This window comes from Rhinatrema bivittatum, chromosome 1, assembly GCF_901001135.1.
Source record: "Rhinatrema bivittatum chromosome 1, aRhiBiv1.1, whole genome shotgun sequence".
Lineage (NCBI taxonomy): Eukaryota > Metazoa > Chordata > Amphibia > Gymnophiona > Rhinatrematidae > Rhinatrema > Rhinatrema bivittatum.
Genome location: NC_042615.1, coordinates 281,029,778 through 281,173,956, shown reverse-complemented (window position 1 = coordinate 281,173,956; position 144,179 = coordinate 281,029,778). Strand labels below are relative to the sequence as shown.

The 144,179-nt window shown below is 43.7% G+C and overlaps 1 protein-coding gene across 1 annotated transcript; it reads left to right on the top strand.

The window, feature by feature from the left end:
- The first annotated feature begins 23,463 nt into the window (after positions 1–23,463).
- LOC115087945 (fibroblast growth factor 18-like) lies at positions 23,464–127,672 on the top strand. The gene is made up of 5 exons (XM_029595716.1): positions 23,464–24,512; positions 26,719–26,749; positions 110,002–110,179; positions 117,380–117,486; positions 125,449–127,672. Exons 1-5 carry the CDS (start codon positions 24,481–24,483, stop codon positions 125,746–125,748), a joined length of 648 nt encoding a protein of 215 aa, XP_029451576.1. The 5' UTR covers positions 23,464–24,480; the 3' UTR covers positions 125,749–127,672.
- Positions 127,673–144,179: the final 16,507 nt, after the last annotated feature.

The window sequence follows — 144,179 nt, the reverse complement described above, 5'->3', positions numbered from 1 at the left end:
GTAATTAGTTACTTAGCAAAATAATCATTTACATTATTTAGTTATTCAGAGACATCACTGGTTTCAAGGAAATACCTTGCAAACAACTGCAGAGGTGGGCACCTCTGGTCCTCAAGTGATGGAGGCTGCTCAGATTTTTAAGATATCCACACTGAATATTAATGAATGTATTTGCATGGACTGCCTACACTGCAGGCAAAAACATATCGATATGGATAACCTGAAAAACTGACCAGCTTATTGCACTGGAGGAAGAAAGTTGCCTATCCCTGCCTTATTGTTTTCTCTACTTCAGTTTAATTGCAGGGGTTGCTTTGACACAAACTCTTAATGGATTGGTGCATGTGCATCTAAATGCATGCCCTTATGCTTTTTTTTTTTCTTTTTTTTAATTTATTTTCTGGGGCCACTAGAAGGCAGCATATCCCAGGACAATCCATTCACTTCAAAATACCGGCAGCTAACACCTTCCTAGCGATCAAAGCCCAGTCTCTTCTCTGAAGGGTAATGGGAAACCTCCTCAGTCAGGTAGAGAAAAAAGGGACACACAAAAAAAAAAATGGACAGATAGTGGAAGATTAATTGTTGTGATGAAAAATGGAGGCAGACAGAAAAGGGGTTGGAAATGGAAGAAGCATCAAGTAATCAGATACAGACCCAAGAGTTTTAAATATATGCTCAGCTGCAGATATTTTGCCAGCTGATGCCCATCTGTGCGACATTAGTGGGCACCTCCATTCAAAGTAGTGAAGTAAATGGGAAAGTACGTGGGTAGGCCTGTGATCTCTTACAACCAGCAGCATGTTTTAAAATAGGCGCATCCATGTGCCCGCGCTGGGGACCGCACGCACGTTATAAAATCTACCCCTAAGAAATATTGTGCATATGTGTATACAAATGTATATGAATTAGGGATGTGCATTCGTCCTGGATCGGGGAGCCCAAAACCCGAAGGAATTTTTCCTGAAATTTCGGGAAAAATTTGTTTCAGGTTTAGCGCGCACTAACGGGAGTCAGTGCGCACTAAACCGAAATTCAGGTCTCCCCAAATTTTAAAAGCCCGAACCGCAGGAAATATGAGATTTCCTGCGGCGGGCCAAAAACAAAGCCCAAACCACATCCCTAATATTAATACTATTTTGGCATAACCAAAGCACTTTACAATACATTAAATAGCTTTTTTTTTTTTTAATTTGTATTCCATGTATAGAACATACGCTATGTCATACTGAGTCAGATCAAGGGTCCACCAAGCCTAGCATCCTGTTTCAAACAGTGGCCATTTCAAGTCACAAGTGCCTGGCAAGTACACAAACATTAGATAGATCTCAAGCTACTATTCCTTACTGATTAATAGCAGTTTATGGATTTTTCCTCTAGGAACATATCCAAACCTTTTTTAAACCCAGTTACACTCATTTCCGTAACCACATCGTCTTGCAATGAATTCTAGAGTGAAAAAGAAATTTCTTTGATTTTTTTTTTTTTAAATGAGCTACTTGCTAACTTCATGGAGTGGACCCCTAGTCATGTTATTGTCTGAGAGAGTAAATAACCGATTTACATTAACCTGTTCAAGTCCTTTCATTGGTTTGTAGATCTCTATCATATCCCCCCTCAGTCGTCTGTTCTCCAAACTGAACAGCTCTAACCTTTTTAGACTTTCCTCATAGGGGAGCCATTCCATGCCCCTTATCATTTTGGTCGCCCTTCTCCACACTTTCTCCAGTGCAACTATACCTTTTTTGAGATGTGGTGACCAGAATTGCACACAGTAATCAAAGTGCACTCTCAATATTGAGAAATGAATAGGCATTATGATATCCACCGTTTATTTTCCATTCCCTTCCTAACATTCTCTTTGCTTTTTTGACCACCACAACACACTGAACAGATGATTTCAATGCAATATCCACTATAATGCCTAGATCTCTTTCCTGGGTGGTAACTCCTAAGATAGAACTTAACACCATGTAACTACAGCAAGAGTTATTTTTCCCTATATGCATCACCTTACACATGTCCACATTAAATTTTATCTGCCATTTGGAAGCCCAATTTTCCAAACTCACAAGGTCCTCCTGCAATTTATCACAATCCGCTTGAGATTTAATTACTATGCATAATTTTGTGTCATCTGCAAATTGATCACCTCGCTTGTTGTAGCCCTTTCCAGATCATTTTTAAATATTTAAAAAGTACCTGTCCAAGTACAGATCCCTGAGGCACTCTACTGTTTACCTTTTACCACTGTGAAAACAGACCATTTAATCCTACTCTCTGTTTCCTGTCTTTCAACTAGTTTGCAATCCACAAAAAGCATTGCTTCACATCTCATGACCTTTTAGTTTTCTTAGAAGCCTCTCTTGGACTTTATCGAACGCCTTCTGAAAATCCAAATACATCACAGCTACCAGTTCACTTTTGTCCACGTGTTTATTCACCCCTTCAAAAGAATGTAGAAGATTTGTGAGGCAAGACTTCCCTTGGGTAAATCCATGCTGGATGTTTCCCATTAAACCATGTCTATCTAAATGTTTTGTGATTTTATTCTTTATAACAGTTTCCGCAATTTTTCCCCATACTGAAGTCAGTCTCACTGGTCTATAGTTCATGGCAGATCATGGTTATAAATGCATATACATAAGTGTAATAAAAACATGATACATACATTAAAAAAAAAACATAATTCAGTTTGTAAAAAAAACTGAAAAAATGCCCAAAATATCAACATTTCCTAGCAAAGGTTATGTAAATGTGTGCCAAAGGGATACGTTTTCAGATTTTTGTGGAATTGTTTTGGGCATGGGATTAACTTGATCTATACTGGAAGAGAATTCCAGGTCCAGAAATGGAGAATGCCCTGACCCTAGTCTTGCCAAGGCACTCGTAATTCAATGAAGTAACCTCTAGTAAACCTTTGTTGGATGATCGTAACATTCTGCCTGGATGATAAATTCACAACCTTGAATTTAAAAAGGTGACAGTGAATCCCTGTCTTTATAAACCTACAGTCTAAGGAGGATCAATTCACTCCTGATTATTTTAACCTTTGGGAAGTGAATAGCAGTTGAATAGTGGCTTTTCCCTGATCTCTGCTTTCATAAAACTCTCAAAAATGTACTCACAAATGCCCAGTTAAAGATATTCAGAGTGAGGAGGAGGCAGAGCCTCCTTAAGGTTTCCATTATTAGACACTGTTCCAGTGCTGATTTTCTTCCAGTTCATGCCAGGCTACTGACCTGGAAATTTTGGAACTTGTCTCTTCATTCCCATTGCAGCGAGAGTGGAAGATGAACCTTGCCTTTGGCCCCAACCTGGTACTTAAATATATATATATATATATATATATATTTACCTGAGGACGTTGAAACGGGGCGAAGGAGCTACCTAGCCCAGTCGGGGCCTCCAATAATTCTTTTCCGGGATGTTGACGTCATAGGGAGAGACCAGCCTGGGAGATATAAGGCCATCCCTCCAGTGGTGTGGCACTGCCGCCGGCGTGTCGCCCAAGCTGCGCGTGCCTAAGGGGCACGCAGCTTTGTCTGAAATTGTTCCAATTTATGTCTGTCTTAATCAAATGCTCCTCCACCTCTGGTAAGCAAATAAGTATGTTTGAAATTATTTGAAGAGAAATTATTGTACTTACTGTATGCCTCCCTTATTAAGGGACCAAATGGTTACTTTTCAAACCGCTACATTGTGTGAATCTGGACTTTCGTTTCTAATTTTAAAATGCCCCATAGTGTCAGAAAAAGAAGGGCTAAGGAGAAGGTATGCCCTGGAACCTCCCTAAACCTGAAAAATCTGGACCAATGGATGCACACATTAGACGAGAAGGAATTGAATCGGGCGTGCAGTCACTAGTGCAGGGAGCTTTAGAATCATCTCAAGCTCCATTGCCTGACACTGACATCTCAATATCCCTGATTTTGAGAGTGGTGCCAGCAAACCCTGCCACACTTAGGGCCCCAGAAACGGAGTTGGATATACTGCAAGCCAAAGCTGCTTGCAGTTTTGAAGGTCCAGGGTCTCCTAAATGGGGAGAACTAAGTGAGGACGCTGGGAAAGTGGTTTCCAGTGAGGGGGGGATCAAGGATTAATTGCTGGACTTGACTCTTCAACTCCTTCTTATTTATTACAAAAACCAGCAGAAATTACTCTAGAATCTTTATGGACTGCAATGGAGAGCTTAAGGAATTTAATAGCTAACAAAATTCTTCCTATAAATGATGTTGTACAAAATCATGAATTAAGATTACTATCGATAGAGAAGACATTGAAAAGTGTTACTGTGCAGAATATAAAAACCAAAACTCTCTTGGGTTCAAATAAAGCGTCTCAAGAATCTATGATGAGGGATAATACAAAGATGTTAAACAAACTGGAAAGTATGGAACATTCATTAAGAGTAAGGAATTTAAGATTTGTTAATTTTCCCAAATTAGCTCATATATCCCCAAAAGAGATGTACAGAAAGTATTTAGTTGAGATATTAAAGGTATCAGAAGGAAATATACCCCCAGTGGTGAGAGCTTTTTACCTCCCACAAGGGAAAAATGTTCTAGAGGGAAAAAATGAAGGAGGGAATGGAGGAGAAATTTGAGAAATTGAGAAGTAGACCCCATTATTAAATCTGACGGAGCTGTTAGAAATCTCGGACTGTAGTCTAGCTGAACCTAGTACCATGATAGTAACATTTGCACTGGAAATGGATAGGGAATGGATATTTAAGTTATTTTTTAAATATCGATTGCATAAATTTTTAAACATGCAGGTGAGGATGTATCCCGATGTGTCAAGAATGACACAAAGGAAAAGAAAGCAATTTTTGCTTTTAATACCACAGGTGCAATAAATAGGAGCGAGCTTTTTATTGAAATTCCCCTGTAGGTGTCAAATTGGATATAAAGGGTCAACCTACCTCTTCTTCCTCCCAGAACAGTTAGTCAACTTCCTGTCTGATAAAGATAGAGCACAAGAAGGGGGTAAAGGATTAATTTCCAGTTACATCCGAACCCCCCCCCCACCCCCTAATACACTGATACTATCTCTCAAATAGAAATGTTCCCCTCCTAGCTGTTTGAAAGGTAATGTTTATTAATTATAGTGTGATAATAACTGATTACTAGAATGTGGATCCTTTAATAAGTTGTTAGCATAGAGGATCCCATTATTCTGAAGTATTGTGTTGTGATTGGGATACGATAGGGTTATGATTAATCCTATGGTGTTGCTATTATTATGTAAAGATGATACTGATACTTCAGTGTTTCTATGTCAAGATTGTTTTCTTGGTATGTAAATTTATTAAAACCTTAAAAAAAATAAAAATATATATATATATATATATATAACAACTCTGATCCTCCTCTGCTGCTACTCGCAAATGGACCAAATTCACCCACTTTGACATGTAGCTTTTTTTAGCCTTTCTGAGGCTTCCAAATATCTTTACTCCAGCTCAGAGCAGGAATAACTCCAGCCAGCTTTTCTTGCCTGCATAGCTCTCCTTATGTCTCCTAAGGGAGTAAAAATGTAATTTTTCTTCCCATAGAAAATCGTTTGAGCTGATTCATATCACATTATTTTCTTGTACTCTATCTGATTCATTTGGAATGGAATTGGAAAAGAGTCTCAGGGAAAAGTTAAAGTTTCATTTGGAGACATCTTTGGCCACTTTTAACGAGACAGTACTGCAATGGCTGCAGCACATTGTGACACCTCTCCCATTTTTATTTTAACCTGGCACCTTCCTACTTGTTTGGGCTTTCAGCTCTATTGGAACTGGCCACTGTTGGGATATGACTCAGTATGCAGCAGCAGCAGCCAGAAAAGCAAATATAATGTTAGGGATCATTTAGAAATGAATAGAAAACAAAGCAGAGAATTATGCTTCTGTGTCAATCTGTGGTCTGACTATACTTTTGAGTATTGTGTACAGTTCTGGCTACTTCATTTCAGGAAAGATATTGCAGTGCTAGAAAAAGTGCAGAGAAGTAGGGATGTGCAGTCATTTGCTTTATTTTGTTTTGTACATGCTAGGCTTTTTTTAAACACACACTAGAATGATTAATGCACACTAAATCAAATTAGCATGCACTAAATCAGTTTTAACATGAACTAAAACAAAAAAAAAAAAAGCACACCCACCCCCCAAAAAAACAACAAAACAAAAATCTTTTGGTTGAACATCCCTACAGAGAAAAGCAACAAAAAATGATAAAGGGGATGGAAGCAGCTCCCTTATGAAGAAAGCAAGTTAGAGGTTTTTGGCTGGCAGAATAGATGACTTGAGATGGGATGTGACAGATGTTCACAAAATCATGTGTTGGGTAGAACAGAACAATACAACACAATAAGGAATGTTAGAGTAAAACAATCAAACAATACTAGGGCTAGAGGATATTCCATGCAATGAGAAAGTAGCAGATTTAAATAAAAAATTTATAGCCAGTGAGCAAATTGGATTATGAAATGTTAGATAATGTGGTCAAGGCTCTTGAACCAAGATGCTGGCCTCAATGGACTATTGGTCTGCCTCAGAATGGCATTTCTTATGTTATTATATTCTTATCTACCCAGAGTGTTTTCTTCTATTTTATTTCCCCTCCTAATTCACTTAGCCCAGTCATTGTAGTGGTGCTCCTTCACTGGGGGCCATGTTTAAGGGCTTCTCCTGGAACCCTACTATTATAGGCCCTAGATCGGTGTTGCCATTTCATAATGATTGGGTCTTCTTTCCTCAACCCATGGGCTGTGAACACTGCCTCTGCAGTAGCCATGATCCTGGCCATCCTAAAGCGTGGAAGACCTAACTGAGGTCCTGTGCAGTCTGCCGCTGAGCCACCAGGCCAGCATTGTTAAACTTCTCTGTTGAAAAGGTCTTGCAGTTCCACAAGCTCATTTTCAAGTGGTGCAAATGGCATCCTTAATCCTCTGTGTTACTTATATGTGAGAGCACAAGAACCAAAGGTCTCTCCAGTGCTGTGCTTCTGGAGTGGTAGAAATCTTTAGCATCCTATACTTAGGCCAGATTTATGCTGCATAACTGAATCCTGGCTCAATGGCTCAGACATCGCATTAATCAATCAGTTACCTAAAACAATCTATGACATCTACTCCATCCCCAGGCCAAACAAAAAAGGAGGTGGCTTACTATTATTTTCCTTTAAAAAAACTTAAACTCAAATTGCACACCATCAATGTACCATCCCCCTTCAAAATAGGTCTCTTTACATCAAAGAACTTACAAATACTGCTACTTTACGCCTCCCCAGGACTTCTAGAGAACAATATGTCCCCACTAATCGAAACCATAACAAATAATATAAGCATGGACATCCCAGCAATAATTCTAGGCGACTTCAAGCTGCACATTGACAAAAAACCTCCATCACCCTCCAATGAACTCCTGCTGGGCACCATGACAGCAATTGGTTTCAAACAAATAGTAAAGACTCCCATTCAAAGATCAGGCCATACCCTCGACCTAATATTCATCAATAAGAAAATCTCTGACAAACAACCACCCATAGCTACCACTATTCCATGGTCAGACCACAAACTTATAGAAACTAAATTACATCTGCAAAACACCCACATCCTCTTAAGCAATCATAACAAACTTATTGAATTTAACAAACCATGCTCAGTCGATGAAATAAATAACGTTCTGCCTGACGCCCTGAAATCCTTAAACAAAACTGACATAAACTCTGCTGTTAACTCCTGCATCAACATCACCTGAGAGATAGTGACAAATAAATGCCCAATCATTAAGAAGGAAATCAAAGCTTCCACAAAGTATAACGCTCCTTGGTATACCCCAGAATTAAAAAGGATTAAACGCATACTAAGATCAGCAGAAAACAAAATGCAGAAGAAACCCAACTCACTACCTTAAGGACAAATAAAGAACCATTCTTTATATCTACAGAACAGATATTGATAAGGAAAAATGAGACTTCTAGGCTAAAAAAATATATGATTACCAATTCAATCCCAAAGTCCTTTTTGCATATGTCAAAGACCTCACACAGCCCAATAAAAACTCGCCACCTCATATTAACCAAGCGAAAACTTGTGAAGAATTCACCCAATTCTTCAGAGATAAAACAAACTTATCCATAAAGAATACAGCCCCAAAGAAAGAATAACACTTCCAAGCAATACACGTCATATGGACCTTCTTCGAAAATGTAGCCTCAACAGAAATTGAAGTAATCATCCGCAAAATGAATCCTGCCTTACATTCCCTCGACGCCATTCCGATCAAAATTTTAAAACAAACATCTAACATCATTGCCAGACCCACAGCCGACATAATTAATCTTTCATTAGACCAAGGTAACTTCCCGGAAAAGCTGAAATGTGCCGTCGTCAAACCAATAATTAAAAACCCACAACTAGACGAATCCAACCCTGCCAACTTCAGGCCAATCTCTAATCTTCCATTCATAGCCAAAATTCTGGAAAATGTGGTTAATTGACAACTGTCTGAACACCTAGAAAATCACAACATACTACTCCCTGTACAACATGGCTTTAGGAAGTTCCTCAGCACAGAAACTTTACTGCTCTCCCTCTCTGATACAGTCCTACTTCCTAATTCTACTGCACATCTTCACTGCGTTTGACACCATCAGTCATAAAAGTCTGTTGAACAGATTAAGAGAAATTGGATTAAATAACATCACAATCAACTGGTTTAACTCTTACCTATCAGACAGGTCATACAAAGTAAGAATAAACCACACAGAATCTAAGCAAATACCCCTCCCATATGGTGTCCCAAAAGGCTCATCCTTATCTTCCACACTATTCAACATATACATGTTACCCCTCTGTAAATTGTTGACTAGACTAGGCCTCTCTCACTACGTTTTCGCCGATGACGTTCAAATTCTACTCCCCATAAAAGACTCACTTGATAACACTCTAAATTACTGGGACACTTACTTATCAACAATAAAGCAACTATTATCGCAAATGTCTCTTACACTAAGCCATAACAAAACTGAAATATTATATATATATATATAATAAACTCACATCACCATTTAGCCCTGATCTTAAAACATGTCTAACTAAGAATCAAATTGTTCTCACCGTAAAAGACCTAGGAATCTTCCTAGACAGTGAATTAAACTTCAAAAAATATATAAACACCATATTAAAGGACGGCTACTACAAATTTCAAGTACTAAAAAAACTAAAACCACTCATCCACAACCAGGATTTTCGTACTGTACTCCAGTCAATACTCCTCCCAAAACTAGATTACTGCAACACAGTTCTACTGGGCCTTCTGGCATCCACATTAAAACCAATGCAACTGCTTCAGAATGTAGCAGCTAGAATGCTCTTGAACAGATCATATAACCCCAATCCTTAAAGAATTACACTGGTTACCCATCCAATACAAAGCATTGACTCTAATCCACAAAACACTTTATAACCAGAATATAGACTGGTTCAATGCTGCATTGCATTTTCAGACACCTAAAAGGAGCTTACGTTCTTCAAACACAGGACTTCTTCCAACCCCCTCTCCAAAATCAACACATCTTAACGCAGTCAGGGAATGCGCCCTTTCTATGGCAGGACCCATCTTATGGAACAACCTACCAACTGAGCTAAGAATGGAACCTCTAATCCAAACCTTTAAGAAAAACCTAAAGACATGACTATTCCAATTGAATCTTACTATCTTTGCAACAACCACCATCTCCCATACAATAACTGCCTTATTCACAAACTCCATGCGTGTTAAAAAAATTCTGCAGCTCTCTTTACCCGACGCCTACCTATACTAACAAAGTTTATACTATGTGATAAAATCTGTTTTGACTAACACTAACCATATTTATGAAGTAATCATCTTAACTACCTTTCTCCCTAAGTTTACCCCCAAAAGAACGTATGTAACTCAATTGATTTCACTTTCACGCAAATCTTCAACTAATGTATCTTAAGCCTTTACTTAACAAACACCGTAAAAATTGTCAATTTCATTGTAAGTAACTCCGTTTATTTTTTGTAAACCGATGTGATATACTAGTTCAAATGTTGGTATATCAAAATAAATAAATAAGTCCATCAGGGTCTTCCTTGATATCTCCTGAGCAGGATTCCATCCCACCAGAAATTTTCCTGCTACAAATGGCAACATCACAATGTGTAAGACCTGAACTATCTGTTCTCCTTGTAGCAGGTACAGCCATCTGTAAAATGCAAAGGTCAAATGTCATATTCTTAAGTACCCATTTACTGCACATAAAGGGGGTCAGCTCAAGGACACTAAGCATGCAACTTGAAATACGCACTATGGGGTAGATTTTATAAAATTATGCGCACCAAGTGCGAAGAAAAGTACGCTGGATTTTATAAGATACGCGCGTATCTTATAAAATCCGGGGTCGGCGCGCACAAGGGGGTGCACATTTGTGCAACCTGTGTGCGTCGAGCCCGGCGCGCGCTGTCTGTTCCCTCCGAGGCCGCTCCGAAATCGGAGCGGCCTCGGAGGGAACTTTCCTTCCGCCTCCCCTCATCTTTCCCTCCCTTCCCCTTCCTAACCCACCCCCCCGGCCCTATCTAACCCCCCCTACCTTTGTTGACAGATTTACGCCTGCCGGAAGTAGGTGTAAATCTGCACGTGCCAGCGGGCTGCTGGCGCACCATCATCCGACCCGGGGGCTGGTCCGGAGGCCTCGGCCACGCCCCCGGGCTGGCACCACGCCCCCGGACCCGCCCCAAACTGCCCCTTTTACGAAGCCCCGGGACTTACGCGCGTCCTGGGGCTGTGCGCGCGCCAGCGCGCAAGTGCCCTGCGCGTGTAAATCCGGCCGGATTTACGTGCGCAGGGCTTTTAAAATCCGGCCCTATGTATCATGCAATAAAACATGACTGATAAACGCAACACTCCTTGGCAACCAGTAATGATCTTGTCCTCAACACGGGATAGATTTACACTTGCAAATAGCATGGACAACCACTTCAGCTTCCACTTGTCTGTAATTGTGAGGACATACAGTATATGACTTCTGTCTCAGAATGTACAGATACTAATTACTTGATGCAGAGTACAGCCATATAAGAAGAAGGATGCTAGTAACCTTCAGGATCTAAGTCAAAAAAGGAGTAGGGAGGAGGCACCTGGGAAGGTGAGGGCACAGCGGAAGGTGTTGGGCTTATGTATGAAAAGGTCTTATAGGGTGCTACTGCCTACCTCCTTGGACTAACTTGGAGTTGCCTACACTTGACCTGGGAAGTGAAGAGAGCAGCACCTCCAGTTTAAAGGTGCTGCTCTCTCTGGAGGAAGGTGCCATAGTGTCATCTCTCTGGCACAGTCCTCCAAGCAGACGGCATCATTTTTGAGGTGCTGAAACAGAAAAAGACACCAGGAGTGCTGGGCATAGGCCTCAGTGACGGGACCAGGTCTCAGGGCTGGGCCCCAGCACCAGTTCTAGACCTTGGCGGCACAATCAGGCCTCAGTGCTAGGCCCAGCCTAATTTTTGGCCCAAGATAGCTCAGCTAGTGTCGCTGGAAGTCCATTTTTAACTTTTGTAGCGGTCTGGGGGTTTTTTTGTTTTGGGGTGGAGGGCGTGTTTAATTTTTTTTGGTTTGACAAATGAACCAAACTGAAAAAAAAATGAAACCCACCAAATCTAGACAAAAAAGAAAATGAAAAAACAAACCAAAGTGAAAATTATGGGGCTCCACATCCCTAATAGACATGAGTTGTGTGAGGGTTCTGGATGCTTCAGCACCCATAACATCTTATTTATTTATTTAGATTTCTTAATCATCTTTCCACAAGTGGTCAAAACAGTTTATGTCTCAAAACATACAGCAATTCAAGCATACAACAAAAATAACATGCCCAATAAAAATGGCATACTTTTCAGAACTACCTCCAGCATCTGCTCCTAAATCTCCCAGACCTATGGCAAATGAGAGGTGACATGGGAGGCAGATCAGAGATTGGGAGTGCTCAGGCACCAAAAGCATTCATGGAGCTGCTGCCTCCAGAACTGTATAAGGGACAGGTCCTAGGCAGCAGATGAAGGGTGCCTATAGAGGGAGAAAAGTGATGGGAAAGTAAAAGGAATCCCTTCAATTGCACTTTGGCTCAGAAATGCCAGTGTCCCATTCATTGACTTGGATATCAGTGTGATCTGGAAAGAAAGGCACCTATTATACAGATCTTATTCATTTAACATTTTATTGTATTTTGCCACAGACATGCACCTTATGACACAGTTGCTTTCGTAGTGCTTTGCATGAATGGCACTCCAAATCTCTCAGTCAGACAGGTGCAAGTAGAGAAATGCTTACCATCTGGACTCCTTTCGGTTGTTGCAAGTCTCCCTGGAAACAAGAAGAGACCAGTGGAGTAGGTAGTGAGGAATGGGTCGGGCCTTCATTTTAAACCGATTTTTCACCCATAAATTCTTTGATTTTTTTCAAAGATGACAGTTGGTTCCAACCAATATTCATTCTGGTTTTAGGCTGATTTAAAAGCTCCCTCAGAGCCAAGGGTGGTTCTATCATGAAGCAGGGTGAGGCAGTGGCCTCAGGCAGCAGAATTTGTGGAGTGGCAAAAAGTGCCCCTCCAAAACACCCCTGCTGCGGCCACCTCACCCTGCCTCCAAAGACAACTTGCAGTGCCTGTTGGTGACATCCTGTGAGGAGTTTGGGAACCCCCGTGTGCAGGAAATAAAGAAGCACGATGGCACAGTTTTAATGATGTACCCATGGGGTTCCCTTCTGCCGTGGGCAAGAGAAAAGAAAAGCAGTGGCACCTGCAGGGCTCCCAACCCCTTTGGGCAGGAAATAAAAGGCTGGGGCGGTGTGGTTCTAATGATGTGCCCACAGGGTTCTCACCCCCCTGCGGGCAGAAGAAAAGAAAAGCAGTGGTGATCTTGGTGGCTTGCCTGCTTGGTTCCCACCCCCTGGTGGACAGGAAGAAGATGTGAGGCCAAGCATGAAAAGAAAAGAGGAAGGTGAGTACATGAGAGATCTTCATCCTCTTGCATTAATTTAGCTCCCCTTCCTTCTTAAGGAGAAGGGGAGGGGAGAGTGAGTGAGTGAGTGAGTAAGAATCTCCCCTTCCTGAATGGAAAGAAAGGGGGAAGGAGCTGAGCTGACTGAAGGGGAAGTTCTCACCCTCCCCTCCCCGTCACATAGGTCTGCTTCCCTTCCCTTTTCACTAAGGGAGGAGAGGGCATCAGTGAGTGAGTAGAAGTAGAAGGGAGTTGGGAGAGGAAGGGAGGAGATGTGAGTGAGGAGATTGGAGGGGGAAGGGGGAAGGGGAGGGAGTAAGTGAGAATGAGGGAAGTGGAAAGGAGGATGGGTGTGAGATGTGAGAAGGGTAGAGGTGTGGGGGAGATGGGAAGGGAGGAGGTATGGAAGAGGAAGGGAGAGGGAAAGAAGGTGGTAGGGGAAGAGAAGAAGGAGATAGGGGGGAAAGGGGAGGTGTGAATGAGAGGAGGGAAGAGGAGAAGATTAGGAAGTTAGTAGGTGAGGAGAGGAAGGGAGGAGGTGTAGAGGAGATGAAGGGAAAGGGAGGAGTGTGGGAGAGGGAAAGGGTAGGAGAAAGGAGGTGTGAGTGAAGAGGAATTAGGAAAGTGAGGAGATGTAGAGTAAGGGAAGAGGGCAGTGAGGAGAGCAGAGGTGTGTGGCACCCCAGGAAGGGGGGCTTGTGGGGGCGCCAGAAAGGGCGGGGGTGGGGGCAGGTGTGTGGGTAGAGACCGACGGAAGAGGGTTGATGATAGCAGTGAGTATTCTGCGTTTGTGTGTTCGAGGGGGCGCCCAGTGTATGTGAATATGTGAGAGTGTATGGGAGTGAGCCTGTGTGTGTATGTGTGTGAGAGAGAATGAATATATGTTAGGGTGTGTATATGGGAAAGCAAGGAAAACATTTTGTGTGCAGCCTCCCTCTTCCCACTAATCCAAGACAGTCTCAGGATTACTGGAAATCAAAAGTTCCCAAGTATGGAAAGTGGAGAATTTCTTTTATCCTTATTAGTTTAATTATTGCATGCTATTTGATGTCTGCTCTTTTTAAATATTTTATTCTTATTTGGGAATTTGTTTTTAATTTTTGGTGTTTAATTATTAAATGTTCTATTTGTCAGCTGTTTTGAAATATTCTTTTTTTTTTTTAGTATGTTTTTACTATTATGACTGATATTTTATATTTCATGATTGTATTGTTTGTTTTATGAGGAATGGTGTTGCTTCTGTTTTTCCATTGTTGCACTGCATACATAGCCTGGCTTGTCATGGTTTCCAGTTCAATTTTGGTCTGCAGGTTTCTATTTGTATTTTATGGTCTCTTTATTCTACACGCTGAGGTAGATTTTAAAAACATACACGCGCGCGTACGTATGTTCGCACACCAGGCAAACAAAAGTACGCGCGCAGCCTGCCTCCGTTCCCTCCGAGTTCCCCCCACCTTCCCCTCCCTTCCCCTATCTACCCCACCCCCCAGCTCTACCTAAACCCCCCCCTACCTTTGTTGGGCAAGTTACGCCTGCTTGAAGCAGGCGTAACTTGCGCGCGCCACCCCGGCATCCCCCGGCACAGGCCGCAGTGCCGGGGGACTCAGGACTGCCCTCCCGGCCCGCCCCCGAACCGTTGCCATGCCCCCGGACATGCCCCTCGGGCACGCCTCCTCCCGCCCCTTTTACGAAGCCCCGGCACTTACGCGCGTCCCAGGGCTTTGTGCGCGCCGTGGCCTATGCAAAATAGGTGCGCCGGCACGTGAGTGCCCTGTGCGCGTAAATCCGGGAGGATTTACGTGCGCAGGGGTTTTAAAATCTACCCCTTAGTGAGGATCTGTTTGTGTTCTGCATGTGTGACAGAGATGAGATATTCTGCTACTATGTAGTTTCTGTGTAGAGGTCTATAGCAGCCTGGCTTGTTCTGTTTTCCTTATAGGTGTTTTAGAGTGTTGTGTAATATTTGCAGTAGTGCTTTTTCATAGGTAAGGTGGTTATTCTTTTAGTGCTGGCAGTTTAAGCTGTTTTGGTATGGAAAGTTTACTATATTGTAATTTGTAAGTCAGCTTACTCATGGCTTTCTGAGGGCCAAGCTCGCACCTAACGCACTTCATATTAGGTCTAATACCACATGGGTTCCAAGTGTCTTTTTTTGCTTTTTAGCAGGGTTGCCTGGTTGGCACCACAGCAATGCATGTAAATATTATATATATGTTGTAAGTGATGATTTTATCTCAGAAGACTATACTTTATCCTTTTTCATGTAAAATTTATTATAAATGCATCATCTTTAATTGTGTATGGAGAGGGCCGGAGAGGCAAGGGTTGGGCGCAAGGCTGTAAGGTTCACCTATGGCACCTAATACTCTTGCACCGGCCCTGAGAGTCACACTCAGAGCCACATCAGTCACCCGTCTCCCACTTCTCCAGGGGACAAATGATGGGGAATGGTGGGAAGCAGGTGGTAGGGTTGCTGCCAGCTTCCTAGAATTATCATTAGCTCTCCCATCTGCCACTCCCTGAACCTGTATCCCCCCCTTTCCATAGCATTTCAAATAGCCAAGAGGGCTAGTTACCAAGGGTGGATTTCCCCCTCCCTTGTTATGCTTTCTTGCTGATTTGACCTGTATATGTGTGTGTGTGTGTGTGTGTGGGGGGGGGGGGTATATGTGTGTGTTTGTGTGGGTGAAACTCTATCTCTTTCCTTGCTTCAGGCAGTGGATTTTCTTGAGCTGTCCCTGCCCAGAGTTGTAGATGCAGTGCTTCAAGGCCTCCAGCCACTGTAGGCCAAAGTGCATGCTGTATTTTAAATCCTGACCCCTTCCCCCACCTCACCAGTGAAAATGCTCACCTTCCAGTGCTGCCCATGCTGTTTCAAATGCCACCTCCTCACCACCCAAGCAGGCAAAGTAGCTGCTGCCTGGTGCCGCGAAGGTGTTTGAAGCAGACCCTGTCCACCAGAAGCACTTCCCAGCAGGCTCCCTAGCTCTGCACAAAAGCAGAAGGGCAGTGCTGCAGCGCACGGGAGCCTCAAGCATGCTGCTGAAGGGAAGAGGAAAAGCCTGGAGCCACGGCTGGTAATGTTGAATGCTATTCTTGGCTGGAGGTAGGGAGAGAGGGACATGCTAGGCAGGAAATGGGGATAGAGATTGGGGATGCTGCTAAGTGGATGGATGGGGAATCTGCTTAATATTGCTTTATTGTCCTGGCTTCTGTCCACCAAAACAACTCTGATATTAACCTGAAAAAAATAATGAACTTTTTTTTTTCAACTGATTACCTCCTTGTCAAAATAAACCCCAATAAATTCCCAGGAAAATTAAAGAACAATAAAAGCAGAAAATGAATGTCCCTAGGAATGGGCTGTCTCCTTTACTCTCTGCAGGGAGTGATGGTGTCCTAAGTGCATGCCCTGCAGAAGAGAACACCCTTAGCATTCCATCTGAAATGTTTATCCCCATTTGGAGAAGGATGACTGCGTAGTCAGGTCCTCTTGCAGCTTTGCCCAAAGGTACGTAGTGGTGGAGCAAAATTACATGTGTAGTACAGTTGTAGAATGTGCACTCTGGTCTTGTACTTCTCAGGTTGTGGTACACTTCAAGCCCTTGGATCTTTTCCTCCGATACGGTGGATTCAGCAATCAGCTCCTCTAGAAGTGTCAGTTGCTGAAGGATGGGAGAGAGTCCCCCTCCAGTGCCTACTAATCCTGAAGAGCTTACAGACACTTAAGCTCTCATATCTCTTCAGATATGTTTTCAGTTCCTCCATCTCCCTTCTCACTCCAATGCTGTTAACAGCAATATGAATTTAATACTAGGGACATGCATTCATTTGAACTAAATGGGCAAAATGCATTAAATGAGACCATTTACATTTCATTTGTGGTCCCCACAAAACAAATGGAGGGAGCCCTCAAATATAAATGAAAAATGTCATTCCATTCGTTTGTTTTTCATGCAAGTCTTTGGCCAATGTAAAAGTGCTGCAGTGAGACTAGTAGACATTGCTTGGTTGCTATAACTATGTGAAGTAGTAGCCTGGATGGAGCCGAGGTTGGAGAAGTGGACAAGTAGACAAGACAGAATACAAATTAAAGTGAAGCATTTTTTTAAATTGCTCTATAGCTGGCATCTGAATCAAGACTCTGATGTCCTCCCACAGGAAGGTCTGAGCATGTGCAAAGAAACTCCATTTTCTCTGCTGAATTTCACAGGGAAAAATTGTCTTTTTGAACACTCTGTTAGAATGAAAAAAAAAAAAGGTTTCAAACTGAAGGAGAGAGAAGAAATTTGGCATCAACAAAGTGCTTTTTGTTGTCTTCACTGCTGCAGTCACAATGTTTTCACTGTGAGAGAGAGAGAGACAGAGGTGCTACATTATGTTTGTTCACTGGAGTGAGGCCATGGAAAAGAGATAGAGAAGCAGTAAACAACGGTGATTTTTGTATCTAATTGAATCTCTGGAATTATTATTAAGATCTCTGGGATCTGTTGACTCTCAATATAATTATCCTTTCAAACTAGCAATACCACATTGCGTTAAGGGTTAAGTAGAATAGGCCAGAAAAATATTATAAATTGCTTAAGGCTGTGACATATGTACCTCAGAAGAGCTACAGCTTTAGATAAAAGGAATAGAACTTTGGTAGACTGCTAAAGACTACATGAAGATGTTGCTGATATTGTCTTTATGTGATTGTTTCTTGGAAAATGATATCTGTGGTTAGCAAAATGATACTAAGAGTCTGCTTCCAGATGAAACATGTATAGAAGCATATAGAAAGACATGATTTAATGGAACACAGTCAACACGGATTTGCCCAAGGGAAGTCTTGCCTGACAAATCTGCTTCATTTTTTTGAAGGGGTTGATAAACATGTGGATAGAGGTGAACCGGTAGATGTAGTGTATTTGGATTTTCAGAAGGCGTTTGACAAAGTCCCTCATGAGAGGCTTCTACGAAAACTAAAAAGTCATGGGATAGGAGGCGATGTCCTTTCATGGATTACAAACTGGTTAAAAGACAGGAAACAGAGAGTAGGATTACATGGTCTGTTTTCTCAGTGGAAAAGGGTAAACAGTGGAGTGCCTCAGGGATCTGTACTTGGACCGGTGCTTTTCAATATATATATAAATGATCTGGAAAGGAATACGACGAGTGAGGTTATCAAATTTGCGGATGATACAAAATTATTCAGAGTAGTTAAATCACAAGCAGACTGTGATACATTACAGGAGGACCTTGCAGGACTGGAAGATTGGGCATCCAAATGGCAGATGGGATTTAATGTGGACAAGTGAAGGGTGTTGCATATAGAGAAAGATAACCCTTGCTGTGGTTGCATGGTTAGGTTCCATATTAGGAGCTACCACCCAGGAAAAAGATCTAGGCATCATAGTCGGCTCAGTGTGCTGCAGCAGTCAAAAAAGCAAACAGAATGTTAGGAATTATTAGGAAGGGAATGGTTAATAAAACGGAAAATGTCATAATGCCTCTATATCGCTCCATGGTGACCACACCTTGAATACTGTGTACAATTCTGGTCGCCACATCTCAAAAATGATATAGTTGCGATGGAGAAGGTACAGAGAAGGGCAACCAAAATGATAAAGGGGATGGAACAGCTCCCCTATGAGGAAAGGCTGAAGAGGTTAGAGCTGTTCAGCTTGGAGAAGAGACGGCTGAGGGGGGATATGAAAGAGGTCTTTAAGATCATGAGAGGTCTTGAACGAGTAGATGTGACTCGGTTATTTACACTTTTGAATAATAGAAGGACTAGGGGGCATTCCATGAAGTTAGCAAGTAGCACATTTAAGACTAATCGGAGAAAATTCTTTTTCACTCAACGCACAATAAAGCTCTGGAATTTGTTGCTAGAGGATGTGGTTAGTGCAGTTAGTGTAGCTGGATTCAAAAAAGGTTTGGATAAGTTCTTGGAGGAGAAGTCCATTAACGGCTATTAATCAAGTTTACTTAGGGAATAGCCACTGCTATTAATTGCATCAGTAGCATGGGATCTTCTTAGTGTTTGGATAATTGCCAGGTTCTTGTGGCCTGGCTTGGCCTCTGTTGGAAATAGGATGCTGGGCTTGATGGACCCTTGGTCTGACCCAGCATGGCAATTTCTTATGTTCTTATGTTCCACAACAGGTGTGTTGCAAGTGTCAGAGATGTAGAACATACTTTCATCCTGGGTCCCCGTGTAGGTTTGTTAAGAAAGTAGTGCTAACAGCTAGTCCTGTGATCAAGTAACCTTTCCACACTTGAACCTTGCCTAGCTTGTGGTTTAGCTACAGATCCCGGCAGGTACCAGGAGTGTAAAGTGTATCATTACAAAGAGTCCTTTGTTGGTTACATTTCCCCAGAACATAGAACTAGTGAATAGCCTTTTGAGGTTTGGTGACTTTTCTGCACCTCTGGTCCTCACACAGCCTGTGACTTAATGACCTTTTGTACCTACAAGTTGGTTGCACCTGCACACCTCATGATCTCTGTGCTTGGCTATTGTTCTCCAATCCTATAAAGGTTCTGCAATCTGTTACTAAGAGAAGATTGGCCATTTGTGTCCACTCTCCTTGTACCATACAAGTAAACTGCTAGTAATAAAAGCTTTGCCAAAGCTATTGACCTTGGGCCTCATTATTGGACTGGCCCAGACTTCTTCAACTCTGCATTGTACACTGCTTATCGGCAGAAACAAATTGAAGTGAACAGAAGCGTAGATTTGTCAGTTTCTTCTGTATTACAGTTTTTTTTATGTGTGCAAAAGGAGTCAGTCAGCAGTGCACACATATATTATGGGTGTGTGTCTGTGTCTGTGTCTGAGAGAGAGAGAGATTTTTGTACACTGTGAGGGATAGCCAAACAGGAGAGTTTGTGCCCCTGAGAAGCTGCTAAGCAGTGAAGTGAACTTGATTGAGTGTATATGATATACAGACAGTTAATATTAGAGTGGTACAGTACATCAATAAAGTATATTGTGACATCAAAAACCCCAATAGCCACTTCCAATTCTATCATAACAGTGTGAACAAAGGGGAAAGGAGGGCATGGCAGGGGCGGAGGATTGGGTGTTAGAGATGTGAATCATGTCCTCGATCGTCTTAACGATCGATTTCGGCTGGGAGGGGAAGGGAATCGTATTGTTGCCGTTTGGGTGTTTAAAGTATCGTGAAAATCGTGAAAATCGTGAGCCGGCACACTAAAACCCCCTAAAACCCACCCCCGACCCTTTAAATTAAATCCCCCACCCTCCCGAACCCCCCCCCAAATGCCTTAAATTACCTGGGGGTCCAGCGGGGGTCTGGAAAACGATCTCCTGCCGGATTCGCGGCAGGAGATCGTTTTCCAGACCCCCGCTGGACCCCAGGGACTTTTGGCCAGCTTGGGGGGCCTCCTGACCCCCACAAGACTTGCCAAAAGTCCAGCGGGGGTCCGGAACGACCTCCTGCAGTCGAATCGTGTTGGTCTATGGCCGCCGCCATTTTGCGCCGCCATTTTGAAAAATGGCACCGGCTGAAGACAACACGATTCAATTGCAGGAGGCCGTTCCGGACCGCTGCCGTTCCGGACCGCCGCTGGACCCCCAGGTAATTTAAGGCATTTGGGGGGGGGTTCGGGAGGGTGGGGGATTTAATTTAAAGGGTCGGGGGTGGGTTTTAGGGGGTTTTAGTGTGCCGGTTTTCCTGCCTTCCCCCTTCCCCCGATTTACGATTTTTTGACGATAAATCGGGGGAATTGGTATTGTATCGTGGCCCTAACGATTTTTGACGATTTAAAATATATCGGACGATATTTTAAATCATCAAAAAATGATTCACATCCCTATTGGGTGTTGCTACAGAGTTAGCACAGCCTGTCAGAAGTACAAGCAATACTAGTGCAGTGAGAAAAAAGGTAATCCTGCCTCTGAACTTAAAAAAGACATTTTTTAACTGCAAAAAGCCAGAAGTGGAAGCTGGTTCAAGCCATAAGAAATTAAAATTGGGACAGCATGTGCCACCACTGCCTGTTCCTCTCCTTCTTGCTTTGGAGCAGGGGAAAAGGTGGGAGAGCCATATGTGGCTGACAATAGCAGGATAGGGGCAGCAGAAGTGCAACACCCAAACTCAGCAGCATGATCCTCAGGTAATGGAGGCAGTATTTTAAAATACTGATTCAGAAGAAGAATCATGTCCTGGAATCCCTGAATCACAGGATATTGGACAGCTAGAGGCTGAAGAGAATTTGAGGCATCTGGCCAGCAGCATCTTAGCCTGAGCTTGTCATGGAGTAGTGGGGGTTGCATAAACTTTCTTCATATAGACACACAACTCAGGCAGACTCCAATAACACACACACACACACACAAACTTGGAAGACACCCTCCCCCTCTTTTGCAGGCAGGGTCCCCAAGGATTTCTCTTATTCTTATGCTGCTCCATGCCTCATTTGTTGGGGGAGGAAGGCAGGAGTCATTATGCAGCTGCAGGAGCCTGTTCTGCGGCTCCTTCTCATGTGCCAGCCCTGTGGTATTCAAAAGTAACGAGGCTAGCATTTCCTCTTTGCTCTACATAGTGCTGTAGAAAACGAAAGACCACTTCTCTTCTACCAAGATCTCTTAAGTTGGATTTGTTGCCCTTTCCCTCCTCTCCTTACTTGTTGGGTAGATTGCTGGTAGTCTTGGCAGCCTCACCCTTCCAGTCTCTAGAGCCTAAGGGTTGCTTGTGGTCCTGGCTCCTAAAACCTGAATGTAATCTACTTTGAAGTCCCAAAAAGTGTAATGTAAATAAAAATAAATTATTACCATTATGCAATATGCAACGGGGCTGTTCTTGACAAAATGAGGACCCTGCACCCTACTCAATTTCCGCAGAAGTCAGGTCTTGGGTTTCAGTATCCATTTCTTTTGCCCTTTCCAGAGTGCATCAGAAAAAAAGTGGATGTGCAGGTGGGAGGGGAGAGAGAGTGAGAAGAGGGGAAATGGAGGGATGGGGGGAGTAGGTAGGTCTGTTGAGATAGGTGCTAAAATATATTAATTGTCTCATAATGCAAGGGGGTGGTGCTGCCCTCAATGAGACTGAGATCTTAACTACTGCATCGTTCTACTAGTTGCTCAGTAATCCATACAGCTCTAGTCCTCTGTGGTCATTAAAGTTCCAGCTTGGTTTTTTTTTGTTTTTGTTTTTTGACAAACTGCACAATGTTGTTGTTCTACATTTTGCTAGACAGGTTTTGTCTTTTCTTCATCTCTCTAACAGTTCTGCTCCAAAAACTGAGATGTCATTTGTGGTGTCAGATTTTGGTGCTGTTGTACTTATCAGCCTCAGGATGTTCCCCCCATTGATTTCCATGGAGTCAGGATCAATAAATATTTCAGAAAGTATGCACAGGCGCCAGTTCTGGGACAGAAATGTAGAGAAGTGTCTTTGGTATCCTGGGTTAAGATCACACTGGCATTGCATCCTGAGTATGCTTCAGTGCTGTTTCTGTGCCTTTTGTACAGGCGACTGATGTCACCCCAGCGACTTTGTGTGTCTGATGAGGAATAATGAGCTGTAACTATAGACTAATAAGACAGCTAATGCCTTCTGTGACTTGGAGCAGGAAGGGTCCAATATTTAATGCCCATTTTCTCCTTACTCAGTCTCCCATGCAACCTCTGTTCCAACTCTGAACAACAAATAATTCTATTCACCTCAGCCTCCTTTCTGGATGTGGAATGGATGAACTGATCCCTAGGAAGTGGGTACTTAAGGCAAGAGGAGATAAAGTGACTTGCTCAAAGGTCACAATAAATGTCAGGTCCTAGCAGAAACATGATTTCAGTCCAGCTTTCCAATTTATTATTCTATAGTCTAGTCACTCAGTGTGCAGCTTTACACATGCTATATACTCTTAAGCCTTTCAAATCACATCTTTGCACATACAGATACAGTCACAAAATACATACCACAATCCTACTACACCCACTCACCGGGAATATGCTGTATGGTGTATGCATTTACATGGTTATGGACACCCAAAACCTATACACATAGGCACATATTTTTAGATATAGATACGCCCATTAGCAAGAGCGAGAAAGAAAGATTAGAAAAACATTTTTGCATTCCATCAATCCCTTGTGCCTCCACCCCATTCCTACTCTGCTCACATAAAACGTCTGTTTTCCCAGGAAACCAATTCTATGGCTTCGACTCAAAAACTGCACACCTTAGAGCAATGCACCTGTACGGCAATGTTTTTTTTTTTTTTTTACACCAGTGTCACATTCAGCATTCCCACACCTGCCCCTAAAAGTTAAAAATCAAAGCAGCCAGAGGGGACAGTACGGGGGGGAGGACCGCAGGCTGGGGGGCCCCTCCCCCCTTCTCTCTTGCTTCATTTGCCAAGAAAAAAAAAAAAAATCCCTAGAAAAAGAAATCTTGTGAAGAGCTAAGGGAAGACGAGCCTTATCATAGGTGGAAATCGGTGCAGCTTGGCAGGGCAACAGAGCGACCCCTCCCACTTCAAAACTTCAGCCAGGATCTTCTAAGCCAGAACTCAGTCTCCTGAACGCGGGGCGGAGGGAGGGCCGAGTCTGCTCCTCCCGAGCAGCAGAGCAAACCCGTACATCTCCGACTTCCAGGAAAACAGTTCCCTAGTGCCCACCTTGACTGCATCGGCTGAGGGGGGAAGCTGCTTTTCTCGCTCTCCGGTCCCCCGTCCCCCCCCCCCCAACTTTGCTATCATTAAATCCGACTGCAAGCATTTTCGCGGAGAAAAAGATCGCCGGCGGGAGTGCCAACGAATACCTTTTTCTTTTTTATATACAGCAATAAAAAAAAAAAAAAGCGAGGGCAGATCTGCATCATAAACCAAAGCAAAGGCAACAGAAGATGCCAAGAAGCGGTAGCTTGAAGCAGTACGGGGAAAAATAAAGACAAGAAATAGCAGGAAGAAGAACTTTTTTTTTTTTTTTTTTTTCTTGGAGAAAGAAACAGGTTGCTGCGGAATTTGAAGTCCTTGATGCTTTTTCTCTTTATCTATTATCGAATAGATTTTTTTATTTTTTTTGTAATTCTTTAGCATGGCACCATTTTCTCGGCAGATGTGCCTTGCCCATACCGCAGGAGGGTGGGCGCAGGTCCTGAGCGAGTCTTCTCCAGGGCTCTCAGCGCCCGAGGCAAGGGCCCGTCCGAGGATCTGATCGCTGCCGTCGGGCCCCCCCCCCCCCCCCCCCCCTGGGCGAGGGGACCGCGAGCAAGGCGAAGGGGGAAGCTCCTGCGGCCGTCGGCCTCCCCCCCCCCGGGACCACCTGCCACGGGCCCGCGCCTCCCGGATGGGACGTCTGCGGCGCTGCTTCTTCTTCTTCTTCGGCCAAGCCCAGGAGCCGCGAGCCCCCGCCGCGCCGGGGGGAGGGTCCAGAGCAGAGAGTCGCAAGGCTCAGCCTCGCCGCTGACTCCGGGGCTGCCCCTCCGGGAGGGGGCGCAATCCGGTGCCACCGCCACCATGCCCCTGCCTCTCTCCCGCATCCTGTGCCTGTAAGTGCCTCTGCCTATACCGCCTAGGTTTAGCGCTCTTCCTCCCGTTGTTAAATATGTTAACGATCATCAAGCTGTCAAGCACGGCTCGCCTCCTTCCCCCAGGAATGTATCAACTTTGCTTTTAAAAAAACAAAAAAAAAAATGGGAGAAAATCAGATGGTAAAAAGGAATAGCAGTTTCTTTTAGGTAGGCTATCACCCGGCATGATAAATACTTTCCCAGGTAAACTTGTCAGGAAGTTCTCCAGCCTCTTGGCCTCTGTACACGGGAGGTTTTTGGGGTTTTTTTTTCAGGTTTCCCATCACAAGCGCTAGGCTGCACAGGGGCCAATTCAGAAAGTTTGCTTTCAGCCCCTGCCCGGACCTGCAGCAGACAGTGATGGGCGGATTTTTAATCTTACCTGTTTGCTAGCAGTTATAAAATAAATAATCCTACAGTGAAAAAAAAAACCCCCAAACCCCAAACAGGACGAAAGCAAAGCATTTTCTCAGAGCATTTCTCTTGTATGCAACCGCCCCGGGATTACAGACAAAAAACCGAAGGTTTTAAAGTAGAATCAAAAGGCATATGCTAGATTAAAATTTATATTTGGAAGAAGCAGTTTTCTTTTCCTTCTGAGAAGGAAAGAAAGGGCGGGCCCTGTCTCTTAGGCCTATTATTCGTCCTTTTCCCCACCAGTTCTCACGGGCGGCAGGTAGTGCAGCCTTGAGCGCATATTCGCTCTCTGCGCCCCGGCTGCCCGCGCAACAGATAATCTGCCCCTTTAACAGCTGCCCTGTGATCTGCATTGGATGCTACGAGGTTTGTGCAAACAACGGAAATATGTGTGCATGCTGCTGAAATAACGTTCAGGCAGCTGAAACAAACAGAATTTCACCATATACTAAAATGTCCTTATAGCCCAAAGGGTGCAGGCGGAATTGACTGCAAAGCAGCAATATGAGAAAAATCGATGACTTCTTTTATTGCTGAATCTTGTTTTATAACATATATACTATTACACGGTGGTAACTTCTTTCTAAATGGTCAGTAACCAAGGAGTGGACAACTGTTATTTGCAAAAAATAAGGATTCTTGAGGATTTTTGTGTAGAGGTTTCCTTGTGGTTGCATTAAAAATGTATCCATTTAATAGATGGTTCTTTGAAGGGCAAATTTATGGCCCGAAATTACGTTACTTTTTAAGACCATAGGTTTCACATAATTTATTTTTAACACTTCTGGAAAGTCCAAAGAGTCCAATGTCTCTTCAGTGACAAACTAGTTGTTATGAACCAAAGGGATAAGGCTTCCAGTTTTTGAGGCTACAGGGTTTGTTTGTTTTGTTTTTTTTAATAAAACTTTCTTGCGTGTAATATTTTCAGGGCTCTTGCTTGTACAGTAGTTAAATCTCTACATTTGTGGGATTAGATAATACAAAAAACCCGTGAACCATACTGTGGAGTTGCCCGATCTGTGGTTAGGGAGCCACATGTATACAATGGGGTCCAATGTATAGCCATAGGAGGTCATGGATCAAAGTTAGGAATAAAATATAGGTAGCAACTCAATGCAGAGGAATAGCTTAGTGGTTAGAGCAATGAGCTATGATGCCTTTCTATGACCCAGGGAAAACAGGGTTTAAATCCCACTGTCGTGCCTTGTGACTTTTTGGCAAGTCACTTTACCTTCTGTTGTCTCAGGTACAAACCTAGATTGTAAGCCCTTTGGGAATGGGGAAATACCCATAGTACTTGAATGTAATTCACTTGGAAGTGCCTGAAAGCAGACTATAAATAAATAAAATGTGCCAGTGTATATCTTTATTCACCGGCAAAATAACACAAGGGCACTTGGAGTTTCTGTTACATTTTTCCTTTCTCATATTAGACATTTACTTTTTATAACAGGTGCATTCTTTTACCACCCTTCATACACAGTATTGCCAGTAATGTAAGGGGAAGAAATCTGCATTTTGAAATGTCTCCCACATTTTTTGGGTGGGGGAGGGGGGGGGTCTGTTAAATTATCTCCTATGTCTGCCTCTGTATTCCCTCTACCTGCCCCTCTCCTGAGCAGCTCCTGCAGGGTACAGGTGACATGAACTCCACATATGTACATACTGTCTCCCCTCTATTTCCACTTCATAAGGAAGACCTGGCTGAGGAGTTTGCTTTCCTTATCTTATTGTAATGACATGCCTTTCTTTCTCTCTTTCCTTTCAGGTATTTCCAACTCCTAGTTCTGTATTTCCAGGTAAGTACTGAACTATTTTCAAGTTTATATATTTATTTTTATGGCCTGAGCCGCAGGGCGCCTGCAAATATGTCTAAGGATATATTTTACAAAAGGGTAATGCTTAAGGCTGCATTATTTTTATTTAGTGTCCTGCCAGCTGGCTCTTATACCCAGGAGAGAGTGGATTTGTTCACAGGCTGCAGCTGGAGCTGACTTGCAGAACAGAATTGGCGCCATACAATTATGGGGCAGAAATCACTTCCTAATGCTTCAGACCAGACTGTTACATGTGACAAATTCCTTGCTGCCAGGAAACACATTTTCTAGTGGGAGCTGGTGTGAAAATTGACATACAGGGTACTAAAAAAAATGTAAAAAGCAAAATTTTTTTTTTTCAATCATTGGCCCTGCCCGCTCATTAGGCCCTTTTCTGCCCTAACATTTCTAGATTTGAAAAGACGCTTTAATGGCTGAGCCCAACCAAACCAGCACCCAGGTAGAAATTGGTGTCTCTCCCTATTCCGCTTTCCTTCAGCAGGTGCCAAGGCACAAACTGTGTTTGATGTAGTGCTATTTATTGAATTTTGTTTTGTGAACCGGTTCAGGCTGGACTGTGTCTAAGGAAGGCAGAATATAAGCATAACATATCATAGCATGCTCGGTCTCTAACACAGAGGACTGAACTCCTGCTATGAGAACATTCTGCTTGTGGATCTCCTTAAAAAAAAAAAAAATCAATCTACTCCCAAGAGCTCCTTTCAGGTGACCATTCAAACTATAGTATTTGTAAATGACAGCATCTTGCTTCCAAGAAATCTTTTCACAAGAGCATTCGTCTGATAAAAACACTGTTTCAATGCCCCCAACATGTTACGCTACTGCTAGAAACATGTCCCTCTAACTCTCCGAGTGGACGCGGGATTCGCTCAGTCTTCCCACGCTCTGCAGATGTGTGCATATGATGGAGGGAAAGCACTCACGATGGCATTCCCTGATGCGGTGGACATTCCTACGGTCCCGCTTCCTTCTCACGTAGCTCAGTGGAACAATAACCCTGTCAAAGTCAACTAATAATCTGTCCTAGTAAATAATAACTGAGCAATGTATGACATTTCTATAATTATTCTTAAATGGTTATGCTCTTTGGCTCTCCAAGTAAAAAAAGAGTTAAGTGTAATTCACAACCGCAACACAGGAACAAAAACTTTCAAAGCCCTTTATCCAGGAAAAAAGTGATTTGCCCAGGCTGACTGACTGTCTGCAGACTGCCCTTCCTCAAACTGGATAAAAAGTATGCTTTGAGCCAGTCTGCGAAGAGATGTTCCCAGAGGCTGTGGGTTGGGGTGTCGGTGGAGTATAACGCAGAGAGAATGGATTTCAAATCTCCCAATGTTACTTTTCATTGAAACTTCACCAGTCCCAAAAAAAACCAACAACAAAAACCCCCAAAAACCAACAGGTGCAAAGCCCATGGGTACTTTGGATGTGCACACTTTCCCTTTGAAAATTAGGTACAGGGTCCTTGGGTACAAAGGCGTGGAGTTTGCAAACTGCCCCCAGTAAAGCTAGAGCATTGCTTCATGGAGCATGAATAATGAGTATAATACCTGTTACAGCTTCCTCAGGTTGCTGACACAGACTTGTGTAGAAACTGCTATCATCAGACAAATTTAAGGCCTCCCTAGTTCAGTGGCTCCCTTCCAGTGAAGTGCTATGCATGCCTCTGACTGCACCTGCCGTGCGGTTGGAATCTAACATGAGATAGTATTCTTGCATGCCTGGGACATCGGGCGTACCGAAGACTGTCAGAGAACCACTCCGGAAGATCCCCAAACACTGCGACTTTGCTAGAGAGTTTCTGGCTGCGAGGGTGCAAGCTGCTGGAGATGCCACAGGGTTGCACTACAAAATCTGTCGGGACAAGAATAAAATCTTGTCTTATACTGTCGAATAAATGACACAGTGCAGGCCGGTAAAATGCCTTTTTTCTTTCAGTAAGTGGCGCTATGAAAGCTAAGATACAAATTATTCTACAGTAATTAATTAAAGTGACAAATTCAAATGTCACTAGTTACGGTTCCCAGCTCCTCTCACACCAAAGTGATTACTTAATTATTGGTTCCTGCCACCAGGAATGTAAATATTTACAGTTACTCCTAAATGAGAGTAATTACATATATTATGTTAGGCTCCTATTGCATGAAATTCAGAGATGTGCAAAAACTGGTGCAACATATTCCAGTGGGAAAGAACCAAACATCTCCTGAGCTGGTCCGAATTTGTGATTTCTTTTTTCTGCAGCATAAGTAAAAAAGTGCAGCTGGTCAGATATCTCCAGAGATTTAGTTATTTACACAGTGGAGGAGATTGTAGAATAGTGGCCAGAGTTACTTTGGACTTACTTGAGAATGACATTTATTACTTTTAGTGGCTTTCGTTCAAAAAAGAAACTCAATAAATTAGCTTATTCTTAGATGCTCAGGGATCCAATTTCAGCTGCTGTGTGGCCAGAAAAGATAACCAGATAAACTTATCTTCCTAATTTAAAGTTAACCAAACAAATTTATCTGGCTAATTTTAGGACTAGTCTGTGGCACGACCAGAGTTAGCCATATAAATTAACCGGGTAGCTCTGAATATCAGTAAGCCAGATAACTTATCTGCCTAACTTAACTCCTCCCTGAAATGGTTCTGGAACATTGCTATGTTATCTGGCTAAAGTTTAGTCATATATCTTATTATTGGCTAAAATTTAGTCAGATAAGTGACCAAAATATTCATGTCAACAAGTAATCCGGCTAAATGCCTTTGAACCTGGACCCCCCCGGGAGCTTGAGTGAAATCAGGGATTTGTTGTGTTAGTCCATTTGCATATGAATATATTTGGTATTTATTTTTCTGAAAATTGGTCCTTTAAAAGTAAAGCTGTGAGGTTCAAGCTGCAGTGTTTTAGGGAAGGAGATTTGAGTTTGAGTCTTCTGCCCGATGGGGCCAGCAGGCATGGGGAGTGCCTGAGGGTGGTACCCTTGATCCTAGGGAGGGAGAGAAGAAGCTGCAGTAACCCCTACCAGACAAAGAAGTCATGGAAGACATTACCTAGCAGCCCTGCCTGAAAGGAAAATGGGAGAGAAACAAATCATTTTTAAAAAAATAAAATACAACTTCACAGACAAAATGGATATTTTTTTGTATTCTGTGAAAAAATATGGGATCAAGGGAAGGTAGAGAGTTTATCCAAAATGCAAACGTGGTTAATTACAAGTTTTAGTCATCAAGAGAGAAAAATGATCAGTTGCCTTACTTAGATATTCTGAAGGCAAATAGCTGCAAGAAGCCACAAGTTTGGCTTCACAAATCCTGTCCATATAGTTCATTCTTTTCCCTAAAAATAAAACAAAACAAAACAGGTCTCACTTTATTCAAAGATTTTAAATGCCAACATATGAAGGTCCTTTCATTCAGTCTGATTTCTGGAGTGCATCAGCTATGCCTGAGAGCGTTAAATTCAGCCAGGGATACAGTGCAGGTATAGAAGTAATGTTGGGTTATTAGCCTTTTATTGACAGAAAGAAGGCTTATGACATCACCATGCGTGCATACGTGTGTGTGTGTGTACACATATATCTGCATATTCCTCTATGTCCACATGTCCCCTAGTGATCTTTAGCTTTAGTATCTTATGGACACCAAATTTTCAGAATGCCAGGGGCACCAAGAGGTTCCTGACAGGGGTATTTTATTTTCAATCCACATATACACACGCGAATGCTGGAAAGTAACTCTGCGTAGAACTTGTTGAGGTCAATTAGGATAGTGGACCCTTGGGCCAGGACGAGTGATGATGATGTAACCACTGAGGGATTGTCCCAAGAGGACCTCATCTCTGGTAGGTGGAGCTGGTGAGGACAACCCGGCAGGAGCTTCACCTGTACCAACCCTCGTTCCTCGCAGGTTGAGCCCTTGGGTGCCGGGGCTGGCAGGACTTAGGTGCGGGTGCCTCGTAGAAGACAGTGAATCTGAGGATGAAGACAGGGCCAGGGATCCGGGTCAGGGCAGGCAGCGAAAGTGCGGAACAGAGTCCAATCCAAAGATCTGGGGCAGGCGGCAGACAGGCAAGAACAAAGTACTAGACCAAGGGTCGAGACGGGCAGCAGATGAGCAGAGATGAGAAGACAAGCCGAGGTCAAACCAGGAGATCAAGCTGAGGAAGGGATCACAAGAACTGGAGGACGAGGAGAAGACTGGAGGCAGGAAGGAAGGCAAGGGCAGGAAGGCAGGAACTGGAACGCCAGGACAGGACTCAGGAACACAAGGACTGGAGCAGAAGCAGGAACGGAACCAGGATCAGGATCAAGGCAGGAACAGGAACGAGAGACGTCAGGAACAGCACTTAGCACTCCGAGGAGATGACCTGTTGCAAAGGCAAAGAGCTGGAGACTGCTGTGGGGTTTAAATACCCCTCCGGAGTGAAGTCATCCATCGGGGCCGGGCCGAGGTTTCCCGCCGTGGCCCCTTTAAAGGGCGGAATCTCCCGCGCACTCGCGTCTAGGGAGAGCCCCACCGGATGGAGGAGGACGGCGTTGCTGCCATGTGTGAGGCTGCGGTCAGCCTGCCGCGGAGCGGGATGCGCCGCACAGGACTGCGGCGGTGACTGGCAGCAGGAAAGATGGGGGGGGGGGGGGGACCGGCCGAGGCCTGCCGCCGCTGGGAGCCGCAACATCAATATTCTGAAAAGCTGCAAGTAGACAAATTGTCTGCTTAAAGTTAGCCAGATAATTTGTCAAGGATATTCAGAGGGGCAAGTCCTCCTGCCGATTATACTCACCTAAAGTGCATTACCTGGATCACTTCTAACTTAACTGGCTATTTTCAAAATATGACTGGTTAAATGGAGAAAAGCAAAAATAAGAATAACACAAAAAGTTTTAAAGGCATACAGCCTTGATTCCCCCACCCCACCCAGCTATCAATCTGACAAGCATTAGCACCCAAAAACCCCTCCTCCACCAAGCCCCCACAAAAGATGGTTAAAAAATTGCAGGCCTATGAGCCTGAGAAGCCTCCTCACCACCCCTCTGGCCCCTGGGCCCTCGTCTAATCCTAATACGCCCCCTGCAACCACAACCAGAACAGTCCCTCCTCATCTGATACCTCCCCAAATCCCCACGCTGCCGGAAGTGAGATACAACCATGCTGCTCAAGGGGGTACCCTTTTTGTTCAGACGGCAACTGGAGTTGATGGGGAGGCCACTCAGAATAACAGACCTGCAGATTTAGAAAAATGTGTTGGGGGAGCATGGAGGGGAAGGGGGAAGTTCAGGAGCCATTTCCAAAAGAGGTTTGAGGTTTTATAGCAGGGTGGGGGATCGGGTCCGCAGGCCCACAAGGATTTTTATTTTTTTCATGAACTTGCTTCCTGGCTAAATTAATTTAATTTTTTGATTTATATTCTGCCTTTTGAAATTCATCAGCCACTTCGAAGCGCATTACATTTGGTACCGTAGGTATTTCTCTGTCCCCAGAGGACTTGCAATGTAAGTGAGAATGAAGTGTCTTGCACAAGGTCAAAGGAGTGGCAATGGGATATTTTAATATAGCCGGCAAAGAGAAAATTATGCGAGTACATACACTCAGATAAGTTTAGACTTGCTGTCAGCATGGACAGGCCTAACCGGCTAAGTTTAAACCTCAATCCCTGAATGCCCTGTTTTTCTATCCAGATAGGTTTTAACCAGGTAATGACATATCCATCTAAAATGTATGCAGACAGTGATGACTTACCCATCTAAAACTTATCCAGACAGTGATGACTTACCCATCTAAAACATATCCAGACAACAATGACATACCCATCTAAAACATATCCAGACAGTGATGACTTATCCATCTAAAATGTATCCAGACAACAATGACTTACCCATCTAAAACATATCCAGACAGTGATAACTTATCCATCTAAAATGTATCCAGACAGTGATGACTTACCCATCTAAAACATAGCCAGACAGAGATGACTTAGCCCATCTAAAATGTATGCTGACATTAATGACTTAACCCATTTAAAACGTATGCAGACATTGATGACTTACCCATCAAAACGTATCCAGACAGTGATGATTAATCCATCTAAAATGTATGCAGACAGTAATGACTTACCCATCTAAAACTTATCTAGGCAGTGATGACTTACCTATTTAAAACGTATCCAGACAGTGATGACTTACCCATCTAAAATGTATCCAGACAGAGATGACTTAGCCCATCTAAAACGTATGCAGACATTGTTGACTTAAGCCATTTAAAACGTATGCAGACATTGATGACTTACCCATCTAAAATGTATCCAGACATTGATGACTTTCCCATCTAAAACTTATCTAGGCAGTGATGACTTACCTATTTAAAACGTATCCAGACAGTGATGACTTACCCATCTAAAATGTATCCAGACAGAGATGACTTAGCCCATCTAAAACGTATGCAGACATTGTTGACTTAACCCATCTAAAACGTATGCAGACAGTAATGACTTACCCATCTAAAACATATCTAGAGAGTGATGACTTACCCATCTAGAAGATATCCAGGCAGTGTTGACTTAACCCTTCTAAAATTTATCCAGACAGTGATGACTTATCCATCTAAAACGAATGCAGACAGTGATGACTTACCCATCTAAAATGTATCCACACAGTAATGATTTATCCATCTAAAATGTATCCAGACAGTGATGACTTATCCATCTAAAACATATCCAGACAGTGATGATTTATCCATCTAAAACTTATCCAGACAGTGATGACTTACCCATCTAAAACATATCCAGACAGTGATGACTTAACCCTTCTAAAACTTATCCAGACAATGATGACTTACCCATCTAAAATGTATCCACACAGTAATGATTTATCCGTCTAAAACGTATGCACAGTGATGACTTACCTATTTAAAACGTATCCAGATAGTGATGACTTACCCATCTAAAACTTATCCAGACAGTGATGACATACCCATCTAAAACATATCCAGACAGAGATGACTTAGCCCATCTAAAACGTATGCATTGTTGACTTAAGCCATTTAAAACGTATGCAGACATTGATGACTTACCCATCTAAAATGTATCCAGACATTGATGACTTTCCCATCTAAAACTTATCTAGGCAGTGATGACTTACCTATTTAAAACGTATCCAGACAGTGATGACTTACCCATCTAAAATGTATCCAGACAGAGAGGACTTAGCCCATCTAAAACGTATGCAGACATTGTTGACTTAAGCCATTTAAAACGTATGCAGACATTGATGACTTACCCATCTAAAATGTATCCAGACATTGATGACTTTCCCATCTAAAACTTATCTAGGCAGTGATGACTTACCTATTTAAAACGTATCCAGACAGTGATGACTTACCCATCTAAAATGTATCCAGACAGAGATGACTTAGCCCATCTAAAACGTATGCAGACATTGTTGACTTAACCCATCTAAAACGTATGCAGACAGTAATGACTTACCCATCTAAAACATATCTAGAGAGTAATGACTTACCCATCTAGAAGATATCCAGGCAGTGTTGACTTAACCCTTCTAAAATTTATCCAGACAGTGATGACTTATCCATCTAAAACGAATGCAGACAGTGATGACTTACCCATCTAAAATGTATCCACACAGTAATGATTTATCCATCTAAAATGTATCCAGACAGTGATGACTTATCCATCTAAAACATATCCAGACAGTGATGATTTATCCATCTAAAACTTATGCAGACAGTAATGACCTACCCATCTAAAATGTATCCAGACACTGCAGACAGTGATGACTTACCTATCTAAAACATATCTAGAGAGTGATGACTTACCCATCTAGAAGATATCCAGGCAGTGTTGACTTAACCCTTCTAAAATTTATCCAGACAGTGATGACTTATCCATCTAAAATGTATGCAGACAGTGATGACTTACCCATCTAAAATGTATCCACACAGTAATGATTTATCCATCTAAAATGTATCCAGACAGTGATGACTTATCCATTTAAAACCTATCCAGACAGTGATGATTTACCCATCTAAAACTTATGCAGACAGTAATGACCTACCCATCTAAAATGTATCCAGACACTGCAGACAGTGATGACTTACCTATCTAAAACATATCTAGAGAGTGATGACTTATCCATCTAAAACTTATCCAGACAGTGATGACTTAACCCATCTAAAACTTACCCAGACAGTTAGGATTTACCCATCTTAAACTTACCCAGACAGTGATGACTTATCTGTTTAAAACCTATCCAGACAGTGATGACTTATCCATCTAAAGCTTACCCAGACAGTGAAGACTTATCCATTTAAAACTTATCCAGACAGTGATGACTTAACCCATCTAAAACTTATCTAGACAGTGATGACTTAACCCATCTAAAACTTACCCAGTCAGTTATGATTTATCCAGCTAAAACTTACTCAGAAAGTGATGACTTAACCCATGTAAAACTTATCCAGACAGTTATGATTTACCCATCTAAAACTTACCCAGACAGTGATGACTTACCCATCTAACACTTACCCAGACAGTAATAATTTACCAATCTTAAACTTATCCAGACAGTGATGACTTAACCCATCTAAAACTTATCCAGTCAGTGATGACTTACCCATCTAAAATATATCCAGACAGTGATGACTTACTCATCTAGAACTTATTCACACAGTGGGGGTTTCAGTTGCAGGGAAAAGAACCATATTTAAACCCAGGGCCAGATTTAGGCAGACACAACAAAGGCAAGTACCTAGGCCGCCAATTTCTGAAGGCACTCAAAAACTGAGGCTGACCTGCTGCTCTTTCATTTCTGGGGGTGAAATCACCCATGCCAGGCATTCTGCCTATGGGCACTTTAATCTTAAATCTAGTCCTATTTAAATCCAAGTATGTCTGGCTAAGTTCCAAACTTAGCTTCTCTGGCTAAGTTCCAAACTTAGCTTCTCTGGCTAAGTTGTCTGGCTATGTTTTAAACTGGCTAAGTTCCAAACTTCTCTGGCTAAGTTCCAAACTTAGACAAACCAAGAAAAATCAATATGCCACTACTACAGCAATAATAAATATAATACAAGAAATCAAGAGCACTTGCTCAATCGCTGGAATGTTGTATATTATCTTTTTAAGAGTTGATTAATATGAATTATTTTATAAATTATTTGTAAAAAAAATTTTTATGACACCTGCTCTATTGCTGGTTATGTGTGAATTTACTTAATTGTTTGAATGTTGTATATTAATAATATAAGGGAATTAGAGGAAAGTTTCATATAGATTCGTTGGTGTCTCCGCACCACGATTATGTGGTGTTATAATCATTAACTATCCCCCTCCTCCTGTGTGAATTTTTTATAAAACATTTTTTGCTGCTGAAAGACTCTTCCGGCGACGGAGCCAGAGCAACTCCGTCCAGAGCCAAGATCGCTAGAGTACCTTTTTCAACGGAGTTCATCCAGATTCCGCAAAAGTTGGTTGCATTACAACGTTTAACACCCCTGAGGAAAGACAACCAGTCTGAAACACGGATCGGCTGTGTCGGGACCATCGTTAAAATTTGGACAACACAACCAACCAACATCTTAAAGGGAAGTCTGAACTTTTCTCTTTTATAGTTCATAATCAATTGTAGAGAGTTTAGAGCTCTTGGCATAAAATACCGTCAAGGTACATAAATCATTAATTCACTTGATGCTCATTACATGGAAGAGGTTCACAGAGGTGAAGTAACTTTCAGCAGCAAAAAATGTTTTATAAAAAATTCACACAGGAGGAGGGGGATAGTTAATGATTATAACACCACATAATCGTGGTGCGGAGACACCAACGAATCTATATGAAACTTTCCTCCAATTCCTTTATATTATTAATATACCACATTCAAACAATTAAGTAAATTCACACATAACCAGCAATAGAGCAGGTGTCATAAAATTTTTTTTTACAAATAATTTATAAAAAAATTCATATTAATCAACTCTTAAAAAGATAATATACAACATTCCAGCGATTGAGCAAGTGCTCTTGATTTCTTGTATTATAAGTTCCAAACTTAGCCAGAGAAGCCATTGTGAATATTGATCTTTTTGTGTTTTTATGTTGTACATTGTGAGACAGTGAGATATAAAGGCTAGAAATACTTGAGTATAGTCTTTGCTCTATGATACATAAGAAATGAAATAGCATGCACAAAATAATGCAGTGGAAAAGAAGGGCTAGACATTTAGTGTTTGATGCAGTGAAGAGCAGAAGAAAGGGCTATATATGACTAGGTATTCTCTTTACTCCACAGAGTGTGAGTCAGTGAGATGGCTTTAAAGGGACAGGCCTGACTAGGTATGTTCTTTATTCTCCTCAGTGTGATGCAGTGACATCGTACAGAAGGGAATAGATGTGATTAGGGATGTTCTTTCTTTTCTGCAGTGTATCCTATAGACAGTTATGATGGGGCACATTGTGCATTTCATGCAGTGTAACTCTATAGAGAGGGCATAGAAAATCAGAATGCTGTGTATACCAAGAACAGCAGTTCAAAGAGGTTCTGTGGAAAAGGGAGCTTATATAAGTAGGACTATAAGTATCCCATCAGATGTGTTGCAGTGAGAGTCTGTGGAAGGAATAGACATGACTAAGTATGTTCACTCTTCCATAGGCCTTGCACCTCTCCAATGGTTCAGACCCTTTCTTTATTCCTGTCTTACCTCACCACCCATCCTCAGCTCATAACGGCTGGATCTTTTTGTGAGAGGTCGGCATGCATCCTTTACAACTTTTTTCATTGGTGTCTCTGTTCATCCATTTTTTAAAATGTTTTCCTGAAGAAAAGCCTCCTGGTTATAACCATGCAAGTTCCTGATGGGATGGATGTGTAATTAAGTAGCTTGTCTGAATATTTAATAGAACTATATTTGCTGTGCCTGGGCTCCCACATGCTTTTTTAAAATCCATCTTGATGAATGCGTGCTCCAGACGGGCAGCCACTAGCGGGAACTCATCTCAGATCCTATTTTCCTCTTTGATTTTACGTTAGTCTGTTTAAGACTGATGGTGTTTTTTTTGTAATTTGATGGTACAGAATGCCTCTTTTCTAGAAGATGTGGTTGCAGCAGACAGTCGCTTATGCCTTGTACTGCATTTTACAATAGACGTTTATACAGAAGACTTTAATTGCAGTATAACATAAGATAGTTATGGTGGAGAATTGGTCATACAGCACATTCCTGTTACAACTGACAAGGACATAGCAGGCAGCAATTTATACAACATCTGTGGATGATTAGAGGCAGGGCTTTATCAGAGAATTGGTTCTGCAACACATTCCAGGTAAACGGATATAACAGTTATTGCATGCCATCATAGCCAGTGCAATATAACAGACAATCATTATATAATAACAATCCATTTCTAATAGGCAGTGATATAATAATATGTCAAGTAATGTGATCACAGTAGAGTGGAGAGGATATAATAACCAGTTGTACGGTGCTGTTTACACAGCACCAGACACCAATGTACCAATCAGTGGTACGGCACACTCAGCTCAACATGCACATGGGTCTAACAGGCAGTTGACTCTAACTGGACAAAACCTGATTTCTCAAAGCAAGCCTACAGATCCAGTGCTGTATTTCTTGTTGTGACAGGCAACCATTTATTGTGCATACTCTCTGTGGTTTTCCTAAGCACTTCTGGTGCTTTACAAGGGGAAATCTGATGAGGGGTGCTAGCAAGTATAAAGTGGACACGGAGAAGAGCGTTTGTTGTATAGAATCTCCTGTTCTTTGTCAGTCTGACAAATGATGGAGGTATTCCAGCTTCGGTTTTGAGCAGGTGGGCCCTGAATGTCCTTCAGGGGTGCCCTTGAGGCAGCTAGTAACTGAACCCATAGGTGAGAGGGGGATATTGGACCTGATAATCAAAAAGGGGGAAGTGTATCGGATGTAGTAGTGAATGGTCATATAGGGTTCAGTTATTACCAGACAATGTAATGACTGCAGAGAGGGTATTGAAATGGTGAGGGTCCTGGACCTCAGTAGTGAAAGGGGGGAGGTGCAAAGGTGGGATTATAAGCCTGAGATGAGAAAAGGATGGCATCACAGAAAACACAGAAATGCTAAATAAATACTTGTGTTCGGTGTGTTCATTGAAGAAAGGATTGGAGAAGACCCATTGATGATTGATGGGATACATATGGCAGAGGGATAGATGATGCAGCATTTTCAGAAGAAAGTATTTGTGCATAAAAACCTGAATATCGGCCCCACCACTTCCACATGTACTAAGCTCCGCAATGACCAGACTTTCTAGTGGATTCATTTGTAAGTACAATACATAGTTCCTTTGAAATTCACAGAGATAATAGTTACTAGTGATCTATTGTTCAACAAGTTTTTACAGGAAACTGTTTCCACATTAACAGTAGAAGTGATTACCGAACTCACTAATTTCTTTGGAAGTGACTTCTGAGAGTTCTGACAAGAGCACGGTTTATTTGAGATGATTGACTGCTCCTCTTTAGGATTGTCACACATGTGGTTGACAAATGTCCATCTTCACCACATGGAAAATAGAATTGTTTGCTCTTTGAAACAGCTTCTCTGAGACTTCCCATGGGTTTCTGGGGCTTCTACCCTCTTCTTTAACAAGAAGAGATAGTCTTTTTCTCCAGTGGAGATGGAATAGGCTTATAGAGGTCCAAATTCAAAAGCATTTAGCTGGAAAACTTAGACGTTTTCCAGTTAAATGAGGATTTGGGCACTTGTCCAGCTACATTCTAGCCAGATAATAAGTTAGCCACTTAGAACTTAACCAGATAAGTTAGGGGTGTTTAGGGGGTGTAACTGGGAGGAGTTGAGTTAGCTGGATAAGCAATCCGGCTATCTCCAATGTTCAGAGTCAGCAAGATAACTTATCTGGCTAACTCTGGTTGGCGTGTGTTAGGGAATGTCAGTTTAGTGGACCCTTGGGCCGACGTGCAGGAGACTGGGAAAGGTATTCAAAAGTCTCTAGTATACCACGGGCCGAGAGGCAGATGTTCAGGCTGGACGTAGAGGTGCTCTTCACCCTGGAAGCTGGTACTCTCCAGTTGAGGATGGAACACAGACGAAAGACTAAGTTGCACATTGAAGTGTTTGCAAAGTGCCTTCCAATAACAAGCAGTAAACTGTGGTCCTCGGTCGGAGACTATATCCTGTGGGAGACCGTGAAGTCTGAAGATATGCTGGGCGAAAAGGTTAGCTAGGTCAGGTGCAGAAGGCAACTTTGGCAGGGGGACAAAGTGCGCCATCTTGGAGAATCGGTCTATGGTTACCCAAATGACCGAATTACCTGCTGAGACGGGAAGATCCACGAAGAAGTCAGTGGAGATGTGTGTCCAAGGCTCCACTGGAATGGGCAATGGTTGCAACAGGCCTCTGGGCTTCCCGATGAGCGGCTTCTGCACAGCACAGGTCGGACATGAGCTCACAAAAGCTTGGATGTCCTGTCTCACCGTCGGCCACCAGTAGAATCTGTTCAACAAGTCTAAGGTCCCTTTGCAGCCAGCATGGCCCCCCATGAGGGAGTCATGGGCCCAAGTGAGAACTGCTCTCCGGAAGCGACGTGGAACGACGGTCTTCCCTTGGGAGGACACCAAGGTTGTTGCTAGACTGACTTTCACAGGATCCAAAATAAACTGAGGCATGTCACGGGTCTCTTCGACCTCAGAAGAGCGCGAGAGTGCATCGGCTCGAACATTCTTAGAGCTGGGTCGATAGCGTAAGGTAAAGTCAAACCGGTCAAAAAACAGCGACCACCGGGCTTGTCTTGGGTTCAGATGTTGGGCTTGCTTCAAGAATGCTAGGTTTTTGTGATCGGTGTAAATCGTAACTGGATGGTTGGCTCCTTCCAACTACTGTCTCCATTCCTCCAGGGCAAGTTTCACGGCTAGCAACTCTTTATCTCCAACACAGTAGTTGCTCTCTGCTGGAGAGAATTTCTTCGAGAAATATGAACAGGATAGCAATTGTCCAGAATCTGAGTACTGGCTCAGTATGGCCCCCACAGCCACATTGGAAGCATCCACTTCCACCACAAAGGGCCGGCTGGGATCCGGATGACGAAGGCAGATGTCTAACAAGAAGGCTTCTTTAAGGGCCTCGAAGGCTTGGCAGGCGGGAACAGGCCAATCCACCACGTTGGCCCCCTTTCGGGTGAGGGCAGTCAACGGGGCCACAATACGAGAGTAGTTACGAATAAAGTGACGGTAGAAATTGGAAAAACCGAGGAAGCGTTGCAACGCTTTAAGGCACTTAGGCCGGGTCCAATTCTTAATTGCCGCCATTTTCTCAGGATCCATTTGAAAACTTGTTGCAGAGACTATGTAGCCCAGGAATGGCAGGGACGTCTTCTCAAAGCTGCATTTTTCCAGTTTCGCGTACAGACCCTAACCCCTAAGTATTTGGAGCACTTGGCGAACATGCTGATGATGTGAAGGCAGGTCCTGGGAGCAGATTAACACATCGTCGAGGTAAATGATTATGCAGGTGTTCAGAAGGTCCCGTAACACCTCATTCATAAGGTGCTAGAACACCGCCGGGGCATTACATAAGCCAAAAGGCATCACAAGATACTCGTAATGCCCATCTCTGGTATTAAACGCGGTTTTCCACTCATCTCCGGGATGGATTCTGACTAAGTTGTACGCTCCTCGTAAGCCCAACTTTGTGAAAATCTTCGCTCCCTGGAGCCGATCGAGGAGCTCCGGGATTAACGGGAACGGGTAACGGTCTCGCTTAGTAATGGAATTTAGGCCTCGATAGTCTAAGCACAGTCTCAGCGAGCCGTTCTTCTTGCTGACAAAAAAGAAGTCTGCCCCTGCAGGCGACTTGGATGGGCAAATAAACCCCTTGGCCAAATTCTCTGAAATGTACTCGGACATGGCCCGGGTCTCAGGTAAGGATAAGGGATACACCCTTCCTCGGGGAGGCATAGTACCAGGTAACAAGTCTATAGCGCAGTCATACGGACGGTGCTGCAGAAGGATCTCTGCCTTGGTCTTGGAAAATACGTCCGTAAAGTCCTCATAAGGTGCAGGAGGACCTAAGGCAGAGTGCATCAACGGAAGTGCGGGCATCTTAGGCACTTTCATACAATTAGCTAAGCAGAAAGGACTCCACTTGACAATCTGTAATGTATCCCACTGAATCGTGGGGGAGTGCTTCTGTAACCACGGCAACCCTAGCACCACAGGGTGGACAGCCTTATCCAAGACCAGGAAGGCTATCTCCTCCAAATGGATCGCCCCGGTGCAGACAGTAACGGGTGCCATGGACATCAGGATAGGTCCTGGAAGGAGCGTCCCCTGGATAGAGGTAATTCATAACGGGACCTCCCGTCTTTGCGTAGGGATGCGCAACTGAGAGACTAGGTCCTGCAGGATGAAATTACCTCCAGCTCCCGAGTCTAGGAACGCCATCGTCTCAAACGATCCTCCAGGATATTCCAGGGTAACAGGGACGGTACATTGAGGAGCTGTAGCACAGCCTAGGAGGAGCTCCTCCGGACCTCCTAGGCTTTGGCGTTTTCCGCACGCTCCTGGCAGCGTGCCAAGAAGTGGCCCCTCTGACCACAATATAAATACAACTTCAACGAATGGCGACGTTGCCTTTCTTCAGCAGAAAGCAGGGCCCGTCCCAGCTGCATAGGTTCACAGGTGGGAGCATCTGGACGAGAAATATTGGGAGAGGATACAGGTCTCGCTGGCCCATGGGCAGGACTATGGTGAGAGGAGCGCTGCAGCAATCTCATCCTTTATGCGTCCGGACAGACCTTCCAAGAAGATGGCCTTAAGACTACCATCCTGCCAACCTACTTCTTGGGCTAAAGTCTGAAACTCCATAGCATAATCTGCCAAGGAGCGCGCCCCCTTCGGAGTTGCAGCAGATCAGACGTAGCCGTGGCTACTTGGGTGGGCTCATCAAAGGCCTGACGAAAGTTCGAGATGAACTGTTGTAAGTTCGTTAGCGAAGGATCATTGTTTTCCCAAAGGGGAGAAGCCCATATTAAAGCTTTCCCATCAAGCAGGGACAGGATGTATGCCACTTTCATCGCATCTGAGGGGAACTGCCGAGGTAGCAGAGAGAACCGTACAAAACATTGGTTCAAGAAGCCGCGACAGGTCCTTAAATCTCCAGTGTAGCAGGAGGGTGCCGGTAGCTGAGTCACAGAAGAGCTGTGTCCCTCGGGGACCCTGCCAGGAGGAGGCAGGGAGTCCAGACACGAGGATAGCCATTCCACCGTGGCTGCCAGAGTATCAATGCAGCTCTGGTGCTGTAGCATCTGCCGGGCCATCCCGGGCAGGTCCGAGGGAGCGGACACATCCACCGAGTCCATGGCCTTGCAATCTGTTAGGGAATGTCAGTTTAGTGGACCCTTGGGCTGACCCGCAGGAGACTGGGAAAGGTATTCAAAAGTCTCTAGTATACCACGGGCCGGGAGGCAGATGTTCAGGCAGGACGTAGAGGTGCTCTTCACCCTGGAGGCTGGTACTCCCCCGGGAGGAGCCCGTAGGAGCCCAACTGCTGGGACTTAGGTGGCTTCACCCTTGGAAGCCGAAGCCCCCCTGGGAGAAGACCATAGGGGCCCGGCCACTGGGACTTAGGCGGTAGTGGACCAGGACTGGGAACCGGAACCAGACTAGGACAGTAGGTCAGTACTGTAACGGGGCTCGGGTTCTGGAACCAGGCAGGAACTGTAGCAAAACTCGGGTACTGGAACCAGGCAGGAACTGTAGCAAGACACGGATACTGGAATCAGGCAGGAACTGTAGTGGGTAACAGGAACCAGGCAGGTACTGTAGCAGGCAAGCAGGAACCAAGCAGGTACTGTAGTAGGCAAGCAGGAACGGAGCGATTAGCAAAGCAGGACGCTCCGGGGCACAGCGCAACAGGGATCCGGTAGGTAAGCCCATTGCAAGGCAAAGACTGGGTGGCCGCGGCCGGCTTATCAAGGCCGCGGTGTCTGATGTCAGGAATTGGGCGGAGTCACCGCTGGCGGGAAACGGCCTAGAAAACGCCGAAGTGGTGCGCGCGCGCGCCTAGAGACAGGGCATCCATGGAAGGCTTCCCGGTGGTGCGGCCCTTGCCAGGACGCCGCCGAACAGGACAGGAACTAGGCCAGTGAAAGCGGGAACAGGTCCAGAAACATGGAGGTAAGGGTCTGGTCGCAGCGCTCACGGCCAGAACCGCAACAGGCGTGTAGGTTTTGTTGTAAAGTCAGCCAGTTAAACTTGTGTATATATATAGGCTCGTTAACTGGATATATATATATAGGCTGAATATATACAATAGACTCATTAGCTAGATAAGTTTATCCAGCAAACTAGCTTAGCTGTACAGAGACTAAATATGGACCTAATAGTGTCCAAACACTGATTCCTTTTTTAGAAGTATTCACTTTTTCAGTGAGTGCTTCTGAGTAGAGATGTGAATCGTGTGCCAGATCGTCTTAACGATCAGATTCGGCTTGGGGGGGGGCGGGGAAATCTGATCGTTAAGATATGTGAATTGGAATCATTTCCGATTCCAATTCACATCGCTAATTTTTATTTTAGGGAGCCCGCGCCGCTAAAAAAAAAACCCCACTTGAACCTTTAAATCGACCCCCCCCTCCTGACCCCCCAAAACCTTTTAAAATTACCTGGTGGTCCAGGGGGGCCTCGGGGAGAGATCCAGGGGGGCCTCGGGGAGAGGAGAGATCCAGGGGGGCCTCGGGGAAAGAAGTCCCCTAGGGCTGATGAGTAAAGATGGCCGGCGCCATCTTTAAAGATGGCGCCGGCCATCCAGTGCTCCTTCCATGTGACAGGGGCCGGCCAATGGCACAGATACCCTGTCACATGGTAAAGGCAAAGGGGCATCGACGCCATTTTTTTTTTAGAACAGCTGATGCCTGGGAACGGGAAATCTTTCCCCGAGGCCCCCCTGGATCTCTCCCTGAGGCCCCCTGAGGCCCCCCTGGACCACCAGGTAATTTTAAAAGGTTTTGGGGGGGTAGGGAGGGGGGGCGTCGATTTAAAGGGTCGGGTGGGTTGTTTTTTTTTTAGCAGTGCGGGCCTTCCTAAAAAAAAAAGGGTCTGGATGGTGGGGGAGGCTAAGGGGGGTCGATTTAAAGGGTCGGGTGTTTTTGTTTTTTTTCGGGCCATCGGCGCCATTTTAATTAGTGGCAGCCAAAATGGCACCGATGGCCCGAGAGCGGGATATCGCGCCGGGTCCCCCCCCACTGGACCACCAGGTAACTTAACATTTTGGGGGGGTTCAGAGGGTGGGGGAGGGTAAGGAATTGGTTTTAAAGGGTCGGGGTGGGTTTAGGGGTTGTTTTGGTGTGCCGGTTTTCCCGCCCTCCCCCAAATAATTCCCGTGCCCTATTTAACGATACAATACAAATGCCCCTGACAATAAATCGGGGGCATTTGTATTGTATCGTGCACTCTAACGATTTAGAACGATTTTAAAATTATCTGACGATAATTTTAGTCGTTCAAAAACGATTCACATCCCTACTTCTGAGTGCTATTGAATTTTTCTGCTATTTCCCGAGACAAGACCTTTGTTAGATATATCAGAAACTGCAACTTTGCTCACATGGGACTTGTTCCTTTCATGTGCAGCTTGCTGTTCTTCCTTCTCACAGATCTCCTTTAACATTTTGGGGAAAACTAGGGTAGGGCTTATCAAACCTGTCCTTTAGGGTAGCCTGACAACCTGACCCGTCTGTTGCCCTTGAGGATGGGAAGAGAATACCACTACTCCAAAGCTTCAAGATTATCCTGAACTGTACTATTAGGATTTGCTGACTTCAGGGAACAGATAAGATTTCCAGTCTCTTCACACTTTCAGCTATCCTAAGTTATCCGTCTAAATTTTAGCCTTATTTATTTATTTAGCATTTTTTTTATATACCAAGGTATAGCAGAGTTGCCTTCACTCCGGTTTACATTTATAACAACTTGTTACATTAAAAGATTTTAAAAATTTAAATTTAACAATAAAATGAGAAATGGCATATAATAGTAGTATGAACAGAACAAGATATACACAGGATAGGTACACTGAATAGGTAAACAGAAATATCTGAGTTCAAATCATAAAAGGAGGCATCTGTAGCTTGAAGCAGGAGAGATTGACCAAAGGGGGAGATTGAATGTTAGCAGGCTATGGGATTATAATTTAAGATCGTTGAGTGCTGTCCTTAAGAGTTTGGCTGAGTAGCCAGGCTTTTAGGTCTTTTTTGAAGGATTTTAAGTTTTCTTGATTGGTGAGGAAATGAGGTAACGAATTCCATAACTTTGGGCCAATGATGGAGAAGGCTCTGTTTCTGGTGGAAGATAGTTTGGCATGTGGAAGTGAGGGAATCACAAGTTGAAGTTTACTACTTGTTCTTGTTGTGCGTTGAGAGCAATGTATATGTATAATGTCATCAAAGGCAGTGTAGTCGGCTTTATAGATTGCTTTGTAAAGTATTGAGAGAACTTTGAATATAATTTTGAATATAATAAGATATCCAGCTTTAATTTAGCTGGATAAGTAGCCAAATAATTATTTTAGTTGGATAACTTCTGAATTATCCAGTTAATTGTATCTGACTATAAATCTCTTAATGTATTATAAGTCTTTACTACTAGAAGACCCTGTAACACAGTAACAATGAGTGTCTTATACCTTCTTTCACTGTATAATGGCAACAGCTAGTTTTACTAGACTGTTAAACCAAAAGGAGTCTGTCCCACAGTCAGCTGGGCTATTCTTGTCAGTCACAAGAAGGCAGTTATACTTATATTAACAGAATGAAATATTCTTTTCAAGCACGAAGTGTCATCGGTGCCCAGTGTTTTCAAGTCTGAGAGAATACTCAAAATAGGAGGGAAAAATTCCACTGTATAGTCATAAGGGAAACAAAATCTTCAGGCCCTATTTTCTGATGCCGGTGAAGGTTTGGTTGGGACATTCCCCCAAAAGATCTGAAAAACAGGTGGCTAGGGCACAGGGCCGGGGCATGGGTGTTAGGCGCCCTAGGCGAACCTTCTGCCTTCTGCCCCCTGCCACCCAAGTCCAGGCCCCGGCCCCACCTCCCCGGCCAAACACACAAGTAAAAATTATGCAACAATAAAATGAAGAATTATAAAACATCAACAACAGTAAAACCATACTAGTAAAAGGAATATTTCATTAATGGTGGGGGTAGAAGGGAAATAGAACCAAAAGGTTACTAAGAGCCAGGAGTAACTTAAGTATGAGAAAAAAAAAAGTGCAAAGCTTGCTGGGCAGACTGGATGGACCGTTTGGTCTTCTTCTGCCGTCATTTCTATGTTTCTATGTTTCTAGAATAGCATATAAATAGAGTGACATCCAATAATTAAAAGCTCAAAAAAAAAAAAAGTTCCAGCACCAAAAAAAGAATTGAAAAACAGCACAGACATCAAATATTAACACCCGATGATTAAAACTAACAAAACTACCTGGGAACTTTTGATTTCCAGATGCCCTGAGATTGTCATGGATTAACTGATGGGGTGGGGAATGGGGGTTGTTGTGCACAAACTTTCTCCTTTCTCTCATAATCACACACAAAATTATACACATTTGCACTTTCTTACACACAAACGCACACAGGGTCTCCCACACATGCACACACTACTAGACACACACATATGCTCTCTCCCTCACACACCCTCTCTCCCTCACATACACATGCCATTATTCACTCAGACTCTTCTCTCACACACAAACTTATGTTCCTTGTCTCATTCACATTGCTACCTCCCTCTCATTAACGCCATCGCTCTCTCGTACAGGGCTGGTGCAAGGGTAGTGCGTGTCCTAGGCGACTTCTGCTTGCGCTCACCCTCCCTTCCCACCGCGTTGCAATCCCCCTCCCCCTTGCATTCGTGCTGCCCTCTGTATGCTTTTCAGGGCCGCCAGCAGCGTGCGCTGCTCGTGGCCTGACGAATCTCTACTCCTCTTTGCTAAGAGCAGCTCCACATGCCTGATTGCTTTTCGGTGCCCCCCCCCCCCAAGGGTCGGTGCCATAAGTGACCACGTAAATTCGCCTAATGGATGCACCGGCTCTGCTCTCGTACACACACAATCCCTCTCACTCATACGCACCCTCTCATACAAGCTCCCTCTCTCTCCCTCACATACACATTCCCTCATAAAGGCTCCCTCTCTCTCTCACACACACACACACACACACACACACACACACACACACACCCCTTCCCTCTGTCTCTCTCTCATACACCCCCTCATACAGACACTTTCTGTCTCTTGCATACATCCCCCTTCACAATTGTTCCATCTCTCTGGCAAACACACCCTTACACAGGTTCTCTTTCTCACACACACATGCACTCTCACTTTCTCACACAGGCTCCCTTTCTCTATCTCATACACACACACACACACACAAACAGAGGCACCACTCATGGCCCTGCAAGTCTGCTTCTCTTGGCCGCGAGCAGGATGGGCGCCGCTCATGGTTGCCGAGTCTTGTCTCATCTGCGAATAAGGTGGGCTCCACTCTCGGCCCACCGGGTCTCTACTCCTCTCTGCCGCGAGCAGGATGGGCTCTGCTCACAGCCCCAGATGGCTGCTTTTTGCTGCCCCTACTAGCTGGCATCCTGGGCGACTGTCTAGTTCACCTACATGGACGAGCCGACCCTGCTAGGGTATGTCCCTCAGAGTCTCAGAGATGTGAGGTTGGGGAAATGTCTCTTGGACATTCGACAACGCCATAACTGCTGGCCCACCGACGTCGCTTCCAGCTGGAAGTGACAAGCTCTCATCACCACGGACTGGGACAGGTCTCACTGTTTCCGGCCAGATGGAAGCCTCTTGTGGACCAGATGAGGCCCACAACCATAGTTTGTACACATTTGACTTTGCTGTAATCAGTTACTTTTATGCAACATAAGATCCACTTTGACCCAGCTATTGAGTTCATTAATGACAAGAAATCTTCCTGGTCCTTTCCATGCAGTCCACAGAAGGTAAATGTGTGCAAACTGATTTCTGCATATACATTTAAAATCAAAAGTATACACAAAAATTCAAACTCCACCTCAGTTCTACTCCAAGATGCTTCTTTGCTGTGCGCATAAAAGTATATATGGAATCAATTCTTTGTGTACACCCTCACCCCTCCACTCAGAAAGTTTTCAAAAGCCAATTTACATACATAAATCTGTGTTGTGAGCTCAGCTTTCAAAACTGTCCACAGTACACCACTTTGCATGTAAAAAGTGGGTCCATGGATATTTAATGCTAGTATTTTAGAAACTGTGGCGGGAGCTGCACAATTTATAAAATACTACATATTTCTACTCAGAAACTAGGCATGTATGTCGGTACACAGGTATATTATAATGCAGGAACACACATGCTTTCTTTAGCCATTTAAAAAAAATCCTTATATATTTTACATTCGTAATAATTATAAAACTGCATATTTAATAACCCAGAATTAAATGCAGAGGCAGGTATGTTATAAAGTATATGTGCACTCTGCTTCTGAAAATGCTTTCTTGTGCATGTACTTGGAATCACCAGTTTGCCGAGAGTTCACCTAGACCCTCCAGCACTTCACTATGAACCCCCACCAATTCATTCAGACCCCCCTCCCCACCCAAAAACTTCAGACAAAAGACAAGTGTGATTCCAGTTGCGCAAGTCAATTACAGGTGTATAAGTGTACATACACGTTTGGTAATGTATACGTGTATATGACTTACAAAATAGACACGTGTGCACGAACCTTATAACCCTGCCCCAGAAAGCCCCTTAACCGACCCTTTTTTTCCCCCTCTAACATTTGTGTGCGGCGCTGCTACTATGAGTGTACTTCAGGCTTTTGCAAAATACTACTTAAATATACCTGTCCATACTCCTTACATGCGTAAGTTCCAATTTTACATGAATAAACATTTTGACAATTCACCCCTCTGTGTGTAAATTCTTTGGAAAATTCAGCCCTAAGTTGGCAGGATGCGGGAATTAAGTGGTCAGATGCAAACTCTTAGGCGCACTCAAACCCAAGGGCTATCATAAGCAGCTCTACAATACTGTCAGGGATGGATTTCGGCATTTGCTGCCCCTAGGCCCTGTTGGTACCAGTCTGCTCCCCCTCCCTCCCCCTCCCAAAATGGACCTCCGATTTCACACCTATACTCCAGTGGAATTCTGATTCCCCTGCTGCCTCCCACCATGAACCTCCAGTTCTCCTGCCCTCCCTTCACTCTGCAATACTCTGATTCAGTTCTCACCCATGCACCTACCCGATCTGACCCAGGCCTGCCATTCTTTCCCTCTTGCTGCTCTGCTGCTTTTCCGCAGATCTCAGAGATTCAGTTCTATTTTATTTTAAATATTTACGGTATATCCCATGCACTCCAAAGTTTGCAGCAGGTTACAACAATACATTCATAATTAATAGAACAACAAACAAAACAGGATAAACCACAATTCATAGAAATACTTAAAACAATATTAGGACTAGAATCATGACCTAAAATTCCTAATAATGGATATGAGAGCTGAGACTCTACAAATGGGAGACTCTATGATGGACTAAACTTAATCATTCATCTCAAGTGTTGACTTAAATAACCAGGTTTAAATGGCTTTCCTAAATGCATTTACATCTGCCAATAATCAATCTGGTTCAGGTAAGAAATTCCATAAAAGGAGACCTGCCACTCACAAGTGACATTGCAGAAGGGAAAAAGGTAATGTTTGTCTATTTTTAGATGATACTAAGATCTGCAATAGAGTAGGCATGCCTGAAGGAGTAGAGAGAATGAACAGTGATTTAAGAAAGCTTGAAGAGTGGTCTATGATTTGGCAGCTGGGATTCAATGCCAAGAAGTGCAGTCATGCATCTGGGGTGCTGTAATCCAAAAGAGCTGTATGTGATAGGAGGGGGGGTGGGGTGGGGGGAGAGACCGATGTGCGTAGACCAAGAGCGAGATCTTGGGGTGTCTGGCAGTCTGAAGGCAGCATAGCTATGTGACAAGGCGATAGCTAAAGCCAGAAGAATGCTGGGCTGCACAGAGAGAGGAATAATTAGTAAGAAAAAGGAGGTGATAATGCCCTTCTACAGATCCTTGGTGAGGCCTCACCTGGAGTATTGTGTTCAGTTCTGAAGACCACATCTCAAAAAGGATAGAGACAAGACAGTGGCAGTCCAGAGAAGGGCTACCAAAGGATCTGAATATGTATACCCTGGAAGAGAGGAAGTGCAGGGGAGATGTATACAGACCTTCAGATACCTGAACATTTTTAATGATGCACAATCCTTGAACCTTATCCATTGGAAAGCAAGTAGTAGAACTAGGGGTCATGAAATGAAACTCCAGAGAGGACGACTCAGAACCAACGTCAGGAAATATTTCTTCACTGAGAGAATGGTGGATGCCTGGAATGACCTTCTGGAAGAGGTGGTGAAGACAAAAACAGTAAACAAATTCCCTAAAGGCTAGAGGTGGAAATGAATAAAAGGGTACAAGGGGGTAACCTGCATGGAGTGGCAGCTACTACGCCTAACAGAAAGAATGAGGATTACTACCATTAACCAATTAGCTTTCATGATTTTGACGCAACTGTGACATCGCTCTTTGCTTTGAAAGTGGGGAGAAAAAGACCTTAGGGAAAAGTGCAGGACTGCTTTTATGGCCAAGTCCAAAAGCAAAGCATGTTCAAGCAGCATTGTCTGAATTATCAAGAAAATGTTGATAGCAGTAATTTTGATATGGTTTTGATAGTGTTTGGTTTTGATTGCTAATACTACTACCCTTAACATAAGGCTTGGGGGAATCCTGCACGGGGCAGCCGTTAGTACCCTTAACAGAAAAATGGGGGTAACTGTACAGAGCAGCATTTACATCTGGAAAAAACTTGCTGGGCAGACTGGATGGACGATTTTTTCTTTTTCTGCCGTCAATACTATGTTACTATTTTATGTTACAATGAAGACCCTCTCCCTGGTTTCTTTTAGGCACATCAATCTGAGTGCTGTAACTTCAAGGAATCCCTTCTGTGTAGATCTTAGAACATGCGATGGCTTATATAGATGATAAATTGATGATATCCAAGGTGAAGAGATGTTATTAATTAATTTGTAAATTAATGTCAACACGTTGTATTTAACTCTCGACTGAAACAGGAGTCATCGTAAAGAAAACAGAACAGGTGTAATATGTTCTCTTGTATATGTACTTGTTAAAATATGTGTCACCAAGTTCTCTAATATCAGTAGTCATCTCAGAGTGCTACCTGGAAGGCCCATTAATAATGAATCACAGTAATCCATCCCTAAAAACACTAAAGATAGAAGTACTATATGAAAATAATTGAGCTCTAATAAAGGGTTAATCTACGCAACATTCTTAGGGCCTGATTTACTAAGACTTTTCTCCCATTCTGTGTCTTATAGGAAAATGCTTAGTAAATGAGGTCCTTAGTTTGTAGAATCCCAACTTTATGACATTCCTAATATGAGTCTATATAGATAAACCAAAATCCAGTAAAGCTCCAAGATTCCACACAGATGATCATATGGATAATTTATGCCCATCAAACTCAAAGAAAACAGGAATGTCTGACTCCAAGTACCTAGCTATCACAATGACCACTATTTTCTTAACACTCAAAGTCAATCTGTTGTGTATTAACCATCTTCTAATTGCAGATATATATATTAGAGATGTGAATTGTGTGATCGATCATCTTAACGATCGATTTCGGCTGGGAGGGGGAGGGAATCGGATCGTCGCAGTTTGGGTTTTTTAAATATCGTGTAAATCGTGTAAATCAAAAACCGGCACACTAAAACATCCCTAAAACCCACCCCAACCCTTTAAAATAAATCCCCCACCCTACCGAACCCCCCCAAAATGCCTTAAATTACCTGGGGTCCAGTGGGGGGGAGGGGAAGGGGGAGGGCGGGAAAACCGGCACACTAAAACAACCCTAAAACCCACCCCGACCCTTTAAAATAAATCCCCCACCCTCCCGAACCCCCCCAAAATGCCTTAAATTACCTGGGGTCCAGAGGAAGGGTCCCGGTGTGATATTTTACTCTCGGACCTCCAGTGCGTTGTAGAAATGGCACCGGTGCTACCTTTGCCTTGTCATATGACAGGTCAAAGGTAGCGCCGGTGCCATTTTGTTTTTTGTCCCCCGACGTCAGGAGCGTAGGAGATCGCGCCCGGACCCCCACTGGACCCCCAGGGACTTTTGGCCAGCTTGGGGGGGCCTCCTGACCCCCACAAGACTTGCCAAAAGTCCAGTGGGAGTCCGGAACGACCTCCTGCAGTCGATTCGTGTTGCCGTATGGCCGGCACCATTTTCCGTACGGAAAAACGATTTGCGTGCAGGAAGTCGTTCCCGGACCCCCGCTGGACTTTTGGCAAGTCTTGTGGGGGTCAGGAGGCCCCCCCAAGCTGGCCAAAAGTCCCTGGGGGTCCAGCGGGGGTCCGGGAGCGATCTCCTACGCTTCTGACGTCGGGGGACAAAAAACAAAATGGCGTCGGTGCTACCTTTGACCTGTCATATGACAAGGCAAAGGTAGCGCCGGCGCCATTTCTACAACGCACTGGAGGTCCGAGAGTAAAAGATCACACCGGGACCCTTCCTCTGGACCCCAGGTAATTTAAGGCATTTTGGGGGGGTTCGGGAGGGTGGGGGATTTATTTCAAAGGGTCGGGTGGGTTTTAGGGTTGTTTTAGTGTGCCGGTTTTCCCGCCCTCCCCCTTCCCCTCCCCTTCCCCCGATTTACGATTTTTTGACGATAAATTGGGGGAATTGTTATTGTATCGCGGCTCTAACGATTTTTGACGATTTAAAATATATCGGACGATATTTTAAATCGTCAAAAAACGATTCACATCCCTAATATATATCATAGCCTGCATGACACCCCAGACCTGTTAACAATCTACAAAGTGGAGGATTAGTCTAGTGGTTAGAGAAGTAGGCTACAAACCAGGGAAGCCAGGTTTCAAATCTCACTGCCGCTGTTTGAGACCTTGGGCAAGTTATTTTACTCTCCATTGCTTCAGGTATAAACTTATAAGCCCTCTGGGGTCAGGGAAATACCTACAGTATCTGAATATATTCTGCTTTGAAGTGGCTGAAAGGCACAATATAAATCAATCACTAGTAGAAACAGGTGTCCCTGAGGGACACCTGTTTCTACTAGTGATGTGCATTCATTTTTCCCGAATTAGGCAATTTCAATGAAATTGCCTAATTCGGTATGGTTTGGGGGAACCGAAAAACAAAATAAAATTTTCTGAAATTTCAGAAACATTTGTTGTTCGTGTTAGCGTGCACTAACTCCCTTTAGTGCGCACTAACTTTGCCCTGTTAGTGCACACTATCGGAAGTTAGCATGCACTATCGTGAGTTAGCACACACTAACTTCCAATATTGTGCACTAACATGAAAATCGGGCCCCCCCCCCCAAAAAAAACCCCAAACCACAGGAAGTACAAAATTTCCCACTGGGGGCCCTGAAACGAAGCCGAGACGATAGGGCTTAACGAACCACATCTCTAGTTTCTACCACGTACCAATCTGAAGACTGATCAGCAATGTGGATTTGTTGTTTCCTCCCAAGGAAATAGAATGAGAACCAATTCAACACCGTCCCTGCAATTCCAATCTCTTGAAGACATGTCAGGAGAATATGATGATCTAGTGTGTCGAATGCAGTGGAAATATCTAAGAGTCTTAACCGATATAATTGACCACTGTTGAATCCCCTTCTTATAGTATCAAACATAGACAAGAGTAATGTTTATGTACTATAATATTTTCTAAAACCAAACTGATATGGGTCAAGGATAGAGTTATTATTAATGTGATCTGATAGCTGTAATAATACCACATTCTCGCTCACTTTTGTAAGGAATGGCAAGGAGGAAATTGATTGACTATTAGTTAATACACTAGGATTAGCCATTTTGTCTTTGGGTGTAGGACGAAACCTGGCACATTTCAGCAGATCAGGTAGAATTCTCTCTTTCAATGAAAGATTGACTAATCTAGTTAGAAATACAGACAAATCCTCATGCATAGATTTTAACATGCTGGTAGAAACAGGATTTAAAGTACATAAAGATGAATTAATTTTCTTCAAAATTTGAGAAATTTCACTGCTAGAAATTGAAGAGAAGCAGTCCTTGATATAATATCTGTCCATCTAGCTTAGGTAGATTACTACAAAGATCAGCAATTTTCCTAACAGAATAATTTGCTATACCATTGCATTTATTAGGATCTAGTATCTGTGGTAAAGACCCATGCAAGTCAAAAGAGTTACTTGTTAATTGCTTCACAGTATCAAATAAAACTTTTGGATTATTTCCAGCCATTTGTATCTGAGAAGTTATATAATTCCTCTGAACATTATTTCATAGATTTCTATAAGTCGATAAGCAAGATATATATTTCTTTTGGTGGACTAGAGATGAACTCTTCCTGCACTTTATCACAACCCTCTGTAGTGTATGCTTAGTATTGTTCACTGTTGGAGTAAATCAGGAGGCGCTTAGATTGAATAATCTTAATCAGAGCTAATTCATCAGATGCTGTCTGTAATCCCAGACTTCAGTTACTGCATCTAGGCCACTGTAATTTATTTTTCAAGTTCTTCTAGTAGCTGTTGTTTCATATCTTCAACATCAGAATGTCCTCTCTTAACCACAGGCACCTCACCAGCAGCTTGTTTCAGGGCATTAAAAGTCTAAACAATCTTCATCATTACCAAAGTGATCAGACCATGGGATAGACTTGACTCGAATATTCAGTCCACTTTGGTTAAAATTATCAGACGTCAATGAGCGTGGTGACTGAGTCAAACTGGGTCATGTGTTCCTAGACCCCGCCTTCTCTGGGCTTTCTTGTGGCGGTGGGGTGGGGCCTGTGAGCACACTGCCTGAATTGGCTCTGCCCCATGCTCATTGCATTCTGATAACAGTGCAGCTGGAGCCGGAGCCCTGAGGTCTGCAGAAGGATGGCAGAAGGATAGAGATCATACGCCCATGAGGGAACTGGGTTGGATCAGATTTAGGGTGGGGAGGATGTTGGGCAGTGTGATTAGAGGTCTGCAGAGAGGACCGGGGGTAGGAACTTTGCAGGCCCCCCCCCCCCCCCCCAAAAAAAATTGTGCCATCCTAACACAGGCCTCTTGTGGCTGTGGGATCTTTCTAACACTTGACAGTCTATGACAAGGTCCTATTGGCTGTTCAGCACCAGTTAGCATAGTTATCTCCCTGTCAATTACAGGGGGGAAGACTGAGCATTTTTAACTTTTTTTTTTTCAAATTATACTATTATTACAACACAATACTTGTAACAAAGAGAAATAACATAATACAAAAAAGAAAAAGAGGAAAAAGAAATTAAACAAGCAAAGTTAAACTGCAATAAGGAAAATAAGGGGGCAGGGGGAGAGAAAAGGAAGAAATAGCAAAATCATAATAAACAGCCAAGAACTCAACCCCATCTTATGAGTCAAAGAAAGTCTCTTTCCTTCCACAAAATTCCTGTACCATTTCGTGGCTCGCGGGCAGGCCCCACAAACTGCGGCACTCACCCTGATGCTGCACGACACAAGCAGGCCCCAGCTCAGATACTCCTTCCACCACCGCTCCTCCTCGCTGTGCTCCAGCCCCTCCTGGCAGTCTCCCTAGGCATGCGTGCACAGCACATGTCGTGTCTTAAAGGGGCAGAGGCAGGTAACTGGGCTTTGGTGCCTGTTGATGACATCACCTGCTCTGGGTATAAAAGGCCACCACAGACTTCCAGCAGACGCCACAGCAGTGGGTCAACTGCAGCTTGTGTGAAGTGTGAGCTGCTGCTTCTTGACTCCTGTGTTCCTGATCCTGTGCAGGCCTCATATCCTGTGCAGGCCTCATATCTCCAGCCCAGCCTGCCTCATCTTATTTTGCTCTTCTCCCTGGCTGCCTTACTGTGTCAATCCTTCTTTTCTCCAAAGCCTGCCCTCGGACTGATTTCTTGATCTGACCCAGGCCCGGACTTTGGTCACTCTTGTTCGCTGCCTGCCCTTGACCCTTGCCTGGATACTGACTGCTCTTGCCTGTCGCCTGCCACTGACTCTTGCCTGGATATTGTCCCTTCTAGCTTGCTGCCTGCTTCTGAATCTAACCTGGCCCTGGACCTTCGCTTATGCTTCTACCAGAGAGACTCTTGCCTGCCGGGTCCTGGAGTCCAACCCATAAATAGAAAAATACCTGAACATTTTCGGATATTTTTCTTTGAGGCTAATTTTCAGTTCATGTCTTTTGTATGAACTGAAAGTGGCCTCATTCATTGCATTTTGCTCATTCGTTCAAAATTAATGCAAATCCCTAGGGTTTTTATTCCCAGACTCAGAAGCCTATTATTAGGATCCATGTCATACTATGAGCGGCTACCTCCTTGCTTGTCCAGCAAGCAACTAGAGGTCAATTAGCCCAACTTGAAGATGGGGAAATTATTGGAATTACTGAAGGATAGTGGAAAACCTTTTGAATCTAGAAGATTAAAGCAGCTGAGCAGCATGAATGCACTAGAAGGAAATTAGGACAAACACATTTGATTTCTTTAACTGGGTGACAAGAAAATGAGAACAGAGGGTCGGTGCTGGCTATGGATGACCGGGTTTTGGTAAAGCCTTTGATAGTACTGCTGCACATCAGGAAGGAATTCATCAGAAACTGGGAAGCCTAATGGTGATCCCTACAACGGCAAACTGGTGAAACACCAAAGATGTGCTGCAAATAAAATAGTAAAAGCCAGGTACTCCAGTATGAATGTTATTAATTGTATTTTAGAATGAAAACGTGTTACTTATAAGGCATCATTTCAGTTTCACGAACAGGATCTTTATCAGGGTTTTTGGAACAGCACTGTTGGCCTATAAGCAACACACTTCAGTGTATAAGAAATAGAATATCATGAAGCTTTGCTTTTGCTGTTTTCAGTGAATATTAAGATAGAAATTGCTCTCTGATTGCCAGCAGACCCTGAATGAGAAGAAAGACAGTTTGTGAAAGCATCCCATGGCAAGCATTTCTATGATCTTCATTGGAACCTTATTCCCAGTATCACAGTGAGTGGAGGAAGGTGATTAAACAGTCCAGGAATGTAAACAGTGAGTTGATTCACACATACACAGCATAGTATTGCAATAGCGATCATCTACATTTTTTAAAAATTATGGGGCGGATTTTAAATGCCCTGCGCGCGTAAATCTGGGCGGATTTACGCGTGCAGCTCCCTCCCGCACCAGTGTGCCTATTTTGCATAGGCCGCCGGCACGCGCAGAGCCCCGGGACGCGCGTAAGTCCCGGGGTTTTTTAAAGGGGGCGGGAGGGGGCGTGTCATGGTCGTGGCCAAATGACATGGCGTTTCGGGGGCAGCGACGCGGGCATGGTTTCGGCCCGGGGGCATTCCGGGGGCGTGGCCGAGGCCTCCGGACCAGCCCCCGGGACCGGAACATGGAGCGGGGCAGCCGGCCGACGCGCGCAGATTTATGTCTGCTTTTCGCAGGCGTAAATCGTGGAATAAAGGTAAGGGGGGGTTTAGATAGGGCCGGGGGGGTGGGTTAGGTAGGGGAAGGGAGGGGAAGGTGGGGGGAGGGCGAAGGAAAGTTCCCTCCGAGGCCGCTCCGAAATCGGAGCGGCCTCGGAGGGAACAGGCAGCGCGCGCTGGGCTTGGCGCACGCAGTTTGCACAAATGTGCACCCCCTTGCGCGCGCCAACCCAGGATTTTATAAGATACGCGCGGCTACGCGCGTATCTTATAAAATCCAGCGTACTTTTGTTTCACCTGGTGCGCAAACAAAAGTACGCGATCGCGCAATTTTTTAAAATCTAGCCTTATTAGCACAAAAAAAGTAGTAAAAAAGATAAATATAAACAATTTATAGCTTTCTAATTGCAACAACTAACTTGCATTCAGCTGAACACAAAGTTTTACCCACACTTACGCGCACGTTTTGTGCAAGGAAACTTAACTCCCGATGCAGGAAGGAGTTTTGCCTGCTCAAAGTGTGCATTTAAAAATGTACGCTTAGCTTAGCACTCTTGCATGGAATCCCATGCAAATGAGGGCATTAAGCATTCTCTCTTAATGCAGAGAGGCGCACTGGCTGAGCGCACATTTTCTTAACCCTAGAAACTTTATGCCTGATCAGAGGTGGAGTAAAGTTTCTAACACAGGATTCGCCACCTAGGCTCCCTCCCCCTACTCATGAGGACAAGCAGCAATGGCTTGAGAGTTGCGTTTATTTTATAAGCCTAACCATGGCGATAGCCATGTAAATTAGGAGAAATTCCCGACCTGCCAGTTCATCCTTTATTCTCCCAGTTAACCCTTGCCAGAAGATAGCCATTTGACTGTCCTCACCCCAGCATAACTCAGAGGCCAGGGTGTTAAATTCTACTGCATACTTGCCTATAGTGCAAGTGCCTTGGCTAAGACATAACAATTCCATAACTGTGGAAGAGACATGATCCGGTTTATCAAAGATCAGGCGAAATTGTCGTACAAAATTGTCAGGGTTCGCAAGGAGTAGATCATCTCGTTCCAACAAGGGAAAGGCACAAGCAAGGGCAGGGTTGTCTAATAAGGAGAGTATGTATGCCACCTTAAAATGGTCTGATAAGAAACGAGGTGTCTGAAGTTCAAAATGCCTATTTCATTTTGAGGAACCCTCTACATCCCTTGGGGTCACTACTGTACCTGGAAGATAGTGGAAGATGCAAATTGGATTCTGGGGTCTGAACGGGCATGGGTGGAGGATTCACCAGAGCTGACGCTGGAGCTGGTAGTTGGGTCTGCACGATGTCTAAGTGGTGAGCTAATCCCCAAAGTAATTCAGTCACATGGTTAAACTGCTGCTGAACAGCATGCTGGGTTAAATCTTGAAGATGACCAGCCAAGCTTTTCAACTGTCCCTGTTGTTGCACCTGTAATGTCAATCTGGCAATGGCCTGTACAAAGGAGAGTCTACCAAGCTCATGGCCTGGACTAAAGATGTATCTGTCAAGCTCAAGGCCTCAGCAGCCTGTAAGGAAAGTGAGCCCTTTGTGCTGTGGTGAGGTTGGTACTGCCTGGCTGGTGAACCAGCTAGGCACCTGCTGGCAGCAGGAACACATACTGATGCTAGAACTAGGGCTAGGCTTCACTTGGACCAGTCTCTTCCCCCACAGGTTGAGCCATTGGGTTCTGAGTCTGGCACCAGTGAACCAAGAGAAAGTCCAGAAACTGGCCAGGAGTCAGAGCAGGCAGCAAGCAAGACGGAGTCAGAAGTCCAAGCAGAGGTAAGAGGTGGAGGATCAGGCCTAGATGGAGAAGACCCAGAGGGACAAGATAGACAAGACAAGGACAAGGCGAGACAGGACACAGCAAGGCTGGATGAGGCAAGGCTTGGATGAGGCAAGGACGAGGCAGGTTTGGACAAGGCAGGGCAAGGCAAGCTTGGTGCAAAAGACTCTGCACTAGGCAAGGGAACCTGTTGCTAAGGCTCCGGGAAGCAGTAGCACCTAACTTAAATAGGGCGCTCTCAGTGACATCATCCAGGGGCACAAAGAGGGTTTTCCGCTGCGGGGCCTATAAACAACAGTGTGCTGTGCACGAGTCTAAAGGGAAACCTGTGGCGGCAGGGCATGACAGCATCTTTGCTGCATTGGCAGCATCCTGGGGTGAGTGTCGCTGGTCGCTGTGGCCTGCCGCAACCAGCAAATGTAACAACCTGTTTGTGACTCTTGAGTATCAGAGTTATCCATCTATGCACTACAGCTCTTTTGAGTCTTTTTCATTTTTATTCAGGGTATAACATCGTGTCTCTTAAGCAGCAAGCATAACTTCACCCAAAATTAAAAAAAAAAAAATCTATAAAATGCAAGACTTTAAGCTTTGCCTTTCATGCATGTTACTCATTTTAACTTGAGTGCGTGTTTCTGTCGATTTAAAAGCCAAGAGTCTGAACCAAGAATATGATATATTTTTACAGATTAGAGGTGGTAAAGCATCAGAAAAGCTTGAGATGTTTTCTGATAAAACAACCAAGAGTAGTGTAATCACCCTCAGCCTCCTGAGGAGGTAGATGATTGATTATGGTTCATATAAATGAGGTGACCTTTACTTACTGGCAATTATTCTCAGAGTTGAGTTTATTTTTGGGATATTGTGGCTGATGGCTGAGATTAAGACATGATGATGAGGAAAAGAGAGAAGCTCTGTCTTGCAAATTTTACCCACAGCAAGCATTTTATCAGATGGTTCTAGAATGGTATGATATAATTCTTCTCTTACAAATTACATGGTGTATTTTCAGACTGCTGAATGATAAGCATATTGCAGATAGTTAATGTTTTGCCTTGCATTATGACATATTTAATTGCATTTCCTAAAAAGAGAAAGACTGCAGCTTGTCTCGAGTCTATGAAAGGTGCTGACTGACTGTACCCTCTCATAGCATTCGTCAACTTGCCTTTGCAGACAGGGGAGGTTGTGAGGTACTGGAAGAGAGCAGACACTGTTCCGTGACACAAAGTAGGTACGAAGAGGAGGTGGGCAACTGGAAACTCATTAGTTTAACTTCAGTAGTGGGAATAACTATAGAAACAATATCAAAGAACAAATAGTGCAGCACTTTGAAAGAAGTAGATTTCACTTACAGGACACCAGAGTACATGGATTTATAAAGGAAAGATCCTGTCAGAAAAACTTAAGTTCTTTAATGTTATGATAAAAGTGGTGGATCAGGGAGACACAGTGCATGTTGACTGTCTGAATTTCAGTAAGGCTTCTGACAATGTTTCAAATATAAGACTGGCAAATAAGCTGGACAGGATGGATGGAAAGTTGTAAATTGGGTGAGGAACTGATTGAGAAACAGAATGCAGAAGGCAATGGACAACAAGATCCACTCTGGTGAAAGTAAAGTGACCAGTGGGTCATCTCAGGTAGTAATGTGCATTTGATTTTATACAAAATGGAAAACATGAAAAAATATGTACATCTAGTTTCATTTGCAAATAAAATAAAATTGTCCCACCCCTTGAAACATTTGTGTTAATTGACTTTCATTTCAGAAAGTTAAAAAAAAATGAAAGAGAGCTGCCACAATAAAATGGGCCAGCATCATTTTGGAACTAGGACCAAGCAAGGCAGAAGTAACTGGGGATCGTGCTTACCCCTTTCTTCTTTGTAAGTTTGCTTAGACCCTAGGATGAGGTACAATGCCTCTGGGGAATGGGGTTCTTAAGTTTAAAGTTTTGGCACTGGGGGAAGGTAGGGGATAGTATGCTTTTTTTGTATTTGTTTGTTTGTTTTGGGGTTTCTTGTTAATTTTATGTTTATTTTGGTGCAGTAAATGAAAAAAAATAAAGCAAATAAAAAAACATATTTCCTGCACAGCCCTAATCTCAGGGCTTGGTGTTAGGACTGGTTCTTTTCGATATCATTGCGGAGGGACTGGAGGGAAAATATTTGTTTTCAAATGAAAGAAATGAAGTGGACTTCCCAGAAGGGGTGTTAAAATAAAAGAGGACTTGGCAAGTTTAGAAAATGAGCTTCAGTATTAAAAAAAAAAAAAAAAAAAAGTACATAACACATCTGTAATCCTCTGCCACACAGTTCCCAGAGCTGTTCATCTCACAAGTGTTAGCCACTTGGAGGCCAGGGTTCCACCAGTGGGGAGGAAGTCTAAACCTCTGGTGCTTTGCTGCAGTGGGAGAGGCTTCAGGACACTCTCAGACACCCTTTTAATAATCACAGTTCAGTGGTACTCGCTTAACAAGATCTTAGGATACACATGGAAAACCACAGCCAGCAGAGGGGTAGAAGTATTCAACCAATACAGGATCCATGCCAGAATGGAAAAAAAAAAAGAACAGCTCCAGGGGCTGCAGTTTCTTTATCCATGGTGCACGCCCTCTTAGCTAGTGCATAGTTTGGAGGAAGGTATCTTTGAAGGATACTAATGAAACAAGAGAGCTAGAGCATCCCAACAGAGAGGTTCCAATAAAAGCTAAGGTAGTCCATGTGCCTATAAGTAAAGAATCACCTGAGCTAAAGCATTGCAAATTATCTCTGTCAACTGAAAAGCAGGTTGTTAATACAAACAAGAAACACACTTTGAAATGTCTGCATGCCTGTGTCAGAAGGTCTAAGAAGTAAGATGGGAGAGTTAGAGTGTATAGCAATGAATGATGAGACAGACATAATTGGCATCGCAGAGACCTGGTGGAAGGAGGATAACCAATGGGACAGTGCTATATCAGAGTACAAATTATATTGCAATGATAGGAAGGAGTAACCTGGTGGGGGTGTGGCACTTTTTTATGTCCAGGAGGGTATAGAATCCAACAGGATACAGATCATACAAGATACTAAATCTTTAGTAGAATATATATGGGTAGAAATCCCATGTGTGTTGGGTAAGAGTATAATGATAGGAGTATACTACCGACCACCTGGACAAAATGGTCAGACAGATGATGAAATGCTAAGAGAAATCAGGGAAGCTAACCAATTTGGCAGAGCAGTAATAATGGGAGATTTCAATTACTTTAATATTGACTGGGTAAATATAATGTCAGGATATGCTAGAGACAAAATCCTTGGATGGAATAAATGACTGCTTCATGTAGCAATTGGTTCAGGAACCCACGAGAGAGGGAACTATTTTAGATTTAATTCTTAGTGGAATGCAGGATTTGGTGAGAGAGATAACGGTGGTGAGGCCACTTGGCAATAGTGATCATAACATGATCATATTTGAACTAATGACTGGAAGGGGGACAATAAATAAATCTACAACTCTAACACTAAATTTTAAAAAAGGGAAACTATGATAAAATGAGGTAAATAGAAAAAAACTGAAAGGAGCAGCTACAAAGGTTAAAAGTGTACAACAGGCATGGACATTGTTTAAAAATACAATTTTAGAAGCGCAGTCTGTTGCACTGGAGGTGGACCATTGGCCTGGTGCAGGATTGGTACCGTCCTCCGGTCGGACCCGGAGAGCACCTGCCACCAGGAGGCAGAGTACAGGAGGAGACAGAGGCTAGCTGGAGCTTCACCAATAGCAACCCGGGTTTCCCTCAGGTTGAGCCCTTGGTTACCCGGGCTGCCTGATCTTAGTTGGGCCTCACAGGGTCTCCCAGAGAGGAAGTGCAGAGGAGTGCCCACCACGAACAAGGGTGAGCGGTCGATGTCCAAACAAGAATGTCCAGAGGTCACAAGAGGCCAGAACAGAGAGTCCGAGTGGATAGCCAGGATCAAGGCCAGAGTAACAGGTCAGAATGGTCAGCCGAAGCAGGGGTCAGTACCTGTAGTCAATCCGGAAGTAGTCAGGTCAGGCAGAGGTCACATTCCAGGCAGCGATCAGGAGAAGTCAGTGGTCAGACAGAGGTCGGTTCCAGGCAGCAATCAGGAGTAGTCAGTGGAAAGGCAGTTATCAGGTCCAGGCAGCAATCAAGAATAGTCAGGAGCAAGCAATGGTCAGTACCATGAGATCAGTCTGAAGGGTACTACCAGGGATGGAGAGATGAAGGAACAGGAGACGCTGGAACAGGAGACACAGGAGACAACAGGAGACACTGGAACAGGAGACACAGGAGACGCTGGAACAGGAGACACTGAAACAAGAGTTGCTGGAAGGCAAACTAGACACACCGGACTGTACGATCCAATTGCCAAGGTGAGGAAGTGGTGTCAGACCACTTCCTTTAATACAGCCATCAATCAGGGCATGCCACGGAGGTGGGATCCACCCCGGCCCTTTAAGAGGCTGGGTGGTCCGCGCGCACCTAGGGGCGGGGCCGACACCACGGAGCCCCCTCATGAGGCCTGGACAGGAGCTTGAGTGCAGGGGAGCCGGGGATGCCGCGAACTGGCTGCAGTTGCAGCATGTGAGAGCCCGGAGCTCGTTGACGGATGGGAAAGGTGAGCAGGCTCTTCCGCGGAGCGAACGCAGCCAGGAAGTGCAACAGTACCCCCCTTCTAGGCCTCTCCCTTACAGGCCTGGGCTTGTCAGGATGGGTCCTTTGGAACTCCGCAAGGAGGTCTTTGTCATAAATGTGGGGGTAGGGCTCCCAGGAGTTCTCCTCCAGCCCGAAGCCATCCCACGACAGAAGGTACTCCCAATGACCTCTTCTGCGACGGACATCGAGAACCTCCTTGACCTTGAGGAGGTCTTCGGGTTCAGCGGCAAGTTGGGTAGGAGCAGGAGACCGTCGAGAAGGCCAGGTCAGAACTAGAGGTTTTAGTAAGGAGACATGGAATGTGTTGTGGATTCCCATAGAGGTGGGCAGCTGCAGCTGATAAGTAACTGCTCCTATTCTTCAGATTATTGGAAATGATCTAATGAACCTGGGAGCCAATCGCTGTGAAGGAAGAGGTAACTTAATGTGTTTTGTGCTGAGCCAAACTTTCTGGCCTGGTTGGAACAGAGGAGCAGTGCGACGGTGGGCATCAGTCTTGGTGGCCTGACCCAGCCTGTCCCTGACCTGATTCCAGAAACGACGAATCGTCTGTGCCATGGACTGGGCTGCAGGCGAAGGTACGGACAGTGGCACTGGTAGAGGCAATCGTGGCTGGCGACCAAATACTACGGAGAAGGGAGAGACGTCGGTGGCAGAGGTGAGATGAATATTGTGGGACAACTCGGCCCAGGGCAAGAGGTCGGCCCAGTTGTCCTGTTGATCGTTCACGTAGGATCTCAGGAAGGTCTTCAATGAGTGGTTTGTCCTCTTGGCTTGGCCGTTCGCTTGAGGGGTGATAGGTCAATTTCAGGTTCAAGGTGATGTCAAACTTTATGCACAGAGATTTCCAGAACTTGGCTATGAATTGTGGTCCACGATTGGAAACGATCTCCTTGGGTAATCCAGGGCCTTCCCATCCAGTAAGGAAAGGATGAAGGTAATCTTAACCTGGTCGTTGGGGAACTGAGTTGGTTGGAGGGAGAATCTCATGAAGCAATGATTCAAGAACCCCCGGCATTGCTTGGGGTCCCCGGCGTATCTGGGCGGAGCTGGTAGGTGCAACAGTGGAGAAGAAGATGTGGGAGGCACTGGCGGAGCAGCCGATACCTTGGTTGTGGCAGGAGGGTCCAAGCGATTAGCCAGACATTCCACGGTGGCTGCCAGAACATCTAAGCATTGCTGTTGCTGCTGCAAGCGTTGAGCCAGGCCAGGGATGGCCTGAAGACCGGACAAATCCATTGGGTCCATGGCCTTAGCAAACTGTTACAGTTGTGGACCCTTGAGCCAGGACAGGTGTTAGTGCCACCACAGAGAGATGGCCCTCAGTGGTTCCCTTCGCCGGTAGGTGGTGAAGGTGAGGTCAACCCAGCTGGAGCTTCACCTATACCAGCCCTCGTTCCCCGTAAGTTGAGCCCTTGGGTACCGGGGCCGGCAGGACTTAGGTGCGGGTGGTCTCGGTGAAGCAGGAGCAGAGAGATGAGAGGAGGTCAGGAGTCCGGGTCTAGGCAGGCATCAGAGAAGCAGAACGAGAGTCCAATCCGAGAGTCTGGGGCAGGCAGCAGGCAAGTAGAGACGAGGAAACCAGGCTAGGGGTCGAGACAGGTAGCAGGCGAGTGAAGACAAGAAGCAAACCAGGAGTCGGTACCAGGAGATCAAGCCAAAAAGGAACTCAGGAACTGGAGTACGAAGGAAGGAGGTCAGGCACTGGATCAGGAGCTGGATCAGGAGCAGAATCAGGATCAAGAGCTGGATCAGGAACTGGAAGAATGCAGCAACTAGCACTCCGTGGAGACGACCTGTTGCTAAGGGATGAACTGAGGACTGAGGCAGGGTTTAAATACCCCTCAGTCCTGACGTCATCGGTCGGGGCTGGGCCGAAGTTTCCCGCCGCGGCCCTCTTAAGAGGCGGAACCTCCCCCGCACATGCACCTAGGGAGAGCTCTGCAGAGAGCAGGACGGTGGCATGGGAGACCACAGGCAGTCGGCCCCACAGTGGGGAGTACCGCGCCAACCGGGAGGCACGCCGGCTCGCAGTGGGCAGGTAAGGAGGCCGGGACCCACAACACCAGACACAGCTTGGTCCGCATTATAAGGCTCCAACACATGATAAGCTCATGTGGGCATGAACCTGGTTTATAGTACCTTGCTACACACGTATTTCACAGCTTTTCAAAATCTGCGTTGCTGTCATGCAGCCCACATATGCTCCTATGAGGGCATTTTTGCCTGAGCAACACTTTTAAAATCGATCTCTCTGTATATAACCAGTGGTCTCCCCCTTCCCAGCCCCCAAACAAATTTTGATCTGCTGCCTCAATTGTGTAACTCATATCTCACAAAAGAATTCAGAACTTTAATGATATTTCTGTGCCAGAAAATAAAGTTTAATGGCTCTCCCCTCTTAGTATTCATCAGATGCCAGTTAGAATTGAGTGTTCAGCTGGGTCTTGGAGGGTCCAGTCAGCTGTGATCCTCTGATGCTATGTTATCAGGAATACGATCAAAGGCTAATCACAGCCAATGTGATGAACTTGATTTTCATATTACTACCATTGCAGAGGCAGTTTCTGAAATCAGAGCCTGATGGGATTAGGTTTCATTCCCCCTCCCCGGGTCTCCCAAATAACTATGTTTCTTCACTTCGAAAAGGCCTAAACACAGGGTCTGACAAATAAAATTCAAATGTGAGCATGATAACAAACATTAGCGTGCCATGCATGCCAGCTGCGGGCATGAAGCTTAAGGATACCAGCCTACAAATGCAAGAAATGTTCCAACTGGTTAATCAGTGCTGTCTGTAATTAGACAGGAAACACAACTCTGATGGTTCATATAATAATAATAATCATCATATGAGGATGCATTAATGTAGCATGTATTGAATTGTATGAAAGAGAAGAGGTCAAAGAGTGAATAACCAGTGGTTAGAGATCTGGGCTACATGCTCCTGCTCAGAATAAATAATTAGGGGGCTGAATAGAGAACCGATATAATAAAACCCGTGCTAAAATTGGGAGTTAAATTTTAGCGCAGGTTTTACCTAACGTGTGCATTAAGAACATGGTTCCTCGCAGGATGCAGTAAGCAAATGAGTTGCATGAGAGCTTACCCTTTGATTTCACTTGGCATGCCTTGCCAAATGGCCTTGCATGTGAGATTGTGTCCAGATCAGGATGCCCAGAGCCAGTCTTGCATTAAGGGCCATTTGGGTCACACTCTTTCCAACTTCAAGCACTTACCTCCTTACTCCTGTGTTTTGTTAACGCCTTGGCTTGAGGTGGAGTAACATTTCTGGCGGCCATGATATTCTATTGGTGTGCCCATATAGTAGTGTCTAGCTGTTTCTTCCATTCTGGGCACAATTGAATGCCTTTGGCTGCTAGAAATGTAAGTTTCTTCCACCTCAGACCATAGGGCTTGCACTATGAACAAAACATAAGATCTCTGGGACAGGCACTTTCAGATGAATGGTATTCACTTTAGTGTTGTGCATTCTGAACTTGGTATACTGTTCAGCTGTAGGTGCCTGGCCCAGGGAGCTTACATATTGTTCAGCTGTAGGTTCCAGCTTAAGAGAACTTACATTGAAAATGTATGCCTCTCCTAGGTCTAAGGTGGCGTAACACATTCGATACAATAGACAACACTGGCCACCAGAAATGTGAGTTTACTGCAGCTCAGACCCAGGAAGTACATTTCCAGTGTAAGCTGTCTGAGGCCGGCATCAATCACAGTCTTTCTTTGTTTTCCTGAACAGCTGGATAGCACATGCACTGTTTAAGGTGTGTACTGTTCAGTTGTTGGTGCTCACCCAGATAGCTGTAGGTGCCTTCCCCGAGAGCTTATGCTTTGATTTTACTTGCCATGTCTTGTCAAAATGGCCTTGAATGAGAGAATGTGCCTACAAGTTGGGATGCACAATACCAATCTCACATGCAATGCCATTTTGACAAGGCATGGCAAGAAAAATCGAAACATTGGGCCTCATTTTCTAAAGTATCGCAGCCTGCGATACTTTAGGGAGTGAGGGGCGGGGGGCCGAAACGGGAGGTGGGCCTGCACTAGCCGGCAGCGATCGCACTGTCGCGGTGCGATCGCTGCCGGTTTCGCACCCAATAGCGCCACCATAGAAGGTGTAGCTATTGGGCGCGAACTCGGAAGTGAAAAGGGCCTTACCTTTTCATCATCCGCGGCGTCTTCGCGGAGTCGGCCCCGGTGACGCCCCAACTCCTCCTCTTCCGGGGCCGACTCCGCCCCCATTTTGGTATCGCACGCGATAAGGGACTTTTCGCGTGCGAAACATCCCTTATTGCGTGCAATCCGGATGGAAAATGAGGCCCATAATCTTTCTTAAGCAGGCACCTTCAGCTGAATATTATACACTTTGGGGCTAAGCATCCAACTTTGGCGTCCTGTTCAGCTTCTTCTCCGCCCCTCCCCCCCCCCGAGAGTTTATGCTTTGTTAAGCTAGCTGTAGTTATCTACCCCAGAAAGCTTATTCATTGATTTTACTTGCCATTTCTTGCGAAAATGGCCTTAGATGCAAGAATTCGCTCTCTTGAAAGGGCACATACAGCTAGCTGAGCAAAATGTAAATTTTCTAGGATGGGCATCTACAATTAAAGGCCAATATTTTAAAGCTAGCTGGCTATGTAAGGTAGCCAGATAAGACTTATCTGGCTAACTTACATGGGATATTCAGCAGCACGGCAATGGATACATATTAAAGTTAGCCGGATAAGCTTGTCTGGCTAACTTTAGACGTGCTATAGGGCACGTCTAACTTATCTGGTTAACTTAACTGGATAAGGCTGAATAGTACTACTTATCCAGCTACGTTTACTGGATAGGTGGTGCCACCCAGTTATGCCCACTGACTACCCGGCTAAGTATTTAGCTGGATAATTGACTTATCCAGCTAAGTGGTATAGCCAGATATTTAGCAGCAGCTACTTAGCTATATAAGTCTGATATATACTGGAAATTAAACTCCTGGGTCTGAGGTAGAGTAAACTCACATTTCTGGTGGCCAAAGTTATTCTATTGCTATGTCCAGTCTGATAGAAGCAGCTAGACACTGCCACACTGGGCACAGCAAAAGAACAACCTTGGCCACCAGAAATGTGAGTTAAGTTTTTTACTGCTGCTCTGACCCAGGAGTTAAATTTCCAGCATTAAGAAACTGTGCTTTAAGCTGTCTGCTCTTTAATGCACCTCCCTACATTGTGGGGGGAATATTAGCTAATGCCTTCTTTTACATGGGATTTGCATGAACCCACACTAATTTTAACACTGGTTTTTACTTCTGGCTTAATGCATATTTTTAGGAGTTAAAATCCCTGTTAAATACCAGAGTCAACTTACTGCAGGAAAATGCACGTTGAAACAGGAGAAAAACTTGCGCAAGCATTAGTGCACCTTATTACATTGACCCTCTAGACATTTAGTAAAAAACGAAAAAGAATTTCAAGCTCTGGGATACACTGGCAACATGGCCAGTTTGGACATTTATAGCTACTGCTCCAGACTATTCTAGGATTTGTAGTCAAGGTTTTAACATTGGAAAAAACAAACTACAAACCACTGGTTTAAAGCTGTGAAAGTACTGAAGATTAGAATTATGATGACCTGACAAAACTGTGAGAAGTAAAGTACTGGTACAGTATCATAGAAACACAGAATATGATGGCAGAGAATGTCCATTCCTGGTGCAATTCTATGGACTCCAGTTAATCTTTGGCTTTACCCTCGCTTTTTTACAACTATTATTACAAGGGTTTGGAACTCGCTTTTCTACTGGGTTATTCAAAGTGAGGTACTAGATTACAGAATATGTTACATATTTAATAAAAATAGATAACTTAATGCATAACAAATAAGAAAGATGGTAGAGAAATTCTGGAGTTGAAGGCTTTACTATCAATTGGATGATTTAGGGAGATCCTGGGATCTCCCTAAATCTAGAGTAAACCCTAAATCTAGAGTAAACCACTGTTTACTCTAGAGGAAGTAAAAGTCGTATCAGGGTTTACATTGGTAACCCTGTGGGTTACTCTCCTGTCCGTGAAAGCATGCATCAACATGGGACACCATGCACAAGGACAGGCCTGGCAGAGCAGTCGGTTTCACAGGAGGGCTAGGCTCAGAGGGGTACATGATGCTTCTGTTCCCAAACCAACCAATCCTTGTGGTGGGGAATTATGGGAAATTCCCTTCTCACATTCCATAGATGTTACATAAGAACATAAGAAATACCATACTGGGCCATCAAGCCCAGCAAACTGTCTCTGACAGTGGCCAATCCAGGTCACAAGTACCCGGTAGGATCTCAAAGATTAGATCCAATTCTTCTTCCTCATAACTGGGATAAGCAGTGGCATTCCCATTGCTAATGGTAGTTTATGGACTTTTCTTCCAGCTATGCAACCTGTTTTCACACATTCTCTGGCAACAAATTCCACAGTTTAATTGAATGCTGTGTGAAAAAAAAATACTTTCTCTGCTTTGTTTAAAAGTGCTATCCATTAGTTTTATGGTTTATCACCCAGTCCTAGTACTAATGGAAAGGGTAAATAACCATTGCCTATTTACTTATTCCACACCATTCATGTTTTTATAGACCTCTAGCATGTCTCCTCTAGGCTGAAAAGTCCTAACCTGTTTAGTCTTTCCTCACAGGAGAACCATTCCCTTCTCTTAATCATTTTGGTTGTCTTTCTCTACACCTTTTCATGTTCTACTATATCTTTCTTGAGACTGGACTGATGTCAGCTCTGACGATATTTTGTCACCTCTCTACCAGAATGGAAACTTTGGACGTGGTTGGGTAATTAACCCCTCTTCTTCTCCTCTCACCCTCCAGCCCAGGGAGGCGAGAGTTGAAGGAATACTGTCTTCTCAAAAGAAAGTGAAGAAAGGGGAATCAATTCACACTACAGAATGGCGAATCAATGTCCCGGGCTGCCGTGAACCCAGAAGGGAAGGCCCAGTATGGCGGGCCTTCTAAGCTGTTGCCATGGGGACCAGGAAAGTCAGGAAGGATCCACAGAATGTAGCATGGAGCAGTGAAAAGTGCCCGCTGCAGTTGCTGAAGCCCAGGAGAGGGGTGAACCCAGAAGTAAGCATGCGGCGCCGCCATTATCGTGGGCACTAGAGGAGAGCTACAGAGGCAGGAATGAGCAGAGGGGAGTAGTGGGGAGTGCCTGCTGCTGCTGCTGCAAAACCCTCGGAGAAATTTGTTTGAGCCACGGAGGGCAGAGGTTCAAAAAAGAATTAGACCACATAAGAGATATGCCACAAGAAATAGAGGGAGGAAGCAGCACTCTGGTTCCACGGCACATACTGTACTTTCGCCTGCCTAGGCCAATAGCCATAAAAAGGCAATAGCCATTTTGGTGTGAAGGAGAGAGCCTCCTGCTTAAGGAAAGTTGTTTACTGGCAAATAGTTTAGCAGCGGGACACCTGAGTAATAATGTGACCAGCTCCACTGGGGATTTTAAGACCATCTTTTATTCTTTAATTAAATACAAGTAATTCCTTGATTAAGACCACCTAGGGAAAGGTAGTGAGAGAATTTATTTAGGTATCTCTGAGAGCTTTAAAAAAAACTGTGTTTCTGTGATGTTGTTAGAGGCAATAATCTACTATAAGGAGAAAAGATTACAGTTGAAGACAGCAATGGATTAGAAGAGAAGCAGGAACAATCATAGAGACACTAATTTACTAAAGTGTGTGAATTAAAAGTATGAATTTAAAAAGGAAAGTTTCCTGCTCCTCTGAGAATGGGTAAATGAGAAGAAAGATGGATAGTTTAAATTTTAGAACAGGAACACAGGAAATTCAACCTGTTCTTATGGAGAAGTAGATGAAAACTGAAATGAAAGTGAGGCGATATTTATTAAAAGAAAAATATGTTTGGATTGAGGAAGATGTGCCCATTAAATGAACTGAGGTCTGTGATTTAAAAACAATTTCCATAAATATCATTATTTGCAAAAAATTCACCAAAGTGGAAAAATTCATCAGAATTGTTAAATATATCCAGTTTATTTTCTTTAGTAACATAACAAGTGACATACTGTATAAACTAGGGTTTTAGAATTCTAAAATGCAGTGGATAACAGTTCACCATTGATGGGTCTATGTATGTTAATATGGTAAAAATGGAAATAAAAAGATTTTAACGTAAACAGATTTGGAAAGAATTTAAGAATATAAAATCTGCCATACTGGTTCAGACCAAAGGTCCAGGAAGACCTGTTTCCTGTTTCCAACAGTGGCCAATCTAGGTCACAAGTACATGGCAGGATCCCAAAATGTTGATAGATTTCATGCTGCGTATCCCAGGGATAAGCAATGGATTTCCCCAAGTCCACCTTAATAATGGTTTATAGACTCTTCTTCCAGGAACTTGTCCAAACTTTTTTTAAACCCAGCTACAACAACAGCTTTCACCACATCCTCCAGCAACAAATTCCAGAGTTTAATTATCCGTTGAGTAAAAAAGTATTTTCTCCTATTTGTTTTAAAACTATTGCCTAGTACCTTCATTGTATGTCCCTTAGTCTTTGTACTTTTTGAAAGAATAAACAACCGATTCATGTTTATCTATTCCATTCCACTCATTATTTTATAGATCTGTGTCCCCTCAGCCATAAATTCTCAAGCTGAAGAGCTCTAATTTCTTTAGCTTTTCCTCACACAGGAATCATTCCATCCCCTTTATAATTTTTGCCACCCTTCTGTTATGTGTGCCGTCCATGGCAAACCCATGGCACAGCCCCTCACCTCTCTGTAGTAACTCCAGCTCCTGTTTTCTCCTTTCTGGCGGGCGGGCCACCTGCTCCATCCTCGGACCTCCCCTGGGGCTTCCGGCTTAGCTGCCATCCCTGGCATTCCCGGTCCAGCCACCACATCCATTGCTTCACGTCGGGCCTCTCCGTGTGGTCCGCGGAGAGACGCTGCTACTCGGCACCACGCCCCTCCCTATGTGAGTGCACATCCTCAAGGCTTAAGTAGAGACTGTGGCGGGAACTTAGCCACTCCCCCAGATGTTGACGTCAGCGGAGCACCAGTACTTAAGCCCGGGCTCCGCTCCCTAGCTTTGCCTTTGCAACAGGTCTCCTCACTGGTCGAGTACTCGTTGCCTCCTCAGAGATTTGTCTCGTTCCTGTGTTCCTGTCCCTCATTTGATCCTGGTTCCTGTCTACTTGTTCCTACGTTCCTGCCTTGCACCTTTCTACAGATTGCCTACATGAACTTTGACTTTGCTTCGCCTGACCATGCCATTGATTCTCTCCAAGCCCGGACATCTGTTTCACCTGACCATGCCATTGACTCTCTCCAAGCCCAGACTTCTGCTTTGCCTGACCATGCCATTGCTTCTCTCCAGTCCCAGACCTCTGCATTGTCTGACTACTCCGTTGCCTCTCTCCAGACCCAGACCTCTGCATTGCCTGAATACGCCATTGCCTCTCTCCAGACCCAGACCTCTGCATTGCCTGACTACGCTGTTGCCTCTCTCCAGACCCAGACCTCTGCATTGCCTGATAACATCGTTGCGTCTCTCCAGACCCAGACCTCTGCATTGCCTGATAACGTCGTTGCCTCTCTCCAGACCCAGACCTCTGCATTGCCTGACTATGTCGTTGCCTCTCTCCAGACCCAGATCTCTGCATTGCCTGACTACGTCGATGCCTCTCTCCAGACCCTGACCTCTGCATTTCCTGACTATGCCTCCAGGCTATCTCCCTGATCAGACCTCAGCCTTGCTTGCCACTGCTTCTGGATTTCCGCCAGCCTTGACTCAAGCCTGTTCCTCGACGCTTCTTCTGCTTACCTCTTGGACTTGGTCAATTCAGGCTTTGGCCTGCTCTTGCTCAGGCACCCCCTGTCTGCCTTCATTCCTTAGGCACCCGAGTTTCCAGGACACTACCTTGTCCAGTGTAAGACTGTACCATCTCTCTCCTGCTGTCTCTGGGCTGAACCTAAGTCCAGCTGGCCCCGGCACCCAAAGGCTCAACTCGTGGGGAACGAGGGCTGGTATTGATGAAGCTCCAGCTGGCCTCTGTTTATCAGCCCTCTCTGCCTGCCATTGGTGGGGACCTACCTATGGGTTGCGTCAACCCCACCTTGGCCCAACGGTCCACCTCCGGCGCAACACCTTCTCTGTACCATTTATAAATCTGCTATATCTTTTCTGAGATGTGTTGACCAGAACTGCACAAAATACTCAAGGTGTAGTTGTACCATAAAGTGATACAGAGGTATTATGATATTCTCTGTTTTATTCTCCATTCCTTTTCTAATTATTCCTAGCATTCTTCTTGTTTTCTTGGCTGTTTCTGCACAGTGAGCAGAGGATTTCAACATATCCATGATGATGCCTAGATCCTTTTCCTGGGTGGTGACTCCCTTGTATTGTATAACTATAATTTGGGTTGCTCTTCCCTAAGTGCATCACTTTGCACTTGTTCACACTAAATGTCATCTTCCATTTGGATGCTCAGTTTTCTAGTCTCGCAAAATCCTCTTGCAATTTCTCACAATCTCATGTGAATTAACAACTTAAACTAATTTTGTGTCATCAGCAAATTGATCACCTCACTCATTGTTTCCATCTCTAGGGCATTTATAAATATGTTAAGAAGCAGTGGTCCAAGTACAGATCCTTGAGGCTCTGCACTATTCATCTTTCTCCAATGAGAAAATTGACCATTTAGTCCTGTTCTCCTTTTTCTATCTTTTAACCAGTTCTCAATCTACAATAGATCATTGACTCCCATCCCATGACTTTCAATTTCTTCAAGAGTTTTTAATGAGGTACTTTGTCAAATACTTCTTGAAAGTCCAGATACACTATATCAGCTGGCTCACCTTTATCCACATTTATTCACACCTTCTACAAAATATAGCAGATCGGTGAGGCAAGACTTCCCTTGGCTAAATCCATCTTGCCTTTGTCCTATTAAACTATGACTATCTATATGTTTAGTAATTTTGTTCTTTATAATAGTTTTAACCATTTTTCATGGCACTGACGTCAGGCTTTCCAGTCTCTAGTTTCCAGGATCTCTCCTGGAGCCCTTTTTAAAAATTGGCATTATGATGGCCATCAAATACTGTAGCTAATTTTAAAGATAGTTTACAGATAGTTTAATAGTTTTTCAGTTCTTTAAGCCCTCTGGCATGTATGCCTTCTAGTCTAGGTGATTTGCTACTCTTTAGTTTATCACTTTTCCCTATTACATCTTCCAGGTTCAATTCCTCTGAAACATCACCTTTAAATATAATTTCTGACATGGGTATGTGCTTTATATCTCTCTTAGTAAAGATCGAAGCAAAGAATTCATTCCGTCTCTCTGTTTTGGACTTGTCCTCCCTTAGAGGTGAATTTTCAAAGCCAGGCACGTACCAGAATCGGGAGATGTGTGCACATTTATTTTATTTAAAATCTTTTCTATACCATCATTTAGTAGTGTACCATCACAACGGTTTACATGGAGGCACGTAAATTTACATTTGGTTAAAATCTTACTACCACAGTGCCAAAACATTTATCGGTAACAGGTTTCATAATATAAGGTATATGATGTGTGATCTGGATCTTGTCCTTTTATATGGTTAATAGGAAAACCATATAAGTATTGACCTTTATACTGCATATTTCTTAAATTATTCTATAATACTGATGAATACCAATAATAAACTTAAATATATAATTATGCTGATAGATGGACAAGCGCTTATCCTAAAGTCACCTGATTTTAAAAAGCCGTCTACATGAACGTGCATCTCCTGATATGTGAATATGTTACTTGGAATGAAAAAGAGGTGTAGTGTGGGTGGGGCATGGGTGTTCTAGGGCAGGGCCAAGAGCTGTGTGCTCAAGTACCTGCCAATGCTCCTCCAAGGAGTGATTAGGTGTGTGCAAATTTTAAACTAACAATTTTTGAGCGCCAGTATTAACGTTGCATTTCTGTATATAGCACAAAGAAAAATTTATGTGAGTGACCATATAAACACTGTGATCAATGCTTCAAAATGTTTGAGCAATTGCTCACATGCTCAGCTTAAGGGGAAATATAGGTGCACGCCCAGGTCCAGTGCCTTGTAAGTTTACTTTTGCTATGGAGGAGGTGTAAGTTAAAAAAAATAAAAAAAAATGCCTCTGTGAGGAGTTTGAGGGGTCTGGGGTATCTGGGGGAGTATAGGCTAAAGAACTAGGGGGTTTTGAGGACTTAACTCTAGTCTGGGCAAACTGATGGATGAAATGGTGAAACTGGTCATGGTGTAGATGCACACCTGTTATAAAATCCCCCCCCCCCCCCTTTGCATGGCTCAAACCTGACTTTGTGCATACCTAAGCTATTTTATAACATACGCATATACGTGTGCACATGTTATAAAATGGCTGCATATCTGGGTACGTGCTGAATGCTGATACATACATGTCAATGTGCGCCCGGGCACCTCTTTGAAAGTTACTGTCCCTGTGCCCCTTGTATCTCTTTGTCATCTAATGGTCCAGTGACTTCCTCACAAGCTTTTTTTCTTCGAATGTACCTGAAAAAGTTATTATTATGAGTTTTTGCTTCCACAGCAAGTTTCCTTTTCAAATTCTGTCTTTGGCTTCCCTATCAATGTTTTGCATCTGACTTGCCGGTGCTTATGCTGTTTCCTGTTTTCTTCATTCGGATCCCATTTTTTGAAAGATGTTCTTTTTGTTAGAACAGCCCTGCGCATTTCACCTTTTAACCACGCCTGCAGTTGTTTGGCCTTCTTCCACCTTTTTAATTATGTAGAACACATCTGGTCTGGGCTTCCAAGATGTTATTTTTAAACAGTGTCCATGCTTGATGTAAACTCTTAACCTTTGCAGTTTTTCTTTCAGATTTTCCTAACCATTTTCTTCATTTTATCATAGTATTTAACTTTCATTAGGGAGACTATCACAGAAGGTTTCCTTAATGTCCTCCCTCCACTTAGCAAGTCAAATTTGATCATGTTATTATTCTTATTTATTTCATTTATCGCAATATTATACAAAGTAGTCAAAACAATGTACATTTATAATAATATTACTAATTACATGGTAAAAATGTTTAGAAGTCAGATTAATCTCATATTAAACTCATCACATCTATAACATAATGAAACTGTGCCTAATTTAAATTAAAAAAAAAAACAGTTGAAAGAAGATAAACTATTTCTTAAAATCAGATCAGTACAACATATCAGTAGTTAAAAATAAAATCATCAAACTGAGTCATAATAGGAATGATGAGGTACAGCTATAAAATATTGTACAATCTATAATAAAATCATCAAATTGTGTCGTAATAGGTATGATGCAGCTATAAAATATGAAATCTATAATAAGAAACTGCTATAATAAAAAAAGAACTAACCAGCCTGGTAAGCCATCTGAAAAATAAATGACTTCAAGGCTTTTCAAAATTAAAGATAGTATTTTTCCAGTTGAATGATTAATAGAAAAGAGATTCACAGGCTAGGTGCCAAAAAGGAAAAGCTAGTTTCTATTGCATTTTCAAGCTGAGTTTCTCTAGATGATGTAAGACCAACATTTCTTGCTGGGATGACCGAAGTAAATGGGCAGGACGATGGAGAGTGATCAGACATGCAGCATATGAAGGTGTTTCCCATCAGAGAGCTTTAAAAGCTAAACAACTACTGGGTGGGTGGAGTCAGGATGGTGGCATACTGAACTCTGTGTGTGCTGCTGGAGCTTTTTTCCCCTCTAATTTTTCCATTTTCCTTCATAATGTTATCCAGCCTCGTTATCCGCCATTTCTTCTTACTGAAGAAATGGTGGAAATATTAAACAAATACTTCAGTTCGATGTTCACTAAAGAAGACCCTGGAGAAGGACCATTGCTGGTTGACAAGACTGTAGATGGAGATGGGATAGATGAAACTCTGTGGACAGAAGATAATGTATGGGAAGAGCTAGGAAAACTGAAAGTGGACAAGGCTGTGGGGCCGAATGAGATTCATCGGCGAAACAATGTGACAAGGCGATAGCTAAAGCCAGAAGAATGCTGGGCTGCATAGAGAGAGGAATATCGAGTAAGAAAAGGGAAGTGATTATTCCCTTATACAGGTCCTTGGTGAGGCCTCACCTGGAGTACTGTGTTCAGTTCTGGAGACCGTATCTTCAAAAGGACAAAGACAAGATAGAGGCGGTACAGAGAAGGGCGACCAGGAAGGTGGAGGATCTTCATCGGATGACGTACGAGGAGAGATTGAAGAATCTAAATATGTACACCCTGGAGGAAAGGAGGAGCAGAGGTGATATGATACAGACTTTCAGATACTTGAAAGGTGTTAATGATCCAAAGACAACGACAAACCTTTTCCGTAGGAAAAAAATCAGCAGAACCAGGGGTCACGATTTGAAGCTCCAGGGAGGAAGATTCAGAACCAATGTCAGGAAGTATTTCTTCACGGAGAGGGTGGTGGATGCCTGGAATGCCCTTCCGGAGGATGTGGTGAAGACCAGAACTGTGAAGGACTTCAAAGGGGCGTGGGATAAACACTGTGGATCCATAAAGTCAAGAGGCCGCCAATGAAGAGTGGGTGACTCGCCAGAATGATGGCTACTGCCTGGAGACAATACCCTTATTAAATAAACATACACATGCTTACTGTGACTCCAACATCGCTCTAAGCTTCAACAGCAAGAGGAAATGTGGTAAAAAGGATTCACACTCACAAAGAGGGGAGTAGCTGGCTTGTTACGGCGGTTACTACCCCAAATCAAATAAGCCTGATACTTCACTTTCAATGCATATACAGCATAGTTCTCTGCTTCAACGGCAGGGGAGAAGAAAAACTGATACTTCACACATCCAGCAGAGCTCTCTGCTTCAACGGCAGGGGAGAAGAAAAGAGAGTTCGCACTCACAAAGCGGGGAGTAGCTGGCTTGTTACAGCAGTTACTACCCCAAACCAAATGTGCCTGATACTTCACTTTCGATGCATATCCAGCATGGCTCTCTGCTTCAACAGCATGGGAGAAGAAAAACAACCAATAAGGGCTGTATAACATAGTCTGGGTAAAAAAATAATAAGCATGGGTGTAGCTTGCTTATTGTGGCGGCTACTACCCCTAACTAATCAAGCTAGATATTTCACTTGGATGCAGCTCCATCACTGCTCTCTACATTAAAGGTGGGGGTGGAAGGGAAATAGAACCAAGAGCTAAGAGAAACAGATAAGTATGAGAGAAAAAAATGTGTGAAGCTTGCTGGGCAGACTGGATGGGCCATTTGGTCTTCTTCTGCCGTCATTTCTATGTTTCTATGTTTCTAGGTTTCTATCCCAGGATACTGAAGGAGCTGAGAGATGTGCTGGCGGGTCCGCTGCATGACCTGTTCAATAGATCCCTGGAAATGGGAGTGGTGCCATGGGTTTGGAGAAGAGTGGTGGTGGTGGTCCCACATCACAAGAATGGTAGCAGTGAGGAGGCTGGAAACTACAGGCCGGTTAGCCTCACCTCGGTGGTGGGAAATTAATGGAGATTCTGCTGAAGGAAAGGATAGTGATCTATCTACAGTAAGGAGGATTACTGGACCTGAGGCAGCATGGATTCACCAGGGTAAGGTCCTGTCAGACAAAACTCATTGATTTTTTTGAATGGGTGATTAAAGAATTGGATCAAGGAAGAGCGCTTGATGTGATCTGCTTGGATTTCAGCAAAGCTTTTGATATAGTCCCACATAGGAGGCTTGTGAATAAAATGAGAAGTTTGGGAATGAGTGCCAAGGAGGATTACAAACTGGTTGACGGATAGAAGTCAACGTGCAATGGTAAATGGAACCTACTCTAAAGAGAGGACAGTGTTAAGTGGAATGCCACAGAGATCAGTATTGGGACAGATACTGTTCAATATCTTTGTGAGCAACATTGCGGAAGGGATAGAAAGTAAAGTTAGTCTATTTGCGGATGATACTAAGATCTGCAACACTGTGGATGTCTGGCTGCCACGGCGTCTGCCCACCGTCTTCTCCACCATCCCCGGATTGGCTTGGGTGCTGCCTCCCACCATGCTCCTCAGGTGCCTTAGGGTGCGCGCACCGCGCGGTCCTCATTCTTATTTCCTCTATGATGCGAACCTCAGGGGCGTCCCCCTGTGATGACGTCATGCTGCCCGGATATTTAAGCCTGTTGTTTATTGCTAGCCTTTGAGTTAGCAAGGGATTTCCTACGGATGGGATTCGCTCTCCGTACCCAGCTACTCTGCCTCCAACTTCTATTTGGACTCTTTGCTATTAACGAGGTACCCGCTCCTTGGGGGCCTCTCTGCTTTTTCAGGTCGCTATCAGGAACCGGTACTCGTTCCTCGAGGACCCATGTCCCCTGACTTACTGCCTGTGTCCATCTCCTCTTCTACTTGGAAGAATTCGCTACAGACACCATCTGTGAGTACTATTACCATCTACTCCTCAGAGCTGTTTCCCTGGAACCAGGTACTCGCTCCTCGAGGGCCTGCCTCCGTTCCAGTGCCATCTTCCACGGAGAACTGCTGCGTGAGTACTTGCCAATGTGTCTCTGTGCCCAGGGATCTGGTACTCGCTCCTCAAGGGCCAACTCTCCCTATCTTGGGGCTTCTCCATACTGGGGACTCTGTAAATATCTCAGTGTACTCATTTTCTCAGTTCTTCTTCCTACAGCACTGCTATCGGAGAAGCCGCTGTTCCAGCACCCTGAGGAATATTAGCCCAGCCTGGCTCCATCTTCTACTCACTATCGCCACCTCTGGTGGCTTCATAAACTGTCTAATAAAAGATATAATCTGTGTTTGTGTGTCCGGAGCTGAGCCTGACCTGTGGCCCCTCACGGGACTTCCCCCCATGGGCGTGGTCAGCTGCCACAGTGTCCAAGGGTTCACCCAAACCCTACGAAACATAACAAATTAAGAGACGAGGTGGAAGGACCTAAATATGTATACCCTGGAGGAGAGGAGGTGCAGGGGAGATATGATACAGACCTTCAGATACCTGAAAGAATTTAATGATGCACCATCGACAAACCTTTTCTGTTGGAAAGAAATCAGTAGAACTAGGGGTTATGAAATGAAACTCCAGGGAGGTCGACTCAGAACCAACGCCAGGAAATATTTCTTCATGGAGAGGGTAGTGGATGCCTGGAAATGCCCTTCCAGAGGAAGTGGTGAAGATGGAAATGAAGAAAAGAGTACATGGGGATAACTTGCTGGTGTGGCGGTTACTACCCTTAACCTATAAGCCTTCATACTGTTGATGCAAATCTATCATTACTCTCTGTTTCAATGGCAGGGGAAAAAGAGGAAAAGGGGAATCGGATTCAAACAGCAACCAACAAGGACCCTGACTTTTACAGGAGGGGGAAACAAATAAGCATAGGGGCAGCTTGCTGATGTGGCTGTTACTACCCTTAACCAATAAGCCTGATACTTTTGATGCAACTCCAACATTGCTGTCTGCTTCAATGGCAAGAGATAATGGGGAATTGGACTCAAGACAGCAATAAAGAAGGGCCATGACTTTTACAGTCTGAGAAACTACGTAAGGGGGTGACCTGTAAGGCAGAGCGGATGCTGCCGTGGGCTTGCTGGGCAGACTGGATGGACCGTTTGGTCTTTTTCTGCCATCATGTCTATGTTTCTATGTTTCTATGAATGCCCGGTTAGGGTTAAAATTATCTGGCTACATAACTTTCAGCAAGTATATTCAAAGGGATATTTATCCTGTTGAATATACTTACCAAGTTATCCAGCTAACTTTAGCTGGATAACTTGCCCACTAAATGTCCTACTGAATATTAGCGTCTTATGATTAGTACTTGCATGGATTGATAATGCAATTTCTTTTTTTTTTTTTTTTTTTTTTTTAATTCTTTATTTATTGCTTTCAAATTATTAAAATAAACATTAATACATGAAGAAAAAATCATATTGACAGACATTGATTGTTAATAAATCATTCAAATTGATAATATTCAGGAATACCTTTTATACATCTAATGTCTGTCTCAAATGATTATTTAAGGTAATATAAGTGGAATCCTTAAATTTAATGAACGGATCAAAGGAAAAAAAATAAAATATACATTCAACTTAAGCATTTACATTTGGACCCATTACTATCCTATTACCAGTCTATTTTCCTTCAAGGAGATCCTTTAATCTCTCTGGATCCATAAAGGAATATTTTTTACCCCCAAGTCTCACAACGCATTTACAAGGGTACTTTAAACTAAAATACCCCCCTTTATCTAGCACCATCTTCCTATATTGTAAAAAGTTCTTTCTGCGGATCTGTGTAGACCGTGTAAGGTCTGGGTAGATCCATATTTTTTGGCCATAGAAATTCTCTGCTCTATTACGAAAAAATAATCTCATCATATTTTCTCTATCTGTGGAAAAGGCAAGTTGAACCAAAAGTGTTCTCCTTGATCTTACTTCCAACTCATCTTGTGACTTCTGAAGCAAATCAGATAAATCAATTGAGTCTCCCCCACCATCTTTCTCATTAGGCTCTTCTGATTTTCCCATCACTAATTCTATCTTTTTATCTCTCAAATAGAAAGCTTTTACAATTACTGGTAACACTTTTTCAGACATCTTTAATATTTGCATTAAGTAATTTCTGAATAACTCTGATGGATCCATTTTCTTAATTAGTGGGAAATTATTCACTCTCAAATTTAAAGATCTTACTGTGTTCTCTAAGTTCTCTATTCTCTTATTCACCTCATCTTCTATTTTTATTTGATGGACTTGAATTTTCTCAACTTGTAAGACTCGATTTTCTAATTCATTTATATTCCCTCTTTGCTTCCCTATTTCGTTGGTATTAATTACAAGTGAGTTGGAGGTTTTTAAGACAACCTCTGTTAAATTATTTATTGAGACATCTAATTTGGCCATATAGTTCCACAGAGACTCCAATGTAATATTTGCAGGTTTCTTTGGTATAACATCTCTTTTTATAGTTATACTTATATTTTCCTGATCTTCCATTTCCAACTCAGGAGTTTTTGGGGTGCTTGCATCTTGTGGCAATGTACTAAGAGTACCCATTGATTCTAATTGTTTCCTTTCCAATTGCTGTGATTGTTCTAATTTCCCTTGAAAGTTTTCAAACTTCCCTCGAAGATCCAGAGGGATCAAAAACTCCTCCTGTAGGCCACCTGGGTTCACTGGGGTTTCCCCCATTTCTTTCCCAGGGAGTGATGGTGGAGCTGGAGCACCCGGGCTAAGAGATATTTCTACGGCTAGAGGAGAATCGCTCCGTTCTAGCGTTCCTTCTACAGCAGCCTGTTCACATGGGTTTTTTTGAGGGTCCAACCAATCTAATACAGTTTTTTGTCCACTTTCTTGAGAAGCCACATCACTGGAAGGCCTTAACTTAGCCTTCCGCTTCGTGTGTGGCATAATAAGGAAATGAAAAGAACTCTAAAGACCTAAAACACGTATCAGATGGTTAAATGCAATATATTATAAGGTTCCACTTGTGGGGGCGTCAGAAGAAGGCTTAAATTCCTACCTGAGTCAGCTTACAGTCTCACCGACCAGTCTATTTATTAAACTCTATATCGGCACTTCCCGGCGATTCCCGTTGAAGCCCGTCAAAGCCCTGCTTTGACGTGCGCGCCCCTTGAGCGCGCGCGGCTTAAGCAGCGCGCCGGCGTCGACTGCGCGCCGCAGACGCTGTATCTTTTCAAGTCGCTTCCTGGTTCCGCCTCTGCTCGATAGCCAATAGGAAACAGTGTTTTCGAGTGATGTTCTGTTGGGGCCAATCAGATCACCCCCGGGTTCAGCTGGTCAATCAAGAGGTAATTCAATTAAACGAGAGAAGGGAAGCCTCAGGTAGGAAAAAGCCAGGTCTCTTCTGTCTACCTCAGAGCTTTGGGTAGACGCTGTAGCTTTTCAAGTCGCTTCCTGGTTCCGCCTCTGCTCGATAGCCAATAGGAAACAGCGTTTTCGAGTGATGTTCCGTTGGGGCCAATCAGATCACCCCCTGGTTCAGCTGGTCAATCAAGAGGTAATTCAATTAAACGAGAGAAGGGAAGCCTCAGGTAGGAAAAAGCCAGGTCTCTTCTGTCTACCTCAGAGCTTTGGGTAGACGCTGTAGCTTTTCAAGTCGCTTCCTGGTTCCGCCTCTGCTTGATAGCCAATAGGAAACAGCGTTTTCGAGTGATGTTCCGTTGGGGCCAATCAGATCACCCCTGGGTTCAGCTGGTCAATCAAGAGGTAATTCAATTAAACGAGAGAAGGGAAGCCTCAGGTAGGAAAAAGCCAGGTCTCTTCTGTCTACCTCCAATGCAATTTCAAGCTTGTTAAAACTGTCTCTGATGTATGTGAGTTTCAATCCCAGAAAATTCAAGAGTTGGAGAACAAGGTGGATTTAATAGATAAGAAGTTGCAAGATACCCAGAATGTCAATGCAAATTTGATTCAAGATAAAAACTTGGCTCACAGGAAGATTGAACAGCTTGAGAATTTTTCCAGGCATTTAAATCTAAGTTTTTTTGAGTTTTCCCAAAATGTCTGGAACTCCTGTTAGAGACACTTAAAGTACTATTTTATCATGGTTTTGTCTCTACCTCCTGCAGATTGTCCTCCTATTGCGAAATTGTATTTTTTATTAAGTCAGAGAAGAAATAAGAATTCCAGTGTGCCTTTAGTGCAGGGCTTTGCATATACTGAGTCTCCATGGTATGCAAATGTATCTCATGCATATTCACTGTGGATATCCTGAAAACCTGACTGGCTGTGGGGTCCCCAGGGCAGGTTTGGGAAGCCCTGCTTTAGTAGAAATCTTTGGTTTCTGATATACCTTTAGATGTTGCCACTTTATTAGAAACTTCCATCATAGAGGTAGAAGAAAGAGAGACGCTCTTGGTTACCTTTGTATTTGAACAGGACTTAAACATGATTTTGAAACTTTATTTTCATAAATCCCAGTCCTTTTTCTTTGGTAAATGTATTTGGATACACCCCAGATGTTGGAAAATCTATTCAAGAGGAAGGAGGTTGTTTTTCACAATGTGTCAAGAAGTTTTGGCTTTGGGAGCTGTTTTTTCGCTTAGAGATCCATGAAAATGCATAATTACATATGCTGGGAACAGATATTTCTTTTCTTATGATCAACTGTGTTTTTTCTCAATCAAAAAAATGTCCCCAGTAGTCAGGCTGTTTAGAATGGTGTGTATAGATGTAGATGACTATATAACATGTTCATACCTTTTCTTTTATGTTACTTATTAATTTATTTCCCTAATTTTCTTATCTCCACCACTTTTATGATTATGATCTAAGGTTTATGTACTTTTCCTTTCCCTCATGGGTAAATTTGTTTCTGAAATTTCTTTTTTTCCTTATTTTTGTGGCAAAATATATCTGTAAATAAATTTGAAATGCATAAATAAAAAAAAAAGCTAGACAACTTATTTTGAAATGCATGGATAGTGAGACTGGGAGCCAGTGTCAGTCCTGCATCAGTGGGGAGACATGATTGTATTTCTGGTTGTTGAAAATTAGCTTTGCTGCCTAGCCTGACTGGATGGGACTCTATACAGCAAAGAATTGCAGTAATAGAGATGGCTTAAGATAATAAATGTGTAGAGTTTTAAGATGGTTGACATTTAGGAAAGATCTAAATCAATGGAGAAATCACAAGAAAAAAGTAAGATGTCTACATGAATTTAGAGACCTGTGCTGAAAAGAAAGAGGAATATCTTGTAAGAAAGGGGAAGTAATAATCCCCTTGTACAGGTCCTTGGTAAGGCCTCACCTGGAGTACTGTGTTCAGTTCTGGAGACTGTCTCTCAAAGGAGACAGAGACAGGATGGAGGCGATTCAGAGAAGGGTGACCAAAATGGTAGGTGGTCTCCATTGAATGACTTATGAGGAGAGGTTGAGGAACCTGAATATGTATACTCTGGAGGAGAGGAGGAGCAGGGGTGATATGATACAGACCTTCAGATACTTGAAAGGTTTTAATGATCCATGGTCGTCAACAAACATTTTCCATTGGAAACAATTTAGTAGAACTAGGGGTCATGATTTGAAACTCCAGGGAGGAAGACTTAGAACCAATGTCAGGAAATATTTCTTCACTGAGAGGGTGATGGATGCCTGGAATGCCCTTCTGGAGGAAGTGGTGAAGACTAAAACTGTGAAGGATTTCAAAGGGGCATGGTGGGATAAACACTGTGGATCCCTAAAAGGCTAGAGGATGGGAATAAATAAAAAAGCTAAACCGGCACAGAGAGGCAGTTACTACCCTTTAGAGAAACATGGGGGTAACCTGCATGGAGTGGCAGTTACTACCCTTAAGAGAAATATGGGGGTAACCTGCACGGAGATGCAGTTACTACCTTGGGAAGCTTGCAGGGCAGACTAGATGGACCATTTTGGTCTTTTTCTGCCGTCATTACTGGTATTATGTTACTATGTTAATGAGATATCGAGCCTGACTCCTAATATAATAATTTAGTTTTTCAACTGAATGGAGATTCTTGCAATCAGTGGGCAAGGAGGACAATCACAACATTTTTAACTGATGAACCAGATGGCCTGGGATTTTGAAGGATTTCCTTTCAGTTTAGTTGATGTTAACTACTTTGCCACTTTGGTCAGGCAACAATTAAATGTTTCCAAAAGATCTGGGGAACAAGAATTGCTGGTAGCAATAAGCTGAATTTCATCAGCATAACAGTAACTAGAGAAACCAAGCCTCTGTATAAGAGTTGCAAATGGAGTGAGATATAAGTTGAAAAGAGCTGGAGATAGTACTGAACCTTGTGGAACACCACAGTGTAATTTAATAGTCTGAGAAGAGAAATAATTCCATGAGACTTGATAGACTTCATGCAGGGCTCCAGGGGCGATCCAGGAAACTATAGACCAATGAGCCTGACTTCAGTGCTGGGAAAAATAGTAGAAACTATTCTAAAGGTCAAAATCACAAAGCATATAGAAAGACATGATTTAATGGAACACAGTCAGCATAGATTTATCCAAGGTAAGTCTTGCCTTTTAAATCTGCTTCTTTTTTTTTAAGGGGTTAATAAACATGTGGCTAAAGATGAACCAGTAGATGTAGTATATTTGGATTTTCAGAAGGCATCTGACAAAGTCCCTCATAAGAGGCTTCTAAGGAAACTAAAAAGTCATGGGATAGGAGGTGGTGTCCTTTCATGGATGACAAACTGGTTAAAAGACAGGAAACAAAGAGTAGGATTAAATGGTCAATTTTCTCAGTGGAAAAGGGTAAACAGTGGAGTGCCTTAGGGATCTGTGTACTTGGACCAGTGCTTTTCAATATATTTATAAATGATCTGGAAAGAAATACGAGTGAGATAATCAAATTTGCAGATGATACAAAATTATTCAGAGTAATTAAATCACAAGCAGATTGTGATAAATTGCAGGAGGACCTTGTGAGACTGGAAAATTGGGCATCCAAATAGCAGATGAAATTTAATTTGGACAAGTGCAAGGGGATGCATATAGGGAAAAATAATCCATGCTATAGTTACATGATGTTAGGTTCCATAATAGGAACCCAGGAAAAAGTTCTATAGTGGATAATACATTAAAATTGTTGGCTCAGTGTGCTGTGGCAGTCAAAAAAAGCAAACAGAATGTTAAGAATTATTAGGAAGGGAATGGTGAATAAAACGGATAATGTCATAATGCTTCTCTATCGCTCTATGGTGAGACTGCACCTTGAGTACTTTCTACAATTCTGGTTGCCACATCTCAAAAAAGATATAGTTACACTGGAGAAGGTACAGAGAAGGGCTACCAAAATGATAATGTGGATGGAATAGCTCCCCTATGAGGAAAGGCTAAAGAGGTTAGGGCTGTTCAGTTTGGAGAAGAGACAACTGAAGGGGGAGGGGGGATATGATAGAGGTCTATAAAATCATGAGAGGACGAGAATGGGTAAATGTGAATCGGTTATTTACTCTTTTGGATAATAGAAGGACTAAGGGGACACTTCATAAAGTTAGCAAGTAGCACATTTAAAATGAATTGGAGAAAATTCATTCACTTAATGCACAATTAAGCTCTGGAATTTGTTGCCAGAGGATGTAGTTAGTGCAGTTAGTATAGCTGGGTTTAAAAAAGGTTTGGATAAGTTCCTGGAGAAGTCCATTAACTACTATTGATCAAGTTGACTTATGAAATAGTAGGGATGTACAGCAGGGACGGATTTGTCCCATTCGGTATTCGTATTCGTCGGGACCCAAACCCATTGCATCCATTCTCAGGGAACCCCGATCCATTCATTAGTTACATATGTATTCATTTCCCCCCCAAAACCCCATCCCAACCCTTTAAATTTAATTTACTACAACCCCCCCTACTGACTCCCCCAAGACTTGCCAAAAGTCCCTGGTGGTCCAGCGAGGGTCCTGGAGCGATCTCCTGCAATCGGGCTGTCAGCTGCCGGTATTCAAAATAGCGCCGATAGCCTTTGCCCTTACCATGTCACAGGGGCTATCGGCGCCAGGTAGGAGCAATGGATGGCTGGCGCCATCTTGTGCTCCTATCATGTGACAGGGGCCGACCAATGGCACCGATAGCCCCTGTGACATGGTAAGGGCAAAGGCTATCGGCGCTATTTTGAATACCGGCAGCTGACGGCCCGATTGCAGGAGATCGCTCCAGGACCCTCGCTGGACCACCAGGGACTTTTGGCAAGTCTTGGGGAGGTCAGGAGTCCCCCCCCCCCCCCCCTCCCAAAGCTTGCCCAGTATGGCATCTTCTTATGTTCTTATGTTCTTACATCTGATGAAGTGGTCTCTGTCCTCAAAAGCCACGCGACTTTTATCATTTTTCCCAGGGGAAGTGGGTGTCATTAAATTCTGGGAGGTCCACATATCAGAGGAATTGTAAATTCTGCATCAATATTGTTAATTTTATTATCAAAAGCCTTTTCAAAGCAATCTGTTCTGCAGTAAGTTTTGTTGCAGCAGATGTCTGCTCTGATTCCAATCCAGAGAGATTTGATACTACCTTAAAATGTTTCTTTGTTCAATTACTCGCTTTATGATCACTATTGCCAAGTGGCCCCAAACACTGTTGCCTCCCACATTAAATAATGTGTTCCACTAATGATTAGGTTTAAAATAACTCCCCCTCTTGTTAGTTCTTATACCAATTGCTCCATGAAGCAGTCATTTATTTCATCAAGAAACTTTACCTCCGTATCATGTCCTGATGTGATATTTACCCAGCCAATTACTGTGTTGATAATTTTGTTAGTTTTCTTAATTTCTGCTAGCATTTCATTGTCTGTTCATTCTGGCCAAGTGGACAGCAGTACACCCCCTAACTATTATTCTTTTCCTCTTCTCACATGGAATTTTTATCCATAAAGATTAAACATTGCATTTTGTTTCCTTCAGAACTATTATCCTATTTGTCTCTATGCCCTTGTTAACATATAGTGGAGTGCTACCCCTCTAACAATCTGATCCATCCTATCATTGCAATATAATTTGCATCCTGGTATCACAGTAACCCATTGTTTGAGTTCCTTCCACCAGGATTCTGAGATACTAATTATATCTACCTCTTTATTCACCGCTAAACACTATAAATCTCCCATCTTCTTTTTTAGATTTCTAGCATTTGTATACAGACATTTCAAATTATGTTTTTGTTTGCATTAACAACCTGCTTATCAGTTGACAGGGATGATTTGGAATCTTTCTGCTCTTTACCTAAAGGCACCAGGGATGCCCTAACTTCCTTGTTTGTTAGTATCCTTTAAAGGTACATCATTCCAATTCATGTGCCTCTAAACGACTGTCTGCTTTCTCCTATCATCTAGTTTAAAGGCTGCTCTTTCTTCTTTTTAAAGGTTAATGTCAGCAGCCTGGTTTCACTCTGTGCTGCAGTTTTATTTCTGTAAAAAGAAAAGAAAGAATATTTATTGCTCTTTTAAAATAGTAAAAGAGAATTAGTCCTTTTAAATATTTTTACATTTTTTTAGCGGCTTTTAAATTGATATGTTTTTAAGCCTTTCTATCACCTTTGCCAGCTGGTTTTTATCTATTTATGAAGTAATATAATTTTATTTAATATTAATTTACTGTTGCCCTGAAAACATTATTTTTAGTGTTACTTCCTGCTTTCCCTCCCAACCTCTGGGAGATACACTGACCAGGCGGGATTACCCTTGACTTTTAGAACCCGGAAGGGAAGAGAGCAAAGTGTAGATGATCTCCTTTTGGTAATATCAAAGGACTCCAGTTCAAGAAGAACTTCAGAAAACCTGAATCCCATTGCTACTGAAGCAGGGGAGTCCACATTACATCACAACAAAGAGGGGTTTTTACATTAATATCTCAGGCTTTCTTGAATTCTTTCCCTGTTTATCTCGCCTCCACCTCCACTGGGATGGTGTTCCACACATCCACCACCCTTTCTGTGAAGAAATATTTCCTGCTATTACTCCTGAGTCTACTTTCTTGAAGCCTCATACCATGACCTCTTGTTTTAGGGTGCTGGTTCCTCTGATAAAGGTTTCCTTCTTGTCCATGATATATACCTTTGAGGTAGTTGAACATCTTGATTGTATATCCCCAGTCTCTTCTTTTGAGTGTACCAATTAGGCACTGGCATACAGCGCCCCTGCTCCAGGTTTATATTTCAGTGACCCAAATGCCACTGTCCTCCCTCCTCTCTGACCCTCTGAGCTAGCCTGCAAACCCCTGCAACTTTAAGGGGAAAGGTCAGATGAGATGCTTAAATTTGGGGGTTTGTGATATTTTCCTTGCCCCCACCCTCACATCCGGTGAAGCATCCATCCTTAAGTTTCATCTCATAAGGCTTTTATACTTTTTTGTGGTAGTCTTTGTCTGGACCCCATTCACCTTGTCTGTATTTATGGTGAGGAACAGCCTCCAGAACCGGACACAATATTTTAAGTGAGGTCTCACCAACAACCTCTACAGTGATAACATTGCCTCCCTTTTCTACTGGTCACGCCTCTTCCCATGAACTCTAGCTTCCCTCTGGCCCTGGTCACCACCTTTCGATACAGTCTTGGTGGAGTGGGCAATTCAAATGAGGTCAATTGGAAAAGCTGTGACCTCATTTGATTTTAAAATAGCAGGAATTAAATTAATTTTCATTGCCATATAAGGGTTCAGAATTGCAGAAACAGATAGTGCTTCATGACACAATTGAGGGACATTGACAAAGTTGTCTGTGAGGAACAGCAGGGTGTCCTGGGTAAAGACTGAGTGATATTTGCAAAGTTATATGTTGTGCTCAGTAATGGAATAGCAGGGTTTAAGCTGCCCTGTGATTGTTCACTAAAATTTCTATTTAGATCCAGCTTTGAAGCAGAGATGGTACAAGATATAGTCTGCTATACCCCTAGGTATATGGGCATTATGGCATGCACTGGCCATAGGAAAGAAGGGCCTCTAGAGTGATAGCATGTTGCCTTCAGTCAGAGAAAAGAGGTTTGCCTCCTGGTTGGGCTGGCTTTTGGGGGTGCGACCTAGGGAGATGCACAAGACGCCAAGCACTAAGGGTTATCAGCACTGTAGGTAAGTTTTAGGGGTACAGGAACCTGTCTGCTACAGGGCACTTCCAGTTCTCCTCCCACCCCACCTCATGATCCTAAGTTCAGGAAAAGACAATGTTTTCTCCAAAGAATTAGACTTTTATTTATCAGATTTGGCAGGATTAGCATTTAGAAAATAACAACAACACATGTCTCTAACATCCTTGCTACTGAGCACCAGTTTACCTTAAGGAAAGGTCTGCACCATAGGTGTCTTAAAACATGCCATAAACCTTAGCCTGCGTAATATATTAATACTTAGGATAACTTATCCCTGGTCCCATCTTCAGGCAATTTCCCTGTTTACCTCTGAAGCAGGCTCTGGCTGGAGGTCTGGAGAATGTGGGCAGGGGAGGAGGCTTACTTCCTTGTCTGGTATTGGCAGAGCTGCAGGGCTTTTCTCGGCTTCTCACTGCCTCAGATTCCACGCCACCATCTGACCCCAGGCAGGGTGTTTCCTCTCTCTGGTCTCCTGACCACACCTAGTCTTCTCCATCCTCAATGGCAGGGGGTGCTGGGGCTGCTTTGGGTCCACTCCCTTTTTCCTTATTTGCCCCCATCTTAACCTTTCCAGCTGATAAATATGCATAAGCTTGTGCATAATCACATAGTGGGTGGAGGGTCTTTGCCACAGTGCATGTCTTTTCCCCCTCCCCTTTTCTTTGGGGAGGATGCTGCCACATCTGGACCAAGGCTGTCTGCTACATCAGCTTTTCTCCATTTGAGTGCTCCCCTCTGACCTCTGGACTTCCCTTGTCCGGTCAGTGACTTCTGCTTTTTGGTCAAAGTTGCTGCATTGTTCCTCTGCCTTGGTTTTATTTACACAGGAGCTTACAAACAAGCAGATCTTGATAAGTATCCTTCAGTTCTGGTTAAAGTTTTTCAGTTGGGCAAAGTTACTTCTTTTTCCACTGCAACAGTGTTTTTTTGGCATGCAGCATACTTGTCAGCATCCCTCTTAGGCTATTATGATTCATATTGGGTGCTTTCCATGGCTAAACATGAGATACCTCCCGATAGTGCCACCTCCTGATATGGTGTTGGGCCTAGGAAGAGCCATGGTCCCTCTTCTGATAGGGCCCACAGAGCAAAAAAGAATTTCTGCTGAGTGCTATCCCTTCCTATGGAGCCAAAATGCTGTTACTGTTGTCCCTGCCGGCAAAAGTATAGCACTTGGGGCCTGGCCTTTCTAAATGCAGCTTCCCACTGCTAGCACCTCTCTCCCCCATAGTAAACTGAATCATGTAGGAGAGAGATGCTGATAGCAGGAGGTAGGGCTTACAAGTGCCAAGTAGGGGTGTGCATTCGTTTTCGCCGTATTGGCGATCCGCAACGTATATTACACTATTGGTAGTATTTGTGGAGAAGCGAAACGTATCGCGATTCCCCACGAATACACGAATCTTCCCCGAATTATACGGCCACCTAAATAAAAATTTAAACAAACCCCCCACCCTCCTGAACCCCCCCCCCCCCCAAGACTTACCAAAACTCCCTGGTGGTCCAGCGGGGGTTCCGGGAGCCATCCCCTGCACTCACACTCTCGCTGCCGGTTTCATCATGGCGCCGATAGCCTTTGTCACAGGGGCTACCAGTGCCATTGGTCAGCCCCTGTCACATGGCCATCAGCGCCATCTTGTGCTCCTACCATGTGACAGGGGCTGACCAATGGCACCGGTAGCCCCTGTGACATAGTATGGACAAAGGCTATCGGCGCCATTTTGAGTACTGGCATCGGACGGCCGGAGTGCAGGCGGTCGCTCCGGGACCCCCGTTGGACCCCCAGGGACTTTTGGCCAGCTTAGGGGGGCCTCCTGACCCCCACAAGACTTGCCAAAAGTCCAGCGGGGGGTCCGGGGGCGACCTCCTGCACGCTGGCCATCCGATGCCAGTACTCAAAATGGCACCGATTGCCTTTGCCCTCATTATGTCACAGGTACCGACGGTCGGCCCCTGTGACATGGTGAGGGCAAAGGCGATCTGCTGCCAGTATTCAAAATGGCGCCAATCGCCTTTGCCCTCACTATGTCACAGGGGCCGACCGCCGGTACCTGTGACATAGTGAGGGCAAAGGCAATCGGCGCCATTTTGAGTACTGGCATCGGATGGCCAGCGTGCAGGAGGTCACTCCCGGACCCCAGCTGGACTTTTGGCAAGTCTTGTGGGGGTCAGAAGGCCCCCACAAGCTGGCCAAAAGTCCCTGGGGGTCCAACGGGGGTCTCGGAGCGACCTCCTGCACTCCGGCCGTCCGATGCCAGTACTCAAAATGGCACCGATAGCCTTTGCCCATATTATGTCACGGGCTACCGGTGCCATTGGTCAGCCCCTGTCACATGGTAGGAGCACAAGATGGTGCCGATGACCATGTGACAGGGGCTGACCAATAGCACCGGTATCCCCTGTGACAAAGGCTATCGGCGCCATGATGAAACCAGTACGTCGGGTGTGAGAGTGCAGGGGATGGTTCCCAGACTCCCCGCTGGACCACCAGGGAGTTTTGGTAAGTCTTGGGGAGGTCAGGAGGGTGGGGGGTTGTAGTTAATTTTAATTTTAGCTGGGACACGAATATAAATCGCCGTATTAACGCATCGGGGTGCCATACGGCCGAATGCAACGTATCTGCTCCCCGACGAATCCGAATCACGAATGCAACGTATGGCGTCTCTCTGTACATCCCTAGTGCCAAGTCCTCAGCACTGCTCTACTGTTGGCAGGATTGGAATGGGTTAGGAGTGGAAGGTAAGAGCGAGGAAAGAAGAATAGCAGAAAAGGGGATAATAGGGGTTGCAAGCATGGAAAGTGTATTGGGGAGCAAGGATGGAAGTTGAGAGCAAGGAAGGGAGGATGGAAGTTGAGTGAGGCTGCAGGCAGTGATGTGAGCGATGCTGGATTTTTTACCAGGAGGCACCAATTTCAGTTTTTGCATAAGACGCCAATTAGCCTAGAGCCAGCCTTGGCATCAGGAGTTTCCTAGTGCGTCTGAGATAGTGAAGAGTTAAATAAACTTGCCAAAAGAGGGGTTGTGGGAATATTCACTTCAGGACTCTCTCATTGCTTCCATCACAACAATCGCGGAAAATTACCTATTAGTTGGCAGAGTACGCCCTTTTGTTGGAGAGGATTGCCAGGATATGGTGCCTCAGGGACATTTCCCACCAGAGTGCAGACCTGCAGAGCACTTCCTGGGGTGTATCCAGGTATTTTGTTTGATTTGAATCATTGATGACATGAAAGGAAGAGTGCCAGTTATCTAACCACTGTTATTGGCAGTTTAAGTATTATCCTCCTGAGCTGGAGCTAGAGGGTGAGATCCAGCTAATCTATTACAAAATTAGTTACACTGGGCAGAATAATTCTGGTTTTCTCTTCTGCTCCAGCTTCTTCTCCTCCCGCCATGGAAAGGACCCTATAAAACCCATTGCAGGAGCCCTGGCTGCTACTGGGCTCTATGGAGAACAGAAAGCCAAGACTGAGAGGCACAGAGCAAACTGTGTGGGGTTTCCAGCATTACAGTGACAGGGAGCAATGCGGAATAGCATTCAGACGCATTGGTAGAAATGTGTAAAAACCCAGCATTGAATTTACAGGGAGCACTACCACTCAAGCATAAAGTTTGTTCTCAGGTATATGAGGGCTTAGAACTAAAAAAAAATTAAAATTGAAATTAAAATTGGGTTCTCCTTCTGCAGGTCATTTCCTAATTACTAAATTTCAGCAAAAATTACCACAAGTGCAAAAGCTGTGGTGAGCCATTCCTGCAGCTCCTAAGTCATTAATCTTAAGAGTTACCTTTTTCCAGCTCTGACGTTCCTGGAGATTCTAGTCCCTGATACAGAAATCCTCATGAAGACACCTTTAGTTCTGTTACCTGTCATTTCTTTGATTAGATGTTGTTGTCCTTCTCATAGTTCTCAAAATCCTTCATATCTTTCATCAAAAATCCTCTCCCCCTGAGGCCTGCACATAATTAAAAGGTAGCACTCTGGGTTTCAGACACCTCCCCCGCCCACATGCTATCAGGAGAGGAGCTGTGTTTAACTGCAACCGGAGTAGTTATTAGAACAGTTCATAGACAGCTCTGTTGCTATGTTGAAATGGCCCATTACAAGAAATCCAACAGGGAAAATGGAAATATGGGAGATAGTGAGGAGGAAGGGTACTAGAAATAGGGGAGATGCTAGAAATAGGGGAGAAAGGTGCTGAAAACCTAAACATTATTGAGGAGTCTGAGATAAAAAAGGACCATTTGTAGTTTGACTTGAATGCCTGTATTTGCCTGGTTTAGATCTTTGCTCCTAGTTTGAATAATTGCACATTAACACTTCATTTTAAGGCACTTTTTTTTTAATTCTACACAAACCAAAAATCTTTGATTGCTCACATGCATGTGAATCAATATGGATTAATAAATACATAAATAATCAGATGTTGGCTCTCATCTGGGTGGAAGCTGCTTCTGATTACCTGAGTGAATCGGAGCCAGATCTCTGCAGAGTTGAATCTGGGTTTGAATCAACTTCTAGGAGGATTAAGTAACTCTAATCAGTAAATGATAAGAGCTCCCTGTATGGGTGACCTAAGTAGGTGGCAATTGAAAAGCTTGTAAGAGGGAAAGTTCAGGGAGAAATAGGAAGGTCTCTCAATATTCCATTGAAAGACTCTAGTTAAACATTTTGGAGTAAATTTTCAAAACTTTAATACACATACAAATTAGCATATACACATGTAAGAAGCCGCTATTCACATATTCCAGATTTTATAAAAGTCGAAATTATATGTGTATTTTCACTTCCAGGTGCACTTTCCATGGTAGAACCAACAGTTAAGTGTGTAAGTTGCTTTTTAAAAGACATTTACACATGTACACTTGCCAACTTACTCGCATATTTTTACACCTGTTAATTATCTGGCGGAAGTGATATGAAACCTGTTTATTGTGTGACACTAACTGGGCCAGATTTTTCAACCTACGTGTGGGTGTAGATTTGTGCGCGCAACCTGGCGCGCACAAATCTACACCCGATTTTATAACATACGTGCGCAGCCACGTGCATTTTATAAAATCCGGGTCGGCGCACGCAAGGCGGTGCACACTTGTGCACCTTGCACGCACTGAGCCCTAGGGGAGCCCCAATGGCTTTCCCCATTCCCTCCAAGGCCGCTCCGAAATCGGAGCGGCCTTGGAGGGAACTTTCCTTTCGCCCCCCCCACCACTTCCCCTCCCTTCCCCTATCTAACCCGCCCCCCAGCCCTACCTAAATCCCCCCCCACCTTTATTATTTAAGTTGCGCCTGCCTCTGGACAGGCGTAGGTTGCGCGTGCCGGCCAAGTGCCGGCGCGCAATCCCCCGGCCTAGCAGGCCTTCTGAGGCCTCTGGCCACACCCCCGCCCTGCCCCGGACCGCCCATGCCCCTCCCATTTTTTCGAGCCCCGGGACATACGCACGTCCCGGGGCTTGCGCGCGTCTCCGAGCCTATGCAAAATAGGCTCGGCGCGCGTAACCCCCCTGCGCGTGTAAATCCAGCCAGATTTACATGCGCAGGGCTTTTAAAATCTGCTCCACTGGGTGTAAGATCTGGGTGAAATTAAGGGAGTTCAGGCTGAAGAACCAGGAAGGTCTCGATGATCTGGGAAAGAACTGGGCAAACTGCTGGACTAATTGGTAAACTGGCTAATTTTATTTATGTGCACATGTTTTACAATAGGCCGACTTACACAACAAGTAAGCCCTACTTTACTTTTGCATGTAATATATGTGCACGCATATTATTAAAATAGGAAAAGTATGCTTGCTCAATGCATTGATATACATGGTTTTAATGCACTGCATGTATTTGCACATATGTTGTGGAGTAGAGATCTGCATATTTTATAAAACATGTGTATATCATACACACAGGCTATTAAATAATTGTGTATATCTGCTTGTAGCCGTATATACACATATATGCTGCAATGTGTATTTGTTTGAAAGTTATCCTCTCAGACCCCAAATAAACGAGAACTGACTTTAGAAATTGGGGAAATTCTATATAATAAATACATTTTCTGAAATTTGTTTTTGGACTTGATGGTATGTCTTGACTAGGTTGTACACTGTATGAAGCAGGGGCTGTACACTACAGTGCTATTTACATCTTGTAGCACTATAGAAAAGAGAAGTAGTAGTAGAAGTGGTATAGTCTCATTGAAGGATAGAATGCATTCTAAGCTGATTTAGTGCTGCCATTTGGAATATGATAACTTTGTGTGATAATCTCCCTTCAATGAATGCTACTGCTACATGCAGCCAATTGGCGACTCACCTCTTAGCTAAAGTGGCAAAACCACTGCTTTTGGGGCCTAAATGAGCCTTCGTGAATCCTTGTAGGGACTTATCTTGCAAAGTCTGTAGGGCCATCAATCACAAAAATCTCCTCTTAAAATATTTCTTTTTCATCTCTCTCTGACTTTCTTGTCCCATGCACTGAGCATCCTCTCCCACAAGAAGACTGGTAAAAATTAACCTGTTATTAAACTAATAGTAGTAGCTGCCATTCGCAGAAAAGATAATTCTTCATCTCTAGAGACATACTCCTAATATATTTCCTAACATATTTCCCTGAGTTATTTTTAATCTTTCTAACTGACTCCAACCATTTATGCTGTAACTATTGAAAAGTGCTCAGCATTGCTTGGATAGTCTGGTCTATAACAGCCTATGTGTGTGAGTGTGTGTGTATGTGTGTATGTGTCTGCCCTTGCCTGTAGAGATGTGATAATGCCTTTGCCTGTATGTGAGGGTGCCTCTGTGTGTGTGTGTGTGTCTGCTTGTGTGTATGTGTTTATGTGTGTTTGGGGGAGCCCATGTGTGTGGGTTCCTGTGTATGTGTGTGTCTAACTGTGCTTATCTGTGTGTGTGTGTGAGTGTGTGCATGTGTGTATGTGTCTGCCCTTGCCTGTAGAGATGTGTCAATGCCTTTGCCTGTATGTGAGGGTGCCCGTGTGTGTGTGTGTCTGTGTGTGTCTGCCTGTGTATACGTGTTTATGTGTGTTTGGGGGAGCCCATGTGTATGGGTGCCTGTGTGTGTGTGTGTGTGTGTGTGTCTAAACTGTGCTTGTCTGTCTGTGTGTGTGCATGTGCATGATAGGGCTTTGCAGACAGAGCATATTGTTTTTGCACAGTGCACCTTCTATTGTTCTGGCAGCACCTGGTGGCCACAGACAGACAGTGTGACCAACCAGGTTAATTCTGCCATCAGTGACCATCTTCATTTCACCATGTCACAAACAAAACTGATGCATATGCAAATGTGCTTCGATCCATTCAGTAAAAGTAGAAGGGGGCTATGGAGGAGGAGGAGGAGCTTTTAAGCATTCCAAAAGCTTCTTTGCCTGCCTGACAATGAAACAGAAAACAGGAAGGAAGAAAGGGTGTGTATTGATTTGTTTGTTTCCTGGGATACAGTACAGTGGACCAGTTGAATGACAGAAAAGTACAGTAGTCAGTCTGCTGTAGTGATTATTTTGATCATGAGCAACAGCAAATCTCACTTCCACTCTTGTATGATCTTGTGATCACTCAGCTTTAGCAATCAATACAAAGCCTGCTGGACTGATCATTATGGTCGGATTCCACTGCTGCCTTAAGGAATGCATGCTAAGCAATACTTAGAGAATAGACATGCTTTTTGGATGCCATAATGCCCCTCCATACCCCTATCAACTATACCACATCTGTGAGCTGGTAGTGACTTCTCATGTTTAAGTTGCACCTTTTTGATGGTAAAAGTGCATTTAACAAGTGATGCAAAACATATTTGAGTGTTTGCAAGTAGAAGTGATATAAATCTATGAGTTTTTAAATACAAGTTTAAAAAGCACATGCTTGGAGAGAGACACAGAAGTTATGTTTTCGCTCCTGAAAAATCCAAGCTTGGCCCCCACCTTCTCAGCATATTTATCAAGGGTCTTCCATAGGGACAGATTTCAGTGAAATTTGGTGGGAAAGATGAAACCTCAGTAAGAGACTCTCCGACCAAATTTCAGTCAAATCCATTCATGGGACAAGGCACCCGAGTCTCGACAGATACGATCTTGGAGACAGGCAACTTCCACTGATGAAACATGCCTAATAAGAGCAATGCATGTTTTATAGGTAGAGCTGAACGGAGAAAAGAAAGGGATTGAAGACAGAGAGGGAAAAGGAGGAGGAGAGAGGGGGTGAGAAGGAGAAAGTGAATGAAAGAGGGGAGAGAAGGCAAAAGAAAGAAGGCATATGATGCTGATGACATACCCTTTTTGCACATCTCTCTGTTTATAATAAGATACTGTAATGCTATAGTATTAAAAGTTGGAGGGCTTGAGGTACTGGCAGTGTAATAATGGGATCAGGTAGATGATACACAGGCCAAGGTGTTTATCACAGTCCTGATCTGTCATTAACGGGTTTAAATCTGCCTATGCTATGGCATTATTCCTATTACTTATTACTGTTGAACTGAAAAATGCAGTTCTTGTGGTTAAAAATATAATTCAGTGTTTAGTTTTTAAGTACCTAGAGCTTGATGCATCCAAATTTATAGTCATTTAATTCAGAGAGTGGAAAAATCCCAAACAGCAATTGTTGTAAAAGTACACGCTTGGGAAATATTCAATAAAAAAAAAATAAGAGAAACTATTCTTTGTGGTCTGAAATAAATATTCAGCGAGTACAGGAGGAGGAGCCATAATAGACTCATGGTTTATGCTCTCTGCTGCACCCACAGAACATTTATTCACTCTACTGCACCCCCTTGCAAACACTTAGTCCCCCCAGTATATTGCTTTGATTCACTTCTAACAGCCCTCAAACTTGAATATATTTCTTCTAGCTCCAGGTTGGCAAATTCTGGGCAGCATGACTCTGATTATTTCATGTGGAAAGTTTTCTGACAAATATTACACCTTTCATATTTAGGGACAAATAGAGCAACACGCTGGAACAAACACTATCAGAACCACTCTCCTCCCAAAATGTAATAACCTTCCTCTAGGACTATAGATTTTCCAATACAAAAGTGACTTCTACAGGGCCAGTGGGGATTATGATGTTTGCCTTAGTTTCATGCATACCATGCCCACCATCTCTCTTATACTAATCCACCATGCACTGTTTATATGTGTGGAATATAAATCTTTTGAATGAATGAATGAATGAATGAATGAATGATTGAAAACATAAATAAATGTCAATATAAGTTTATTTGCATTTACATCATTACTCCTCTTTCTCTTAAACTCATTTAGTCACACCTTATGCATGCATAATTATACTCTACACTCTTTCTACATGTAACATTACACATTAATACTTCTTGACTCCTCAACCATATAGCACAGATCCATGGAACTATATTTTTCTAGGACTGTCAGAATATCAAAACACCATTATAATACACATATACATATATTATTCAGTCACAATAGCAAGCAACACTCACCCATAGTGACATAATATAATACTGATTAGATATATACAATACTAGGAAAATCTACTTTATATAATCACAACTGTATCACAAAATCTACTGCATACATATTTTGGACACCTTCCTCTTTCATGGCCTATAAAGAATACCTCAAGCTACAAATTTGCACTCAGATCTTCTAATACAGTGGTTTTCAAACTTGGCCTGGGGGTTTCCCCAGCCAGTCAGGTTTTCAAGATATCCACAATGAATAAGCATTTTTTCCATGCAGTTTATGCATATTTATCTCAGGACAGGTTTGGAACCAGCCCAGTTCTGGAAGCAAGCATAGCTAATTAATTTGGTTTTCAGACTAGTGACAATCAATATGCTTGAGACAGATATGTATACACAAGCTCTTCGATGTTTGCAAATCTATCTCATACACATTCATTACGGATATTCCTACTGATTAGTTGTATCTCTAGGACAAAAATGGCAACCACTGCTTTAGTACTTACACATAACACCGCAAAACAATTCATATAGGAACTGATGCCACACACTAGAAACAAGATTTTTAACTGCAGAAGATAAAATAAAAAAACAAACCTTCACATTTTGGTACCTTCTAGTAGGTTGAAACAATGGTGATAGGATTGGGGTACGACTGTGGCTCTCCTTGCCTCCTTAATTAGTATTTGAGGCACTTGGTGGTGTCCATGGATACTACTTTTCTTCTAACCTCAGGGACAGCATGTTGACTTGATCGACTAAAGAGAAATAATATTAGCCAGCTAGAACTCAGACCCTTTTATACATCCTCCCCAACCAATGAGAAAGAGCACATTAAACATCAGGCTTATAGAGAAATGAAACTATGGGAGTGGCCAAAGTATGAAACAGTATTGCAGAAAAGATCAACATAGGGATACTGAGAATGGTATTTGTGAAAATACCATTCTCAGTATCTGTAACTGTAACTAAAATTCAACCACACAGTCTGCACAAAATGAAAAGAAAGCTTGTAACACTTTGGAAGAACATGTGTGCACACAACACCAAAGAGCCAAAAATCCCATGACACATTGAAATAACACATTAAAAACATACAGTCTATGACCAAAACCCTCTACCAAATGCATGCAGCACAGATGGCCAATCCACAGAAAAGGCAGGGAACATATGATAGCTCAGCTAGGCTCACACGCATGAAATGGACATAGGCGCTTTGTCACATGTACGTTCGTTAAAAACACACTGCAGGTGGATTCACATTTACTGTTTGACATTTACACACTGTTTCATTCAACAGAAAATCTATATTCATTGTGCCACTAATTATGATGTACTAGATATTATGGGAGGCATGATTAGATCAAAAGAGAAAACTATCTTCATATACTGAATGTTCCAATATGCATGTGTGGCCTTGGGGGGCTGGAGAACAAGAAATGTATTTTATTTATTTATTTAAAATTACTTATAACCTGCTCTCTGCAAAGTTCAGGGCGGGATACAATAGTACATGAATAATAAAAACAATAAAAACAATAACCAGAAAATGGAAACAACTCAAAAAAACAATCCTAATACATGGAGAATTGCAACGTGCCCTTGATGAGAGATCATACTAGTGTTCAGGGTAAAAATAAAAGGTTTTTTTTAAGGATCCTGTTCCTGTTTTAGATCTTTAAATGCAATGTTAAATAAGAAAGTCTTCAGGGTCTTTCTGAATTCTTTAGTCTTCAATAATACGCAACTGAAAAGGGAATGAATTCCACAGCGAGGAGCCAGAGATGGAACAGGCCAATCTCTTGTTGAATCAAGTCTACCAAACCGGTGGGAAGGAACCTCCAAGAGCTGCTGAATAGAAGGCTAGAGGGAGTGGCTAGGTGAATACATTTCCAGTCTTGCATTTATCCAAAGGCTAATTCGTATAAAAATAACCTGGACAGCGGCTTAAGAACATAAGAACATGACATAATGGGTCAAGCCCAGCATCCTGTTTCCAACAGTGGCCAATCCAGGCCATAAGAACCTGGCAAGTACCCAAAAACTAAGTCTATTCCATGTTACCGTTGCTAGTAATAGCAGTGGCTATTCTCTAAGTCAACTTAATTAATAGCAGGTAATGGACTTCTCCTCCAAGAACTTATCCAATCCTTTTTTAAACCCAGATATACTAACTGCACTAATCACATCCTCTGGCAACAAATTCCAGAGTTTAATTGTGCGTTGAGTGAAAAAGAACTTTCTCTGATTAGTTTTAAATGTGCCACATGCTAACTTCATGGAGTGCCCCCTAGTCCTTCTATTATCTGAAAGAGTAAATAACCGTTTCACATTTACCCGTTCTAGACCACTCATGATCTTAAACACCTCTATCATATCCCACCTCAGCCGTCTCTTCCCCAAGCTGAACAGCCCTAACCTCTTTAGCCTTTCCTCATAGGGGAGCTGTTCTATTGCCTTTATCATATTAGTTGCCCTTCTCTGTACCTTCTCCATCGCAACTATATCTTTGCTTCCCAGGAAACCCATTTTTATTATATACAAAAACAAAAATATACAGAGCCAGCTTACATCAGCAGCTTCTACAACAAAAATTCAGATATACTCATACATCCAGGTCCTTCTCCCAGTCAGGGCAAAGTGCTCCTTTCTGGGCCTGGGTTTTTATTTCCCTCCTCAGAGAAACACTCTCTGACCTGGTTTTCCATCTTGAGTATCTCTTAAGGTAGATCAGGCTAGATAGCCAAACTTGGCCCTTTAAGGTGTTCTGATGGCCTGGCCTGTACACCCCTTCACAGCGTGGGTAACTTCTTTCAGATAAACCAAGCTGCAGAAATAGGAGGTGCAAGTGTAGTAACTCTGTACCCTTAAAACTTTACGTAAATTGCCTTTTATAAGGGCAGTTTTCACAGATATTTGCTGGGGTGAAATGGCTTCCTGTAAATGTACAGTCCTCAGATATGGCTAAAAGTGTGTACAGCTGCCAGAGCGCACATACTTTCATCCATCCTAAAAAGAGGCACTGCTGTGGGCATGCAGAAGTTATGGGAATAAAATAGCACACATGCAGGTGAGTTTCAACTATTTGCATGCTATTTTGCGCCCACTCAGCCACCTGCACAAATAGGTGCAAAGTACTTTTAGTGCATGTTCTTTCTGGCCAATAATTTTTAAAAGGGAAGCAACACCAATTGCTTCCATTTGAAAATTTGCATAATATATGCATGTTAAAAGTGCTTATGTTGTTTGCAACTATGCAGACTATAGATATGTTGCTGAGTGGACAAGTGATTTTTAGCTTCTTGCCCTAATTTGAACTGATATGATGGTGTCAACATATTCAGTGGCTTCATACACCTACGGTAATTACAGATGTAGATGACTTCAGAAGAGTGAAGTCACCAACAAAGGGATAAAATGGCTTGTGCATACAGTAATTAAGCTAGCATATTATGTGCAGGAATAGCCCAATGGTTAAAGCAATAAGCTGGAGACTAGGGTTCAAATTTGTCTTATCCCACTGCAGGGGAGGTTCTATAATGAGGTAGGGTGAGGCAGCCACTTCAGGTGGCAGAATTTTGAGGCAGCAAAAAATGCCCCTCTCAGAACGTCACTGTGGCGTCCGCCTCAAATTGCCTGCCCCTGCCACAGCTGCCAACCTGGGCCGGAGGCGGTTGAAGAGAGTGATGTTGTGGGTGTTGCGCAGGAGGTGGACCCTTGGGCCGAGGTGGTGTTGAGGCTACCAGCAGGGCAAGCCCTACGGGTCCCCACCGTCGGCAGGCAGAGCTAGCTAATTGACGGAGGCCGGCTGGAGCTTCACCAATACCAGCCCTCGTTCCCCACAGGTTGAGCCCTTGGGTACTGGGGCTGGCTGGACTTAGGTGGGCCTCCGTCCGAGATCTTCTCAGGAACGACGAGGAAGTCAGCTAGGGGCCAGCAGCGGCAGTAGGAGTAGGTGGTCTGATCTGGACGAGGTGAAGTCCTGGAGACGCGGGTGCCAATGAGAACAGGAGGCAGACAGAGAGCACCCGAATAAGAACAGGCCGAAGCCTGAGAGGCCAAGTCCAGAGTAAGTTCAACAGGAGAGTCGAGGAACAGGGTAAAGTCAGGGCAGGCGGCAAGCAAGGAAGGAGTGGCAAGACTAGTGCAGATCAAAACCAGAAGTCGGTTGGAAAATGGTCAGGCAAGGCAAAGCTCAAACCAGGAGATGGGCAGGAATGTAGTCAGATGTAGCAGAGGTCAAAGCCAGGTATCAATCAGTAGCGGTGATCAGACGAAGCAGAGGTCAAAGCCAGGAATCAATCAGTAGCGGTGATCAGACGAAGCAGAGGTCAAAGCCAGGTATCAATCAGTAGGAGACAAGCACGGTAGACACGGAACACAGGAGCAGGAACGGATACCAGGATCAGGAACAGTCAGGAACACAGATGAAGCAGGAACAAACCAGGAACCGGGAACACGGAGGAAACGCAGGAACAAGCAACTAAGCACACGACTAGCATGGAGATCTGTTGCCAAGGCAAGGAAGCACTGGCTGGGCCCAGCCTTAAGTACCTGGACCCAGTGACGACATCATCAGGGGCCGTGGGTTGGTTTCCCGCTGTGGCCCCTTTAAAAGTAGCCTAGGGAGGGGCACGGCGCGAGACGGCGGTGTCTCCCCGTGGACCACGCGGGGAGGCCTGCCGCAGAGCTGAGACATCCGCTGCAGATCTGGGAGCATGGGGAGCGGCCTGGACACGGAGGCAGCTGCCCAAGACTGGAAGAGAGGCAGAACCAGGCGCTGGAGCAGGCAAATGGGGGTGAGAGGGCCCAGTCACAGGTCTGCCGTGGCTGGCCCACGCAACAGTGGGCCGCTGGCGGAGGCCAGGCCAATGGCGGCTGAAGAAAGGAGGGACGCTGCAGAGGCCAGGTTTACGGGGCCGAAGAATGAGAAGAGGCTCTATGTGAGAGAGGAAACTTGCTTGTGTGTGTGGCAGCTAGCTTTGGGGGTGGGGATGCAGCTTGCGAGTGTGTATGAGAGGGTGTGTGTATGCATATGAGAAGGTGTGTGTGTGTGTGTGTGTGTGTGTGTGTGTGTGTAACAGGCGAGTATGGAAGAGGGAGAGAAGGGAATGAGTGAATATTTGTGTATGTATGTATGGATGTTTGTAGAAAAGGGAGAGGGGGCAGGGTGAGAGGGGTAGTGCCATCTTCTCCCTCGCCTCAGGCAGCAGATGCCTTGAGCCGCCCCTGTCCCACTGACATGGCTTGAGCAAGTCACTTTATCTCCTGCTGCCTTAGGTAATATCTAGCTGGGAGATGCATCAAGCTGCGGTGGTACTCTAATGCACATTAAAGAGCGTGTATCGCACGATATATATAATATTTTGCATCTTCCTGCCCAGTTTCTCTACCCTATTATAATGACCTTTATTGTTTGCAATTTGCATGCATGAATAATGCAAATGCATGCAAAAGTCATTACTAAGCAATCTTAAACAAATATTTTTTTGCAGCCAACTGAGAAAGTGGTCAGCCGCGATCCAATATCTACAGTTTTTGAAGGGCAGTAAATATGAGGCGGGAGCCTGGGACCCTAACACGAGCCCCCAAGACTCCCGCCTCACATTTAAAGAGCCAGTAAAGAAAAAAAAAATAGGTGCGCAGCCAGAGAGATTGAGTGGGGGTCAGGGCTGATCTCTGGCTCAACCAGGGGCCACCACTTAAGGAAACCCCAATTCTCCCAAAGTGAAAAAATACAAAAATGAGCCTGCGCAGTGATGACCTAGGCGTGCCCAACCCCCACAAAGGTTTAAAAATAGACATTGACAGCCCCATCCCCCCCAATCCCTCTCCTAAGTCCAACAATTAAACTAAAGGTCCCGACCCCCTCACCTCCCACGTCCTGGCCTCTGACACCCCCCACCCCCTCCCTGAAAGGTTTACATCCCAAAAAAGCATCCAGGCTCTCCCCTCCTACACTTCCCGAACCTTTACAGTTTGTAGAGGGTCCTGCGTCAGGGCCTGGGCGATTCCTCATATCTGGTTTGGTCGGCTCCATTTTCAAAAATGGTGCCAACTTGACCTCGCCCCAGTCATGTGACAGAGGAAAGATCTGGGGATCGGGCCCAGGCCAAGTGGCCGAGGATGAGGTCTGCTGGTGTCCCCAGCATCCTCTGCCTCCCTATTCAATTGCCCTGGGACAGGCTCTGCCGCAGTCTGTCAAGATGTGGGGGTGGCGGCGGCAGCAGGAGTCATGTTTATCCGAACATCATCTCCTGCTGCCACATGGCCAGTCTTGCGGTCTAAGCTATGATGGTGGCTTCACGGCAGCAGGAGACAATATTTGGATCAATGCGACTCCTGCTGCTTGTTGGGGGGGGGGGGGCTATAGGGAGGTGTATTGCTACTGATCAGATCGGGCTGGGGTTTGGCTTGTCCTTGCCTGATGGAAGTTTCACTGAATTCCTTTTAGGCCCTGGTCACACGCCACTGCCAGCAACTCTTATTTCAGGGGTGGGAGTTGGAGGGCCCAGGTCGTGGTAGCTGTATATTTTGGGGAGGTCAGAGGGGGTCCAGGACTCACCCAGGCCCCAGCAATTTTTGGGTGGCATCCCCAGGGAAGCCGCAGGCAGGTCCTGGGAAGCCCTGGAGTTTTTTTTTTTCCTTACCTTTTTTTCCCCCCCCAAAACAAAACAAAAAGAAAACCAACAAAACGGAATTGGGTTTTTTTTTTTTTGTTTCATTTTGAAAACGGAATGAAATGAAATAGGATTGTGCATTCAATAAAAATGAAATAGGAAATGTCAATGGCATTTATTAACGAACAGCACTGAAAAATGTAATATTGTCCCTCATAGAAACATGATGGCAGAAAAAGACCATATGGCCCATCTAGTTTGCCCATCCATCTAATTTATCTAGTCCTTACAACTCCCATCACTCCCTCAGAGACCTCCTGCATTTATTTCAAGCTTTCTTGAATTCAGATACCATTTTTGTCTCCACCACCTCCACTGGGAGGCTGCTCCATGCATCTACTACTCTCTCTGTAAAGAAATATTACTCCTGATTCTACCTCCTTTCACCCTCATCCCATGACGTTTAAGTACTTTTAGATATGTCGGAACCCGCTTAGCTCGTCAAGTTCATTATAGGTAGGCTGTAAAACGTTTGCAATAAATAAATAACCACTAGGCTACTCTTCCACTGTAATACAGTCAAGATGAATTGATTCATATGTAACCTAGCATGTGCATTTGTTTCAAATAAATTTCAAAATCATGATGAATTAGGGCAATTTGTTTCATCTGGGGGCCGCAAAACAAATTGGGAGTCCCTGCAAAAGAAACGAACCTTATTTGTTGCATTTGTTTGAAATGAATGCATCAGACCTAGGCCAGGCTGGGGCCTCTCCTAGGGCATATGTGTCTTTATCCCTCTTATCCAAGGATTTCCTTAAGTGCTTGGGTCTTTAAATTTGGGAATTCTTACCCTTCTTCAGGGACATCAGTAAAAAGTGAAGGATTGAAGTAGTAGCCTAGTGGTTAGAACATTGGGTTATGAACCAGGAGACCAGGGTGTCATTTCTTGTGACCTTGGGCAAGTCACTTTACCCTCCATTGCCTCAGGTACAAACTTAGATTGTAAGCCCCTTAGATTGTAAGCCCCCTGGGGATAGGGAAATACCTACAGTACCTGAATGTAATCCACTTTGAAGTGCTGAAAAAAGTTACTCACAGTTCTTCTTAGATGAACAACCAAGACAAAGTTCCTGGAAAAGTGGAGATTCTACATGGTGTACGGCATAATCCTTCTAGGTAGCTGGAAACAGCCCCAGACTAGGAGTTGGATGAAATTCTTCATGCTGGGTCAGGAACAAAACAGAGAAGTTCCAGGAAGTTGAGCTCCCAGGAACTTCTCAGAACTATATTCAGTTTCTACACCAGGGGCTTCTTAATCTGGGCACACAATTTAAAGGCACATGCACTTATTTGATACAGATTACCCTAGGACTACTTGGAATATTCTGGAGGTCCTATTTCAGTATGTGGGCCACAAATGTAAGCAGATTGCTTGACTTATCCACCTATCTTCTCAGATATTTGAAAAGCAGAAGGCTACATCACTTGTATGTTTTGTCTTCATTTTCTCTTTTGCAGGAGTCCCACCAGACAGTGGCAGACTTTCGAGTGTATGTAGAAAATCACACCCGGCACCCAGATGAATTGAGTAGGAAGCAGATCCGGATCTACCAGCTATACAGCCGGACTACAAGCAAGCACGTCCAGATCCTTGGCAAAAAGATCAATGCCAATGCAGAGGATGGCAACAAGTATGGTAAGGCATAGTGCCCATCTTCATAAGAGGCTAATATTAATTTTTTATGTGTTTTATGTAGTGATTTATCCAAAGCATCCATAGACTTGAATCATGAATGAGGACTGAAAAGGGTTACCTGGTCAGAAAGAGATGAGGAGAAAGTTCTTTTTCAATCAACGCACAATTAAACTCTGGAATTTGTTGCCAGAGGATGTGGTTAGTGCAGTTAGTGTAGCTGTGTTCATAAAAGGTTTGGATAAGTTCTAGGAGGAGAAGTCCATAATTTGCTATTAATTAAGTTGACTTAGAAAATAGCCACTGCTATTACTAGTAATGGTAAAATTGAGTAGACTTAGTTTTTGGGTACTTGCCAGGTTCTTATGGCCTGGATTGGCCACTGTTGGAAACAGGATGCTGGGCTTGATGGACCCTTGGTCTGATCCAGTATGGCATGTTCTTATGTTCTTATGTCTTGGCAGAGTAGTTAAATTAATAATAGTAAAATCTGAAGACTGAGAAGTAAAGACTAGAAGAGATTGGCCAATGAGGGAAATGCAGGAGCAAGTCAAGGCAAGCCACAGAAGAGTAAGCGGAAGCAGATAAAGAGGAATTTATATGTGAGGGGTTTCCCATTAACGAGCCCTTTTCCATCATTTAAGAAACCCTGGAGGAACCTTGGGTGAGGGAGATTGCCTGTTTTCACTTGGATGCTGCTATAGATTTGAGAAAATGTGTTAGAATATCCACACCTGTCTTTTCTTTCTAATTATAAGTGGGAAATGTGGTACTATGGATGACCACTAGAGGGATTCATTCTGGTAAAATTACTCATGTTTACATTGCATTAATTGGAAGAAGAGTTGATGCTCTAATTGGGAAGACTCGCTTTAAGAGAAATGGGTGGAACAAGGTCCTGTAGAGGGAGTGTTTCTCCCATTGTAAAAGGGCTGGCAGGGGATTTGGCAGGGAAAGTTCCATATGGATTAGTTTTTGGAGAAAACGAATGTGGGGAGTGAGTTCTGCCTGGGATCGTCTCTCACTTGAGAGGGAGCCAAAGAGGCTTTTCTCACTCAAGGGGAAAGGTCAGGAGGCCCCCCCAAGCTGGCCAAAAGTTCTTTTTGGGCCGAACGAGCCGTCCGGCGCGAACGAGCCGGGAATCACGTGACGCCGCGTCACTCGACGTGCCGCCGACGTCACATGCTTCTCGCCAAGGATTGCAGAAATGACGTCCTCACTCCTCGCTCGATCACCAGGGAGTTGTGGTAAGTCTGGGGGGGGGATTAAGGAGGGTGAGGGGGTTTAAATTTTTTTTTTTGCACATATGTACATATACCCAACTCATTGGATTTTTTTTATGTCCATATTGGCCGCAAGTGGGACCCCCTTTCGGACATAAAAAATATGAACATAAAATTTGCTCTGCACATCCCTAGTATTAGTACTATATATTTTCTCATATCTTTTCACCAGAAAGGGGAAGGATCCCACAGGGCTGAGGGGCTGATGGGCCCTGTGTTTACTTTTTTTTTTTTATCATCTTTTTATTGAAATTTTCAAAAATTAAACAACCAGTTGCCATGGAATGCGTTTCAACAATGACATTAATAAGTAGGAGACAACTCCCCCCACTCCCTCCCTCCTCCCTCCTCCCCACTCCCCACCCAGGCTCAGTCCGAGTGTAGAGGAACACTTGAGGGGTAGTCAGCTTGCTTTAGTCCTCTCAAAATCTTATAATGCAGTTTTTCATCTGTGTTGAAAGGCTGTCCCAAAAAGATTTCCAAATAGAAAGGCATTCTGTAATTGCTGTCATGTATTCAAATTGAAGAAGTTTATATATCCTCGTTCTCCATTGGCCAATCCTAGGTGGTGAATTCACGATCCAAGTAGACAGTATGGATTGCAGCGCCACTAAGAATGCCTTACAAAGGAACCCCTTGTCCTGGGCTGAAAGAGCATCCATAGGGCCCCTGTACAGTCCCAACAGACAAAGCTGCGGGGATTTACGTAGCAAGATATGCATCATAGTTTCCAAATTTGTTATAACGTCGTCTCAAAATGAGGATATCATTGAACTTTCCCAGAGACTATGGTAGTATATGTCCCTTGTGCAGAGGAACACTTTAAACAACTATCTGCATCACACATCTTGGCTGCAAACGATTGTGCCTTTTTGACATATATATACATTGGAGAACCTTGTAGCCACTTCAAGAAAAGTCACACTCTCTACAGATGTGAAACGTCGCTGCAGCGACAGGGTTACCTCCTCTTTTGTCAGAGTGAGGCCTGCATGTTTCTGCCATTTAGCAATTATGGTGGCTAATATGTCATCTGTAGGGATAGATATGATTGCCTTATTTAAGCTGGAGCAGGAGTTTGGCTTACTTCCAGTCCCCCTAAATACCTCCCGAAGTGATGAAGAGGAAAAGATCTGAGAGTGCCTGGTACAAAGTTGTTGTATGTAGTGACTGGCTTGTAAATACGCATAAAAATCCTTGTGTGTTAAGTGGTACTGCGTTTGTAGGTATTGGAAGCTGTGTACCTTATGCGTGTCAGGGTTGAGAAAGCTATCTATACTACTCAGTCCGACTCTCTCCCAGTTAAAAAACAAAGGGTTGTCCAGTCCTGGAGGAAATTGTGGATTACGACTAAGAGTTAGAAACACAGAATGAGAACTCGCTAAGCACAGCTTGTTTACACATGAATTGGACAAGGCTTGCCTGCTAGAGCGTATGAGCACGCTGCCCCTAAAGGAGACTGGAATCTCTTGCTCCCTGATCTGTACTAAGTTGCCTGGCAGGAAGGGTTTTAACCATTCTTGTATATGTGCCAGTCCTTTATGTGGCGGAGCATGCATGCCAAATTATAGTCCCTCCAGTTTGGACATTTCAAGCCCCCAATGGTAGTGTCTAACATTAATGAGCTCAAAGGGAGACAGGGCTTGTGTTTCGCCCAAAGAAAAAGGCAAAGTATCTTGTTTATACGGCCCATCTCCTGCCGTCTAATCCAGAGGGGCAATTGTTGCAGTACATAGAGTCATTTGGGTAGTTCAGCCATCTTAACAAGAAAGATTCGCCCAGTAAGAGATAGGGGTAGAGAGGACCAGTTTTGCAATTTAGTTTCCATAGAATTTAGTAGCGGGAGAATGTTGGCATCATATAGTTGACCAGGTTCTTTCGTAAGCTTGATCCCCAAATATTGCATTTCTGTTTTAACCTACTTCAGGGGGAAGACCCCCCCCCCCCCTCCAGTTAGCCTCTACCTCCCCAGCTATCTCTAGGGCCTCTGATTTGTCTACATTTATTTTAAGTCCTGCAAACGAACCAAATAGGGTCTGATGATGTAAAATCCGTTCTCAGGATGTTTGGGGAGAGGTCAGGAATACCAAAACATCGTCTGCAAATGCCGCTGTCTTGAATGTCTGGGAACCTAATGCATACCCTTTAATCAATGGGTCCTCTTCTATTTTTCACAGGAGAGGGTCAATGGACAGGACATACAGCAGGGGGGATAAAGGACATCCCTGCCGTATGCCATGGAATAAAGAAAAGTCTTGAGAAACATGACCATTAGCTAAAATTGCAGATTGCGGGTTGTGATAAAGCATGGAAATATATTTTACTATATCCCCTGAAAAACCATACTTTCCCAAGATGGAAAGCAAATATTCCCAGGGTACTCGATTGAAGGCTTTTTCAGAGTCAAAGCCCACAATCATAGCTGGGCACTGACACTTCTTAACTTCCTCCATCGCAATCAATAATTTAGTGGTGTTAATGCTTATGGCCCTTCCTTTCACAAAACCCACCTGACTGGGACATATAGCGTGGGAAAAACCGTACTGAGACGATCAGCCAGTATTTTAGCAAATAACTTTGCCTCAAAATTCAGGAGAGATATAGGACGATAAGATGCTGACTTAGACAAATCTTTCCCTGGTTTCTCGAGAACAGTAATATATGCTCTGGTAAAACCAGGGGGGAACTGTCCTTGTCAACACGTGGCTCTGTTCATCTTTTAATTTATCAATGATTGTTTTGCCCCTCTGGATGCGGACTAATCTGACTAGGAGTCTGCCCGATCTATTTTCAAAGCGGAATAATCTATGTGAGGCTACCAATGCCTCCTTCTGAGCTTTCGCATGAAGAAGGGTATTAAGAGCTGATAAAGCAGCCCGATATTCTGCCAGATTGGCCTGTGAGTTCCTCAATGTCAGACACTGTTTTGCAGCTTTGACACGCTCTAATTGAATGATATTTTTGTGCAAGTCTTTGGCCCTTTTAATTAATTAAGCTGTAATGTCCCCCCTCATAACCGCTTTACTTCTTTCCCAAAACAATGTAGGGTTGTCAACATGCTGCAAGTTATGTCTTGTATAATCTTTCCATTTGGTTCTGAGGAATTTTTGGAAGTTAACATCTTTGGCAAGATAACCCGGAAATCTCCAAAGCCTTGGGCCTCCCACATAGGGGAAAATTCCATCCAGATCATAGCATGATCTGTGATTTCAACAGCCCCAATTTCTGCTGATTTTGTTTTTGTAAAAAGCTTTTCCAATATCAACAAATAATCAATTCAGGACATTGTGGCATGTGCCCTAGACACATGCGTGTAATCCCGCTCGGTGGGATGCAAGGTTCTCCAGATATCAATGAGATTCAACTGCGTACATTGGAACTGAATTCCCTTTACGTTCCCCCTAACTTGCTGTGATCCAGCATTAGATCTATCTAACATCGAATCATGCACACAGTTAAAATCTCCCATCAAAATCAGTTCACCTTTATGCAGTAGTAATATCTGTTTGACTAGTTTTTGAAAGAACCTATGGTTGTACTCATTGGGTGCATATACATTACAAACTGTAAATTCATGTCCCCTTAGTTTACCCACTAATATTTGATATCTGCCTTCCGGATCCGACATCTGTTGGGAAACTTGGAAGTTTAACAATTTATGGATAAGCAGTGCAACCCCCACCTTTCTTTTTTGGGCTGGGGCGTAGAAACATTGGCCTACCCAACTTTTCCTGAGTTTCTTACTTTCCTCTGCTGACAAATGAGTTTTTTGTATCCCTACAACCTGGGCTTTGTGATGCTGTAGTGCACTTAACATATTTTTTCTCTTGATCGGTAAGCCTATGCCGCCCACATTCCAAGAGAAGCATTTATTAAGGCTTCCCATCCTAGAGTTGCTTAATTATCTGCCTGTCTGCCTGAATAGCCCCAGTTATTTTCGGCGTCGATAGACCCCCAGCCTGGGCCATCAACCTTTGGCGCCATCGCTCCAACAAATGGAGGGCTCTAAAAGAGATGCATATCATTTGCATAGATGTCAGAAAGCTAAAGATGCTCAGTTTACTGAATACTCCGTGTTTCATGTTCTGCTTGGACCTGCCCTTACCCCCATAGACTATATCCTTCCCTTCTCAACCCCATCCCCATCCCCCTCCCCCAAACCTTTATCCTCCTCCCTTCATTTCTAATGTTGAAAACCCGCATAATTAAAACTTTACCGTGTTGCCAACGTCCCCAGTAAACTGTGGGAAAACATCCGTGTAGTATGCGTTCAGGTGCCATTCCCCCATGTCCTGTACGCGTTACCAAGGGCTGACGGATAACTCATGCCTGCAACATATAACAAAATTAGGTACCAGTACCGTTCAACAGCTAATAAACTCAGTAACTTAGTGTGAGCAGTAGTTCATGCTCCTAACACCAATACTACTTCTCACAACTGGTTTCTTACTCCTCCAGTGACTCTTTTTAGTCAGTCACCCATGTCCTCAATCTCCGCCATAACAATTGGGTGTGTCGCGAAGGCCTCATGTTTTCAGCAGCCGTTTCAGGTTGTAGATGCCGCCTCTTTATTATGTATTAGCTCACGGGCTTGGTCCGGTGTTTCACAAAGCATAACTTTTCCATCTTTCCATATTTTTAAGCGCGAAGTGTATTCCTTTATTTACCAAGTCACTGCACACTTGTGAGAAAATTCACCTCTGGGCCACCACCGCTGCTGAGAAGTCTTGAAAAATCATTATTTTGCATGACTCATAGGCAATTGCTCTAAGTCTCTTATATGCGGTGAGAATTCTGTTTTTCTGTGCATAATTCAAGAATCTGGCAATTACGAGGTGAGGTCTGTCCCCCCAATTGCTTTTTAATTCCAATCCTGTGGGCGCATTCTATAATTAGAGTGCCTTGCAGGTCTGGCAGATCCAGCGCTTTAGGGAGCCACTGTTCCAGCATTGTGCTGAGCTCTCCGTCCCCGATTTCTTCTGGCAGGCCCAGAAATCTTAAGTTGTTGCATCGGGAATGGTTCTCAAGGTCCTCAGTTTTATCCTCTGCGGCCTTGAGCTTTGCTTCTAGCTGCATCACACGTGTGGTGAGTGCGTGCGTATCATCTTCGACCACCAAAATGCGGCCTTCTGCTATCTCAATGCGCCTGCCGAAGTCTTGAATCGAGTCCTTGAGTTCCCTAAAATGTGTGGAGATGCTATCAAATTTGTGATCTAAAGCAGCCACTACAGCCGCAGTCAGCCTGGTGACTGTCGCTTCATCTGAGGGGAGATCCGCCAGAGATTCACTCCGCTCCGCCATTTTGGAATCTGTAAGCTTCCCTTTCTCTTTGTTTTTGTGCACCAACCTCGAGGTCATAATTAGACCTTCCGGGTTCTGGCTGTGAGTTTCTTCGATTGTTCCTGGCTCTTAGGCAGCAGTACACCACGCAGGTTGACGAATAAAAGTCATGACAGGGCTCTATAAGTTGTTTATTAGGAGAGGTGGCACCCGGAGCTCCTCCGCGTGCAACTAGTTGAGCTCACTGCATTAAGTGATCTCTCGTAACTCTACATCACGTGATCTCTCGTAAGTCTGTGTTAACTTTTAAATATTTAACAAGATGGGGATCAGATACCTGGCTAACTTTAGGGCTGCAAACTCTCTGACCAGACCTAGCTGGGTAAATGTATCCAGTTAGCACTGAAGATAAATGCTAGCTGGATTAATTTAAGCTCCACCCCTGCAATGCCCCTGCACCTCTTACTTTTTATCTAGTTAAATTTTAACTGGGTAGTAATTTACCCAGTTAAAAGGTAACTGCTGAAAGAGATGGGAAATCCAAAACTTGGTGTCTGTCCGACTAAAGTCAAAGTTAGCTGAACAAACCTTTGTCAATGTCAGCTTCAGAGTAGCTAACACTTGTCTTTTGTCTTTTCAGCACTCCTGGTGGTAGAAACAGACACATTTGGAAGTCATGTTCGAATAAAAGGCAAAGAAACCGAATACTACATCTGTATGGACAAGAATGGCAAGGTCCTGGGAAAGGTATGTCCTGGGAATCCCTAACCTTCAGTCTGTGAGGTTCAGTCATGACCAACAGCAGCCCTAATTATTACAGTAGAGTGCTCTTACTGCAGAGCACACTGGAATCTTGATTAAAGGGTGCATTATAAAGACAAGCTGTTATAATGAAAGCAGTTCATCATTAAATACTTGGTTGTATTTTCAGCACCTATTAGTAGGAATGTGCGGAGGCAAAAATGCTTTGGTTTATTTATTTCATAGGTCACAATCATTTGTTTGGCTCATTTCAGATGAAAACAATTTTTCCATTTATTTGGTTTATTTGTTCAATAGTTTCCCATTAAAATCAATGGGGGAAACAATGTAGACTATTTTGGACTCCCAAACTGGGGTTTTCTAATCATTTCTAATGAAACTTGTGGGTAGACATCATCAGAACAATGAAGGGCACTTCAATGCATCAAGACTATGCAAACATGGCATCAAAAGTGGGATGAATAGCCCAAGGCAGGACTTCTCCAAGGTACAGTAAGAGGAGCAAAGCAGCAGCAAGAGTGATCAGAACACACCAAGGCTCCAAAAGAGGAGCAATGGATACCAACAACAGTGGCATGAACCCCCAAAAAGCATGAGAGGGGCAAAGTGGCACCAAGTGTGAGATGAATGACTCAAAGCACCATGCTGGGAGAATAAAAAATCAAAGTGTCAGGAAAAACCCTAAGGCAGTCCTAGAAGATCAAAGCAGAAGACAGAGTGACATAAAGACCCAGAAGCAGCATGAGAGATGCAAAGCAGCCACCCACAGTGGCAAGAACACCCCAAGACACCAAATGAGAGGAAACACACACACCAACCAAATTGGTACAAAGCCCTAGGCAGGGAGAAGCCAGAGGAAATCTCAAGAGGAGGCCTCATGTCAATTCTGTCTGGCATCATTAGGGGGAAAAGGCTGAATGTACCGGTTTGAAGTAGGTCTTCCCCTTTGCTGTGGTATTATCTCAACCCTATCTGTATCATATGCCTCCTCCACCTCACTGGAGGTTAAGATGCTACTGAATAGGGCTCCAAATTCTCCTCAGGACATGGGTCTTCTTCTGAATTGTTTTTTGCAAATACTGCCTCTGTTACTTGAGAAGCAGCAATAATTATAATGGAGGAGTGTGGTCCTGAATTTGGGTGTGGCACTTCTGCTGCCCTGCCTTTTGAGGTAGTATAATGTGTTGAAGGCTAAATACTGGATGAGTCCAATAGTCATTAAGAACCATAAGGGAAAGAAGCTTGAAGGAAAAGTGCAAGAGGGCATGAAACCATTAAAGCTAACTGGGTAAGATCTGTGTAAGACATCAGAAAGGAATTTAGAAAGAGCCTCGAAGACAGGAGGTACCTTCCACAGGTATCAAGAGTAGCTTGGAGCAGCAGCAGCAGCAGCACTGATATTTAAAATCACAAGCATCAAGTATAAAGTAATGCAGCAAGAAGAATGACAGCAAGGCCCCAAGATATACAGGGAGGACTAAGGCAGGAAGAAGAATGTCATCAAAAGCCAAAGTAAGCAAGAAGGGCAAAGCAATATCAGGAAACATAGAAATGACGGCAGGAAAGGACCAAATGATCTGCTGCACTGTGCAGGTTACCCTCATATTTATCATTTTCCAGGCTGTAAAAGTCAGGGTCCTCGGATGCTGTCTGAATCCAATTTTCCCTAACCCCTGCCGTGGAAGCAGAGAACAATGATGGAGCCGCAACAAAAGTAACAGGCTTAATGATTAAGGGTCAAAAGTAACAGGCTTAATGATTAAAGGTAGTAAAAGCCGCATCAGCAAGTTACCCCCATGTTTATTTGGTCCCCAAACCGTAAAGGTCGAGGTCCTCGTTGCTTGCTGTCTCAATCCAATTCTTCTTTTCCTACTGCCGTGAAGCAGAGAGCAATGATGGAGTTGCATTAATCCTTGATTCTGTTATTTAAGGGTCACAACTGCCACATCAGCAAGTTACCCCCCAGTTACCCCCATGCACTCTTTTCTTTAATTCTATCCTCTAACCTGTAGGGATCCACAGTGTTTATCCCATGCCACTTTAAATTCCTTCACTGTTTTTGTCTTCACCACCTCCTCCAGAAGGGCATTCCAGGCATTCACCACCTTCTCCATGAAGAAATATTTCCTGACGTTGGTTCTGAATCATCCTCCCTGGAGTTTCATTTCATGACCTCTAGTTCTATTGATTTCTTTCCAACAGAAAAGGTTTGATGATTGTGCATCATTAAAACTTTTCAGGTATCTGAAGGTCTGTATCATATCTCCCCTGCACCTCCTCTCTTCCAGGGTGTACATATTCCTATCCTTCAGCCTCTTCTCATAAGTCTTCCAATGCTGACTTCTCACCAATTTGATCTCTCTTCTTTGGACCGCCTCTATCCTGTCTTTATCCTTTTTGAGATATGGGCACCAGGACTGAATGTAGTACTCCAGGTAAGGCCTCACCAAGGACATGTAGAAGGGCATTATCCTCTCTTTTTTCTTACTGGTTATTCCTCTCTCTATGCAGCCCAGTATCCTTCTGGCTTTAGCTATCGTCTTGTCACATTGCTTCCCACTTCAGATCATCACAGATCACCAAGATCCCTCTCCTAGTCTGTGCGCATTAGTCTTTCACCACCCATCACATACATGGCATGTATGAAAGGTATGAAGGGCTGAAAGGACCATGAGTGGTGCAGAAAGTGTGCAAAGCAGTGCTGGCGATCAAAATCACAAATGGGAGGAGCAGAGCAATGAAGCAAAAAGAGTGGCAGTAAGACCCCAAGATACACAGTGAGAGCTGAGGCAGGAAGAGTAGCATGTTCATGAAGGGATGTGTGCTGCTCCACTAACTTCTGAACAGCATCAGAAAGATGGAATTCCAGTGGTAGCTAACATCTTGAATGAACCACTTATGAGTCATCCCGAATTCTTCTACTACTCACGGAGAAACTGACCACCCATCACATTACAATTAAAATGCCCTGCTGTTTTTCTGCACCTCTCTATCAAGTCCTTCAGGATTGGAATCCCATTATCCTTGGGGCAGGTGCAAAAAAATGACAAAGCAATGGATCCCCTGATAGCCCCCATCTTCCACTTCCTTTATTATATTTGTACCACTGTCTATCACAAAAAGTTTCATGAACACTCCTGCCTCTCTGGTCTAGCTGCTAGGCCTCCAGCATCCTTCTTATAGCTGTTAAGATATTGCAAGAGATATTGGTGGTATCCATCACCTGGGCGTACAGCACAGCTCACCTATACCCTGATACACAGTCCTCACTAGAGGTGTTGCCTGCCCCTATCTCAGCCAACTGCCATTAGTGTGTCATCAGGGAGCAGTAGATGAACATAGAGTTTTTGTGGGTCCAGATATCACTAGTGACATGCAAGCTACTCCATTCTGCCTTGGCCAGCTGTATCTCCATGTAGCTACAGCACTGATTGTAAGGGTGGGGATAACCTGCCTACTGAATGTAGTTCTGGAGGGCACTTTGTAATTGGGGGCTAAGAGGTGCAGCAGATACTTAAAATCCAGGTTATCTACTATGTGCAGGGGATGGTCATTCAGGGCTTCTTGCCCTGGGACAGTCATACTCAACATCTCCCCATTTCCTTTATGATAGTTTATTGTTGCAGATACATGGCAGGGAGCTACTGACCTGCCACTTTACTGGTGGAAGGGTTGTGGGTTCAGTTGGAGAAAAGTCTTCACTTTTTAAACACTTTTGCTACAGCTGCTAAGTAGAATGGCAGATGGGGTCTCCAGGCCAATACTGCTGCCGTCCCCGATTCCACTGCTAGTAGGTGGTGTTTTTGTAGGCAATGCTGTATACCATGCATTTGACAGATGCCCCAGTTCCTTCCCTCGACTGATGGCCTTATTGGAGTGAATACACTGAGCAAAATGTAGGTCCTCCCTCACTTTAAAGTGCCTCCATACAATGGATGTCTTTTGTGATCTCCTCTCTGCAGCCTTGGGAACTGCTGGCACTAGAGCTGAGGTTGATGGTGGACCATGAGGAAAAACCCAGGGGCATCATTCACTCTGGCTACCTGCACTATCTGTTCTTCCTGGGGGATGCTGTCAACACTATCAGTATCATCTACCTCCATCATCTTAGTAGGCTAAGATGCTAGTAACTAGAGCTTCCAAATTCTCTTTGGCAACTAGTTCTTTAATATCTTCTGATTCAAGGACTCGCAGAAATGATTGTTCTTCAGAATCAGTTTTTTAAAATACTGCCTCCATTACCTCAGAAGCAATAATCATGGAGTAGCGCGCTGCTAGTTTTAGGAGTGGCATTTCTGCTGCCCCTACCCTTGCCTTTGCCATGCTAACACAAGCCTCAGATGGCTCTCTCACCTTTTGCCCCTGCTCCAAAGCAAGAAGAAGAGGAACAGGTAGTGGTAGCACATACTCTTCCAATTTTAATTTCTTATGGCTTGAGCCTGTTTCCTGTTCTGGCTTTCTGCAGCTCAAAAAATCTCTTTTAAGTATAGGGGTAGGATTCCATTTTTTTCTCACTGCTACTAGTACTGCTTATACTTTTTACAGGCTGGGCTGAATCTGCAGCAATACCCAATCCTCTGCTCTTGCCATTCCCTACTTTCCTCTTTCTTCAGAGTGGCATGATGGAATTGGAAGTGGCTACTGGAGGATTTGATGTCACAATGTTGATGTCACAATGTTGATACTGTACCATTCACCATTACCACTTTAATACTGACTGTCTGTCACACACACTTGATCAAGTTGACAGAGTGAGTTCATGTTAATGCTTAGCAAGCATTCCCAAATTGCCAAGCAGAGTTTGCAGCTTGCTACTCGCAGAAACTCAATCTACATCTTTCTAGGGCTATATTCACAGTGTGTGCAAAAATATCTCTCTCTCTCTCTCTCTGTTGCACTTGGCGGTCTCTGGGCTCCTCCTTTGGACTGCTGCTCTTACCTCTGCCGGGGCCGGCCCAGTCTTCCTGATCGCGCCGCAGTCTGGCCTCGGTAGTTGCGGCTGGATGCTGCCATGACCTGACACTCTGCAAAGGCGGCAGGATGTTGCTGTGCTTGGCCCTCTCCCCCAGGGTTGCGCATGCACTGACAGCCCTTTGCTTAAAGGGCCAGTGGTGGGAATTTGGCTAGAGTGCACACTGATGACATCACTAGTGAGGCAGTACTTAAGGCTCCCTCCTGCACTCCACAGATACCTTGGCAATGGGTCAACTTCTCCTGCAGTAGTGTATTGCCTGCATTCCTGCCTTCATTTATGGTTCCTGCCTCCAGTCTTCGCTGTGGTTTCCTGAGTCCATGTCTTCTGTCTGTGGTTCCCATAAGAACATAAGAACATAAGAAATTGCCATACTGGGTCAGACCAAGGGTCCATCAAGCCCAGCATCCTGTTTCCAACAGAGGCCAAAACCAGGCCACAAGAACCTGGCAATTACCCAAACACTAAGAAGATCCCATGCTACTGATGCAATTAATAGCAGTGGCTATTCCCTAAGTAAAATTGATTAATAGCCATTCATGGACTTCTCCTCCAAGAACTTATCCAAACCTTTTTTGAACCCAGCTACACTAACTGTACTAACCACATCCTCTGGCAACAAATTCCAGAGCTTTATTGTGCGTTGAGTGAAAAAGAATTTTCTCCGATTAGTCTTAAATGTGTTACTTGCTAACTTCATGGAATGCCCCCTAGTCCTTCTATTATTCGAAAGTGTAAATAACCTAGTCATATCTACTCATTCAAGACCTCTCATGATCTCCCATCATCTGGTTGTCCCTGGATACTCTCATCTGTGGTCAGTTCCTCTCATTTGTCTTCAGTTTTCCTCATGCCTCTGTGGTCCTCATCCTTCTCCTTGTTGTCTTCCATGTGGATTGATCTTCTGGCTTTAACTCTGCCTGGACACCAGCCTTGCTTCTCGTCACCTGTCACGACCACTGCCTAAACATTGACTTTGCTTCTCGCCATGTGCCATGACCACTGCCTGGACACCGACCTTGTTTCTCGCTGCCTACCTCCGACCACAGCCTGGACATCGACATTGCTGTACTCTGCTTGCCTTGATCTCCACTTGATCCCAGTCAGTCCTTCTACTGCCCTTTCAGAGCTCTGGCCAGCAGTGCTTCCTGCCTGCCTGGACTTCCACCACCGCAGAGGCCCCCACCTAAGACCTACTGGCCCTGGCAACCGAGGGCTCAATCTAAAGGTAGCTTGGTCTTGTATTGGCAAAGTTCCTGTTGGGCCTCTGCTTCCACCAACTCCTCCTGCCAATGGTGGGAACCTGTGGAGATCCTCTCGGCAGGTAGTGTCAACTCCCTTTTGGTCCAGGGGTCCACAACTGCAACATTCACACACATACATACACACACACACACAGTATTATATAGTATATGCACTGCTGATTGACTCCTTTTGCACACAAACAAAAAAAAAACCTGTCAAAAAGAGAATAAACTGAGAAGGCTAACAAGGCTTTGTTTCTCTTCACACTGCAATCTGTCTGCAGATAACCAGTACAGTGCACTGTGCAGTCAGACAGAAACACAAAAAATCAGTATTCACTGCTTTTGTATCTCCAGTCCACTACCCTGCCCCAGTGAACAGAAAGAAAGCAGTACCTCTTTCTGTCTCAGTAAGAGCAGTGAAGATCAGAAAACTCCCTTTAACAATGCCAAAATTCTGTTTTAAATTTTTTTATTTATTGAGCTTTTAATACAATAGTTCAAGAATCCACTTGAAAAAGAAAACAAATGGCATTTTCAATCAATTAGATTAAAATACAATAAAAAGAATTAAATAATGCCAAATACAATCTTAGTCCTCAAACATATGGGATCCAGACACTATTCCAGGAAAAAAAAACAAAGAAAAAACAAGAAATTGCTAGCAAAGGAGGAGCAATTAATTCATAAGATGGACATAATTGCTAACAAATGAGAATTCAAACAGCATTTAGAGGTAAAACCTCTTCTACAGGGAATAATTTATCACTAAGAAAATGTGAAAGCTGAGATGGGTGGAAAAAGATATATGATACATAATGATATTTGAGGGAGGCATTTACATGGATATAAAATTCTTCTCCTTTATTAAAGTTTTTTCTTGACTCTAAGAGAGCTTCTGAAAAGACAAGCTTTCTCTGTGAAATCCGACAGAGAAAATGGAGTTTCTTTTCAGATTCTCAGACTTTTCAGTGGGAAGGCGTCAGCATCACTTGATCCTGATGCCAGCTATAAGCTAGTTAACAAATAAAAAGCTTCACCTTGAATAGTCCTCCGTCCTGTCTATTGGCCTACTTCTTTTGCCTCTGCTCTGGCCTAGCTGCTACATCACACAGGCAATGGTCATTGCTATAATTAACAGTCTCACTGTAATTTTTCAATGTGCCATAGATTTGAATGGGAAACATAAATGAATGAAAGAAAACTATTTGCTTAAATTTGTAGGCGCACTCCATTCATGTCAGGGGTCCACAAATGAAACACAATGATCTCATTTGTGGTGTTTTACCAATTTGTTTCAAACGAATGCTCATCCCTATCTACTTGTGAGGTTTTGCGTAAATGTCCAGAGACCCTGCTGGACTGAGGGTCCAAGCTTGGGAATCACACTTGGATATCCTGAATGACAATGTAGAAAGGTGGCTTTTAAACCAGTCCAGTCCTGGTAGGCCTTTGTCCTTGCTTTCCAAAGGATATCAGAATCATGATTTAGGAATATGGGTTAGCTCTACACGTTTTTTAATCAGTTGAGAGGCAAAGGCTTATTTTAATACTTCATATGAAACAGATCTAATTTGCCAAGCACTCGCTTGCATTAGATGGCAAGCAGTTTAATTTTTTTGTATGGTTTTTTCCCCCCCCTAAGTAATTTATCCATATGCTATATAGCAAAATGATTTGGAGACCACACAGGTATCTCTAACTATATCTTGGTCTCTTTTCTCATCGTAGTTGAACGGCAAGAACCGGGAATGTGTGTTTGTGGAGGAAGTACTGGAGAATAACTATACAGCCTTCATGTCTGCCAGGTACCGGGGGTGGTACCTTGGCTTCACCCGGAAGGGGAAGCCACGGAAGGGGCCTCGCACCCAGCAGAACCAGCGAGAGGTCCACTTCATGAAGCGGAATCCAAAAGGGAAGGGGGACAATCTCAACCTCTTCCGCTTCACCACTGTCACCAAACGGACTAAAAGGGCCCGTCACCTGAGATCCCGGCCTCAGCAGGAGGAGAATTTACTCTGGAGGTCTTAGGGTGTGAAGGCTGGAGCTTCAGTTGTACATAGGAACAAAAATACAGAACGCTATCAGCAAATGGGAAAGTTCTATTTTTGTATTTGACATGGACAAGACCATGTAAAGCTGGCCTTTATTTGTGACTTTGCTAACTGCTTAATCTGTTCTAAAATATGTGACAATATCAACAAAGAACGATTGAAAAATCACTTTTACATTGTTTTTAATTTAAGTTTAATGACGACACAGACTTTTGAGGATGGAAGAAATATCTGCTTGTCTTCTCCAGATGACTTTTATGACTACTGTCCTTGGTTGAGGAAGGGCAAAATTTCTAAATCTAGTGACAAAAACCAAATCCCAAAACCAAACTATGCTTTGAAGGACAAATTTCATGAATGCCTGTTACTGCTGCACAGAATCAAACTTGGAGAGACAGATACAGGCAGGTATGGAACACAGCAGAACTCTGTTGTAGTGACTGTCCCTAATGGCTCCTCTGGATCCTCTCTCCTTCCTGCTTGTTTCACAGAGGCAAACATCCTGTTGTAATAATGGAGGCCTCTGTTGTGATCAACAGTCAATAGCAAGCTACTGCTTATATTAATGAACATGTCTCCTTTGAGCAAGCCTTCTTATTTATTTTGAAAGCCAATTACAAATGCCAAAAGAGCACAACTCAAAATTGCATCATAAAATGAGGTAGAAGTATAGAAGTATTGTAAATGCCTGTGTACGTTCTGTACCCCTTAAATAATGTATAATATAGGGGAGGACATGCTGTCTGGAGTGGTAAAGCAATTTACCGTAATGCTGATTGTTGTGTTTGGTCTAGTGGGCTACTGTGAAACTTACAAGAAAGATTGCCCATGGTAACATACCTTCAGTTAACAGCATATGTCCATAGAATTTCTGAAATGTAGTACACAAATTGGGGGGAAATGTCTTGTCTCTTCATAATACTGAGTGTTTGCTATCCTAATTTGTGATAAATAGAAGTCACTATGAATGCATTCAACTATATTTATCTTAGTACTGATGCCAAGACAAGACACCAGGAAAAGTGATCTAATCTCTGGCAGGAGCCATTAAAGTACGTAAACTCAAACTGAGATGGAATACAATGGGAAGACCAGGTTTAGACTCCTGGATGATTCTATTAGAGCAATAAAGAGGCTCCTAAAGGAGTGAATGAGCATGTGGTCTGAAGTTTCTACACTCTGCAGGGGAGCCCCTTCAGCTCATTATTAATGTACTTTGGAAAGGCTGAAAGGAATCAATATCTCTTTTAGTTCAGATGAAGATAGCTGCTTTGAGTTGCTGTTTTAGTTCATTAGCTGATCTGGTAAAGGGAAATTCTATAAAGACTGAATTCCTCTCGTGCTAGGGAAAGGCAGATATGTTCCAGTTTATGAGGAAGACTCCTTCTTAAGTCAACCCAAAAATCAGAGTATTGTTTACTTTCTTATTCCTAAGCCTTGAAAACGTAATTTCCCTAATGAGTAGATATTTGATAAGAGGTTAAGAAAGTAGGAGGAAGCTTATCAAAGGTATATCAGGTTCCTGAGGGGCAGATCTGAATATGTTCCCCAACTGTTCATTGATTCATAAATCTTACTAATTTGTTTGAATATTCTCTTCTCCATAGTGTGCTTTTCTTAAATAGGACATTCTCAATCTTTTACTGTGTCTTTGCTCTTTCAGTTCATTTCTCACTTCCTCATGTCCTCAGTCCATTTAAATATGTCCATCAATCCTCTTGGCCTTATTTCACTTGACCCAACCATTGCAGCTGTCCCCCTTCCCAGTGAGTTTAAACTTCAATGCACAATTAAGCTCTGGAATTCATTGCCAGAGGATGTGGTTAATTCAGCTAGTGTAGCTGGGTTTAAAAAAGGTTTGGATAAGTCCCTGGAGGAGAAGTCCATAAATTGCTATTAATCAATAGGGAATAGCCACTGCTTGACTGTTGCTGGCATTAGTAGCATGGGATCTATTTAATGTTTGGGTACTTGCCAGGTACTTGTAACTTGGATTGGCCACTGCTGGACACAGGATACTGGGCTTGATAGACCTTTGGTCTGAGCTGGTATGGCATATCTTATGATCTCAGTTATCTACATAATATTGCATTGAAAGCTTTTCCACTGCGCCAAGTGGAACAGGTGAACCATTGAAGCCTTAGAAGCTTATTTCATCATGTATGCAATTTTGCTTTTTAAGTCTTTCTCTCTCATCACCTTCTTTTAGTCAGACAGCAGAGAAGCTTTTTGTGACCAACAGGAAAGGACCGAATTTTCACCTGTTTATGGATGACCTCTGTAATGGGGCTGTAGGCATGTGAGTACTGGAAAGGGGGATTGGATATGATTTTCTTTAAAAGGAATTCCAATTTTCAGGTAAACTAGAATAGAAGATATAGTGTCTGATGAAAAGGTTCACATTAAGCTTCTCTTCCCATTCACCTTGTTACAGCCAGTGTTAGGGTATGTCACATCACCAGGATAAATTCTGGTGTTCCCTATCCTAAAGCACTGCCTTCACAATGCTTCCAGCAGGGAAATCTGAACTTGACGTGACCCCATCCTGTCTTTCCATTCTTCCTGATGTCTGTAACATTGCAGACACTGCTTGGTCGCTGATTTTTCTGTTGTTTTCCCACCGAAAAGGATCCTCTTCAATTATCCCATGAATTCCAATGTCATGCTTGCCCCAGGTTTTCCATTGGGAGGCTGATTTTGGGCATCTTCCACCTGCTATTTCCTGATAGTACTCTCAAGTTCTACCTCCATACACCCTCACATCAAGACTCCTTGTCCTCAACATATTTTCTGCTGGAAATTGCTTACCTTTTGCCCGTCTTTCATATTTTCCTCTTCTAGATTATGCTCGTTTGGATCCTTAAGTATCACTTCATGATGTAATGTTTGTTCCAGGTTTTTCCAGGACTTAAAGGCACAGCTGAGAGCCTTGGGATCCTTATGCACTCCATGGGGTCCCTGGACACTTCCAGCGTGAGGGGTGGGGAGGAAGACTTGCTTCAGGCGTAAGGGTTTGGAACTGTCCTGCCCCTTCGGTAATATCACTGTCACACGGGTTTGGGGTTGTTCCAAAAATAAAAGTTTACTGAGGCACTTGTGCAACGATAATGATTTTGCAAAATGCACACCTTCTGGTCATATCCGTAGCAGAAAAACAAAATCCAAACAGTTACAGAATTACATTTCATCAATCAGCATATTGTCAACAGCAGCAGGAGCTTCCACGTATTCTCAAACGCCAGTCAGGATACTCTTCAGACACCTCCCCAGATGTGAGACACTCTCTTTTTGTGCCGGAATAAAGTGAATGATTTCCTCCTTTTTCCTTGCACATACAGGCAGTTTTCCTGCACAAGAAAGAAATCCTCTCCCAATCCTGTGCCTTCTCCTCTAAGAATCTATTACACACAGACTTGAGAAGAAATTCCTGCCACTTCTTTCTTGATTGCAGAACCTCTTCAACAGCAGACCATATACCTTCTTAGAAATCTGATTACTCCAAGGCATATTTCAACTTCTTCATAAACTTCACAATTCAAGGGACACCCCAGAGGTGCCAGAAACCTAGGACAGGTTTCCCCTCCAAAAGGAATCTGCTTAGAGTCCTTCATGGCTTCTCCAAGCCTCAAATTCCCTCTTCAGAGGCCCATGTGCTCCCATCTTGAGCCCTGGAATCCTCTCTTGGAGAAAACCTGAAGTAAAAGAATAAATAACCTTCTGGGCCCCTTCACTATATTGAATTTCCAAACCCCCAGACACCTCTCAATTGGGGAGGGTCAGAAAATACACACATCCTCTCTGACATCATACTATGTGTCTGTGGAAGCACACACCGCACACGTAAAGGACAATTGTAGGACCCCCTTACAATAGGTCTACTGTTGCATATCCTGCACCATTTTGGTAGCCCTCCTCTCCATTGATTCCACTCTGTTTATATTAGGCTAGAGATGTGGCCTCCATAATTAGACACAATATTCCAGATATTTTCCTACTAATGACTTATACCTCCTCCATCATTCTGATGATTATTGCACTCCCCATGTTCCCTAGACCATAAGAGGTGCAGAAAACCAAGCTTAACTAAGGAATAGAAGGTCTGCAACATGATGAGCTATTGAAATGAACCTCTCTCCAAGTTTCCTCCTCCTTATAATCTCTCCTTCCTTCCTTATACCTCTTTCTACATTTAGCCCCTAAACACTTCAGTTGTTCTTCACTCATGTCTAAAGATGACTAAATTAGTTTAGATTAAATCTTAATGCACTCACCCTTCCATTCTCCACACAGGTAGTTTTAGTTCTTTCTCTTTCAGGTTCAAAGTTAATATAAACTTTTGGGTTTCTACCTATCTTTTATCTTTGTAAACCTTGATAACATGTACAAGGTGAAAAATAACATCCAGGTTCACAATCAGCTTGAGAAGGTTTGTAAAATGTGGAGACTTTTGTAGGGAGGAAGATCAAAATGCATTAGTGAAAATTCTGCAGATGAAGTTTGACAGGTCAGGTCAACTGTGACCAAGGGATCCAATCCAGGACTTGGTAAATTATCCCATTCCATTCCTCAGTATCAAATTAAGAAGAGGAGTGGAAGCATGCTGTAGTGTTGCTAGTTACTGACAGGTTGATTATGCTACTATTATTCACTTCCCTAATCTGCCAGATATGGAAAGCAAAATGTCCTGTGGGAATAGATTCTATGCCAAATATAGCCATCAGAGCTAAGTGAAACATAAAGGTCTGAGTATTCAAAGATTAACTGCTATGTAAGTTAGCTGGATAAAATCATCCACCTAACTTATAAGAGATATTGAGCAGCACATCTATGCTGCTGAATATCCTCGTAGAAATCACCATGTAGCTGCATAACCCGTATCTGGCTTAGACCTCCTATTGAGCAGGTCTAACTTATCCGTCTTTGGTAGCAGATAAGTCAGAATATCGGCACTGATCCTGCTATGATAGTTGGATAAGTAGGTCCTTCTTGATCTGCCCATTAGATGTGCAGTTATCTATCTACTTAGCTGGATATTCAGCAGCCCTCACTTAGCCGTCACTTATCCAGCTAAGTAGCACCTTGAAGAGATTGGAGAAGTCTCTCGCTGGTGTGCATGCCCAACATGTTTTATAATTCTAGCACTTTTAGGACTGTTTGTTGCCGTTGGGTCTGCAATAAAATGTGCATTTCCTGGATCAAATTCTGCAAGCACGATGCATCAGAAGGAGGGGATGGGCAAACCAGTGTCTTTTGGGTGCAGCCCCTTCTCCCCTGGAAAGGGGACATGGCAAGGTTTGCTTTTTCCCTGATGAAACAAACAGGATTTGGATTTAGCTTGGACTCCCTGAAGTCAACCTGTTTCTAGGTTGGGCCAATATTCGTGTATCTCAACAACATTTATTGGGGGTTAAAGGTCAAAGTTTTCCCTTTTACCTGACCAAATGACAAAGACATGGATTCTCAGCGGTTTATAATTACTTTGGGCAAATTGAATCACTTGTGATTTGGGGAATAGAAGCTGGGATATGAACTGGGTCAAAGCCGATCCTCCCACTTCATAATTCCTGAGGATACTAACATGTTTTGTACATTCATGTGGCAAACTGTGCTTGAAATATTCTTTTTGACTAAATATTATATATAATATAGTATTTATTGCATTTCTGTTTGTAAGTAAATGGTCCAGAGACTTATTTTATTCCTCTTTTATTATTAAAAAGAAAAATATTTTAACATCAACTATGTGTCTGTTCCTTTGGTGACAGTGTTTCCCAATATTTTCAAGCCCAAGGCCCATCTATATTAAAAACAGTATTGTGTGGCACACCAGCCTCTGAAGAGTAGGCAGTGTGAATATGGAGAGAACTCAAGGCCAAAAGAAGAGCTAGAGAAGCACTGAAAGCCCACCAGTCCCTCTTCAAAATGTTAAAACAAAAGGAGAGAGGGGGCAGAGACACATGAATCCATCATGATGGACCAGCATCCTCTATACACAAATGCAGAATAAGGGAGAAATATGTGCAGTGTGGACAACGGGCTCAGTTAATTACGTTGGCTGCAGCATGTACCTACCAGAGAGCGTCTTCACTGCTGCTACTCCAAACACTCCGTCACATCCAGTGCTTAGTGCACACTCACTCCTTCTCAGTCAGCCTGGGGATAGGAAAGGGGCTGAAAAGACTCAAAGGAAGAGACTTAGGACAGGGGAGATGAGGAGGTGCTGTGGGCAATGCATGCTGTAGTAAGCAGGGACCAACTAATCCTGCCTTGATAACTGCCCATTAATTACCACTTATGCTGTAGCTAGGATGATTTCATATTGCCAAAAGGCCCTCCTACCTGTTTAAGAGCCACTGCTGGTGTCTCTTATTGCTGCAAGGTGCTGAGAGTGCTGCGACCGTCACTGTCCAATGTCTCCACCCCGCCCACCTTACCTCTGTGGCGACTCCCTCTTTGCTTGTTGGATGTTTGGCTGCCGCGGCGTCATCTTGCTGCCCTCCTCCGGCGTCCCCAGACCGGCAAGAGGCTGCACTCCGCCATGTTTCCCAGAAGCCTAAGGGCGCGTGTGCGCGGCGCAGCCCCGACTCAAGTACCAGCAGTGGTGTGAACCTCAGGGGCATCCCCCTGAGATGACATCATCCACACCAGATATTTAAGGTCTCTGAATTCGCTAACTAATCGAGTTAGCAAGGAAAGGTTTTCTTACGCTCCTAGCTACTCTGCCTCCTCGGACTTATCAGGGGTACCCGCTCCTCGGGGGCCTCGTTTCTCTTTTGCCTTTCAGGTCACAGTCTGGAACCGGTACTCGCTCCTCGAGGGCCCACGTTCTCGGACCTGCTTCTGAATACTTCTGCCAGGAAGTCATCACTGCCTACCACACCAGTGAGTTACCATCTTTCTTTCAGAGCTTTCCCTGGAACCAGGTACTCACTCCTCGAGGACCTAATACATTCCAGCTCCTGGGCTGCTTCAAGATACTATTGTGTGAGTGTTACCATCAAGGTTCTATTCATGTACTCTGCATACCCTGCCTACTCACTATACTTAGTTTCTCTACAGCTTTGCCATCCTGGGATCACTGTTCCAGTATCTGAGGGATAACAGACCAGCCAGGTGCTTCCAGCTCACTACTGCGACCTCTGGTGGTTCAATATACTGTTTAATAAAAGAACTAGTGTGTGTCTGTCTCTAAACTCTGAGCCTGACCAGTGGTCCCTCTTGGGATCTTCCCCCGGGGGCATGGTCATCTGCCACTGGCACAAGGATCCACCCACAACTATCCCAAACAATAACAGAGAGCAGATCCCTGGGGTTGGTCTGGATCTGAGCATGACTTATCCATGGCACAGTTGATCAGGTCTGAAGGCACACTGGTTGGGAAAAATGGCTTTAGTAGGAAACTGGAGAGGGCTCTCTGAATCAGTTATTGCGAACTATATACCTTGAGTACTACAAACAGATCTGGCTTTCAGGTGTCATGAACCGCTCTGCCAGCGAGTTTCCCCGCGAGCAGGCCACTCACCCCATGCTGCTGATTTTCGCCGGCGCAGCTGGATGCCGCCGTCGGCCCTCCCACGCGGCTGGAGCCGTGGCCTAAAGTTCTTCATGCGGCCCGGAGGCCGCCCGTGTCTCTCTTCTTCACCGCGGCCGGAGCCGCAGACTTTCCAGCTGCCCTCGCGGCCTGGGACCGCCCCGATGCTGACTCTATCTTCACGGCTGGAGGCCGCAAAAGCCCCGGGCTGGAGTAGCGGCAGGAGCCGCCCCCGGGGCCTCCGGCAGCAGCTGGAGCCACTGTTCACGTTGGGCCTGCATCCCAGGCCAGCCCTGCCTCTTCTGACGCAACTACGTTGTGCAGGCCGCTGACCATGGTCCTGCACAGCCCCTGTTTCCTGCTCCTAGGCGCGTGGCCGCATCTTCTTGCTTCATTTAAAGGGCCAGACACAGGAAGTGTCTTGGCCCCACCTTGGTGACTGTTTCCTGCTTCAGCCCTATAAAGGGCTGCTCCGTCTGTTGTTCCTCGCCTTGCATCATGGAGTCTTCGCTCTGGAGGCTCCTGCCTGCCAGAGCCTGTGTAAGGTCTTCTTGTCTTGTGGAGCTCCTCATTGTGATGTCTTCTCGTCATGCCATGTCATGTCTTCGTGCCTGAGGTCCTCGTCCAGGTGTCCTGGTGTCTTGATCTTCTACGTCCTGGTGTTCCTGCCTTCTTCGATGTTCTTTCCTATGTCTCGCCTTCAACTCTCTCGAGCCTTCTGGTCCGGTAGGCCGGGGGTCCCTCAGATGCAGTTCTCCTGAGTGGACTAGCCTGCTGGTGGGCGGTTGTCCTGTGCTCCTGAGCCGTCATGTCCCGGATGTGTGTTCCTGCGCTGTCCCGCTCTCCTCGTGGTCCGTGACCACTCTGCAAGGGCTGTGTAGGGCGCGTAGTGGACAGGGTGGTCCGCGACTCAATCCCGCGGGTGGCCTGAGTAGGGCGCCCTGAGAGACAGTGCCAATGTCCGCCTTCCTTGCTCCTCATCTCGTCTGGATCCCAAGTTCCTCGTCATGTTTGCCCTTCAACGTCATGTTTCTGATGTCGTTGCATCTACCCTGGTCCGGGATGCCATCGTATCGACCACTGGTCCGTGATGTCTTCGCATCAGCCTTGGTGTCAAGTCTCGTCTGCGATGCCGTTGCATCGATCCTGGTGTCATGTCTTCATAGTCCTGGTGTCATGTCTTCAGCCCAAGTCTTCGTGCCATGTGATGCCGTCGCATCAACCCAAGTCTTCATGCCATGTGATGCCGTTGCATCAATCTTCTTGTCTACATGTCAAGGTCCATCTGCCCTCAACCTCAGGCCAGGCCTGCTGCTCCATGCTGTTCGCAGCAGGTCCGAAAGGGCTCGGAATGGTCGGAGGACCATTCAACTTCCAACATCCTTGGATGTTGGCCTAGGGAGCTTGCCGGCCTGGCCAAGGGCAAGATTGTTCAGTTATGCGGAGCCACCGTCAACCCTTGGCTCGGTCTGGAAGGTCTGGGTCGGGCCGAGGCCCATGGGCACACAAAAAACACCGTTCTCAACATCAGGATAGCTAAACTATGCAATTTAATCAAATGTATGCAAACATATCTCGATCAGATGTATGCAACTATAATCTCATGAGCAGTCATTATGGAAATTTTGAAAGCCAGATCTATTGTTGGCATTGGAAGATAACAGCTTACTATCCCTATTCTTTTTTGTTATTAGAAATTTGTATTGGATGTTATCAAATAACTAATACAATAGCAAAATGCACAAATAAGCATCCCAAATTCTCAGTGTAATTCCCCAGCCCACCCACCCCCTATGCATGCAAAATATAAACAACACAGCACATACAAAGAAAGAAAGCATGTGGAATTATCACGCATAATAACAAACAGAAAAGGTCACCATGAACGCTTAAAACTAAGTATAGAACCTAATACAAACCTTTCAGAAAGGAAACCCACAATTAAAGTAAACCCTATTATACATGCAAATGCCAGTAAGTAAAAAGAAACAGATGATCAAAGGGAAGACAATATCAAAGAGATATACATTATTAATCACCCAGTCCCTGGGAAATTTGCCATTTAATAAAAGGATCCAAATTTTTCTCAAAAGGTGTTAGACAGTTATGATGAAGAGCTGTTAAGTAAGCCAGATGGTATTGAGTATACAAGCGATGTAATGCTACTTGGAGAAAGAGTACTTTGTTGTGCTTCCAAAATAAGGCTATTTCACACTGAGCTGCAATAAATATTTGTTGACAGTCGCTGTTGATACTTAGCAATGCCAAGCAAAATATAGTGAGTATCATATACGTTCCCCACACCCATCAGATTAGCCGTCCAATCAGCAAGTTGTCGCCAAAAGGACAAAATCTCTCTGTAGTGCCACCATATATGTATATAAATACCTGAGGCACCACAATTTCTCCAGCAGAGATCACTCACAGTAGGATATATATGGTGCAGCTTAACAGGAGTCAAATACCAGCAAAACAATAATTTGAAACAATTCTCCTGGAGATTAGCAGAGATGGAGCATTTACAAGGACTAAAGTCGATGGAATCCCAATCTTCCACGTTGAAAGTTTCTCCTAAATCCAACTCCCAAGCATGCAAGTATGGAAATTTATCAGTTATGCGTCCATTAAGGAGACAATAGACTTTTGATATTAGACCCCTAATCTTATCAATTTGATCACAATAATTTTCAAATATTGATTTACTCTGTCGTAAGGTGGAAGTTCTTTGTTGTGCTATAATAAAATGCTGAATTTGTTGATAATCCAAAACGTTTACTGTCTCCATATGATATTTAGTGGTTATGGCGCAAGGAGACATGAGAGCACCATGAACAAATAAATGATCCATTCGAGTGATACCATGTTCCTTCCAGGTATCCTATGCTTTGGAGTGTAAGAACATTGGAAAAGTCACATTTTGAAAAAGGTGGGGAAAACAGGAGCTAGTGCCAACCAGTTGAAATTTCCATTGAAATCACACCTGTAAGTCAAATGTCTAATAGTTCAATGGACACCAGGTAGAACATGGTTGCCAAGGAAGTGCAGATAAAGGCATCTCACCAATCAGAGCCTGTTCAAGTAAAACCCACTGTTTTATAGCGCATAATCTCTGGAATCGAGCAGTGCTCGAAGTTGAGATGCGGCATAATATCACATCTCTGGGACCCCCAAACCGTCCCGCATCTTAGGTTGGAACAAAATCATCCTAGAGACCCTGGGTGGTCGCCTCCTCCAAATAAAATAAAAAATCTTCTTCTGCCGGGAATGTAAAGTAGCAGCAGATAGGAAAATAGGGAGGGTTAAAAATAAATAAAGAAATCTAGGGAGAATATTCATTTGAATAATGGCTATGCGACCCAACCAAGAGAAGTTTTCCCTATTCCACTTCTCCATATCCTTATCTAAAGCCTTCACCAAAGGGACTTAATTCAAAGTAAATAAATCGGTCACATTAGAGCCGATGTGAACCCCAAGGTATTTAAGGGAATGTTTAGCCCACTTAAAAGGGAACTGCTGATGAAGATTATTAATAGTAGGCTCGGGTAGATTAACATTTAAGATTTCAGATTTATCAAAATTTACTTTAAATCCAGAGACTGCACTAAACCGACTCAATTCAGCCGTTACACCAGCTAACGAATAGCAAGGGTCAGTAAGGATGAACAGAAAATCATAAGCAAAAAAAAAGAGCTTGAACCGCAAGTCACCCAAACTGACCCCCTTAATCTGGTCTGAGGAGCGTCCCCCAGTGGTTAAAGGTTCCAAGAAAAGGGTGAACAGGGTCACGTGATGCGGTGAATCAGGAAGAACACTTCTTTCTCGGCTCCAGGTGCCAGATTTCCTGCTGGCAATCTGCCTCCCAGGGAGCTCCTAACAGCTCTTTATCAAACCCTCTCTGTGGCCTTATGTCGATTATTAATTTCATGCAGAGATCACTGCCTGGAATGCCTGCAAAGCTTGGTAAGAGAGATCAAGAAAATCCGTGCGCCGTAGACCTTAAAATGGCGGGCGCGACCGGGAGTCCAGAGGCTCGCCCATCCTCGGACAGCATGCTTGCCGATATTAAGGAAGTTGTTCGAGCAGCCCTAGATGAAAAATTAAGTAGTATCTCTGCATAGATCACTGACCTTAAAACAACGATATAAGAATTTAATCCGCAATTTGACCAGGCGGAAGGCCAAATCTCGCTTCTAGAGGACGATATACTGGCGCTGTCTAACAAAGTGTCTTCGCTGGAAAAACAAGTTTCTGAAGCATTCCAGAATCTGTGGATAACAAATCATTGCAGCAAAGTCTCCTAAAATGGCTACCTGAAGTGTTGCACCTCCCAGAGTTGCAGGGGTCCCTGGAAATAGAACGGGCCCACCAGTTGGGAGCCCGTAGAGATGCAGAAATGCAGCCTAGAGTGGTCATGGCTAAAATTATGAACTTTGCCCATAAACAGCAAATTGTGCAAGCTGCTCGCAAGACCTCAGATTTAAAATTTCAAAATCATACAGTCTGTATTGCACAAGATTATTCCATGAGGGTTTTGGCGTTGCAAAGAGGATTTGCTGATGTCTGTTTGGCACTCATAAAAAAGGATATCACTTCGCACTGCAGTTTCCAGATAGACTCTGCATTTGGCATGCAGGGAAATCTTTTATCTGTGAAATTTGCGAGGAAGCTGAAATATTTTTTGAATCGGGTATGCTTTCTCCCAGAGACAATGTGGGGAGTATGACACCTGCTCACATTGAACGATGATTCTGTTCTCAATTTCAGAGATTCTTGTTTAGTTAGGTAGCAAGAGTTGGGTTCATAGGGTGGGAATTAGAATAGTTGGGGAGTTGGGTACCAAGGGAATGTGAATCTGCTATTTGGGCACTCTAAAGGTTTATTATGTGAGATGATGCTGTGCATAATGGGTCAGATTTAATAGCTATGCGTGGGCATAGATTTGTGTGTGCAACCTGGCGTGCCAAACCTATGCCTGATTTTATAACATGCACGCGCAGACGCGCGCATGTTATAAAATCCAGGGTTGGCGCGCGCAAGGGGGTGCACACTTTTGCACCTTGCACGTGCCAAGCCCTAGGGGAGCCCCGATGGCTTTCCCCGTTCCCTCCGAGGCCGCTCTGAAATCAGAGCAGCCTCGGAGGGAACTTTCCTTCCGCTCCCCCCTACCTTCCTCTCCCTTCCCCTATTTAACCCGCCCCCCAGCCCTACCTAAATCCCCCCCTACCTTTACTATCTGAGTAACTTTTATTTGTCATGGTGTTGCATATTTATGTTATGGTTCATTTATTCTTTTCTGAATAATATGCAAATTTCGTTTTTTGTTGGTGGAGGGGCAGGCTGGGGACCCTCTGTCATTCCTAGTCTGCTTTTCCACTATCTTATTTCTGACTTGACTCTTGATGGGGGGTAAAGTGCAAATATTTTCTTGGAATGTTGATGGACTGGGCTCCCCAATTAAGAGGAAAAAAGTGTTTCAAGCCTTAAATAGAGCTAAGGTTAATATTGCTCGCCTACAAGAAACTCATCTTAATGATGTTGAAAGTCAGAAGCTGCAAAGAGAATAGGTATCTGTATGTCATTACACACCAGCTAAGGGGAAGAAAGGTGGGGTAGCAGTTTTGGTCCATAAAAATACAGTGTTTCAGTTATTAAAAAAATTAGAGACCCCGACAGAAGATACATTATAGTTGTAGGCAAATTGGAGTGTAAACTTGTGACTATTTGTAATGTTTATGCCCCTAATGACTACACTCATAGGGGTAGATTTTAAAAGCATATGCGCGCGCATCCATGTGCACGCGCTACCCAGCATGCGCACATGGTCGCACAGTTTTATAACATGCGAGCGCCAGCATGCGCATCTTATAAAATCCAGGGTGGTGCACGCAGGGGGAGGGGGGTTTGAAAAATGCAATTTATGCGCAGTGACAAGATCGGGCCTCCCCCAGTTCCCTCCCAGTCTTCTCCAATTAAGGAGCAGACTGGGAGGAAACTTTCCTACTTCTCTCCTCCCCGACCCCTTAAAAACCCTATCTTTTTTTTTTCCTTGTTTTAGAGCTTACCCAGCTCCTGAGCTGGTGTAAGTTGCATGTGCTGGCGCGCAATCCCCAAGCACAGCGGCAAATGGCCGCTGTACCGGCCGCCTCCAGCTCTGCTCCGCCATGCCCCCTGGACTACCCCTCCCCGCACCCGCTCGTTTTCTTTGGCCCTGCTCTTGAGCGCCTAACGAGGATTACGTGTGCGGCCAGGCCCCTTTTAAAATGTGCATGGTGTGTGCAAGGCCTAGCTGCGCTTGTAATCCCCATTTTTTATGCACGCCGGCCATTTAAAATCGGGCTGATATGTTTTTCATAACTCTGGTTACCCAACTATTATCTATCCAGCAAGGTCTTTAATACTAATAGGAGACTTTAACTGTTTCCATGATGCCAGCCTAGACAAATCAGCTTGCCTTCATGGATTTAAAACTAATGAGGATAGGGGTATAGCTTATTTGTGCCTCCATTTGCATCTAATAAATATATGGCATGTATTAAATCCGGAGGTTAGAGAATACTCCCATGTCTTCTGGGCTCATATGATCTTGTCCAGAATAGATTATATTTTGATCACACAGGACCTGTTTACTGGAAAGAATGAGGTGGACATCGGCTATATTGAGATCTCTGATCATGTGATGCTATGGGCAAATTTTTGTCTCTCTTGTACAGAAAACCCTTTTTCCCATGGCGTTTTCAAGGGCATCTTGGAAATGACAAGGAATTTAAACTGTTTTAAATTCAGAAGTGGAAAGATTTCCAAATAACAAATGAACAACATCAGTTTTGGGAAACCTGTAAGGTGGTTTTAAGCGGAGAAATTAGTGCATTCAGGATTAAGAAAAATAGGCTACTTAATTTTATCATTTTATATTTAGAAAATCAACTATGACAAACAAAGCAAAAATTGGCTGCCTGCCCATCCCAGGAAACCAAGGTCCTATTCCAGCAGACACTTAATGATCTGAATTCTTATTTACATATTCGGGCACAAAAATCTATGTGGCGTTCAGCATACAATTTCTATAGATTTGGTAACAAATCTGGCCAATTGTTGTCTAGGCTGGACAACTTTGGAAAGAGGAAGACTTTTATTGAAGGTCTTTGCTATGAAAATGGCAAGATAGTGACGGGGAGTAGTAACATTCTTGAAATCATGCAGAAATTTTATGGGACTTTATATTCAGAGGATAGGGTGGGAAATTTTAATGATGAGAAGGAATTTTTTCGGGATTGCCACCTTCCTCAATTGACTGAATACCTTAGACCCATTTCTAGCTGTGAGATAACTAAGGTGATTCAGGATGGCAAATCCCATAAAGCACCTGGCCCTGATGGCTTCACAATTAATTTTTACAAACTCCTCTGTCCTCAGATAGTGGGCACGCTCAGTAATTTTTGTAGGGATGCATATCAAAAACAGGCGTTTCTGAAAGATTTTAATAAAACTTTTATAATGGTGCTAGCGAAGCCTGGTAAAGATCCCTATCAAGCATCCTCCTGTAGGCCCATATCATTATTAAACTGCAATTTAAAACTTTTCACTTGCATTTTGGCAAACAAACTTAGTATTACCACTCTATCTTTAATTCAGCCTTTCAAACAGGGTTCGTCAAGGGCAGGTCAGCGGGCTCACACATCATTAAATTAATCTCAGCTATGCAAGCATGCAAAAAGTCTTATATCCCCACGCTAGTGATAGGCTTTGACTCAGAAAAAGCCTTCAACAGGGTCTCTTGGGAATATATGTTCTCTGTTCTGGGGAGATTTGGGTTTTGGGGTCCTATTTGTTGAATACATTTGCTTATTATACAAAGCTCTAGTCTCAAATATCTTGGCAAATGATGCTATATCAGAAGACATGTGTATAAAGTGGGGAGTAAGGCAGGATTGTCCCCTGTCTCCTATTTTATATATTTTGTCGATAGACCCACTTCCCCGCAAAATTGCTGACACTTCAGATATTCAGGGCTTTACTGTTAATGATCAGGAATTTAAAATCACGGTTTTTGCCGATGATGTTCTAATGTATCTATGCAACCCCAAGCTTACTTTTCCAAGGGTCTTGACAATTCAACAGGAGTTTGGGAAGTTTGCTGGCCTTAAAATCAATCGTGATAAATCAGAAGCATTAGACGTTTCTGGTGATCTCCAATCTAAATGGGCTGGTGAGTTCCCTTTCAAATGAATAACAACAGGAATGAAATACATGGGGCATTCAAATTCCATCTAGTATTTCTAGGATATACAATTATAATGTGACTCCCCTAAGGAAAAAATTACTTAATACCCTTCTGTTATAGAAGACTTTGCCTCTTTCTCTGACAGGTAAAGTGTGTCTATTGAAGATGATGGAAATGTCTAAATGGCTGTATTTGTTCCACATGTTGCCAGTGTGGCTGCGCAAGAAGGATGTTCAAGATGTGGGGTGGGAAAAAACCACAGATTTCTCTTCACACTTTAATGAGGCCTAAAAAGGTGGGCGGGCTCAACTGTCCAAATTTACAGCTATATAATATTTCTTGTTTAGTTCGCCATTTGCGAGATTGGGATTTTGAGACCACTTGCACCACTCCCCTGCCTTTTTTATAAAGTTGGGTTGCACCAGTATCCTTGAATGCTGTGTTGCAGATGGATTCAAGGGCCCTTCCTGAAAAAGTTAAAGGTAAATTTTTGGTTCTTTCTGGCAGAAGAGCCTGGAGATTTATATGCCATCGAATATCCCTTAGTAACCCATCGACGGCTTGTGTATCTACTCATGATAATCCCCCCTTATACCAGGAATGTACAATCCTTTATTTTCTCGATGGGGTACCCAAGGACTTTTAAGAATTTTTCAACTGTACTCCCTTTGGATTTCTTCTCTTCATAGTTTTCAAGATTTAATTTCCACTTATCATTTACTCCCGAGGGATTTTTATGGCTACTTGCAAGTGCATCATTATATAACTGATTTAGTCCGTACACACCCTCGTTTCTGGGAATTTCGGCTACTAGAAGAGCTGTTATCCGGGTTAAAGGTAAAAGACACTCCTGTGTGCAGTATTATAAAGCTATCCTCGAATTTCCTCAAGCTCCAGTGCTTCAATCATTTTTAAAGCAATAGAATTCCAACCCCAAAATATACCTGACACATTCTGATTTACAGAAAAGCTTTGAGAATGTGACTTCTTTGAAAGTGTAATTCTTCATGAGACGCACTTTAAATTTCTTCATCAAGCATTTCTCCCCCAATCCAAAGTTTCCATGATGGGAATAGTCCCTTCTATGGCATAAAGCATGAGCTCATTATTTAACTCTTATATTGTAGGCTCTAAGAGTACTTATCAGTATTCTTTTTACTTTATATAATCTCCCTGGTTATTACTTACTTACTTAATTAGGTTTGCTATGTTTGAAAGTGTCAAAGTGCCCCCCTCCCTTCAACACGACAACACATTTTTTTACTTTAACTGGTAAGCGGATGGTGGGTGGGGGAAACAAGAGGGGTGGGTGGGAGGGATTGGGGTTAGTTAGTTTGGATGAAAAGAGATAATACTCTCTCTCTTTTCATGTAATCTCCCACATGCTCTGCTTCTACTGTTTAGGTTCACGTCTGCTGTAAGATGTATTTGATAATAAAAATTATTGAATACAAAAAAACAAGAACAAAAGGACAAACAGTAAAGGGGACAAAAGACAGCCTTGCCACATACCTTGACCTATCTCAAAACAATCCCCATAACCTCCATTGATCTTCACCCGGGCTATTGTTGAATTGTATAACTTCCCAATCCATTGAAGAAAAAAAAGGGCCAAACTGTATTTTTTTCATCTTAAATAAAAAGGACCAGTGCATCATATCAAATGCTTTCTCTGCATCAATGGACAATAAGATAGTAGGAATGTGTTCTTTATGCACCCACCATAGTAGGTCAACAATTTTGCAAACATTATCTGCAGCCGACCAATTGGGGATAAAGCCTACTTGGTCATGGTGAATCAGCATGGGCAAAATCCTATTTAAGCACTTAGCTAGGTCTCTGGCTAAAATTTTGAGGTCCAAATTAATTAGGAAGATTGGCCAATAAGACCCACAGAGAGTAGGATCCCTGCCAGTTTTTATAAGAACTGAAATCCCAGCCACATTAGAATTGACAGCGAAGGAGGTTCCCTCCCTAATAACATTAAACATATCAGTCAAATGAGCAACTAAAATATGAGAAAAACTTTTATAATAACCACTGGAAAGCCCGTCCAAACCCAGTGATTTACCCGCCTTTAAGGTCCTAATGACCTGCAAATCCTCAGGTGTACTAATTGGACTTTCCAAGTATTGTTGTTCAGAAGAGAGACAAGGAAGTGAGATAGAATTAAGATATGTGTCAATATTGCTATCAGCTATGTCTTTATCTTTATTGTAGAGTGATGTATAAAACAGTGTAAAGCATTTTCTAATAACTGCAGTTTTGGTAACTATATCTCCATGTACAGTTTGAATTTTAACTCTAGAGCTCTGAGCGTGTATAGCTTTCATGTGCCTTGCCAAATATTGACCAACCTTGTCCCCAATTCAAAGTACTCCTGCTTAGTTAATTCAAGCCTATGAATCAGTGTAACATCATCCAGGGATTGTAACCCAGATCTAGCTAAGGATAATCTTTTAAATATAGATTTGAATTGGGTCTGCATATGTGCACAGGACAACTGTATAATCTTGTTCATCAAGCAGCCACTCATCCAGCAGCCACTCATCCAATTCTTCTTCCAGCAGCCACTCATCCAGCATCCTCTCATCCAGCATCCTCTCATCCAGCAGCCACTCATCCAGCAGCCACTCATCCAGCAGCCACTCATCAA

Excerpts from the sequence above, each read along its gene's own strand:
- LOC115087945 (XM_029595716.1), top strand. The coding sequence starts at position 24,481 with ATGCCCCTGCCTCTCTCCCGCATCCTGTGCCT. Across the intron at positions 26,750-110,001 it reads TCCTAGTTCTGTATTTCCAG|GAGTCCCACCAGACAGTGGC; the intron begins GTAAGTACTGAA and ends TCTCTTTTGCAG. Across the intron at positions 110,180-117,379 it reads AGAGGATGGCAACAAGTATG|CACTCCTGGTGGTAGAAACA; the intron begins GTAAGGCATAGT and ends TTGTCTTTTCAG.